This window comes from Phasianus colchicus, chromosome 3 (assembly GCF_987193195.1).
Source record: "Phasianus colchicus chromosome 3, bPhaCol1.hap1.1, whole genome shotgun sequence".
Taxonomy (NCBI): Eukaryota; Metazoa; Chordata; class Aves; order Galliformes; family Phasianidae; genus Phasianus; species Phasianus colchicus.
This window is the reverse complement of record NC_143438.1, coordinates 70,664,482-70,808,660: the sequence shown is the minus strand read 5'-3', so window position 1 is coordinate 70,808,660 and position 144,179 is coordinate 70,664,482. Positions and strand designations below refer to the sequence as shown.

The following is a 144,179-nucleotide window of genomic DNA, read 5'->3' as shown; positions in this document are numbered from 1 at the left end:
ATAAACATGAAGCATTTGTTCCTTACTGTCACACAGTGCTCTCAATTAGTCACCCACAAATTAGTGGTTAAAGTAAACAAATGCTTTGCCAGTCTTTCTTTGCTTCTCTGGTTTTGTGTTCAGTGATGAGAAGAACGTGCTGTTTAGGGATGAATGATTTTTTTCTCCAAATTTCTGCTTTTTCTCAGGATGTTGTCTACAGAACAGGACTGTGCAGCCTCAGCTCTGCATTTCTGTACTGTAAAAGAAGTTCAGATTTGACCTTTGACTACGTTTACATGTGACTTTTGGATGAGACATTTGTTTTCTTGAAAGGTGAAAGCTTTCAGCCTTAAAGTAACCTACAGAAATATATTTGCCAGAGTTAAATATATCCATCAACTTTTCTGGGGAATAAGTACCAGCGAAGAGTATGGCACTGTGCCCACATTTATATCAGTTGGACATCATAGCAATTTCATTTCAAAAAAGTGTATATGAACACAAATGCATATGAATACTTAACATATTTCCAGAAATATCATGCAGTTTTGTGCAACTGAATGAATACAGCTAATATTACAGTTATTACAATAGCATTGCTATAACCTATCTTACAGGTTTAAAATCGAGAAGTTAGAACAAATTTTCTTTAGATTATCTACTGTATTTTAATGTAATTTGTGTCTACCTAGAAGCAACTATTATCCAGAGGAAGTCTCTAAGACATCCAGGTATAGACTTTAATGAAGACTTTTATGTTAAAAATAGAATTAATATTTGTCATTCTTCCTTCTGGATTGCTTCACATGTACACCTAAAGGAAAATACATCCGAAGAGGTGATATTTATTAAACCAGGAATATAAGAGGCACTCGCAGTGGCTCAGCATGCAGAGTTCAGTGTCTCCTTGAAATCTCGTGTTTTGCATTCATTAAGTCTATACTTTTCTGAACCACATGCGATTCCTACAAACTGCCTCACATCATTCAAATCTGCGTGCAGTTAAGAGGCAAAATCATCTTTGCACTGAAGCTTACTTACACCATAAAAAAAGAAGATATATCTGATTTACATCACTGCAAGAAGATTTCTGTTCACTCTGCATCTAGATCCAGAGATATTTAAGTAGCTGAGCTTGCTTTGAGTGATTGAACAGGGGCCAAAATAAGACTTCCAATGAAAATCTGCATTTTCCACTTCTATCAGTAGCAGCAAGACTTTGCCACTTCCTACACCTACACATCCTATACCACCCACTATGGCCACCCAGCTGGACAGTTTGGATCAGCTGCGACTTCCAGAAGGCACACATCAGTGAGGACAACAGTGGCCTTGATGTGCTCTGATACCACGTGGCTCTCATGCCACAGCCAGCACTGTAAAACAGTAAAAGTAAGGGCCACATGGGAAGTCAAAGGCAACCATCATCATGCCAATGCAAGGGAGCTCAGCTCTTGAGATTACCATGACCTGGCATTTAGTCAGGTGCACACAAGAACCACTATGGTGTTCTCTTCCCCATTGCTGCTCCTAGCCCTCATGTTGCTGGCAAGTCTGCTTGCACAGAGAAGAGAGCAGCTGTGAGCACGATCAGAGTAACCCGAGGGAATGGAACCCCAGTATAAAGAGCATGCTGTTTTACTCAGACACTTTTTCATAAAAATGAGAAAAAAACTTAAAACAACATGTATGTCGTTGATGTAGTTTCCCTTGGATTAAAAACAGAGCCCTAGAAACATATTTAATCAGTTTTGCTGTCCCTGGGGGTGTTAATATTTGGCATGTTCCTCCTTTCAATTAAGAGCTGTTTCTCTTGTTCTTAAATAAAACTGGCCAGGAAATTTCCATGAATGCTTTCTCATAGAAAATGCATTTTTCTGCAAAACTGAACTTTACTTTGAGGAAATATTAATATTCCTGGAGGTTTCTGAGTCTTTACTGCTAAACACTGACTCCAAGGGAGATGTTTTGTTTAGTTAAAGCATTTCAGATCAGATCAGTTAAACTTTGCTTCACAGTCACAGAAGTCATAGCAGTGCCTCACGAGAGTTCAGATAACACTTGCCCCAGCTGCTGAAGTTTTCTTTTATACACCATAGACATTCCTGAAGCTGAAACATCGGTTAAAGAGTCAGTTCATTTGGAGATCTCAAACCACACCGGAAAAATGGGAACACTGCATCTGAGCTACAGTTCCCATGAGGGATCAAAGGAGCTCATAGGGACAACATTTTAGTAGAAGTCAAGACACAAAAATTAAGACATTTTTATTTGGAAGTGTTAAGGTATTTAACTTCAAATTAAGACAATTGAAAAGTTGCTGAAATGCATTTTAACTAGTTCTGTAAAACAAATACTGATATTCATTGCTTTTGTCCTTTTAAAGGCAAACAAAAATAATCCCTCAGGCTTGTTGTTGTTCCACCTTTATGTGTGAAGAAAGTGTGATAGAAGCCTGGCTGGACCCAGCACGCCATCTCCCAAATTGCTGAAATTTATGGTCAGGATGGACCACCGCCTCTTTTAATGCGTTCTCCTGGACATCACAGAGTACTGCATCTTGTCCAGGCTTCACATACTGAGAGAGCCTAGTAACATGTGTGACTAAAGTAAAACTGATGTTGAATAAAAGCAAGTCTTCCAGGAAAGCACTCAGAATTGTTTAGGCAATATCTCTGATATCACTGTTTTTTTTCTGGTTTTTTTTTTTTTTTTTTTTTTTTCCAGCGGTTACTTGCCCTTTTTGCTCAGAGTTTCCTTGCTTGTTTCCTTCTGACTTCAGCCAGCCAGAACTTCCAACAGTAACTCTTGTGGTCCTGTTTGTTGGATTAGAGATTACCTCTACATACATCTTTTAACTCAAGCATACTGAGATTTAAGTTTGTGAAGGCGAAGTAACTTCTCTAATTCTCAAATCATTTTCTTTATTCTTTTGCATAATTTTCCTTTACTCTTTTTTTTTTTTCTTTCCCAATTGGTAAACATTATGTTTAAAATGCTGTTGAGCCATGTACTTACATTACTTATACTTGTGTACACTTAGAAGAAAAGTAACTCTGAATTTCTCTAAGCTGACCTGTCTGTATGCTTGGGGACCATATAAGTCATTTGGCCTCACCATCACAGCAGTAAATTGTCATGAACTGTAACAAATTTCCTTGTCCCGTATCTTACGTTCCCTGCCTTATAGCTTCAGCTCCTTTCCACATACTTCATAAACTCTGCTAGGGCATTCTAACTTCTTATAAAGTACTACAATTCTCTCTTGGCAAATTTACCATACAGGAATAAACATATTTTATGCTCCAAAAAGTAATCTGAACTTTGACTTCTTTTTATGTAATATAGGCAATTCTCTTGAGAGAAGGATTTTTATGAAGAAGTATTGATGTGCCCATTCATTCTTCCCTCTCTTCTCCATTTCTTTGACTGAACAATACAAAAGCAAGACAACCTGAATACAGTCAAGTAAAAGGGCAGTGAAAATAAATTTTCAGATTTTTTTCCTTTTTCTAACTTCACTTGTTTTTCCCAGTCACTTTTTTTATTTTTATTTTCTTCTTCTTCTTTTTTTTTTTTTTTAATAAATTTCTACAGGTATCATGGTTTTATAATATAAATAAACATGTATACATACATACATATATATATATACACATAATGACAGTAACTCAAGAAGAACCATGAGCAGCAAAATGGCTGAGAAGGACTTCTACAGGGAAGGGCTGACCAGAAAATAGAACAGAAGAGAGTTTATAGAAAGATGGAATAAAAGGAATAAGTGCAAAATATTTAGGAGCTATTATCGAGAGAATTGTATGAAGGAGACTGTGAAGAAAAAGAGATCTGCACAGTCAGAACTACTCAGATCACAGATACACTCACGTATCAACACAAAAATAAATGCTTAGCATGGAGAACAGCTCAGTGCTGGATGAGATAAAGGTCCTAAAACAGTGACACCCCCAATCACATCTCAGTGCCCCCCAGAACAATCTTGGTCTGACTCACTGATGTCAATTACGCTTTCCATGCACTTTTCAATCTTAGGTACCCAAGTCGCTTCTAAACCTCACTTTTTAAATTATCAACTGCTACAAAACTACCCACAAAATTCCCACAGATTTCAACAAATAGAAAATTTTACCCACAATGCATTTATTCAGCACAATTGTCAACAGAAGTTCTACAAGTACAACCCTTTCCAGAGAAAATCCAATTTTCTCCTGTGGTCTTTGGTTCTGCATCCAGCAGGGATGGCAACCAGCAGCAGGACTATGGGGCAAAAAAAATGCTGTGGGATTAAGTATACCCAAGGAAGGTTGCATTTTCGAATACCTGCCTTTCAGTTCAGACATCACAGGGCTGATAGAAAGCAATTACTCAGAATTAACTATGAGTGATACTCCTGAGCTTTCAGCACTCAGTGTTTGAAGGTCACACAAATAAAAAGCAGTTCCTGATTTTTTCATGCCATGTAATCACAAGGAACAATCACTTTGCACAAGATAGTTGGGAATTGGCTCTCCAGGACTTATTAGACCTCTTCTCTTACACATCAGCTGGGGATCAAATCTTTTTTTTTTTTTGTATTTTTTAATTTTAAGGGAGCAGAGTACAGTCTGTATGCTGACTTTGTGAGTAGCTGTGACTGTGTGTACTTCTATGTAGAAAAGCTTAGTGTAAAGCTTGGGATAATCATTTAAATATTAGGCAACTCAAACAGAAAATTCCCACTCCTTTCACTTCGCTGCAGAAAAGCATGACAAGGAGCAAAACCCCAAGCCATGCTCGACACTGGATTCTGAATGCTGGCTCTGAACTGCCAGTGGACATTACATCAGACAAGCTGTGAGCACAAGCCAAAGTCTAAAGAGTTACAAGGTCAAGAAAGTAAAAAGAATCAGGGCCGCTGCAAGCTTTATAAGTCAGTAAAGGAATTTTAAAGCCATATGCTGCTTAACAGGCACTGGGGTAGAGGGAACGTGAGACTGGAGAAATACGATCTGCAGATCAAGTCCTAGTAACAATTCTGGCAGCAGCAACATTCACAACCATCTGCAGCCAGTTTAGCAAACAATCTGGAACACCACCAGGAACAAATTAAAATAGTCAATCCTGGAAGTCATGAAAGCCTGTATGAACAAGAGCCTGAGCAAATGAAATGGTGTTTTCTTGAGAATATCTTGCAATATTCTCAAAAACATCAAAAGATTTTTTTTTTACTTCTCTTTCAAGTGAAGACAAAAAGCTGAAAGGAGGCTCATATGGGCAAGCAGAGGGAAAGGCGTTTCAGGACTGGAGCTCCAAAGCAATCAAAATGCCACAGATCTCACTGTCAGTAATATTAATACAAGGCAGGAGAAGTCCTCATGTACACCGTGGGGCCTCAGACCCGGATATTCCCCTACACTTCACACCACATGTTGAGTGCAGGAGCTGGGAAGCAAGTGTGCTCAGAAATCCCACGGAGAGGGGTGTGGGTGAGAAAACTGGCTAGCATCTGCGCTGCTCCAGCACACAGCAACTGAGCTCTCGCTACATGGATTTCATTGTGCGGCACCTCCCAGTGAGGGGGAAAATGTGCTTGTGTGTAAGAGGTTAGGAACTTGGGACACTGCACCAACAGGAAACGGAAAAGGGAGAGAAGTGAAAAACCAGACATGAGTAGAAATTGCAAGGAAACACACCTGTGCTATTGCTATCCAGTGTAGAGTGTGGGCTTACAGCAATCTGGGAAGGCGAACTGTCATTGTGCGCTACGCATCAAGATCTCACTGGTTGAGGCTGAACACAAGGACCTCTCAAGGAGCTCTTTTCCTGGAGCAGTCAGACCTCCAAGTACAGATGGAAACACGAAAAGAGAGATCTGGGCCCAGACTTGACCAAACACTGGAGTTTGAAAGAAGCGAGGTTCATGCAGGCTACTTATGGAAGGAAACCATAGCGTGCTACAAACGTGATGTAACCAGGGGAACAGCATGAGAACAAAACTAATTTCAGATTAATTCTGTGCTGAACTTTGTATAGTTTTAGTCACACATTTCTCAGTTTAATTAATCTGGAATTAATAGATACAAAAGCAAGGTTTTGCCCAGTTTAATTGTAGATGTAGGTCCTACCATCTCTACTGTTGACTGGCAAGGGCGAGCCTTGCTCCCAACCCAAGGAGGATCTGTGTTCAGTGGTGTATTGCAGCAGAGCAGTGACAAAACTGGCTTATTCCACGGCTCTGTGCTCCATGACTTTGACCAAAATGGTGCTGAGCTCTTAACATGGCCCAAACAGCCTCACACCCAACTGTGAAGAACCCCATGAATCCCATTGGGCAGCGTCATTACTCCTCTCCTGTTGGCTCTATCATGGCCACTCGTAATCTGGCCCTAAATCTGCAGTCAGAAAAAAATAAAAGAAAAGCGTGATTTATAACCAAGAAAGTGTTTTCTGATAGACTAGGCTAGAGGAGGGGAAGCAAAGCAGGCACCTATAAAACACTATTTCAATTTGTGTATCAAGACTTTTATTAGCAAAGCTGATGGCAAGCGGCACTCCGAGCTGATGAAGTTCACAATAAAAAAGCCATAGAGACCATTGCCTGGCTTTTTAATTGTCCTTTCTAAATCACCCATGGTATGGATTTTGGAATTAAGTGGTTTAATAGCTGACTCAACCGAATGGTTTTGATGATGGTTTTATTCAAATGAGGAACAAGCTGTGCCTGCAGCGCACAGCGGCTGGGGAGCAGCAGCAGCAGCCCCGGGGGCAGGCGCCAAGCGTGATGGGGGTCCAGGAAGTGTTGTGGCCCCACGCAGAGCCCGCCTGGCTGCCAGGCCCCCGGCACTACAGGATGCGGTGGGACCAGTGAGAGTCTCTGTAGTCACTGGGGCTCGGCTTTGCCTTTCCCCTGTGGATGAAAGGAGCTGGGTTTGCTGGGTGGGAGATTTCTGGGGAAGGCAGATGGCTGAGCGCCTAGCAAAGGCTGGTGATATCCCTGCTGCTGTTGCTGTGAGCAAGGAGGAGGTGAAATATGCACCGCCATGAGACCCTGAAAAGTCAAGATAGCTCCTTCTCATGGAACAAGGAAACAAAGATGGGTTTAAAAGCAGAAAGGAAGTCCTGTATTCATCCTCCCTCATATACTACCTTCTCATTTCATGCTCCAATTTCAGTACATCCACATACTCCACTATAGCACAGGTGACAACACAATCCTGCACTCACTGAGATCGATATCACAGCAGTGCCATATTGACATAGAGAGCAAGATGTATGCCAAGAGAATGCTCAGTGAAAGTAGAAATATCAAAAATACCACCTTATTCCTGCTCTTGTCCCTGTCCCTTCCTTCTGTCCTTACAGCAGGAGCAGGAGGGATGCAATAGTTTGTCAAAAGGGTCACCCCTGGTTGGCCCAAGGCTTCATCTCTACCCTCGGTGTTTATTCAATAAGAAACCCTAGTTTGTTTTTAAGACTCTCGTGGTGGGGGACTGTCTTTCTTTAGGTTCTTGCCATAAATGATCTGCCTCTGGAGAACCAGAACCTCTTACCTCTCCCAGTCACCTACTGGAGAAGCACTAACTTTAGCAGGACAGCGTTGCTGAGCACACACAACACTGATCTACATCTGGTTGACCATGCCATGACCTGCTATGCACTGTATTCTACAAAAGATTGTTTGCAGTCTTTTAAGAACACTTTACTCATATTTATATCCACATCTAGCTTTCTTTGAAAACTCAAAGAATTTGAAATCAACCAAATAAATATCTGAAAACTCTTATCTATTACTATTATTTCTCGGAAACAAACATTTTTCCACAGCTGTTAAAACCTCAACAAATTAATTAAAGAAGTAAAAATAAAGACAAAACTATTGAAGTTATTACCCAATAGATTGCATCTTTTTGTCCAAGTTAGGTAGGCCTAAGTCAAACTAACAAATCAGGATATTTAGGATAGATTTGGTGGTTTGTGAAGATATACCAAATCCTCAGGAACAAGACATAAAATAAACAGAAAAATGAAGTGAAACTGATATCAGGGTTCTTATCATTTTTCACTTACAGCTTTCAGCATAAAATTATCACCATAGGAAAAGTGAGTTTCCTCTCTTTAAAGGAATATACTTTCATATACTTTCTGCTTATGCTGAATTAGTGATGGATGTTTTTAAAGAGGAAATGGATCACACCAGTGAGATTAGGCAGGACTTTGTCCCACACTTCCTAACCATTCCTGAGACATAAATGAGGTCCTCGCAGCCCTGGGAGAAGGAAATCAGAAATACCACCACAAAACTCATGGATGAATGAAGTTATACCCCAAAACGCACACACGGATGACAGCAGCAGGTGCATTCTGCATTCATAAAAACTCCGCATGAATGTTAGATGGAGGACAAATGTATTCTATATTGTGCTTTATTAGCCAAATTGTTTCATAACTAGGAAACATCTACATAAAAAATAAATTACTGTATTTAAGTAGTTACAAAACCATTGATTAAAAGGTATCTGATTTATATGGCATTTTTAATGTAAAATCCATTCTGTGAAGGAACCATAAATTATTTTCCAAAATTTTCCTATGTTTCTGATCCCCAGAAGGGGCAATTATGATTTGAACTATTCAGAAATCTATTTGGTAATGTCGCATGAAACTGCCGTCTCTCTTGTTCACTGACATCCATCAAACAAAATCATTTCATCATCATCAATAACCTCGTAAAAGAAATAATACGTTTATTGTGATAGTGCACAATCAATATCTCCTGCTTTGAAGATAAATCTTATTTCAATTGTCAGACAGCAGGAGTCTATTATTCTATGAAAATATTCTGTTTCATTCAGAGTATCTCTTAATTAAAATTTATGACAATTTTATTAAGAGTGTAGTTGGGAAGGCAATTTCTTTTGTAAAGCTGAAGCTAACTTACTCTATGGTAGAAACAAAAGGAACACAAAAATCTTTTCTCCTGCCCATAGCTCAAAGGACTTCCTCTTCCTACTTACATGATTCTTACTACTGTTATCAGTGATGGCTATTATCAATACTGTTATCGGTGATAGCAGTGGCCACAGATAGATTCTGACCAGTGCTTCTATCTCTATCTTCAATATGGGTTTTCTACTCCAATCTAATTTTACTTCAGTCCAAAATTAATATTATTAAAACCAAGAAAACCAAGAAATTGCTTCAGACAAGATATTTTGCAATTAATTTGGCATAATTTTGGTGTCAAGCTAAGAATATTTACTATTTCTAGTAGAAAATAAATATCCCCTGGAAATAAAAAGTAATTTTCATTTAGTGACAGGCTTACCAGTATTTCTAGATCCTCTTGAAAGAGTATTTTGGAAGAAATTTTCATTCCATTCTTATCTTACATGCTCTAAATAAGTATTCCACTGACCATTGAAATGCCACCCCTTGGACAGATGAAATCCTGCACAGCATGAACATTAATGACTAAAACTACGTTGACTTAGATGGAAAATTCAACAATTTGAATTTTCATCATTGTAGCAATTTCCCCAGCAAATATTTCCTAGCTAAAAACAGTAACTTCTCTGATTTCATAAAAACTCTGCTTTGTTATAAAATGCTCTCTGTAGTATTACAGAGTAGAAATATTTTATGTAAGAGTTCTCTCAATCAAAATACATTTTTTCCCCCATAGTTCTTTCCTTCCTGGCAGAAAATCCATATAAGGTTCATAAAATCAGAGGATCAGTACCATGAAATGGAAGTAATTTATACAAATGAAGATGTATAGAGATGCTACTATTCTGCAAATTTGCAGCAAATGAAAATCTGCAGGTCAAATATCTAAACTTAAACTGGTAGTGAAATGGGGATGGTTCACAAAATCAGAGTCATAGAATCACCAAGGCTGGAGAAGACTTTCAAGACCATCCAGGCCAACCATCTACCTACCACTATTTCCCCTCTATACCATGTTCCTTTGTACAACATCTAAATGTTTCTTGAACACCTCCGGGGACAGTGCCTCAACCACCTCTCTGGGTGGTTCATCATTCATCATTCCATTAGACAATTCACACAATATATCTCTAAGTGCATCCAAGATATAAATGGATATAAAACTTACGGTACTCTGTTAGATTTCAAGACGGCTCTAATTGATTTCACTGGGAATTGCATTTATGTTTCTAAGGGGAGATTTCAACTGTTCCTATTAAAATGCAGAATCTCTACACATAGTGTTACAAGAATCTGAAAGAATGGTCAGGTTAAGTTTTTCTCAAGAGGCATGAGGATGCAACAGCTGACATGGAGTATATAACAATAATTTGAAAAGGTGGATATACACATTTCTCAGTAGTGTTGCACTTTGGGTAGCAGGGCTCCTTCAGAAGCTGTTCTTGAGTTTGTGTTGGTTTCATTTCCAACAGATTACTGAAAGAAATAACAAAGCCTAATGGGAGAGTTAATGCCTAGGAGTGCTGTATATTTTTATTTATTTGGAACAGTTCCATAGGCTACCTTGTTGTGCTTTCATGCCCCTGTGCGAGGAACAGCAGTGTGTGTGTAATAATGAGCATCCTTAAAGGCTAAGGGCTTCCAGCCAGCCCTGCAGATATCTGTGCTGTCCAGCTGTACTGGAGGAGACTCTGCGTATGACTGCTGGGCCTGCATCTCCCTCAGCTCAGCATACTGCCCCAGCTTTTTTGTTAGGGGAGAACAGCAGCACTGCAGTGGCCTCTTGGGGTTAAATCACACAGCATTTTTTGGCTTTGGCAGATTGGCTGCAAGTCCTGCACAGCAGTGTGCAATGCGCAGTAGTGCTCTCTGTTTTCCTCTCATCAAAGACCAACTCAATGGGCACCAGGACAGCAAGCAGAAGTTTTTATTTCCTGCTTACATGTTTTTTTTCAGGGTAGTGTACAGTCAGTGGAACAACTCCACTATCAGTAAGTTCATATCAGTAAGTTCATTGTCTGCTGGACATCAGCTGAGGCAAAGACACCCTCTTGACTTTCAGACTTGCCAAGTAACTTTATTTTATGCTATGGTCTTCTTGCAAGAAAATCCAGTCAATGTCTTAGAGGAAGCTTGTCTGTCCCATTTCACCCATTTAGTCACTTGACTCTCTGTAGCTCGCTGCTGCCTCACAGGATCTTCTGTGGGCAGTGGAAGCATAGTTAAAAGCTCAGAGATTTATGACTTCAATTGTTTAGCTTGCTGGCAATAATGCATCATGACAGAAGCAATTGTTGGAACAGGCAGCTATGACACCATTCTTTTATGAAAAACTGTAGTTTGAGATAAGAAAGGCAAAAGAAGTCTCTTGTGAATATTATTATCCTCTGGAAATTATCCCAAAAAGATTTGCAGTTTCTTTATGGACTATGGCTAGAGTTCATTGATCCACAGACTATCATCGTAAATAGCAGATTAAAAACAGATGGCCCCAGATCTGTTCATGGCTACAAATCTCAAAAGAAATGAGAGGTAGTACAGTGGTGACTGACCAAAAATGAAAGCCTAGAAACCATTCTTTGTTTTTGTTTTTATTTTTTTCTTTGATTCCTCAGTAGTTTATACAATGTCCATTGTAGTTAGAACTCAAATAATATTAACACAAAGGTTACCATCCCTAACTATTTTTCTCTGGAGATGAACAGCTCTGGCACGGTCGCATTCTGCACTGAAGCAAGGAATCACCTCCACTGGGCAACTGAATTCTTGTTAGCAAGGAGCTGCTGAGTACCATTGTTTTCAGTGTGGCAGCGGCTCTGTCACGGGGCAGGGCCAGGAGCAGTGATTTCACACCCTGCCATTATGAAGGCAGCCCCAGTGAGCTCCCTGGCCTACTGCAAATAAAGTGGGCAAACAGAGGCTGGTACATCAGTAACAGCGTGATGCAGCAGTATGCACTGCAGCTGGTGCACGCAGGGTGAGCAGGGAGAGCAGAATAGCCCTCCCCTTTTTGAGGAACTGGCTCACCTACTGGCTGCCTCCCAGACAACAAACGTAACCATGGTCTTGACTAGGCAGAAAGATCTTGCCCAAAAGAGTGCAGTTACCCAGCCCAAGTGCTTGCCCAGAAATGCGACTGTTTTGGTCTCTGGCTGCAGGGAGTACTTGAGCCTGCTGCTGTCCCTGCAGGGTGGTAGATGTGCCACATGCATGAGTTGTGAGCAGGTGGAAGATCTGTTCACCGTGTGGCAGAGCTTAAGGAGGAGGTGGAGAGATTAAGGAGCATCAGGGAGTGTGAGCAAGAGATAAACTGGTGGAGCAACTCTCTGCCATACCTATGAGAAAGACACTGGAATTATACATTCCAAATAGTGGTGGACCCCCTGTCCTTGTCACCATAAGACAGAGGGAGGGGACCTAAGAGATGGAGAAAAATAGAAACAGGACCCTTGGCAGCATCGCAGGAAAACCCCCTCCCTACCTGTCTCACCTTCCCAGAGGCTGTTACACAATAGGTTTGAGGCTCTGGAACTTGAGGGCCAGGTAAGTAAGGGTGCAGTGGAAGGTCCACTCAGAAGGCTGTGGGCAAGAAGGTCAACTCCATGCCTCAAGACTGCCTCCACCAAAAAGAAAGAAGGACAATTGTCATAGGCATCTCCCTTCTGAGAAGAATGGAGAGCTCAGTATGTTGGCCAGACCCTCACCATAGGCAAGTGTGCTGCCTCCCTGGGCCTGGATCAGGGTCGCTACTAGGAGAATCACTAGTCTGGTTCACTCCTCTGATTATTATCACCTACTGATGGTTCCAGCCAGCAGCAATGAAGTCACAGAGAGAAGACTGAGGACTAGCAAAAGGGGCTTCAGGGCTCTGGAGTGGTTAATGAACAGACAGGGAGTACAGACGGTGTTTTCCTCTATCCCTTCAGTGGCACTGAGAAATACTGAGAGGCCCGCGAAAACACATCTGATAAATACATGGCTGAAGAGCTGGTGCCACCACAGGAATTTTGGCTTATTTGACTATGGAGTTGTTTACTCAGCACCGGCCTGATGGCTGCTGATTGGGTCCACATGGGTCATAAGGGGTAGATAATTCTGGCCCAGGAGCTGTCTGGGCTCATCTGCCCTTGTGAGGCTCTATCTGAAGCATTGTATCTAAGCCTGGGGACCCCAGTACAGGAGAGATGCTGAGCTGTTGGAGCAAGTCCCGAGGAGGATAACAAAGATGTAGCTCTCCTACGATGAAAGGTTGAAGGAGTTGTGCTTTTTTAGCTTGGATATTAGAAGGCTCTGGGGAGACCTCATTATAGTCTTCCAGTACTTGAAGGGAGCTCATAGGCAGGAGAGGGACCAAATTTTACATGGTCTGATAGTGATAGGATGGGGGAGAACTATAAGAGGGTAGAATTATGTTAGATGTTAAGAAGAAATTTTTTACTCAGAAGTGATGAGGTGCTGGAACATGTTGCCCAGAGAAGCTGTGGATGCCCCATCCCTGGAGGCATTCAAGGCCAGGTTGGGTAGGGCCCTAGGTAGCCTAATCCAGTGGGTGGCAGCCCTGCCCATGGCAGAGGAGTTAGAACTGAATGATCTTTATGGTCCCTGCTGGCCCAAAGTGTAAATTATGTGTCCTTATAAAAATGATAATTATATACTGCAAGATCAAGCAGTACAGAGGATGAATCCCTAACTATTTTAACTGTCATGTCAAAATCCTTGTTTTCATTTAATATATGCAGATTTGTTAATATAAGTAATATTGGCCCTCATGCGAAGAAGTGCAACTTCACAGACCAAGGTTTTCCATCCTCCCTTTTCATAATGTTTGGAACACATGTTTTCCATTTATTATGCAGTTCTGCTCCATTTTGAGTAATATTTTCTGTTTTCTCCTCTCTGCACTAATGGAAATGGTGAGCAGAAATTCCAACATTTCCATAAAATAAAAATTCCAGAAAGTGTTAGTACATGCTTACTGAAGTAACCTATTTCAATGACATTTTTTTTTTTTTAACTCTGATCTCAATATCATAATTCTGAAAAGATAAAAAGTCATCAACTTAAGATTGCAAAAATTATGAATTTCCAGTTGTTACGGTAGATACTGTGTTTGGATGTTATTCTGTATCAAAACATACATTACAAATAATTCAATTAACAAAGCATTTGAATAGGATAAAAAAAGGATAAAATAAAATAAATCTTGATTTTTTTTTTTTCAAATACATTTTTCAAAAACAATAAATTAAGAATCTTGGAAATAACGAAACCTAAGCTCTTCTATAAAATTGTTTTCAGGCAGCACTACTCCTAGACAGCAAGACATGAATCTGTTCAGTTGGTGACATTCCCATACATTCTCATTACTCAATTTCATTTCAGCTTTTTACAAATATTTTCAATCAAATAAAATGCAAGAAGTTTTTCGCAGGTATCTCCTTAATATTATTCATTTAATGAAATCAGTGATACTAATTGCAATTCTGTAATAATGCATATAATACGTAAACTGTAGAATCAATACTGTTGCTAAAAACATTGCTGTAAATGGTTGAAAGAATCAAATTGCTTTGTTACTGTTCTTAGATTGAGAGTATTTCTATTTTTCATTTATTCTTAAAAACAGTTTCCAAGCATGGCTGCAGGTACTTCAGACTTAGTATCAATGAAGAATAGTGTCTTTAAATACCTGTTCTTCAAATATTAGTAAGAATTAAGTGTAAAAATTGATTTTGAAAAGTTATTTTAAAATTTTGAAAGTGCTTTAAATATGCAGTTAAGATGGCTAGGTTTCTTGTTTACTATGGTTGAAATACGAAAAATAAATGAAGAAATATGAAAAATAAATGAAGAAATACAAAAAATAAATGAAGAAATACAATCTTCCCCCCTCAGTTAATGTTCATGAATCAGCGTCAAAGCATTGGAAGCCCTTCGGAAGCCCACCTTTGTTAGCATCTCCTGGAATGCAAAGCAACTAGAAAACAAAACAGCATAGAACTTCTGGTCAAGACAGCTCTGTCTTCTGAATTCTTCTTATGTTTCTATACTGGTCTGGTGGTTGGCAACCCTGCACATAGCAGGGTGGTTGAAACTAGATGATCATTGTGGCCCTTTTCAATCCAGGCTATTCTATGATTCTATGAATTAAAATTTGGATCTTGTAAGCATCCAAAATATAAGATGCAGCTCAGAATTTCAGCAGAAAAGCCACTGTGGTTTTTACTTCCCATAAATTAAACTCATTTTTCCCCAGGACATGGTAATTTCATTTGCATCATTGTTATTCTCCACCAAGATGGAAGGATTTCTTTCTCATTTACGACAGACGGAATTGACAATTTGCTATCAAAATGTTTTCCATAGTGAAAATTACTTTGCAATTAACATGTAAGATTTATTAAAAGAATTCAAGCATGCTGAGCCCTTTAATTAATGATACAAAAAAAAAAAAAATCAAAATCTAAAAAAAATGATCTAAATACATGTTCCGTTGGTGGTGAGCAAAACAAATTTTATGTGCATGTTTCTGTTATTCACTGAACCAATTTAACTAGTGGGAAAAGGTTTTCTTTGTATGTTTGTTCTTACTATCAAAACGGCATCTTTTTCCCCCAGATAGATCCTAAAAGTGTGAAACTAAGACATTCTTAGAATAAAATGTAAGGATTAATTTCTCTGACATATTTATCCTCTCTGTAACAATCTCTGTTTTATGATGCTGCTGGGTGCTATCAGAATTCACCTCCTAGCCATGGCAGGGAATATCTCAGGCTCATCAAAATTTTTGGGGAGGGGATTCCATGAATCCAGCAGTTCTTCAGTGATGTTTTTTGATAACCAAAGATCTGATCTCTGTCATGTTGATAAAGATTGATTCTCAGGAATGCTCTTCTGTTTCTGTCACTGCAGTGTCTCACGCTTCTCAAATCCTGGACTGAAGACGGCCCCATTGCCAGTATTCCAGAGGTAGCCCCACAAAATCATTTTGAAAAATTCTGGCAATTCCAAAAATATTTTACCTCTGATAATGGATATAACCTGTTTGCACTTTTCTGTGGCTGGATTTTGATGTACGTTACACCAAACTTCTAACAGTGAGGATCTTCAACAGATGAAATCATAATCCATGGAGGATGCTTTTATTCATTTGTACTTCCAGACTCAGGCTGGGCAGCATGTGAGATTCCTATGGAGCCTGAGGTTGGATTCTTCTAGACCTTTCTAATGCAGATTTTGTCTCAGAGTATTGTTGGTTCAGTGGTTAAAAACCATACTGAACAACAACAACAAAATCATCCAAAGCCTGCATTCAGATCCTGAATGTTTATTATACAAACATCAAAGTGCTGTAATCAAAGATACCTGCTGCTAAAATTGCTGTTATGACCATTTTTTTAAGTAAAGACACAGTTTTTCTGTGATATACAATGTCTTATGTTCTGGAAAGCCAGACAGCTGTTCAGCCAAGACTGGCAAGGAAAGTGAACTAGCAATTCCTGTCTCCAGAAATCAGCTGATCACATTAATTATGCAGTGGTATAAAGAAGGAAACTAGGAAGTCACATTAGTTGTTGAATACTCATCGTAGTGAAGAGGTAAAGAATGAATGCCTAATGAAAACAAGTAGAAAGATTGGAAAGGAATAATTGTAATTATTCACAAGATAAAAATGAAGAAAATATTTGGGATGTGTGTATTTCTGTTTGCTGTTAATGACATTACAGACTACTAAGTCTAGGGAGGACTGAAATGTATTCAGACTACTTATATTTGTCTATAATGTGTATTAGAATTAGAATTACACCTACATTCAGGAAATTGTTGGTGACTTAGTAGTCTGAGCCTGTAAGTCATAGATACAGATGCAATGGGAATGACATGCTGGGAAATGTAAACTGTCTGAATAGGGCTCTCATGTCATTTGATAGATTGCCCAAGGAACCAGACAGCCTTTGCTTTTCTCACTAACTGGTCTCTTGAACTTAAACATCTGTTGGGCATGCAAGGACATTTCAAGCACTAGGATAGCTGGTAAGAATATGTCTTGCTACTGTTAACCCCTTAGTGTGACCAGCTTTGAGGATAAAGATCTACACTGTAATATCTGTCAGGAAAACTGGTTCAAGTTAACTTGCTGCACTCTTTGCATGCAAACATAGACCTGGCCAGGGATAATGAATTAATTCTCTCTGAAATCAAGCTTGCACTGATATTTTTCCCCTTCCTGTGTTTTTACAGGAGGTAAATTAGCTGCAGATCATTCTGCAGTGACTGCTGAATTTGCTATTGAGCAATTGTCTGTTTTGAGAGAGTGCAAAAGGACTCAACCTAATGAGTTCTTGCCTTTACTGCATTCCAAAAGAATTCAGATGACAACATAAATGAAATCAAATACATAAGAGAATCCACAAAAATTTTAAGGGACAGAAATATTTTCAATAGTGGAGCATTTTTTATTTTTTAAAAACAACTCTTCCCCCTTCATTTATCTTCAGGACTATTTTGAAATACAGTGTGATTATTTTGTCCTTCCACCCTTCTGCTGTCGCAGTTTTTGTCTAGGACTGTTTTTCATGAGATAGGAACGTCCTGTACAATACAAAAAGAACACATTTTTTCTCTTTCAAAAGAAAAAAAAAATAATCCAAAGGTTTTATTGTGGAATGAGAAAAGGTCTGATGACATTTTCTAGCAGCCAGCAAATCATGCTGTCATGCATAGGGAAAAAGCCACTAAAATATCCCCATCTAAAATATCGCAAAATTATGTAGAGCTCAATCCTAGGGAGCCATCTGCCATGTGAAAGCTCCACTGATTTCTAAAGGCGTTCATTGCAGGCAGGCTTGCAGGACTGGACGCATAATTTGTCCCTTTTAGAAACTGTAGCTGTCGAAAAGAAGCTTTCATCAAACCACGTGAGTGGCAGAGGCAGACTGACAAAATGGCCATGAATCTCACTGGGCAGAAAAACAACAAAACAACATACCCTCAAAAGGAGCTTTCATGCTGGCTGAAGAAGTGCCACAGCTACAGGTGTGGAAATGAGCTATTTGTGAAAGGATATGGCAGGATGGCAGGATATCCTGCCATGTGTATGTATGGAAATCTGGCTGCTCTCAGGGAGATTTCTGCTCAGAAAATGTGCAGATAAGGTTCCTCCTCTGTAATAGCCCTTTTCTGAATTGTAAGTCCTTAAAACAAAACTTAAATATCTCCAACCCACGTGGAGGAATTTTTTGTAATATACTACACACACACACACATATATATATACACATGTATATGGGCATTTAATATTTTGGCATTTCTTGTCATTTTATTCGCAAATATATGTTGATGATGGCTTTTTTTGTCCTGCCTTGGGACAGAAAGGTGTTCTTGCAACCTCACTGTGTTCTGGAAGCACTGAACTTAGATGTGGAGGAAACAATCTGCAGACAGGCAGAAGGTCATTTGTTTTACAAATTGCAGCCTGATGAGCTCGGCAACAACATTAAATACCCATGGAGAGTTACTATAATACTAATACTAAATGAAAAATCTTTTATGGCAACAGTGAAAGCAAAGTGTTTGATATATATATATAAAGTAGACAAAATTCCATTAATTTTCAACTCGGGACAGACGGCATATTTGAATTTACAGACATGCCAAATGGCAATTTTGGCTTCCAGTCTTTGAGATGTGGCTGATCTATTATGGGTGATAACAGCATATGCTACTTTCTGAGTCAGTTTCTGTTATGTCATGCGAAGCACCGCTGCTAGTAATGGGAGGCATTTTCACATTAGCTAAGTTGCAAAGTGAGGTTCATAATAGCAAATAGTGGGGCTACAGAGGTAGATTCAATATTTGAGATGGATGTCAAATTAAATAGTAAGTAATGAAAGCAAACCTCACTTGGCAAATCAACATGGCATGTAGTTTGTTCAGATTTTTTTCTCCGTGTCAAAGAGTTGTGTTGTGTCTTGACAACATCCTTTAGCCTGGGAGAATAAAAGAAGACATTTGGCCTTTGTGGGTCTGTGTCCGAACTTGTATATCCTGGGGAGGTACAGGGCTGCTTGAGATGCTGCCAAGCAGCAGTGAACAGCAGCGTCTGAGAGCAATTTGATGGAGCAGATGTTGCATCCCAGCACTGCTCAGCTTCCTCAAGGCTCTGTCTGGTGTCATCCCTTTCCTAAATGAGTTTTCATAATGAATTTATTTGTTAATTGACACATAAAAATCTAATGTTAATATAACATTAAGGGCCTATCTTGAATTTACATTGCCAAGAAAATGTAGAAAATAAAAAGCATGAGCTTGATTGCCACCAAAACTTATCTTCTCCTTTCCATGGGGAAGAAACTACTGGTACAGCCACACTTTACATTGCACACAATCAAACATCACTTCTTTTCTGCTGGTACTTGCTAAAGGAAATGATATTTGTATTGGAAGATCCTTTTTCATACTTACTCAATCAGAGGCAGCACCTCTGGTCCCTGGTAAATGTTTTAGCAGATGCTCCTGGCCTTGATGGGCACAGCAGTACTAGGATACTATGGTTTCACATGGTGCCCAACTGGAAGCTCTGGTGTCACCAGAGTTATCCCCCTGCTGCCCAAACCAGACAATGAGGAGTGTCTTTTATTCCTGACGCAGGTGTAAAGTTGTTCCCCTTCTGTCTTTCACCGTTTCCACAATTTTGACAGCAGAGCTAACAAAACACAGAAGTGGTGTTCATTTCAGACATAAACTAGGACAGGTCCTTCAGTACATTAGCCTGGTTGTTACCAAATAGCATGAGAAATCCAGAAACTAGCTCCCTCTTGGGATGATATGTTTCAAATTTACTTTTTTCTTTCAGATGAGTACCTTGTCTGATAATGGGTGAGCATACTTTCTACTAAAGCTATGGCAGAAAGAGTTCAAGCCTAACTTGAGCAGTTTGGACAAGGAGGGAAGACTGTTTTAGTGCCTGGAGAAGTTATATGAATGGGATGTGCTGAGACACCAATCTCTCCTCCCAGGATATTTTTTATATTTAACATTAAATCCCCACTGCAAAGACCAGAACCCAGGAACTTCACCTTAGATTATCATGTCTCTGGGCACTACTGAGAAGAGCCTGGATCCTTCTCCTCTACTCCACACATCAGACATATATATATATACATGAATAAGATCCCCCTGAGCCTTGTTTTCTCCACACTGAACAGCCCCAACTCCATTTGATTCTCCTCTTATGTACTTATGGAGTTCGATGGACTCCCTCGAACACACCTATATCTCTGGTATACTGGAAGCCCAGACCTGGTACAGTAGTTATGGGGCAGATTTTAGTGGTCTGTCAGCTTGTAGTTAAAGCTTTCAGACCACACTTACATACACACAGCCCAGGTGGGCAGGATGTTACCTTTATCAGCTGAGGACCAGGGAGAATGTAGGTTTGGCAGCCATCCAAACTACATGGATGTCTTTACCCTGGTAAGTAAGGCTGTGAGACCTCTGGATACACTATGTTTCCTCTGCATCAAATAAGTTATGCTGTCCTCAGCATCGTGCCTGCAACTGAGCAGGTAGGCTGAAGGCATCTCTCTGCTGCACTCTGTTGTTGTGCTCTCTGCTTTGTGGCACAAACTAAGGCACAGGGTGCCAGGTTCACACTAACCACTGTCAACATTGCTTGTGGCTAACTTCTGACTGGCCCTGCCTGACTGCCTAGGACTGTTATCCTAGCTTTGAATTAATCACATTACTGAAAATATTTATCCTTTACCTTTCTCTCCTTTAGTCAGCACACTTCTACTTCTATCCAAAGTTTTCTTGGAAACATGCCATGAACTATGCTTGCCACTACCCCTGCTGGTTCCTGATGAAGTAGCTGAGAAGCAACACTGATAGAGAAATGATTGAAGTGCTTTGAGCACGGTGTTTACAATGACTGTCCACAATACGGAGGTGGTAATGCTCAGGATACACCTGTTCCTCCTTATGGACCACCTGTCTCTCTGAAAAGGTGTACTCTGTGAAATTGGAAAGAGGCAGATGTGAGTTTTCTCATACATACTTAATACTGTTATGGGTGAAACACCTTTAAGTGCTGCAATTTTTCTGAAAAAGAAAACTTACTCCAGAAAAATGCAACACAACACGCCACACCAATTTCTTTTTTTATTATTGTAAAGAAATAAAAAGGCTTTTAAAACTATATCAGCAGGATCTATGGCAGTGTGGGGGAACTATCCCTCTGTGAAAGTGGCATCTCTGCAGAAAATTAACTTTCCTGCTGACTAATGGCCTGACAATAGCAAACGGTTCAAATTTTTATCATCCACCTCTCCTTCACTCCTTCATTCCATCACACCTTCTCCTTCACCCTATATAACCCGACATCCCAGTTGCCCCACATGCTCATCAGCCTTTTCACTCATGCACAATATTACATGCTCCCATTCCCTTGATATTTCTTCTCCCATCTGGCCTCTTCCCACATTCCACTGCCTCCTCCTAGTCCTAAATCCTCCGCAGTCCCACAGTCCAGCAGCATCTGAGTCTGGTCTCTGGCTTTGCATCTGCACTGCTGCACTTGTGCTGCAGTTACTGTTGCACCCAAAAACATTTGGGTTACTCAAGTTGCAGAGGAGACTGTAGGAAAGAGGACAGAAGAAGGGGGAACAAACAAAGCCTGCAATCTCCTGGTCTGCAGAGTGTCACAAATCCCCTTAAAGTCTCCATCTCCATTTCTTGGGATTAGGAATTGAAAATATTAAGCATACTTGAGATAATTGAAGGGAACAACAGAATCAGGCCAGCAATGAACCTGAAATATGATTGGAAGATTTAAACACAGATTTACTGCTGAAAATAAAATGAAAATGCAGATTGCAAATGTAATATTCCAAAACCTGTTTCAAATCCGGAAATGTTGCAAGATCAAAAAAAGAGATTTATTTTTTTCTCTTATAAGTTAGGATTGCTCTCATTCTATCAAAACATGTCTTCTTTTATGGAGGTTCTCTAAATTAAGAATTTGGCTATAGGAACCAAGCTAAAACAGAATGAAATTTCAAAATTTAAAAGGAGTTGCAGACAAAGAGAAAAAGGAACCTGAAAGCAAATGCAAAGCATGTTTGAAATTATTAGCTTGTACTTCAGTACTACACTGACAATATACTGACAATTCTGGTACTGTGACTACCAAATTTTATTGGATAGGAAATGTCATTATATTATTTTGAAACATATTAGAAGAGGCCTTTAGTAATAGAGATGTAGAGACAGCAGGTTCACACAAGCAGAATGGAAAATCAGCTGAAGACATTACAGCTAATTACTGCAGTGACTACTGATGATCCAGTTGAGATGGACCCTAAGGGAAGCGTGATGTTTGGCATCTGATACGTGATATATGCAGACAGTCCTCCTCAAAAGCATGGGATTAAGTAAACATTGTACTTTTTCCCTTATCATAGGATGCCCAGAAATTTACAGATGGAATAAGATCAAGGAGCAAGTATGTATGAAAGCCTGTACTTGTGGAAGACCAAATCAGCAAGAGGACAAGTGATAGCAAGAGGAGGTGTGTGAAGTTTGCCAGCATGGAGCTATATGCCTGCTGCTTGGGTAATACTGATTCCCATTTCTCAACACTCTCTCCACCTTTAGTCTACCACAGATGAATTGTTGCTATAAATTACTATAGCCTGTTCAGACTTCAAATGTTTGAGAAAGCAAATCAAGTCCCAAGCAGTCATGAGTTTAATTTAAAGATCATTCTCTAAGATCATAAAATAAGATCATCAGATGACACACACACACAAAAAGCAACTCTCTGATGGAACAGGTCCTTTCCTGTCTCCTCATGTTTCTAAAAACTTACACTCTTTCTACCAGTTTGCTAGTTCAGTCTCCTCAGAAGCAACAAATTGCCCAAATCTGTAACCAAATGAGAGCTGTTATGTGTCATTCTGTAGTGCTCCTGGCACTTTATGGACTAACAGAGACCTTTTGTCCTGAACTGATGAGCAACAAACATTTTTAACCATATCACAGGGTCTACAGGTGTCAGCTTATTTGATCATGGCTTTGTTTATATGATTTACTCAACAAAGCAAAAAATGTGCAAAAACAGTGATCTCCAAAATTTCACAACTGCTAGTAACAGTTAAGGATCAAACTCTTTCTCACACGGAATATAAGACTATGTACAGTTACTGGGAGACAGTGGGATTTAGGTGAATGTTCAGGGTGCAGTTTAATTCATCATTGTGGAGTTTTATGGAATTCTTAAGTTCTGGTTGCATTTTTAAAGCACAGTGGGGATACAAAGCATTTACAATCACCAGGTCTGTCAGAGGGACAATACAGGCATTTACAACCACCCATGCAGCAGTATGATTTGCTCCCTCAGTTCTTCTCAGTCTTTATTCACCTGAAGGTTCCCAGCATGAAAGGGCTTTTTACTACTGGAAAGTACATTAGGAAAAAATTACAGATATCCATTTATCTGCTTCTGCATGTCATGCTTTTCAGAAGTGTCATGGAGCCAGAAGATTCCTCTTAGGGGAGGAGCTGCTCCTGAATCAACCTCTCAAGACCCTGGTGAGAAATGATCTTGAACTTCAATACCAGTTCTGGGAACAAAAAGACTGGTTTTACTCAGCCATCTCACCCCAGAGTTGTTTCCTCACCATTTTGTGGGTGCCTTTGAGTAGTGGAGCTCTAGAAAATAGCCTGTATGAATTTGTGGCTCTGAAAGTCATTTATGCTTTGCAAATCAGTGTAAAGTCAAAAATGGACGATGCATTAATTTTGGTAGGGGCAAATAATTTCATAAATTTCCAGGCATGAAAAATTAGGCTGCTACTTTCAAGACCAAATTTATTAGGGAATGTCAGTCTCTTTTTCATTAATGCCATCACAGTTATTAGGGATGTGAAAGGATTTACCCATAATTTCCCCAGTAGTGGGGTAAGCCACCGACTTCTATATACCATCCGTGTGCACCATCTGTAGATGCAAAAGACTCTCAAATAGCAGTATATACATAGAAGAAATATTGGGAATATTGGTCTGAGATTTCTATACCTCTCATGGAGATAAGAATGTTGGTTAGATATTATACTAAGAAATGTAAGCTAGCCAAACTTCTGAATATAATGTAACTTCTCTCATTCACACATTCACACAGAGGGTGGTGACGCACTGGAACAGGTTGCCCAAGGAGGTTGTGGATGCCCCATCCCTGCAGGCATTCAAGGCCAGGCTGGATGTGGCTCTGGGCAGCCTGGTCTGGTGTTTGGTGACCCTGCACATAGCAGGGGGGTTGAAAATAGATGATCTTTGTGGTCCTTTTCAACCCAGGCCTTTCTATGATTCTATGATTCATTCTTACGACCTAATGCATTTAATACCTTTTGAGTCTCAAGAAAACAACATATCTCATTACAGATTGGTTAGTAAAAAATGTGATTTAAAAAAAAAAAAAAAAAGCTGCTAAGTATTGTAATAACGAGGATGGTTTCCTCTTTCCACATGTGAATTGTCTCATATTGCAGTTTATTTCCATGTAAATTTATTGCAGTGTATGCTAATACTCAACACTGAAACATGAAAAAAAATAAATCAAAAGCATTGTAAAACATATGGAAACATGCAGATTATGTGATCTTTACTGAAAATCCATCTTCATGATGAAAGCACCATTTAGCATCCACTCTGGAAGTGCACTCGTTCATTTATTTATGAGATGCTACTTTCTGTAGACAAAGAAAATCTCTTCCAAAAATAGGAGTGCCATATTTTCAAGGCATACTGTGTATTTTATTTTTGTAACCAGTAAATGTCAAACAGTATTCACACACAGTATTGACGCATTAATGTTTTCATTCAACAGTGCAGATACCTTTCCTCGTTACATTATATATTTATGGCACACAGAGCTGTCAAATAAATTATGTCAAAGCAGCTAAAATCAGACCTTGTGACACTTGAATCATAGAATCAGGGCAAATAACCTTTAAAAAGAAAGACATATGATGAGAATTAGAAACATTTAATTTGCATAAATATAATGTTAACAGTCTTTTCCTTATTACATATTTTATGCCTAATTTGTAATTGTCACTATGTTCATTTCTTTACATCAGTTTGCACTCAATTTTTTTTCCTCATTGATTGCTTTGTTTTGGAATGTGTGAAACAAATTCTGCAGGAAGCATATGATCAGATCCCCATTTTAACATACCTCAATTAATACATCTTAAATTTTGAGGGAAAACTCTTAATTCACATTATATAATATCTAGCATTTAGAATTAATTCCTAAAAATATCTGAAAATTCCTGAACACATCAAGCAAATGAAATCAATGAAGGTATTGAGCATCTCTTGAAAATAATATTGGAATGTTTTCCTATAAAGTGCAGAACATACCAAAATTTGCAACACTGAAACATGGATTTTCATAATGTAGATGATTCATACCCTTTGAATTAAGGAATATAAAATCTGAGTATTGTGTACACATTCATGAGGCAGAATGAATACCTACTCTTTCAGAATTGCTTACTGCCCAGAGCTCCTGTTGGCTTCACTAGGTGAAACCATGCAGAACAGCATGCTAGGAGAGGAGATACCTCCTCAAGCCTCTCAAACCTTCAAAACAAACAGGAAGCAAGGGAGCTCAGCACTTGTCAAGACTAGGCTCTTGTAATGCTGCTCAGTCTTAGGCATGCAAGTACAATTAATGAAACTTTGCATTCATCTGAATTGTCCCTGTGGTTACTTAGGTAAATAAAGCCAGAATGTACAAAGATGAATGTCTGCCTCAAGAGAGCAGAATAACAACACTCCCTTATTCTTACTGGCTATGACTCATCTTAGTTTTCAGAATGATACCTGGGCATTTAATGCTAACTGCTTTGTGCAGTCTCTTTGCTGCAGGGTGTGTTTGGCTCACTTGCCCTCCTGACTCAGAAGAACAAACATAGAATCACAGAATCAGCAAAGTTGGAAAAGACCTCCAAGATCATCCAGTCCAACCATCCACCTATCACCAACAGCTCTACTAAACCATGTTCCTCAACACAATCTCTAGATGTTGCTTGAACACCTCCAGGGTTGGTGACTCCACCACCTCCCTGGGCAGCCCATTCCAGCACCTGAACACTCTTACAGAAAAGCAGTATTTCCTAACATCCAGCCTGAATCTCCCCTGGTGCAACTTGAGGCCATACATAGAGTAATTAATGGGAAGTTTGGGATACACTCCTACCTATATACAGACTAATATTTGCTGATGAACTTGAGGGAAGCTAGTGGACAGTCTATACAGAAGAGTGTTGAAGTTACTAAACTCTGTATTAGGTTGAAATTGATACTAAAATCCAGCTGTAGAAAAGTTATTTCTATTGAACACTGGGGAAAATGGAAACCATTTTGATTAGCAGTAAAAAAATTTTAATTTGATGCAGAGTTGCCAAGGATTTCATCAAGCACTGACAGTACAAATAATTTTAACAGCATCTGTATTACTGTTAACAAGATTATTCAGAACAAAATTGAAGGTCTCATGGTAGGTGTTTTCTTTTCTAAAGACCATGTTTTAACCAACATATCTCTAAATTTTCAGAAAATGCATATAATTGTCAAAGAATAAATACTGAACTTAATAGAAAAGAAGACTTTTATTCATTTATTCAGCTTGTGTTAAGGAGAGTTCTCCATTCAGCTCTGACATACAGTTGATTCTTCTACAATGAAAGTGCAATATAAATAGTGTCTGAAGTGTTCATAAATCACTAAGACTGTCTGAAGAATTTAATAATTAAATGTTATTGCATGTTATAACCTGTCAAAGACATTTGCACTACTACTTCATCTGACATGAATGCACTTTGGGCAACAAATAAAACTTACTTCTTACATGATCAAATTCCAGCACTGACCAAACAACAGCTCAAGCTGGAAATGCAGATGACTGTGCTGAAAACAAGAAAAAGTTTTGAAAAAATATGACCAGTTTTTCCTCTTTAATCTAAGCTAAAGAATACCCATGGCACTGAAAATATAGCAAACCGTTATAATAACTCACAGCATCTACTAGAGAGGGAGACAATCCTACCAACATACATCTGCCTTCTTTCAACAAATGGTGCTCCCACTGACCTTGGCAGGCATAAAAAATCCTACAGTAACCATGTACGAAAAATTCAAGGATATGTTAGCTGTGTTGTGATGCTGTTACTGTAAATAGCTGTCTTGAACAACAAAAAGGGTAAATAACTCCACCAGAAACAAAGTATGCATTGGTATATGGCTTTTCCAAATATAATGTATCAATTATAACATTGTGCTTTTAAGAAATCCTAATGTCTCATTATTCCATGCACAAAACTACGGATGCATATTACAACTAATGTTATAATAGAAGATATCTAAAAGAATATATCTCACTGTTAAACACAGTCAGTACCCCACATCTGCTTTCTAATAATTTGTCTCTAAATGTGTATAAGAGTATTATAAAAACCACTGTAGATCAACTATAGGAACAATCTCTGAGAGATGGCAGCGGAATGTTCTGAATGGCAGATCTGTCATTACTGAGTGCACTAAACATAAATGGCATATAAAATAGCATCTATGATATCTCCTGGAGAAAAAAAAAAAAAGCTAACAAGAAACCGTGGTGTAGTTCATTCTGCATATGAGCCGGTCAAACTATCCACATTGGATGGGTTGACATCACACTTCACTCTGTTCGGTGAACTTGCTGTATTTCTAAATTGTGAGAAACAGAAAACAAATTATTACAATGTTTTCGTAGAATATCAAGAAAATTTGCCGATGAAACAGTGCTAGCTTGAAATTGCCACCATTAAGAAGTCTTGCAAATCAAAAAGTTATTTATGAGGATGAATGGTACAAAGCAAAAGATATGTCTCTTATCAACTTAAAAATGAATATGGCTCGATATTGACCTTGGATGTACATAAGAGTATCCTTGTCTTCCTGAATGCAGCAAAGATGCAAAGGAACCACCAAGTCCTCTTGCCTCTTGCCTTCTTCCACTGAAATTCTGATGTGGGGGGATCAGAAATGGAAACCCAGACAAAACACTTTCCATAAATCTCCATCATCTGCTCTTTTGTATTCTTTTCTGCCACTTCTTCTTTTCTCACACTTCCTGCTGACCTCAGCATCTTGGCCCCAGTTACAGCATGGTGCTGCTAGTGAGATCACCCCGCCACTTTACTTCTGCCCACCTTTTTTTATCTTCCGATGTGAAAGGCAATGAACACACTGAGAAACCAAACCATGTATCTTAAACACTATAAAGAGGCATCAGCAGCATACTAATGTATGCTTAATCTATACTTAATTACACTCGGAATTTCAGACTATATCCAAGTCTTTCAGAGTGCACCACTTCACCAGTTTGCTTATCAGGTGTGGTAGTAGCATGTTCTCAAGTCATGGCAAAATGGACTTGAGCTCCTTTTTACTTTGAATACTTCTCCTGGCCTTTCCATTCCCCATTCCCATAAAATGGGAATACCAGCTACCTCACAGGAACATTAGAAAGGTTACCTGGTGTCTATAAAGAATTCAGATCTTTTATAACATGACAGTCATCCTAATTCATCTAATCAGGCCCAGACAAAATATACAATAGCCATCCCCATTATTTTACCCTGCCATTTGATTTTTTTTTATTTTTAATTTTTGCAGAGCAACAAAAAGAAATGTTGAAAAGCACTGAAGAGAACATACTTTTCCCAGTCAATCCTCCAGACTAACAGAGTGAAATCACTTCATCTGGATAAATCATTGAAAAATGATTTCTTTTATTTTATTTTTTTATTTTATTTTTCTGTTCAAGAGCAACTCTAATTTTACTGGTAACATGTCAGATCACAGTAAAGGGGAGAAAAGTGAAAACAAATACTGCAGACCGTGATTAGTTTAATATCTCTTGAACAGGGCTCTGAAAGGAGCTCTACTCTTGTTTGGAATCATAAATACAACCACAGGAATGCACACTGCTTATAATGCACGCTCAGTTGCACAGGGATTACAATCATAGAATCACCAAGGTTGGAAAAGACCTCTAAGATCATCCAGTCCACCATATTTCCCACTGAACATTAGAATGGAACAGACTCCATTATAAGGAAGGCCCAGGTTTATAGTCTTCTAGCAAGGATTGCAAGACTTATTATCGAGCAAATAAATATATGAGCAAATGCACTTTCAAGCCTCAAGCCTCAATTTCTAAGACAACCTTTTTTCTTCCTTCTCCCTGTAGCTCTCCCTTCCACCACATAAAGTTCCTCTCTCCTCTTCCCACCAGTGAGCCAGCACAGCACTCTGCACTGCAGGGCAGACATAGGATTATTAGCTTCAAACAAATCTGCCAAAGTGTTCTGGTCAGACTAGCACAGTACCCTTCTTCAGTTTATCTCACTTCTCTATTACTTAGCGTATGTGCACCTTATGGCCAATGACTGTGCTAACAGCAGAGATGTGCTGCTTTAAGCAACGCAGGTTGAGGAACAGAGTGTTGCTTTGCAATGCATGACAGAATAGAAGATAATTTGCCTCACCAAGAGGCTGTGTTGGTTATTCTGAGATGTTATTATGCTTTCCAATGGAACATATACCCAGATTAATGAACAACACAACACACTTCTGGATTCGGCATAGAAGACTGAGAAGTTACTGCAAAAGGAGAGAAGGGGACAAGAAGAGAGTGCAAGCAAGAAAAAAGTGGTAAATGCAATCCAGAGACTGGGGACTGGCTGCAGAGTATACAGATAAAATATTTCTGTACAACAGGCTCACTGAATACATGACATTTTCCCAAATGAAAGCTTTCTCAAAGCTCAGTGAGCACCCAAGGAGCCCCCAGCCCTCCCCTACCCCTGCTGTAAACCTCACCCTGGGAATTTGACTGGCACCGATTGCTGAAGAAATAGACTCAAAGAAGATGGGGTTTTCAGATTCGAGATTTCCACCATACTGCATTGCTTTAATCAAGGAAGCTGTAGCAAAACAAACATATGAACACTGATAAAGTAGCAAGAATATATAAATGTAATGTTGAAAGTTTTGCTGTAAGTTGATACTTGCCTTTGCAGCATGCGAGCAACACTTCAATGTGTCTGTTTTTACAATCCATGTAAATCTATAGGTGTGAAAATGTGGGGAAAAAAAAAAAAAGGGTTTAAAACACCAACACCACACCCAACAAGAACATATTCAAATAGGCAGAGCACGGCGTGCTGCTGTTCAGACTATACTGACAACAGCCACCAGAGAGAGCCCCTCCATAATACAAACAGCACTGAACCATGCTCAGCAGGAAAGCATCATTTCCTCCCCTGTCTGCAAAGTGCTCGACAGCTTTGCTGGTAAAAAAATCTGATCAAAATCTAATTAATAATGTACCATTTAAAATAACATTTGTATGCATTTTTTTCCAGTATGCCTTTTTCTGCAAGTTTACCCAGCTCTTTTCCACAAGCTTACCTACCAGCCCACAAAGTCAAGTATTGGATTTAGAATCCTTAGAGTTGGAAGGGACCTTTAAAAGTAATCTAGTCCAACTTCCAGCAGTCTATCAAATAAGTACCATAGCCAGCATGCTGCATTCTGCAGCAAGATGTTCTTTATTCTTTCTCTGAAATGTGCAGTTTCACAGAGACTAGGTATTCAATAAGCTAGAAAGTAATAAAAAATGAAAATAACTCTAGAAGAAGAGTAGGGTCTTTTTTTTTTTGGCAGACAAGGAAACATCCAAAGCAGTCCCTGTTGCAAAAAAAATGCTTAACTAATCCATGTGAAGTGGAACAATTGAGAAAAGAGAAGTGATTCAGTGAGAACATCATCAGTATAACCTACTTTTAAAAGGACCCAGAAGCATGTTCCACATTAAAAATCCCTCTAACTCCAGTGGTAGTGATGATATACAGGGAAGGACTGTAAAATGTTGAACACGTTCCTCCTATGGGTAACACAGTTTTGTCATTAAGCCTTCATCTATGCTATAGGCCAGCATGGATTTGTGTCCCACAGATTTGTCAAATGGCTCGGATTTAATCCGTAGTTCTGAGGTCTCACAGATCTTTTGCGAATCAGTTGACAAACTACTTATTTTTTTCCTACTGATTTTATTGAATGTTCTTTTTTTTTTTGAGGGAAGAAGTAATAAAGAGTAATTCTCACTCACCTTACTTATTCATAGCAGTTTGCCTTCTAACTATGTCCCCACATATATGCTTATTTTTAATTTAACACTTTTTTTTTTTTTTTTAAATCAGTTCAGCAAACTGAGAAGACACTTAGGATAAGAAAAAGCCTGGGCTGAAACACAATTTCAGCTTTTTGTGGGGTGACCTCATTGCAGCCTTCCAGTACCTAAAAGGAGCCTACAAGTATAGATAATGGCAGAACAAGAGGAAATGGTTTTAAGTTGAAGGAGGGAAGATTTAGTTTAGACGTCAGGGGAAAGTTCTTTACTATGAGAGTGGCAAGGTGCTGGAACAGGCTGCCCAGAGAGGTTGTGGATGCCCCATCCCTGGAGGTGTTCAAGACTAGGTTGCATAGGGCCATGGGCAGCCTGGTCTAGTATTAAATGTGGAGGTTGGCAGCCCTGCCTGTAGCAGGGTGGGGCTTGATTATCCCTGAGGTCCCTTCCAACTCAGGCCATTCCATGATTCTATGATGATTCAAATTTAGTCTTCTATCTTAAACAGAAAAATTACGTGAACCAAACCTTGCACAACCAATTAAATCTGTACCCACTGCAAATCTATTAAGTGCCAAACCCGATGGAAATAGAAAGTAGCTTTTGAACATATTTTTTCATTTGCTGTATAGTGCTGATCATTATGTTGTTGCTTTTCTTGGTCATTTGGGAGCTTCCTGGACCTTCTGTCATGCCTGAAGAACCCAGCTTGCTAGGTATGTAAGCCACAGAAGAGAACATGGAGATCATTAAGACCCCTGGCTTAGAAAAAAGTAGGTCATACAGATGAAGTCACAGAAATAAAAACTGAAATTTTAAAGCTGACAGTGTGATGTGAGATAAATCAGCTTTAAAATTAAAAACAAAAAAAAAATCCCAAAAAACAAAAACAAAAACAAAAAAAAACCCACAACAACAACAACAACAACAAAAAAACACAAAAAAATGAAAATAACAGCAAAGAAAGTGTTTTCTGAAATGCAGCTCCATTAAATATAAGTTATTTGTATATAATTTTATACAAACACAGTTCAGTACCAAATCTCTGGTCATCTCTTTCATGACTTACCCCCTTTATCCATTGTAAGTGGTATGACTAGTAGCTGACTTGAACAACTTGTGTGTGTATTTATATATTTTAATGTACAGAATGTATCTGGTATTACTAATACCTGAAGCAACATGGAGACTCCAGTGTAGTCAAAGAAATTCAGACCACTGCAGTCCAATATCAAAATGCGTCGCTCACTCTGACCTGGCTGCAGCGACTCGCCTGCACATTTGATGGAAGAGAAAATTTTAATTACCAGGGATAAGTCAAGAAATGTCTATAAGAATAATGAAAGTTCAACAAAATGAGCCCAAAACATCATAGTAAATTTGCCTATTGTGTACTGGGATATGCATTAAGCAAATGGCACTGTTTAAAAGCACAAATGAAGTACCATCGGAGCAATGGAATGAGGTGATGACAGGCAGAATACATTATTAGCAAGATGTAATAGATAGAAACAGTCTCTCAAGGACAAAAAAAAAAAAAGAAGTTCGTCTTCACATTTAAATTTCTAAATGAGCCTGGCTCGTTTGGGAAAGTTCACGTGGGATTCACAGAGCAAATATCTCTTGCAGATTCTGATATTGCATTCATTTCTGTAGTACCTAAACACTTTCTTCTGCTTTAACTAATATTCTCCTATAAGGAAGAAAAGTATGTAAAGTGGAGTGATTCATTTTCCCTGTTTTTTATCTGATTATTTTTCACATACATACACTATCACATATTGATGCTAGAGAAAAAAATGTAAGATGTGTGAAGGTCTTATATTCATTCTTCAGCCCCTGGCTACCGTGTGCTTAATCTAAGTACATACTATAGTAAGTGTGTCCTGAACTAGCACATAGATGATTCCTGGCTTTCATAAAAGGAAGACAAGAAAATAATGTACATCTTATTTACACTGCTCTGTGGACAAATAACAGCTTTAATATCAGTTATCATAAAACATAAAACTCAAAAAAGGAGAGTTATTTTGAATGCAAAGATAGGTTAATAGACATGGTTTTGAGGTAGCAGAGGAAAAGACTTTAAAATCCTGGAGGGGTGTAGTATTTCCCTGTCGAGTAGATTTATAATGGTGCTAATTCCTTTCTGACAGGAGTCTGAGAGTCAGAGCCTTTTGGATTTGCACCTCCAGAGATTTGCCATCCAGCATACATGAAGAAATGCATTGCAAACAAAATAAGGAATTTCAAAGGAAACCTGCAGACTGGCATTACTGTAGTGGAAACCCAGGAAGGATTTACGAGATCTGCTGGGCTACTCACTGTCATCTTTTCTACACACCTCCTTTGTTTCCAAAACAGAAGAACCTTTTATCTCTGTTACTTATTCCCTCACAAAGCACATACACAATTCCATCTGCAGGTTCCAAAAGTTTTACTTTAAAAAATGCCCTGGGGTTGATTTTCCCTTTTTGGTTGTTACACTGCTTACATAAAACAATGTTTGACAGTTCAAGAATAGATTTTGAATAAATGTAATAGCACATAATTTACTTCAGAATAGCTGAAAAAATAAGAAATAGAAAAGGAAATGAATAGGAAAGGACAGAAGGATAACAATACAAATTGCTTTAGCCTAGAAATGTTGCATCCCAGCACAGAAGCTGATATCACCTTACACATGAACTGTGCTTAGCTGATGTTAGACTGGTACAACATGAAAAAATTCTAGTATTATTATACTCAGAAATCTTGACAAACCTTGTGAAGCTCAAGTCACGCTCACACATGTACAAATGCATATACAGAGGCAGTGCTGATCTTGCATTACTCTCCCACCCAGCTGGCATCCTGCATTTCAGTGGAGGGGTTGCAGGTACCGACCTATTGCTTCTCTGAACAATTGGGCAAAGGCAGCAGAAGCTATTTAACATCGTGCTGATACAGACAATGTCAAATCAGTATTCCCTAAAGGTAGAAGGGAAAGATTGGAGAAAGCTGCCATGCTTTCCAAGATGACTGCTGTGTGAATAAGGATTATGTCTTCCTTTCCCCCCCTTCCTAAAAATTCAAGCCCCTTGTTTTATTACCCTTTGAAAGGGATTTTTCTTTTTCTTTTTTTCTCTCCAGTTTTTGTTTTAAGTTCCCATGAAGAGTCACCCTATTCTGCTCAGTATAACACATAACAATTAAGTCCTCAGGGAAACCAAAAATAAGTTCCTTTGTCTGTCATTTCTGTAACATAAGAAACCAACTTATTCAAATGAAGACTGAAATGCATACTGACAAGACCTTCCAAAAGACTTTTCACAAATCCAGTGCTGTTCACTTATTTACCGTTTTACAGTACAGCACTGTATAGTCCTCAAGAGCCATCGTCATTGCGTTACTGCGTGTTGCAGAAAGCATTCTATCACACCCAAGTAAAGTAAACACTGCAATATCATAAAAATGTCATGAGCCTAGTTAATAAGTGTGAACTGTCAGAAAACAGCCCCCAGATCAGATTCCCTACTGAGGTCTCAGTGCTTGTACGTGTTTTAAATAAACACTGCACTGGAATTCCCTCCACAATGAAGTCATCTGTATAAAGTATCTTCTGCAAAAGGTTGTTGCAGCGGTCCCAGGGGAATGTGTGTGCTCTGGTTTGATTTAAGCCCAATAAATTGTGGGATGAGTAGAATCATTCAGCATAATCCCTAATTGAAAGCAAACTGTGTTATACTGTACTGCACTGGTGGCCATAGTGTCACTGATTGTTCAACTGACATTTATTGAGTTTTTCTCTTCAGTGCTTTCAAAGACCACAAAGACTTCGCATGGTTCTCATCCCATCCTATTTTTAGTTTTGCATAGTAATGTCCAAGTCTCACCGTGAACTAAAAACAACTCAGGAGCAGAGCTTAACAAAGTGGTTTATTAGGCCTTGGCTGAAGACCAAGGAAGGTAGCAATGTTCTTAGTGACGCTCCCACTCCATACCTGAAGCAGTGTGCATACAGTGATTTGTGTGAAATAAGAGACTCCTACAGAAAATGTATTTTCATTGGTTCCTCTCTTTTGAAATCTTAAAAAGTCAGTCAAGAACAGAATAAAACCATTAGGCCAAGACCATTAGACCATTAGACCATTAGGCCAAGGTTAATGGAGTTTAACAGTTGTTAGAACTCATGCTTCACTGAATGTGTGATCTATCTGAAACAGTATAAGTTGCCAGACAATTTGAATTCGCCTAGAAATAAATAGAAAAATCTGGAGCTATTTTGCACTTACATCCATCCTGGTTTTAATATAATGTATAGATAACAAACTCACCATGACAACCTCCATTGGAAAATGAGCAGAGTAATGTGTTCTGCTCACACTGAAATAAAAGCAATGAACAATTAGCATACCAAGGAAAACGAATCCGATGCAGAGTAACCAAAGAAAATCAGTGCAATACACAAGAATTCTGTTTCTCTATATCAAAGTTAACTCCTTCTCTCAAAATCAGATTGTATGCAACAGTCTATTGGATATATTTGCTGAGTAAGACCTTCATTATTTTTCTAAAGACCTATCAAGTAGATGTCTCCCCCCCCTTTTTTTTTCCCACACAACTCAGTCTCTATGATGTCTGGATCCACTCTAATGCTTGTAACTAAAATTTTGCTTTTGATAGAAATGTTATAAGATTAGCTTCTGACTCACATTCTACATGATGAAATCTCATTTAGATTTTTGTGAGAACAATTCTGACACACAAAGTTATTAACAAGTTACCTTTATCCAGATAATGTTTTTATAATGATTTCCACATGAGTGTTGTCAATATAAGAGAAATACAGCACAGAAACAAAATTCAAACCACAATTTTTTTCACTTCCATTGTGTTTGATAGAAAGACAGTTATTCCACACAGGTACCATACACTATGCACTGTATTTCAGGTAGCTGCATTGCCAAGTAACTTCTAGAATAGACAAAGGATAACAATTCCCTCCTTACTAACATATAAATAAACTTCTAAATTAACTTATTAACTTGCTATCTTATTAAATTAATGAATAAATTAATCCAGTGCAAATCCTAATTAATATCTGTCAATTTAGAGGGTTTTTTTAATCATACTAATCAGTTTAGCTAACAGAACCAAGGGGAAAAGCAGCAAAATTTCAGAGCTGAATTTCTTAACAATGAAGAATAGGTATTGGCAGCACAGCTCTTCAGCAGGCAACTGCACAGGTTGTGGACCATTACGGCCCTTTTCAATCCAGGCCATTCAATCATTCTGTGATTATTCAGTTCTTAATTATTAACAACCCATTTAGGAAATGGCTGTGGTTTCCTCAGTCCAGTTCATCAAACTGGATGAATTCGGCTACAGTTAGCCTTTTATCTTATTGTACTGAAATGCTTTCATTGTAATGATAGAAAGAATAATGTGTATTTTTTTTCCCTTTTAGGGAACATTGTAGGAATGTGCAGTAGTTGTGTGCAAATAAACCTAAAAAATACGACCTTTTCTGGGACATTTTCCAAAAAACAAGTAATTTTTTTGTGTGCTATTTGCTTTCCAATACTAATAGTATAGAAAATGGAAAAGAACATTATCTTAGAGGAAAACTTGAATCTATTTGTACTGTTTTTCTAATTCTATTGCAATTATAAGTCCTTTATGGTCTTTTACAGGACCATACGGAGAGAGATAACAGAGAAAAAATATTTTCATATAATTATAAGAAAAAATATGTATTTATTCTGATTAAAATTAGATTAACTAAATTTAATCCTAAATCAATCATTTGCAACATTATCTTTAAACAAAAAAAATCTTTTTCAGCATCTGATGGCATTCTCTACAAAATGCAGGGAAAGTAATCATGAACTTCAGTACTGTCACCATGATAACTGAAGCATGTAGCACATCCTACCTTGTTTACATCTTCACGTGCCTGGCTGCTCATGCTGTCCTTCTGGATTATCTTCATCAGGTCTGCATGAAACTTTCTGGCGTTGAGAAAGACTAATGGGTTGCTGACTGAAACTACGGTTACCTGTTTTAATGATTCCTGTGGAGTGAAATAAACAAAACGCTGCAAAGTTTATCTTCATTTTGGAAATATATATAAATAAAAGTGATTTCTTTAAAAATCCTGATAATTCCTGTAAATCAATCCAGAATTAACTTTGTGTTGTGAGGATGTTAACAGATAGCTGCCTTGATCAGCTTTGATGCAACTGGACTTAAGGAGGAAATAAGAAATCTACAAGGAAAATTATCCGTAATTCAAGTTAACACAAAAGCAAAATCACATTCATTACAAAGCACAGTATCAAGAACTATCATCAGGCAAATGGGAGGAGCACTATTTCAGTTGACAAAATCTGTAGACACAGACAAGACAAGGGTTACAGACTGGGAACATCCTCTATAGAGCAAACATATGTACTGGAAAAATTAGACAAAATTTGGGAGTATACACTGTGTCTGGTCTGGGGAACACTCATAATGTTAACCTCAGACTCCTGAGGACTATCATAGTACAACAGGCATATTTCTCCATGGAAATGAAAAAAGCCAGCACTGACTTTAGTAGTGGAGGGAAATCCCACCAACCCTGCAACCCTGTTCTCATAGCTCCCTGAGCTAGAGCTGGGAATCGTTTACAGGTACAGCTAATAGCTGAAGCTCCTGCCTGGGAAAAAAATCTTCCTGGAGCCAATCTCACCTCATCGAGCTCTTGAGCAAGTGCAAATTCGTAATGGTCCTACTTGTACCAACTGGATCCAGACTTAGTCTGAGGGACACATTTTAACATAGCTAGTGCACACAAAGAACCATCAGCTACTCTGGATCCTGTCTTTGCATTTTTTTCCTAAAAAGTTTCATCCAAACATCACTGAAACTGTAACTCAAAGCACAGCTGTTACACACCAGAACAAATAATGAAGGAAAACAGACAAAAGTCAGAAACGCCCAGCTACCAAGGAAGAACATTTCCCACAGAATAAGCAATTTTTCTCTTGTTCTTAAGATGAACTTATAAAACACTGTCAAAAGCTAGTAAGAATGTGTATAGGTATGTGGGTTGCTCTGAAAGTAATACTCCTATTTATTTCCATGGAAACTACAAAAGATACAAAGAGCACAATAATGCTATTTGATAGAGCAAACTCTCAGGTAAAAAACCTATTTTTTAACATAGTCACCACAATTATCTATGCATTTTCACCAGAAATGAACAAGAGCCTGCATGCTGTGCTTGCAAAAAACTGCACCAGCAGAAGTGACCCATCATTTCACAGATGTCTATGTGAGTGTCATTCTTAGGAAAACACTGCCCACACAGTCATTGTGCTAATATTCATTGTTTGGTCTCCATAAGCATTGAGAAAGCATCAATGAATGTCTGTGTGTGCCATTTTTTCTGCACGAAGGAATTCAGTGATATATCTTTGCTTCATCTGCACTTCCAAGTCTGATGCCACGTTGCCCCTCTGCTGCCATCTGTCACATGACAACAAAATGTAATGGAATACTGGTGGGAAGGTTCAGCCTCTACTATCACCAAAATTAGCCTCTGACACTGTGGGCCAACATAATAAAAGAGAAGGCATTACTTTCAGAGCAGCCCTCATATATATATATAAAAATATATTATATTGGGTATTATCATCACTAGCTTAATTGAGATGCAGCTTTTGTAAGTGGACAGAATTAACCTAATTCTAGTGATATATCCACTTTCCACAGGTTATACACTGTGCATCTCTTTTCCTTAGGAAATAATCATATATGGTATCATAGATACCAAATACTTCCTCTCTGTCACTATTTGAGATGGACCTAACTCATTGTGCAGCAGCTCTCACTTGCTTTGGTGTCTGCTTCTTGCATTTCAGACTTGAGGAAAGGTCTGTTGGCTGTTAAAGTCTTCTGCTTTTCCAAGTGTATTATCTTATCTAGTAAAAGATACTACATTTATTTATAATGTTATTTGATTATATTCAAATAAATAACTGTATTAAGTTTTTATGCATCTAGTGCTCAAATTAGAAATAAGAAGGATCATGTATAGCCCGTAAAGCTTACCAGTATTTTCAGGAGCATTTTCTACCCAACTGGCACACAACCAAAGATCTTTAAATAGCCATAATAACTACTAATATGGCCCAGTTGGAAAAAACACAGTAGAATTAATTTGCCTTTTAGGTGTGTCTTTCATGGAGGTAGGGGATCTCAAGATTATTTGTGAAAGTTCAGAGCGTTTTGCAAGCAGATGATGGAAAAATAGGATCCTTGAATCCACAACTGAACATTAAAAGTAAAACGGTAAAAAATCTCAATATTTATTTTCACTACTGAAATAGTTTTCACTACCAAAAAAAATAATCTAATTTATGCAAGTGTCAGCTCCCCAAAATGAACTGCTCATGACAACGAGTAATCAGAAGTTAAAAAAAAAACAAACAAAGAGATAAAAATCTCAGAGATTTCGAAAGAGAATATAAGCTCCAAAAGTTTCAATTCTTCCTAACAAAAGTCAGAGACATTTAAAGTTACTTAACTAGGCCATACTCAAACAGAAGTAAGTGGAGTTGACACAGAGACCACTTGTGTAGTCGTTCAAAGAAGCATGGGATTGCATTGAAGAAACAATTTTCCCAACAGACCTTCAAGCAAAATAGGACTGGAAATCTTTACCACAAACCACACTAACTACCTCCTCACTGCAAGCTATTATTCAGACTTCTGGGAACATGGCAATCTCTTGGACACCACTGCAGCAGCCATCATACAGACTTAAACATTTCAAATATCCAGAACTGTGGCAGTGAAGCCCAGTCTACATATTGTGATTTGTACGGTTTACCTTTGAATCTGATTATGGTGAACATCACAACACCAAAAAAGTCAGTCAAATGACAAAGCTTAACTGGCAATTAAAATGGCCAAAATTGTATGAAAACCAGGCTCTAAAACAGGACAAAACAGAGAGCAATACATGGTTGAATGCAGAAATAATCTGAAATCCTACAGGTTCCCTTAAAAACTATCCTACACAGAGCTTGGTGTGGAGACAAGTGAGAACTTCGGTGCCATAACAGAGCTGACCAAGTAGAAGATAAAAATAAAAGAAAAATAAAAAGATGTGCAAAGATCAAAGTCTCTGGTGATCAAAAAGGTGAAAGATGGGAAAGATTCAAACTGTAGAATCATAGAATCAAATACCTCTGCAAGAGAAAGGCTATCTGCTGAAACACATTCAAGCAGAAGGGAGACTTAGGTATAACCTTCTGCCTAGAATGGGCAACCCAAATTTGACTCAGTTATTCTTGACTCAAGTTGAGTTCTAGCTCTTGTCTTAAGAAGAACAGTTCTAAGAAAAATGCATTTCTTTTTTGTCATGTTCTTGCCCCATGGTCATTATGGGTGGCTTATTCCCTCTATCACTTAGGATGCTTACAATAGCCCCTCATGTCCTGCACAGCTCTATGTTTGGATAAGAATTCATGTCAGTGAATTCCTGTGATGCAATTTGTTTTACAGAAGCTTCTAAATACCCTCTTGATTTTTTTCCACATTAAAGTGTCTTTTCTCCTACGGATGAAATAATCCCTATAAATCCACAGACTGTAATGGCAGGGTAGATCATTAAGCTTGCATATTTTTGTGTTTAAAAAGCTCTGTTACTTATGTCTAAGCTGTTATTTACCAGAGGAACATGGATAACTCTAACATACATACATTAAAAATTACCCTAAATGACTGCTGCAACCCAGTGGCTCCATAAATTAAATTAAAAGCATTTTTTATAAATCTTAAAAATATTTTCCTTTATTTGTATAATAAGCTCTTGAGCAATTTGCTTTCTTAACAAAATGTTATTTTCCCCAGTGCCTGCAGACACTAGTTTGTTATTACTTGGTGGCTGGCATTAATCTTAATGATTAAGAAGCTGGGGAGTAGTTAGCTTAAAAAAAAAAAAAAAAAAAGATGCACAGGGATTTGTACAAATACTGTATGAATTGATACAAAAGCAAATAAAAAATAAAAGCAGGCAAATTTTGGTAGCCCATCTCTGACAAAGTTATTCTAACAGTTTCCTCAAGAATGAAAAGTGATATAATAATAATTGACAATTGGGCCAGCCTCAATAACAGTGTCTTAAATTTATGTTTTAGAGTACCCTCCATTCTTATGTGCCTCTCACATTCCAGCATTGTTCAGCATGCCAGAACAGTAAAACCACCCAACCCAAGCTTGCATGTTGAGCCCCAGATAGCTCTGATAGAAAACATTTGCCAGAAAAAGAATATTTAGAAGAGAGCTTCTTAAAAATAACAGGTAATAACTGTGAACATATTACATTTGACCCTTCACAGTTATTAGGAAAGGAAAGCAGACACAACAGAAACTGTCATGATGGAGAGCTCAGGATGTCCCAGTGACTGGACTCTGTGCTGGTAGGACACATGGTTCCACTTTTCTGTTGGCTATTGATCTAAAGCTTCATTTTGGAGAAGGGAGGTCACCTCTCTGGGTTGTTACCCATTTCTTCTTACCACAGGCTTGACCACAAGCAGCTCTGATGGTAATTGTAATGAAAATGACCAAAGGAATTTAAAACCTCTGGTTGGTAGGTTTAAGTTTGTACAAAGCAAATTTAAACATCACAGTCTTCCGGAGAAATGCTTACATCCACTTATCACATGAGCATACACTTGCCTGAGAAGCGAGGTGCATGAAGCAGCTTCATCACTTCATGATGCTGCCTCTCACACATGGCCTCCTCTGCCTCCTCACTGGGGCTGGTGGCAGTGTCAGGAGCAGAAAAGAGATAGTGGATGGTGGGGGTACCAAAGAACTTTCAGGAAATGAGGAAATCTGACAAGAACATAGAAAGAGCTGTCCAATTCCCTGAGATTCAAGGCTACTTTTCTATTCACTATGTCACCCTGGCTTTAGTTTTGAAGTGCCCTTTCATAAGAAAGGACACACTGATTATAATCTGGTAACCAACTACAGAAGACAAACAAGCCTTAATTAGGACGACACAGAGAAAAAAAAAAGAAAAGAAAAGAAAAAAAAAAAAGAGGGAGGTTGGATTTAACTTACACAATTATCTTCAGTTTTGTATTTATATTCCACTTCTTTCATATTTTTCAAATTCAGTGTCTTTGCTCTGTAATCAATACATACAGAAAATATGTGAGTCAAATCATTAGTAGACATGAACAGATAGAGCAAGATACCCCAAAACTGTAACACAGAAGTTTAAATGTATGACAATTATGACAATTATTTAATGATCAGAGGGCTGGAGCACCTCCCCTATGGGACAGGCAGAGAGCTGGGGCTTTTCAGCCTGGAGAAGAGAAGGCTCTGGGGGGACCTCATTGCAGCCTTCCAGTACCTGAAAGGGACCTACAGGAGAGCTGGGGAGGGACTTTTTCTAAGGGCAGGTAGCAAGAGGATGAGGGGAAACAGCTTTAAACTGGAAGGGGGCAGATTTAGACTAGATATTAGGAAGACATTCTTTACTGTGGGGGTGGAACAGGAACAGGAACACTGGAACAGGTTGCGCAGTGAGCTGGTGGATGCCCCCTCCCTGGAAGCATACAAGGCTGGGCTGGATGGGACTGTGAGCAACATGGTCTAGAGGGAGGTGTCCCTGCCCATGGCAGGGTGGTTGGAACAAGATCATTTCTAAGATATCTTCCAACTCAAACTATTCTGATTCCATGACAATGCTATCCATATATATTTTTCTGCATATGTATTTTTTCTGCTTATAAAGCTTATTTATCATAATGATAATGCAGTCAAAAGAGTAAATGGCAAATTTCAGAATTACAGCAGATCACTTTGAAAATCTAATAGAATTTTATTTTATTCAACTGCAAATAATAAAATCTTTATTTTAGTTTTCATTACCATTTTAAATCTGGCCAGAGAGCTAGTCTCAAATCAAGGCAGCTAATACATAAACTACCACTTCAAAAGTTCAGAGATTTAATTAACATTTTCTACCTTTAAACTTTAAGGATGATTTATTAGTAGTTAAAACTGGTGCCTGTCTGTACTACAAAGCAGAACGCTGCACTCTAGCTGTCAAAGTGGAGGACTCAGTTGGAAAAAACAGTGTCCCTATGCTCTCTATATGGTCAGCGGAAAGTTGCCTTGAACAGGCAGTTTTTATAGGACTTTCTGCATCCATACATCCTTTGCAGGAATGCATTAAAGTGCAGAACAAGAAGTCTATAAAGCTAGCTGTCATCTGAGATCTGTGCCTAAAGCTAGGCAATGAGAGTAAACCCAGAACTAGACAAGGCAATGCACAGGGAGTATTTGCAAGTACTGGGGTTGGCTAAATGAGGCTTGCAAAACTCAGCTGTTCTTTCTTGTCTGCATAAATCTTACTGTAGCTGCTGCTGTTTTTAATGCATCTTGATATGTAACATACCATGTCCAGTACTCTGGTGTCTGAACGGAGATTTCACAATAAATCATCAAGTTATTTTTCATGCTTTAGCTTCTAAATCTTTTGCAACAGTCATTAGTCAGGACACTTTTGGCCATGCCTGGCTGACTTACTGCATATTCTCATGATAACCTCACCTGTGCAGTACAGTTTTTAAGGTTGTAAGCTCTTTTGATGCCCTTAAATTGCATGGACAATCCTGTACAACCTGATGGAAGACCACATAAATCAATGGAAAGAGTATTACTTAGTTAACTAGTGCAGGTTCAGATTGAGGTTTTGGTTGGACAACAGAGGATCCTACTTTTCAAATATCCCTCCCTTTTCTGTTGCAGATCAACAGACATCCAAATGTGTAAATAACATGGAAACTTTTCTTTGTTAGAAGAATTTATCAATAGCTTTCTGAGCAGCAGGGGGTTACCAGTAAGGTTCTGACTGTTTCAAGCAGAAACCATTTGCTATAATTTGCAATTTTGAGCTATTTTCACGCTGATTCTGCAAATTATTCTGTAAGAACAGAGCTCTGCATAACTTTAACAAGCATTTAATCGAGCTGTCTATATTGTATTTAATTCCTGTGCAATTAAATGCTCTTGCAAACAGCTGCCTGCAGGCAGCAAGTCATTCATAGGACTGGTGAGTTAAGGATTAATTCTGTAGTATGAAATGATCATAAACCCCAAACGATGTTTTTCCTTTACTCTTAATCAAAATTAGCAACTGTAATATATGAAAAAAGAATATCTGAATTTGTTTCAGCTCTAGATACTTCATCCTGACTTCTCTAATTCATAGATGGGATCTATAAAGCAAATTTCAGGCATTAGAGAATGTCATGCAATTATCTTTCATTAATGTATTTTAGCAAGGCAAACATCAGCTTGCAACTCCTGTGCAATGCAGAATCTAGGAGTTGATAAAGGAGCTTTGTTACTAAGTCTTGTCAGAAATATTCTTCACGAGTAAGAGTATGAAATGAAAGAAAAATGTTTTGTTGGCTATCCTGATGACTTTGTGCTACTTTCACCTAGTGAGTGAAAGAGATACGTACTACTAGGTGGTAATACATATCTGCCTGGGCAGGAATTGGAGACCAGATGGCTTCCAGATGTCCCTTCCAACCTCAGCCATCCCGGCATTCTGTACAACTGAAAACTGAGATTTCACCTTTAAATTTAGTGTAGTGTAGGTATATCCCAACAGTGAAGCAGTGTTCCAGAAAGAAGACATAATTATGTGCTACTAGAACATTTCAATAAATTACATCTCACCTGGGAAAGCGGAAAATCACAATTACTATCGTGCAGACAACACCATACAACAATCCCACGTTAGCAGCAAAGCAGATTGTGAACATGTAGGTAGTAACCCATATGCTCTTTAAGGAGGGAAACAGAAAGAGACGATTAGATGATCATTTTGTAATGATGTACATCTTATGAGTTAGAAATAAAAAAAACCAATAGTTTCTGAGAGGTGAACATTTAGATATTTGAACTGGCAAGTATCTGAGTTATCATCAAAACAGCATCTCTCCACAGTAGAACACGTGTAACAGGACATCCTGCTCTTCCTGATGCTCACAGAAGAACATTCTGGAGGTCCTTAAAATAGTACAAGTAGTTGTGGTAGCAGCTTAATTTGAAATGAACTAGGTTGGTTGGTTAAAACTATAATTGATTATTCACATTGCAAGCTATTGCAACCTTCTTTGCAGCACACAGCTAAAATCCTTCTTCCCTTTTACACAATGAAGTACTCTAAAGGTCACACACAGAGAGCTCTTCTCGCACTAATTACCTAAGTGGGAATTATAATTTGCAAGGAAGTTAATCAGAAGTGGCATTTATCAGAGTACAGCTGACTAAACCAACTCTATAACAATTAAAAATTATTGAGGAATGAATCAGTTGACATTAAAATGGTGAGTTTTCAGATTGCTTCCCCGTCTTTCAATGTTTGATTAGCAACACTTTGAATTTATTTTAAATTTAAGTTTTTTTAAAAATGCAAAGAATATCGGGAACAAAATGTGCTTCAGAAAGGAATTTTAAATGTTAAGAAGAAGAAATGTTTACATTTCAAAAAATTGTCTTAATTTATTTTTAAGCAGAAAAGATTACTCATATTTCCATCCCATAATGCTATATGTGACATAGAGATATCCAGATTTTTACATTAAAAGGAGAAAAGTATAACTGACTTGATTTCTTATATAGCCCTGATGTCAAGGATATCCAGCACATATTTCTTTGCCTGAGGGATCCTTCAGCAAAGACTGCCACCTTATCTTCAAATAAAAAGTGTTAAAGAAGAATGGAAAGTATTTTCACTTCTGTGAATATATTGTTCTCCACAGGTGTCCATTTCAACCATTACAGCACTTTCTGATAACGTTTGCACAGGAACAGATTGCACTGCAATGGCACAAATTGCTGTTAAAATTATCCTTTCTGATGTTTTCACTGAGCTTAGGAAAGCCAGAGACAACAGCATACTTTCAGCCTAACTGCAGGAATTTTGCTCAAGAAGATTTCAGAACTGTTATTTTATGAATTGTAAAATGTAAGCCATACTGTACTAGTTCATGCTTCATGATGCACAGAGGGGCTACACGAATCTATTGAGTAAGCTTTTCCTCTCCTGTCTTCAAAATTCTTAATGGCTGCAAAATGTTTTGCAGTCTCCTCAATCCAGATGCGGAGGAAAGAGGTGGCTCATTCATTGAAACAGTTCTCAGTCTCCAGCAATATCTTAAAATGAGATCTTATACAAATTATTGTGTAAATATTTGCAAAGAATACCTTCCTGAATTACAAATGTTGAGTTCTGACTAATCAATACAAAATTCATCCTACAACTTACAAAGCCATTACACAGTTGCTGAGAAGCTTTCTGAATATGAAAGGGCTATCATAAGAACTACGAACTTCAAATTCATTTGGATCAAGAATTCTGGTAAGGATGAACATTTGACAAAGCCTGACACCAAGCAATCTGCTTCTACTGCACAGCTTTGTCATCACATTATTCTCGATATCACATCTAATTAAATCTCAGCTGCATGACTTTCAGCATTGTTCTTAGTGTCTTGAGAAAGAAAGGAAGGATAAAATCCAAGTAGAAAGCCTACACAGGAAAAATCAAACCCAGAATTTTTCAGTACTGCTGAATGCTGAGAAAACTCGTTGAGAGCCCCTTTAACAGACATTAGTATCTGACATTTTAACTGTATCCAGAGATTGCCATTTTACATAATATGAGCCAAAACAATCATATTCTCATTTGCCAATCACACTACAGTGATTTATATTGGCCTTGAGTGAGTATTTTTTAGGTAGAGCATCATCAGATTTGTAGGAAAATGTTGATCTGCTAGACATTTTTTTTAATTCATGTAAGGTTCAACAAAGAAGTCATAAAAACATAAAAAGTTTCTTACTTCAATACGGTCAGTACATACTTCAGGACAGATAGAATCTAGCCACTTCATTCTTCAAATCTTAGAGATAATGTATTGTAGGTATGTGCTATTCTCCAAAATCAAAACAAAATCCAACTTAAAAATATGCTTGTACTATATAAATTGAAAATATTCTAAAGGGAGAAAAACAAGTGGAAGATACAGATTTATGTTGAATCCTTCATATACCAGAAATTATCAGAAGTATTGGGAGATGCTATGACTGCATACATGTAGCAACTCTCTGAAATCTGTAGGCAGTGTTTCCACTTAGAACTTTCAATTTCATAGGATCTACAAATACACCATTGAGGGGAATCTGCAATAGGGTCTGGGTGGGAAAAAAAAAAGAATATAAATAGGAGAAATGAGAGAATACTCTCTAAATCAATGACTAAACTGTAATACTAAAATACTGTGATACTCAATGTGTCTGTACCACTTTGAAAACTGATAATGGACTGCTTATTGTAAAATGAGATGAACAACTATTGCCTGTATAGGTATGACTCATTTCACTTAACATTAGCTATCTCCAGAATACATGTCTACAGCTGAGTGAGCAGTCTAAATGATCTAGATCTATGATCAAAAGAGATTTGCTCATCAGTGAGGGGAATTTAGAATAACCCTACCTGATTACATTGGTGCCTAGTTTAGGAAGAGATGAATCATATCCTAACATGGCTTCACTGACCAGCCTTTCAGTATTTGTACTGTGAGGCTGTGAAGAGTTGCTCCAACACTGCAATCACCAGCATGTAGCCAGGGGAATCCTATCAAAGTCCTGTTCATTCAGCATTTTCCTTGGCAGAGAAGGTGCTGGAGTTCAGGAGTAAGCTCAGACTGCAAGGAGGCTGTGTAGCACACCCATGCTCCAAAGTCCTTCTCCAAACAAATGACTGATGTATGCATACGCTCCTCAGAGTACCCTGCACCAAAATTCAGTATTCAAGCACTCAAGTGAAGTCCACTGCAGTGATACAACAGGAAATGCTTAATAGTAGAGTATGATACTTTAGCATAATTTTCATAAGCATTCCATACTCAAGAGTTGGAGAGGGTATCTGTTTGTACTGACTGCCCTGGAGACAGATGGACTGATATAAATATTGTTAATTAAAACAAATTTCTAAGGCAATCACACTCTCAATGTATTAAGCACTTTTAAACCCCTTCCCATCCAACTCAAACTAGCTACCGCAAAAGTAATGTAACTCAGGGTAGAATGTCTGCTAATGCTGGAGAGAGAAAAAAATCTCCCTAGTATGCCATAACTTAGAAGCATTCATGTAAAATTATTATCATAGAAGAGCTGGCTTGCTTGCTACTCGGCAAAAAATTGTTTATACAGCAAAGCCTTCTGAGCATTCTCAAGAAGAAGGGCCCCACCATATTGAATACCTGAACAAACCTAAAAGGCTATCTCCCTCATGAGGATAAAATGTTAAAATGTTTTAAAATACATGAAATTACACCGGTGGGCTCCAAAATTTCATGAAAGACCTTCCCTGATCCCCCTACTCCAATCCATTTTGACAAAATTGTTTGACAGATTGGTGGCTTTGTGTTGGAAAACCCTCTCTGGAAAGATGCTAAATGGCACTTGTCAAAACTAAGCCCCACCTTGTCACTACCTTAATTGTTTTTAGTATCATTCATTATACCCCTTACAAATTAAAATATATGCATACATATGCAATTAATGCATCCATAAGTACCTCTCACATCATGGTATCACAAAAGGAATGTGTAATTTTTACAATAAATTGTTCCTATTCTTTCTGCTTTTACAAGTCTGCTTTTAACTCTATCTTAGCTGTGGTCATTTCCTGACCGACTCACTCATACAGTGAGAGTGCTGGTAGAAAACCTTGTTGGGCTTTTTTCTTGCTGCACATGGTCTAAGTTTTTCTGCACATTACAGATAAGTAAAGTGTTTTAAGTAAATTTATAGATGGCATAGAAGACAACAGTGATAATTTAAAGTGGAGGTTGAAACAAAGAGCTTTCATGGAGAAAAATGACAGTATCAGGCAATGACATATCCAGTATTATCCCGGAGAAGAAGGCAATTCCTGGCCTGAACAGCTGTACTCTTTGCTGGATAAAAATTCTGGCTGGATGGATGGGCCCAGAGAGTGGTGGTGAATGAAGTTAAAACCAGTTGGTGACTGGTCATGAGTAGTTCTCTCCAGGGGATGGTACTGGGGCCTGACCTGTTCAATACCTCTATTGGCAACCTGGATGAGGGCATTGAGTGCACCATCAGTAAGCTTGCAGATGACACCAAACTGGGAGAAAGTGTCAATCTGTCTGGGGGTAGGAAGGCCCTTCAGAGGGACCTTGATAGGCTGCCTTGCTGGGCTGAGGCCAATTTTATGAGCTTTAACAAGAACAAGTGCCGAGTCCTGCACTTCAGTTACAAAAAAGCCCATGCATTGCTGCAGGCTTTGGGCACACTGGCTGGAAAGCTGCATGGAGAAAAAGTATTTGAGAGTGTTAGTAGCTGGCTGAACATGAGCCAGCAGTGTACCCAAGTGGCCAAGAAGGCCAATGGCATCGTGGCTTGTATAAGAAATAGAGTTGCCAGCAGAAGCAGAGAGGTAACCATTCATCTGTACTCAGCGCTGGGGAGACTGCACCTTCAGTAATATGTTTGGTTTTGGGTCCCTCAGTGTAAGAAAAACATTAAAGCCCTGGAGTGTGTCCAGAAAAAGATAATGAAGTTGGTGAGGGCACAAGTCTAACAGGGAGTGGCCAAAAGAGCTGTGGTAGTTTAGTCGGGAGAAGAGGAGGCTCAGGGGAGACCTTATCACTCTCTACAATGACCTGAAAGGTGGTTGTGATGATTTTGAGTTCAGCCTCTTTTCCCAGGTAAGAGCAATAGGATGAGAGGTAATGTCCCGAAGTTGCACCAGGGGAGGTTCAGGTTGGATACTGAGAAAAATTTATTCTCCAAAACAGTGGTGAGACATTGGAACAGGTTGCCCAGGAAGGTGGTAGAGTCACCATCCCCGGAGGTTTTCAAGAAAAGGTCACTAACAAAGTGACATGGTCTAGAGCACTCACAGGCATGGGTTCTAGTTGGATTAGATGATCTTAGTGGTCTTTCCAACCTTAATGATTCTATGATTCTAATTTCTAATATTTTTTCTCTTTAAATGCAGTAATGTTTCTCTGTTGAATATTCTAAATCTCTTTTATATAGTTGTTTAACTGAAATACTTTTCCCTGCATTTGGTCATTTCTAAGTCCAACAGTTAACCGCAAAATAATATTTTTCTTTGGCACTCCTTTATCTGTCTTTGTCTAGTTTAAATAGCTGCTGTTCATTTGGGACTTTCAGTCTTAAGAACATAACATAACAAGAACATTACTGACCTTTTCCCTTACAAAGGGGGAACTTATTTAGCAAGAAGAAATTAGGCTTCAGGAAGGATATTGAAATCAATTCTTGAATTGATAACATGAAAAGAGAGATACACTTAAGAAGTCCAGATCAACTTTTTGGTAGTTCCCCAAAAAAGATGAAAAATTCCAGAGAAGTCATTTCCAGGTCAGTGTACAAAACACAGATAATTCAGGGAACAACACCTTGGAAGCATCCAAAATACGAAGACATCAGAGGAAGGAGAAATGCTGTATTGCATACAGTTATGAATATGTACAGTTCTTTTACAATAAATATCAGTGGAAAAGAGGAAGCTTAGATCTGAAATGACTGACGTAATCTAAGAAGGTGCTGGGACTGACAGAAAACTTTCACTGAAAAAAGAGACCTTCATGTGAGTGACAGAAAAGGACTCTGGAGCAAGAACTGTGGGATTCTAGCTGGAAAGAAATTAACGTGATTTGAGAGATGAGATGTAAAAACAGGATATTCCCGAGGGCTGATAAACAAATTGAAAGAAAACTGAAACAAATATATGTAGTAATATTAAGCTGATAACATATTGTATCAGCCTGTTCCTTCAAACTTGGCTGCTTCAAAACATTAAATCTACAAGAAAATGCAATACGTGCTGAATTGAGAGATTTCAAGCTACTTTTTATATGTCAAAGGATTATGTTGTATAAATCACTAATCAAACACTAAGTATTATTCATGCTGTTCATGTTCATTAAGAAGTTTAAGTATGAAGGAACAAGCTAACAAAAACTGTAATGATCCGTTTCCATGCGCTATTTGCCAGACACATGAGCATAACAAACCTGTCTTCTATGTTACATAATACATATCCCTTAAAGAATTATTTCCAGAATAGCTGCTAATTATTTCCAAATGTTTCGTCAGTGTTTTTTTTTCTTCAAAATGCTCTGGATAACCTGGGTAACGGTACTGATTTGTTTCCAAAAGGCTGTCAGTTCTGGGGTGAATCTTTCAGGCCAAAATCAACACCACTGAAGTTATTCAAATTGCTGTACTTAGTGGGGCTCCTCAGCCTAGGCAGCAATGTAAGATCAATGTTTGTAGTTTTATTTTAGATTAATACTGTTTAGAGCAAGGTGATTTATCCTGTCAGGCTATGGACTGATGGCACAACTACTTGAAGATAAATCATTTTCCAAGTATCTTCAGTCAAAAAGATAAACCCAGGAAACTCTCTCTCCCTATAACCTATCTTAAAAATCACAACAGATGCCAGAGATGTTATAGCTATTCACTCATCCTTTTCCGTCAAAATCACAAGAGCAAAAATCAATCAGGTTACTCTACCTATAAAAACGCATCAAGTCTAGCAGAATATTCTGCTGAAAAACTTTACTTATGAAATCAGTGTATAGTTGGAGGAGCTATAGCTCCCTCATATCAATTTTCTGAGGCCCACTATCCCCAAAATAATTTTCAATACACACCATTCAATGTTTTTATCACTGGGTTAGAATGAAGACCAAGTAGAGGAAAATATATTCAGAATTTTGCTTTTTGAGGAGTTTAAGATTTCATGAAAGACAGAGCTTTTCTTCTGGTTGACACAAAACATATAACTCTAGTCTTCTATCATGGAATGGGAGAAACATCAGGTACTCAAACCTGAACAAATCAAGGCTCACACAACTCTGCTTTCAACACTGAAATTCAGTACTCAGCAAAAATATTTAAAAAATAGATGTTTTAATCAGCTGGAGGGACCATTACTGCAGGAGAATGCTAAATCACCGTAGAGTCCAACAAAACCCAATATTATCTCCAGAAGCCTTTACCTCTTACCACAGAACTGGGGAATAGGGCCAAAATACCTTCCTGAGTATTTGTTAATTGAAATTGCATAAACAGGAGTTACAAAATCACTACAGGATGTCACTTTGTTTATACAAGCTAGAAAGCAGTTAGAGGCCTGGGTTCTGTTTACTGACCAATGCATTCAAAACTCGCATGGAAGAGAAAAGTAGGTGTCTTCCTAAACATGACTCATTTTCAATATTTGCTGGAAATTCTGTGTAAATGCATGTCAGACTGCTGAGATCTTGTATTAAATTGTATTTTCACACGGTTTCTTTCTGTCTATCTGCTCTTTCTGTTCTATTTCATACCTCATACTGCAGAATTTTTCATATGATAAAAGAATACATTTTTGTATCTGTTTGCAAAATCTTGAAGAGTTGAGGCAAATAACATCATCTTAGGACATACATCTTTCTGCATCTCCATTGTTTCCAGTTCTGTCCTGTACAGTCATTCCATATGCACAGAGAACAAAGATATACACAGAGATCTTTTTGATACAATAATAAAAGCATGCTAGCTGGCCTGAGTAGGAATACAAAAGTAGGTACATATCTGCCCAGATCTGTATACATCTTCAGCATTAAACTGTGATCTTTATCATTTGTCAAAGTTTCTTTTTGCTTTTTCTGATGCAGACAATTGATATTTCTGATGCTCCTATTGTGAGACAAAAATTAAGCTGATAATACACAAAAATAATAATAACAGTGACTTGCAATTGTCTCTTCTAGGGCCACACAACTATTACAGTTTATCTAGAAAGTATTTTTAATGGCTTTCAGGAAAACCTCCTAAGATTAGGTCTCACTTACCCAGTCTATTTTATCCACATTCCAATATTTTTTTAAGTCACGGAACTGCATTAGCATCCCCTTCAAGCCCACAATGATAATGCTTGCTAGCACACACTGGAAAAAGAAAAAAGAAAAAGTTCATTATGGAATTAATAGAGGAGATGAATGTTCTTGCTCAAGCCCAGCAATCAATATTAAAAGCAAGTTATTGAAAATCTGGTGATAGTGTTTCAAAAATGTTATAAAGAACAAGTATTCTTCTGTTGCAACAATAATAGTATCAAAACCAATTTTTCATTCCTGAAGGTATTCCAGAAGGCTCCTGACTATGAGAAAATGACAGAAACTTTAAGACATCCCAAGTTTCTGTGTGTGTTGCCAGATCAATGACATTTGACCACAGTCTGAGGGATTCCAAAGCAAATAAGCACTCAAATTCTCTACAGTGAAAATATTCAATTCCCCTTTCTAACCACCTAGGGAAAGACTTTAAAGGAAAAAAAAACCAACAACATCGATTAGCTTTGTGGCAGGCACAATAATTTATTGTTCTCCAAATCAGAAAAGATGAGAAGGATGAAGTCTTCAGGAGCTCAAGAAGGATGGAGAAAAAGTGACTTGCAACAGGGAGGTGGGAAGGGGTGAAAAAAAAACTGACAATACAGCTTTACAGTCTTAATGTAAAGGGTGCATTCCATGACAGAGATAAAACAACTTTAATTAAGCTGAGATTGCTATCTTCAATCATGTGTGTTACATTTATTTGAAAAGCAAAATCATACATCATATGCGTTACTAGAGTAAAATTGTGGATCTTCATTAATTTCTATTCAGCTCTGTCAATCTGCATCCATAACAATCTGGATGTAGATTTCTCACAAACTACATGCCAAAAGTGAGTAGAAGAGAAATGTTTTATTTTATAGCTATGTGATAGCCTATATATTAAGCTATATATGTATAAACTCTACATGTATTATGCTCTGTATTTTATGATTTTGGGACACGTTCTACCCTTGCTATTCTTTGTCCCATTGAAGTTAAAGAGAGTTCCTTCAGATATAATACCATCTTTCCCACAAGGAAACTCAGTCTTTATAAAATACTGGAAGTGATCTTTAAAGAAAAAAGATAGGTACCATACCATGGGCAGCCAGTACAGCATTGCTCCAATCGTGTAGATCACCACAAGAACTAATGCACAGGAGATAAGGCAAGCCACCTAAAAAAAATAAACATGAAAATCCAGTCACTCAATGACACACAAAAGTAAAAAGCTTTATTTCCAAATATTGTAGACAAAGGCAAGAATGAGATGTTGAAGATACCAGGCATTTATAGGTTGCTTAACTATGTAATTTCAGTTTTTATCTGAGGTGATTACCTTTAACCAACTACAGTGAAAACACAGTAAGGGATACCAGTATCTGTGTTTGACCCTGATGTCAGCAGGCACAAACCACAGCACCACTTAGAGAGTTATTAAATGGTATGTTTGTTGTGTAACATCTCATTTTAGACCTATTGCAGCACACACAGTCATCCTGTAACATGTTTACAAAATTGCACTCTATGTTGTATCGAATCACAGATTTGGCATTGCGTTGAGCAAAGAACTGTGTTGTGATTTTTGCACTGGAATAGTTTTCTAACTTCTTTCACTGGGATCAGTACTTGAAGCTATTGTGTCCAGTCAGAAACCACCAATGATCAGCATGTTATAGAAGCTATTTATTTTACTTTAGAAAATGCAGCAGCAAATTATATAATATTATGTTTATATTATATATATATAATGATAATTAATGAAAGCAACATGAATCTAGACAAACGTGGTCTACAGATTATACGTTCTTCACACTACTCTTTGTATTAATCTGTTAGAGAACTACATTGAAACTGTAGTCTCCCACTCCATTCTGACTGTTCACAAACTACGGCATTTCTGTCTTGATACCAAATAAATAGTAAATAAACAGTATCATTAAGGTTGGAAAAGATCACTAAGATCATCCAGCCCAACCATCAACCTATCTACACCATGCCCGCAAACATGACCCTCAGTGTCACACCTCGTGTTTCTTGATCACCACATCACCAACTCAACCATCAACATCTCAACAAATCGCTGCTAGGGATACTTGAATAAGTGCTAAGATACAGTCCAGATTCATAGAAGGTTTTGTTGATAAGTATACAGATGCTCACTTTATTCTTATATTGATAAAATTTTTCCACACTAAATTAATTGTTTCATTTTAAGAGACAAGTTGTAAAAATAAAAACAGGTAAGTTGTTGAAAGAGTAGAAAACAAGAGCCATCACATACTTTAAAATACCGTCAAGAGAGACAGATAGGGTTTCTACAGAAAAAGGGATGCAAAATCTGCTGGTAGAATCACAAGGAATTTTTGCCTTTCTCTGCCTGTTCAAAACATAAAAAACAAAGTGTCGATTCTACTTGAAGGACACTGCTCAGTCGATGAAATGGTTCTTCACTTCTGTTCCTTTTTTCAGATATAATATCACAGCTCATAGAATCTTTCAAGTTGGTAAGGAACGTTAGGATCTCTAAGTCCAACCATCAAAATAGGAAACTTGACAGTATGGACAGTATGACAGGGTCTGGATTCCTGTCTTCCTGCATGGAAGAATAAATTACATCCCTGAACCTGAAGTTTGGTCTTTGGAGAAAAGCGGGTTCGGCACATTTCTGTCATGTATTTTTGTGTATGCAAAGCAAGCCATTGCTTTTCTTTTTGTCTGTGATCTGACAAACATCTATGACAGTTATTCTTCTTAGTTGCTCATTCTGCCTAGACAGCTCTAAAAGAATGGGCAGGAGTGAATATACTGCTTTCTAAGACATAGGCAAAGAAGACAGGTGAGAGAATATTATAATTTCAAGAATTGTCATAATGCTGGTGCACAACCACACTCTAATTTGTGGATGCAAACTCTGCTGTACTATGAAACTGCTGGATAAAACCTAGCAGATATTCATTATTCGTACCATGGACTTCCCACTTTGACTTCAAGCTGTGGTGGTTTCTTTTTCCATCTTATATCTTGAATGACTTTCTCATGGGGCCATTGTCTATATGTTCCAGAGCCAAAGTGCTCAGATGCCCTATATGCATTCAGGTTAATTAGCTTTCTTAGAAAAGTCATGATGCAGTAAAACTTTAATTTGGAAAGATATGAACAGGTAACAGAAGAGAATGTCAGTGATGATGAGGGCACACGGTACAGCACTGAATCTACCTCAAAAATTTGAAGTGGATAATAGCAAAATGGCAGCTAAACTATTTGCATATGAATGCTTTTAAAGATGATTATTTGATAAATTATTCATTATGATTAACAGAGTTCAGAGAAGTGTGTAGGCTAATTAGCAAGTAATTAACATGCATGGTTTTGAAATAAAACCTTGTATCATTTCTTACTACTGTGGTGTCTGCAAGAGAAACAATTGCAGGATATAGACAGGACGGATCACCACCTACAGTCTGTGCTTTTCTTTGGCAGTCACATCTCATTACCGTTCTTTTCATAATTAATGACCTTTATACAGGCAAGGGCAGGAGTTATAAAAGGACAATGGCAGCAAACTCTTGAGGATACAGCATTTATATGGCAGGATGGCCCTGATGGGTTCTTGAATTTCAGAGTAAGGACAGAGAGGCAGTGTTCAGTGCTCACCCACATGGTGCCATCTCACACCAAGTTAGCTGCCTCTCTTGCTCCGAGGCACAGATTGGACAGGTTACAACACTACAGAACCCCAGTGAACATTTTCTTCAGTTACAATTCCCTGTTTCCCGAGGTACTGCCATGGGAATTTGGGGTTTTTATTTCAAACAGAAAGCAAAAAACATCCTGAGAAAACTATATGCCATGTCTGTGGTCTGAATGCTTTGTGAGAGTCAAAAGAAATATACCAAGACACAGGACAGAAGTTAGCACATTGTTTCTTTTAGGAGCAACCCTTAAAATTACATTCATTTTCTTTTGAAAATCATATAGGATCACTAATTATTATTAAAAAAAAAAAAAAAAAAACAAACACACAACACAAACACATTAGGTTAGCCTGTACCAATAAATCCACTAGATGCCATTAGAGGGCACTTTTGTTACAGTGCTGACAAATTTATACAAAACTGAAAGGGCTCTTGCATAGTTTCCTGCAATCTGAAAACACAACACCCTCACCTCCATACTGTCCCAGACTTTAATGTTTATATCAAATTAGACAGGTAAAAATGCATAAGTGGAGCCATTAGCTTTTCTATTAAGACTGTTGCCAGATGTAATTCCATGCAGATGGTTAAAATTGATAGGGATTTTGCAGGATGGTGGAATGCAGTGGATTAATCAGAGCAAGCTCCAGTGAGCAGCATGGTCACTGTCCTTCCACTTACAGCACTCTATCCCATTACCTGTGTTCTGGCGCCCGTACTATATAACAGTGCCGTCCGTCCCATCGCTGCCGCGCTTGGTATGCAAAAGAAAAATGAAGGAATCACGTTGCTGAGGCCATGAGCCAAAAGTTCCTGCAAAGTTGTTAAAGAGAATGAGTTTTGTTTTGATTTGTTTTCCTATTTCTGCATCATTTCAATGCTTCTTGCCAACAAAGGAGTCTTCAATGAGAATATTAGCCATGATGGAGGATGGCCGTAATTGTTAGGGAAAAACACAACGTATGTACATAATAAAACATCTCCCAGTACATATTCTCACAACTCAGATGTAACTTGAAAGGCAGAGCTGCTGAACTAGATTCACCAAAAACAGGAGATGCATTTTTTTTTCCACAGAATAAATGATACTGCTGAGTTTTGAACACAAAATTCAGTAAAAATGGCTGCATTTTGATCCACATCTGCTTTTTAGCAGGCCAGAGGCTCAAAAAGTGGGATCTGGACAGTGTCCAGTTTTTTTCTGGCTTGTGACTCTATTGGAAGAAGATAGCCACTGATTTTTTTTTTTCATATATGCATTAGTGAAAGTGAAGTATGGCAGTAACACTATCTGCACGCTCCCTTTCATTAAAAATGCATTCTATGTATTTTCACAAGCAAAATGCAGGTATGTACAAACAACTATTACAGAAGAAGAAAAAATGCACTAAGGAAGCCACCTCGTATCTGAAAACTGAGTTGAACAGCTTGGCTACCCAGCAGTACTCTCCAGCCCTACACTGGAAGGAACTCATCCATTCCCCAAGGGCAGTGTGACAAAGATACTGGTGCTGCCAGAAGTGCTTGGTACACATGTGACATCATATCCAGCCAGGGAAACACATCATGGTGGGTCAGTCCTCACAGCACCAGAGAGGAACACCATGAAAGTACCCAGATAGACTTGTACACCCACATGATACCATGCAAAGAGCTGTGCCTGGCTCCTGAATGTAGTGCAACTTTACCACCATGTTGCCCTGTCTGCTCTGTTCTCATGTAGGATTTGCTCTTTACTCCATTATCCTCTGCAGACATGCACATGATTTCCACCATTTCAGTAGTTAAGCAGTAGAAGTTACAAGTTTTCCAAAAGTACAATAAGACACACAGGTTGCTGTGCTCAGTTTAGCGCTCTCCAGGCACTACAGCACATTGCCCTCAGGCATAACTCCCTAGGAAACATTGCTCTTCAGCACCAACAGAAAATCAGGGCATAATGTATTCATTTTAGAAAATTGTTTAGACATCTGAGTAGATAAGAATACTGTTGCCTTATTTTCCACTGATAGGGGGAGCTGCAAAAGATAGGCACTGATGTAGCAAGGTAAATCTGTCTAGATGGGATGTTCAGATAGGTCTCCAGCTGCAAAACCAACTGCTCTTCATACAACATTAGGTCATTTATCCCAACTTCCTATTCCATTTGACAGGAAGTTGGGAGCAGAATTCTCATTGCACAGCATTAATTGGCAGTTAGGAGTGTTTCTTACCAGTGTTCGAACTATTGACTCCATGGATTCCCACTTGCCTTGAAGTTGCCTACTCACCATGACCAGTAGTGAGGTAGCGCAGGAAGAAATCATCCCACTTTTATTTAAGCTAGCATACTGCAGAGCGGAGCTCTACTCAGAGAGCTCCTGTGGCTGCAAATTTGGCAGTGCCCTCTGAAATCATCCTGCATCTTTTATATAAATAAATCTTACTTTCAGATGAGACTTCTTCATTGTATAATCCTTATTTTATAACATCAGATATGTCCTAGGGCTGTAAGTACCTAATTTCTTTCTTTCTTTAAACAATCACTGGTTTAGAATATTTGCTGACCTTTAAGATCTCAGCTGCCAGAAGAGAAGCTGTCCCACCTTGAAACACTGGGAAAACCCATTAACACCTAAACTAGCTGCAGTCTGTATGAAATGCAGCATTATGAGATTATTCTTGAAGGATGCATTTCCTCAAAAAGTATAGCTCATCCAAATAGGATATTCAGCAGAGCTGATTTGGACTAGATTTGAGTTCCACAGTAATCATTGGAAGGCCTCAGGATGTCATACAGAATTTATGCTTACTGGGCTTCCATCCATAACACTTCTCTAAAATGGTAAATGAGTTTCATAGCTTACTGACCTTCTGGTCTCCTTAAGTAAAGAGAAAGAACATTACCTGGTTATCATCCACAGTGTAATTAAACCTTTTAGCAGAGCTTTGGGCTAGAGCTAGTGATGCTACGTAACCAACCAGTGCTACCCCAAAAGCTTCTGTGACTACTTCAGATAGGACATTCATGGGTGGCAGTTTTGGTGGTGGCAGCCTGTAAAAAATAAAGATAGCCTCAATACTTCTGTGATTCTTGACAATCTAAGAGAAACAGTCTTTGCATGCATGGTTAATGTTGTTTAATACTTGAGACATTTACTAAATTTTAGATAATCGGAACAGTGTTAGCATTCAGAATCTCCATAGGTATGGAAACTTACTCCTTCTAATGGCAATTTTCTAATGCTATAAAACCCTGCACTTAAGAACCAAATCACACCAAACTATCTCTGTACTATTCAAAAAGATGTCAGACTCTCCTGAGAGCAAGTTATGTCCCCTCAGATCTCAGAACACCCAAGGTTTCTAACGATCTCCACTGATAAGGCAGTTAGATATTTCAGGTGAACACCTAATGATATGTGGGAAGGATCTAGCTTTCTGCTTATGTTTTTCAACATTACAGAATCTTGGCATGTGAGATTAGACAGAAAATAAGCTTCTGATTAAAGCTGTATCAGTACAATTTAACTGCTCATAATGCATATCAAAAGGAGTACATAACACTGTTTCAGCCTCGGAAACACGTAGCCTGTGATAGCATACCCAAAGAGTTAAAAATAATTTTCTCTCTCAGCAACTTCCCTTATTTTACATAAGTGCAATCTGCCACACATGCACTCAGAGCTTGCCTTTTGAAACTTAGGGAAACCCTACAATCTCCAAGAGGGAGATTATAGAACAGCTGTGCTGTTCCTTACCAGCCCTTGGAGTATGAACATTCTCCCTAACACCTAATCTAATTGTTTTCACAGCTAATTATACTGAATATCTTTTTCCTTCTTTTCAAATTCATGGAGGAAAATGTATCACTGCCCATAGTCAGAATGCTCTTCCATAGATTAAACATAGCAAAATCCTTTATTTTTCTTCAGAAGCCACATTTTCTAAAATTACTGCATAAATGAGTGGAGAAGAACTCATAGAACTCATTGCAGCAATCTACAGGCCTTATCTCTCTGCAGTTCTCTGTTACACAAAACACAGGTAGCAGTAATCTAGTAGACTGCCCTCCTGTCATACATCCATTAGCCATCATCAGGTATACAGTAGCTACTTTTTACTGCATAAAGTAATGAGATAACTATGAAAATGTACAAAAAAAAACCTGCATTTTTAAGACTACATCAATACACATTGTTAATGTGAGATTGAATTGTGAGAGAGTATTCGAGAAGGTCATGAATGAAAATGATAGATTTTGCTGTTTCTTACTCCAAAAAACTACTCTGACCTCCTCAGAAGCTGTTTATAGATCTAAACATACTGAGAAGCCACAAACTAATAAAAACCATATTACCCTTGAGGAATATGTCCCACAACTTCTAGCCCATAGACGTATTCCATGTCAGCATAGCAGCAGGCAATGGATGTAGCAATTATCTGTTTGATTCAATATAGAAAAAATACATTATGTTTCTATTGCTTTCAGGTTCTCACATAGTCCATGATACCACCTGAGCTGAGAATATGACAGTGTTCATGCATGTGTCTTTACACTAATCCAGTAAGACAGGGAAGTATTATAACTAAAATTATAGTAAATGTGGAAGTGAGGCAAAAGAAATGATCTGGACACAATAACAGTTTTAGAAAGTACATCTGAGGAAGGACTGCGACAGAGGAATTTTGATGCTCTGTGATAATAAAATCAATCTGAAAAGCCACTTGCCAGTCATCATCAAACTGCCCCTGTGCAGTACATGCCTCAAACCAGTGCCATTCACAGTTTAAAGTACTTCAAAACCGAGGTGCACCTGAGTGTGTGATTCAGCTCATGCTCCCTGAGTACATCTAATCCCAAATGGCAATATCGACTTCAGCACACAACCCAGCAGAAGAAGATGTGGTTACCTCTCATATTTATGTTTCAGCAGGTATAAACCGTGCTGAGAGATTGGAAAGTTTGGCCCTGAAGAGGTTCAAGCTCATTTCCCATACTTTCGTGAGCTGACCACAGAAATCCCAGAACAGGAACATGCTGTAGTCCATCATGCTTGGTTTGCTGTGTTTTATCCAGTATTATTTAATGGGCAATACACAAACAGATCACAGAGCAGAGACCAGAATCTCATTTTCCAGCATTTTATACAAGAAAAAGGGTTCTTTTGTAAACAGTTTTTTTCAACAAAAACAACAAAAAAAAGTAATCATGATGATCCACTCTGAAATAAGCCTTTTTTTTATTGTTATTGTTAAATTTTCTTTTACTGGTCTAGAACAAAACAGAAACCTCTGTCCTAGAGCTGGTTATTTTACCATAGTTTAGTCCTTAAAGTTGAGATTTATTGTATAACAGAGAATTTCAATTTAGCCTATGCTATATGAAAGGAAAACTATAAGTTAAAATTATAGAAAGCAATAACTTAGGTATTTAACTTTGCTGCAGAGAAATAATATGCAGTATCTAAGTCAGAACTACTCAGCACAATGCTTGCCTGGAGTTATATCAGTTACTTTTCATTTTCTACATTAAACTTCTTATAGTTTAACATTCTAGAACTCATGCTCTTGTAATTATGCAAAAAAGTAGTAAAAATATTATAAAAATTGGGAACATATGTCACTTCTTTCTTAATTATTTAGTCAAATTCTTTCTTGTTTTTCATATTTCATATACAGCCATGAAAATTAGTTATTCATTTAATAAGTGGCAGGTGTGAGTAACTACAGAAAACATAGAAAACTTCAGGGAATTAATTGAGCCACTGAAAACTCTATAAAACAAAAAGTCTGATATTTGGCTTCCTACTTACCAAAACTAGATCAATAGGAAGAACAATTTTAATGTTTCTCTGAAATTTCTCATTCAATTCCTTAACAAGAACAAGCACCACAATGCTCAGCAAGGAGAGAAGTAAAGTCTCTAGTTGAACCGATCTGATGTTCTCAAATATGTAGGCATAAATCTGCAGTGATTGAGATGAACAACAGATTATATTCACAAATCACAAAGTACATAATTCCAGGTTACATGGTATGGTATTTCCTACACTTCAAATGTCTGAATTACCTGGGTGAACAGAATCAGTACTCCAAGAGCTGTCATCAATAATTTATACACTTCTATTGATTGTAGAAGCAAGAAAATTCCAGTAAATCTGATATATGTCCTTTCCTTCTCTAGTTTCATTAAATTCAGTGAATTAAGCATAAAAACATTGAGAGAAACTTGAACAAAGATGCATTATTGGTGTCCACAGCACACGACATCCACCAACTCTAATAGCAAATGTGAGGTTTGAGGAAAGAATTAAAGAGACAAAAAGAAGGGTGAGAGTGGAAGAAAGAAAAGGAAAGAAAGATGCAGTAGTGGCTGGGAAGGGAAGCAGGAGGAATCTTCCCAGATGATTGCTGTTTTCTGGGCCACCTCTCCAGCACTTAGGGGAGTCCATCCAAATATTTTGTACAGAGAAAGATACATTCAGTGTCCCTGTTGACTGCTCATGGCCATTTCACTAACAGTGCTCCATGACGCGTGTTTTGATCAGGTCCAGATGCTGCACACACTAATTGCCTGTCATGCTTTGTGTGTAGGCACTGTTGACTATTTAAATGACTAACGCTATCTCCTTGGCTCTGTTTCTGTCTCCAGCATGAAGTTTTAAGTTGAAAGCTGCAAAATAAGTCCACTGATCAGAGGAACAAAGAAGCATGAAAATGAAAGTAATGCACATGCTTTATAAAGATGCAAGGTGGAGAAAAAGCAAGGTAGGCTTAAACACTTAAATTCTGCATTAAGATTTTAAGAACTGTTGCATAGCCCAAAACGTAAACTGTATAGAAAAAATAAGTTAAAATCTAGGCTGTAGTTTCAGGCTGCTTCACAAGTAACTTCCCTTAAAACCACAACATGAAGGATAATAAAATTAGGGAACTTACGCTTGAAATAAAATATATGTAAATGCTGTTTTTTCCTAGCAACAACTAAGATCACAGGTCACAGGTTGGACGAGGCTCTGAGCAACCTGATTTAGCTGTGGATGTCCCCATTCATTGCAGAGGAGCTGGACTAGATGGTTTTTAAAGGTCCCTTCCAACTCTAAGTATTCCATGATTCTATCGATTCTAAAGTCAATAGAATAAATGAAAAGTCATACTTGTAGTTTTATCAAAGTAGATATTAATAATCCTCTGCCTCACAGAACCTATTTCCAAATAAATGCATAATGCTAACAAAGTTTGACAGTTTGGAGCTTCAATACATATATTCATGTTAGGAAGGAAAAAAGAATAGATAAATTATCTTGGGAAAGAGCTCTGTTCTAGCAGAAAGGCAGTCAATGTGATGATAATTTTTTCCCCTGTTCTGATTCTGTCACTCATTGAAGAGATTATGCTTTTTTTGCATGAGTATATTATTAATGGCTTCCTGATTTTTCTTCTCTTACCACTTCTAAGATGACCTTTATAATTTATAAGGGGTAAAAAACTGAAAATACAATAAAAAACTCTAAAAATGGTGACAGAAAAACAGAAGAAATGTAGTTTTTCTCATAAAGGGAAGCCCTCTCCACTGAAATATAGGCCCTGGGTTTTTGATTAAGGATGAATGGCATAAACCAGCACATTTGTCATAACTCCCAACAAACATTTTAAAAACAACTTATTAAATAACCTGATGTACCTATGTCATGAATATGGTAATCAACCCAATTTTTAATCACATATTTCCCCACTGTCATCAGACAATGTGGACTATGTCTTAATGTGGCTTGCAAATAGTCCGCATACACAATCTTCCAAGCATGCATTGTTAAGAGAGCACAGGCCTTGGCTTGGTACCCAGCTGAAGCTGTGATTAATTAGTACAAATGAAGGCAGTCTAGAAAACTACATTGCAAACTGCACCCACAAACATAGGGAAGGTTGAGCTATATCAAAGATAAAGCGGTGAGGGGAGACTCATTCCTAATTGCCAAAGAGACATGTTTTTTTGTTTGTTTGTTTTGTTTTTATTTTTTATTTTCTAAACGAGCATTGTCAGCTTTAGCTATCTATGTATTTTTTGTTTAATTTAGTTTGCTTAGAAAAACTGAGATCTAATGCAGGGTGAATAAATATAATTTTAATGAAAGATTACTAAGAAATGTGCACAAGCTTTTAGAACATCTTTCTTTACAAATTAAATAAAAGGAAGATTCCATTTATTTTTTTTAATATCTAGCCCAAGCTTCTAGAGCTTTCACAGCATCTCAGAATGCCAGGACAGCTGCAGCTGACATGGGCCTCAGCCCATTTGCTTTCCTCCAGCCTTCAGGCACTTCTCCCCTTTGCATTCATCAAGTGAAGATTATATATAGCGGTCTCACAATCTCATCTGCCAGATACCTCACACTCCCAACAGGGCCAGTGGACTTACAAATGCCCAATTTTCTTAAATAATCCCTGACCTAATTCTGTTCCACCTAGGTGACATATTCCATGTACCACTCATTCAGCCTGGCCTCGGGGACATGGGATTTCTAAAAGCCTGAATTACTGGTAAAGACTGAGGCAAAGAATGCATTCAGTAGCTTGGCCTTTTCACTGCCCACACTAACAAGGTCTCCCTTTTCATTCAACATAGGGACCACATTTCCCTTAGTCTTCTTTTTGTCACTGATATACGTGTGTGTCAGCCATTCTTGGTGCCTTTGACTTCCCTAGCCAGATTCAGTTGCATCTGGGCTTTAACCTTTCCCACTTGATCACTGACTGCTCAGGCAATGTCTCTGTACTCCACCAAGGTTAACTGTCCTTGCTTCTATCCTCTGTAGGCTTCCTTTTCGTGTTAAGTGTGGCCAGGATCTTCTTGTACATCCATGCAAGCATTCTGGCATTTTTGCCTGACTTCCTCTTTGTTGGGATGCATCACTCTTGAGTTAATGTAAGGCTTTTTCATACCATTATCAGACTTCCACAAACATTTTACTTGAACAGCCTGCAGTATTATTTGATGTTTCTCTCTAAGCCCTACCCTTCAATATGTACTCTACATCAGTGAATAAAAAGTCAATACTTCAGAGCTAACAACAAACAGCCATATCCCCAAAAGGTGTCATTTCTAAAAAAGATATCATAAATATCAGTGTCTGTAATAAACTGAAACAAATCTGGCAGTAATATGTATAAATATTACATCAATTACCACATCAGACTCCAGAGCTATCACTGCCTATTCCCTGGTAATCATTCCCTGAAGCCCTAAAAACACACTTCACGATGATATCAGCAAAGCAAGCAGAGCATTTCACAGACCACACACTGTTTCTTCAGAGGAAAAACCTGCATGTGGTTAATGTGTGCTAAAGCCATCAATCTACACTCTTCAGTTCAGATTTCATACTGCCTGTCAGATTCCCGTGCTCATCTAACATAAAAGTATGAGCGCTAAACAGAAGCACCTAAAACTCAAGTTACAATTGTAATCTGATTCAGAAGAAATATTTGCAGATGTTTTCATCACAAAAATCACTCGGAATTCAGTATTTTACACATATTGAAATAATTCAGAATCTGTAGTAGAATTTAGTTTGATATTTCAGTGTTGAAAATATTTTGTGTCATTATATAGCTAACAACATTTTTACAATACAGTAATATTTAGTTGATTGTCTCCTTACTGTTATTTTCATGCAAAGAATTTTAATTGAAGTGATGCAGTTATATGAGTGACTTGATGTAAATTCAAAAATAAGTAAAAAAAAAGCGACTTTCTAACTTTGTTCACATATATACAGACACATAATGTCTCTGTTCTCATGGGAAATTAACTGCTTTGAATTTCACCCAATTTTCACATAATATTAAATGGTAATAATGCACACTGTCATGGTTTATAGAAGGAATGTGCATTCTGGTAGATTAATGAAATCCTGAGCTTTCTTTTTAACTGCATACGAGAAAATCCAAAAGATTAGCTCTAAAATTGAGCATGGAAATTGAAGCAAATAAAATAAGAAAAATAAAAGTAACACATCTCTTAAAACGCCTGGTTCTGTCTGAGAGTAGATGACCTTGTTACATTTAAAAAATGCCTCTTTTTGATTATTATTATTATTATTATTATTATTATTATTTAAGAAATACAACACACTGTATGGGAAAATCATGCAGGCAACTACTGTGAGCTGGGCATGGAAAGAACAGAAAAAAATAAGAGAGGAAAAAAGACTGGTTGTGGAATAGTGTGAACATGAAGACTTTCTCGGCCAACTTGCAGCACAACCACAAGGATTTTGCAACCAACTTGCAACGTAGCCACAAAAGATCCAATTTTGCAAAGTAGGCTTCTTACATTGCAGGAGTTCACTTTGTAATGTTGCATTCCACAGAAACTTGTGGAAGGATAAAGGGCAAATACAAATATGGCTTTCTGTTTTCAGTAAAACTTAATGATAGTTTTCTCATTGCCCCTTGTGAAAATCAGATTTCACATGCAGCTTCCCTCACCATTCTCCTTCTCACCTTCATCCAGCCATTTCCATTTGTAAAATCTCCACTGATTCTGCAACGTGCAGAATCCATACACAGGGAAAATGAAATGCAATACATTACATAAGCTATGTATAAACACAGAAATCCCATGTGCTTGATGCAGGTGTAATATATTCATTCTCCATACACAAAGCTCATTTTTACATATTTAATTGTGATCTCACTTGCTGTAAAAGAACACATTTCAATGGCTTGCTCTACTTTCAACCCTCCTGTTACACTTCATTAAACATCCTTATTCTTGCTTTCTCAACCCAAAGGCTGTCTGAAACAAAACAATGGGCTTTGCGAGTGGGAGGTGGTTTGAAGAAAGAAAACAAAAAGTAAGCAAAAACCTAGTCCCTCGTTTCATGAATTTGGAGCAAAAAACATATCAAGAGACACACTGTCAAATTCACTGCTGGGGACTGAAATACTGGAGCTTCTTGAAGCAACCCACAAGTCTAAACAGACACCAGAAACATTCTGAAGTATATGTATGGTAAAATTGTTCTTTCTAAATGTGAAGACTTCCTTATTTGTTATTATTTTAAATTGTACAAAGGGGTTTTTGTTTATCCATTTGGTTTTATGCATTTCTACAGAGCAAATGAAAACCTTAGAAAAAAACATATCAAGATTTTTTAATCTGGAAAATGTTCAAAGGAGGTTGATTTCAAAAGTGAAGTGAAAGGCAAAGAACTTTTTTCATATGCATTAAAATATACAAGGGATAAGGGAATAGATTTCTTTCAAAGCATTTGTATTACCTCATTTATGATATCATCAACACACCAAGATGGAAATATTTCCTTCTATCACTGCTATTCTTTATTATGGCTCATAATGTGTGTTTTGATTATTTCCTGGCTGTTGTACTTAACACTGTCAATTCTACAAGATGCTAATATGCCTATATGTAAGTAGAGTCTCCTTGGAAAAACTACTAAAAAAAAAAAAAAAAGAAAAAAAAAAGATGGCTGCTTACATTATATATTAAGAAGTATTTATGAAAAAGCTTTTAAACAGTTAACAAATATTTTAGTAGATGGTGAATGTCTAATTGCTAAGGTTAACGAAGAGAATTACTGATGCTGTAACACACATATACTGAAAATGTGGTTCCTGTATCTTTTCAAAATAAGACCCAGTCTTGCTAACTCTTCATCAAGATTTCCTAATCTGTTTCTCAAAAACAAGTAGCAAAATGAAGATTTTGGTATTACATCAGTTCTTTCTTACACATACATCACAAATTCTTCACATATATATAATTTTTTTAAAATGTACCATTATTTAAGAAAATGTTAGCTAATGAAATAACCCATCTCTTTTACTGGACTCACATGAAAAAATCCTAGTGGTCCTGATATGTATGGCATTTTCATTCCCAGCAAGTACTTCACTTGTGAAGTCACAACATGTGTTGCAGCTCCTGTGGTCATTGCACTGATCACTGGTTCTGTTAACAAGAAGGTGGCATGGCCCAGCTGCAGCATGAACATCGCTACCTGGAGAGCAAGGGTATGTGCATTAGCAAGGGTGATAATGTGTAGCTTCCCGGTGACAGCAGTGAGATGGGCTTCTTTTAGTAAACTGTAAGATAAATGAGGATTGAAACAAAAAGTCCTTTGAAGGATTAATACAGCTTACAATGGAACCACTGAACCACCTGCACCATCTCATTCACATCACTGGTTTACCAGACTCTAACATTAAATTTAGTAATGAAAGCAGATTTGAAGAAACTGTTTTCATACACTGTTTACTACCCTGGTCAAATACGTGGGAAAAGCAAACAGTGTTAAAGATCATTCCAGTAAGGCTGGTGCTAAGACTCACTCCTATTCCACTGATATTTGATGGTCCACCTAGTCTATACTAGCTTGTCCACAGTATGATTCCCAAAGTCAGTAATAGTCAATAGCTACCAAATGTATCAGGTGCTGAAACTACAGAGATATGAGCCTTATGCTGAACACTGCATAATTCTGTAGAGATCTACTCTGTCCCAAGCCACTGTAATATTGGTGTCTTCATCCCACAGCTTTTCCATTCCTCTGGCAGATCCTGAGCTTCCTGATATCACACTGGCCCCACACATACACAGATGTCAAATACATGTATAGTCATTTCAATACTTTGAGTTGCATCAGCTTTATACATCGAGGTTTCTAGTTTTGCAGGTATTCAGATAAGGAGCTACAGATTTTTCTTCAGAAGATGGGGCATCATTCTTGTTTACAGAAAATCAGAGAAATTTGAACAGTTATGCATCTTGTTTCAACAAACTTTATAAAATTGTAGTAAAAGTAAACAACTGAAGTGGTGGAAGACAGGATTACTGAAAAAAAAAAAAAAGAAACAAAAAAAGAAATTCTAGAAAAGTATTAAAACTGAATGTGGGACTGGGAGAACAATAAGGCAAAAGGAACTTCTTTTTGCAGCCATCGTCACTGTTCCATAATTTGAACCTGGTAACTACAAGAAGAGAATGGAGAGTTAGCCAGAGAGAATGAGTAATTGCAAAAAACCAAACCCCTCTATGTTCATTAATTCAAGTCCTTTTAGCTCTTGTCCACTTTCAATACTTACTCCCCATGACAACGAACTCAGTTTATTATTGTTGGAATTCCACTTTCAGTGTGTAGTCAATTTAACTTTATGGACAGTAAAAAATTTTTATCACGTAAAAGGCTCTTTGGAAATGACTAATCTCAAACTTTCTGTCCAAAGTAATTGAGTCTGATAACATGTTACCTGTTGCATGAACTCACTTTTGGAGAACAAATTTTAAAACCCTCAAAACTCCATGGAATGGAAGGTGCTGGGTTTTTTGCTTTTTTGCCTTTTTTTTTTTTTTTTTTTTTAAAGTTCTACTCAGAATAAGAGGTGGTGTTCCTTCTTCAGATCATTTGGTTCCTGGGCTAAGAAAATGAGGTCAACCACAGGGAATGTGCTCAGAATGCTTAGCCAGGCTACTGGAAAAACAGTATCATTCCTTTTCTAGCCAAATGGCTTCATGTCTCAGCCTGTTCTTTCTAAGAGGGAATCAGCTGTTTAGGCGGGAGACACTTCATCCTTTTTTTGTTTGTTTTGTGTGTGTGTGTGTGCGCGTGAGAGAGATCTTGTGATTAGAACACTGCATTTTGGTATAAAGAAACATGCTTATGGGCAGACACCAAAACTTTCTTTTCCCAGAGAAGTATCATCCCAAATATACTGACAATTCGATTAATTTTTGCAATTCAGGATGTCTTCAATGGAAATCTGTTTCCCCAAAATACATCATATTCTTATCCCAGAATGCCATATCTTATTCCAAGCTATCCATTAACTTCTGATTTAATCTGATGAAAAGAAACAGATCACTGTCGCAGCTCTCAATTACAGCAAGATTTTCCTTGTCTCTTTATCCAGTAATTGCAGCAACTGCTAGCCAGAAGACTGGAATCAAGGTGACAAAAATTGACCCAAGATGATGGCAAAATTTATTCACAATCTTGATCTGGACTTCCACCCGAATTTCACTGATGAGTATCCTCTGGGATATGGAAAATAAGTATTGTAATCTTTTCTCTGTGTCCTAGGCAGATACTCTGATCATTTTGCTTGCATGAAGCATTAGTGGCAGCACAAGCACCAACTTTATTAGCAGGACTGTAATAAATGTAGCCTTACTGACCTCGGAGAGAAGCCCACGCACTTGGCTCAGTTCCCTGACAGACACATTCTGAAGACCAATACAGAGGATTTTCTAGTTCTTGTTGCAGTCTTGTTCAAGTCCAGCTTGAACAGGGCAGAGGCTGAGGTAAGCCATCTGGGACAGTTTAAGGCATATGAAAAGGCAGTACGTTTCAGAATGAAAGAGAAAATGGAAGCGGATTTACACACCTAATGGGATTTTGCTAAGAACAATTTTCTGCATTGGATTTTGAACTTAGATCAAACGCAGTCACCAGCTTCCTGCTGTAGGCATTTTGGCCTCTAACACATAAGAAGGGATGATGTAAGATATTGTCAGACTCTGAGCACTGCACTCCCAAGTGTGTATGCTCAAAGGACTTTTTTTCTGTTACAAGTGTTCTGCATGAAATGCAGTGGTGTGATACACTCACTGGCACAAGCGGACATACACAGAAGCCAAGCACAAAAACAGAACACCAGAACACCAGGATGGCTGAGGCTGGCAGGGCTCTTTTGGCCATCTGGCCCACCCCTGCTCCAGCAGGGACACCCAGAGCAGGAGGCCCAAACCCATGGCCAGGTGCCTTCTGAAGGTCTCCAAGGAGGAGACCCCACACCCGCTTGGCAACCTGTGTGATGTGATCAGAACTAGGTTTACTCTGTATGCCACCTCTGGTTTTCCCTTACATTGCATATTTAAGTAAGCAGTAAAAGAATTGAAACAGCAACAACACAGCAGAAATGAACACGCTTCTTGATACCTCCTACCAACTAGCGTAAGTACATGCCCCAGTTCCTGCCAAGTGCCAAGACACTGGACATGCCAGTTCTGGGCATTTTGGCTCATCTTTTACATAGTGGATGGACCCAAAGCACCAAAGCATGGGTATCCATGTTTCTTTCAGGAGGATGGGTACCCAGAGGTGTTGCAATGTCAAGGGCTGAAACATTTCTTCCATTTAAATATTTACAAGGAAAGGTAGAAGCCCTCTTTGAAGACCTAAGCAATCGGCATTGGATAAAGGAACTCAGTGTTTGTGGTCAGAATAGGAAAAGAAAAAATTAAAAAGATCACTGATCATTTGTATAAGCTTTGGAGAATTATTTGAAGACATCTGTTTTACTAATTTATTATGCTTTAACAATGGGTGTGTGAACTCTGAAGAGAATGTAAAGATGCTTTCCTTAATGCTTTTAATTATTGAATACTGTATAGTATTTCTCTTCAAGACAAGAGCAACAGAAAAACTCAAGAATATGTCAGTGCTTACCAGGGAACTGATTCATGTTTTGTTTCCAAAGGAGAAGGAAAGGGAGCACCAACAGTGACTGAACATTATATTAGAACTGACTGAATGTGGTTTTACTTCATATTGCAACGCTCATAGAGTGTGCAACACTCTATGAGCGTGCACACAGACAATTACTATATACAGTTATAGTATACAAGGAGCAACTGATTCTTACACCAGATTCTTACACATTTCATTATTCATGAATATCAGACCAGACCCAGGGTCAGTTTTTCCAAGAGAAGTGAAAAAAATATATTACAAATGCCATAGCTGTCACAAATGCTGAGCATCAGCAACATAGAGTGTATGTGTTCACTACTTACCTGAATGATTCCTCCAAGAAATGAAACTGCTGCTGCAACTCCAATTCTCTGCATTTCAAACTCTGACAGGCCCAAGATTCCTGAATTATTGTTTGAAGTGAAATTAGTGCCAATGGAAGGAACAAGACGTTCAACTGCATTGGCAGATATTAAGGAAGTTAAGGCAAAAGTTCCTATAAAAAAAAAGCCACAGATTAGCTACCAATGATTCTATATCCATACTAATCACTAATAGCCTCTTTTTAAAAATTTGACCATTTTGAGTGGTGAAGTATCCTTTTGTGCACTCTTAAGAATTTTTAAAGTACTTTTAATGTAAATTTCTTCATGTAAAATACCATTTATACATTCAAATTAAATATATTTGTGTCTATATTATTGCATAGTCATGTGGACATATTAACAAAAGAGACTGCAATACAACAATTCACAGTGATTTCAAGTGAGCATAAATGTTTTTGGCTCACCATATATGTGATGAAATGTTTTTTCTGATAGTCACAAATGTTCACCATTCAAATTTCTAGGATGATTAAATCATGCTATATACATAGTACCTAGCCCAATATGGTTTGCTGATGTGTGTGTGTTCAAGAACTCAACAAATAATCTGCACTCCAATAAATGGATGCAGGCAAGGAAATAAAAAATTGCTCAGAGAGGCAAAGCAAGTTTAATGAAACATGGATAAAGAAAGATGATAATTCAATATTTAAAAGGACAAATATTTCATGAAAGCTCTAAGAGTCTAACAAATGCCCTACTATGTCAGACCAATGGTCCATCTAGCCCAACATTCTGCCTCCAGCTGTGACAGTCAGAGGCATTACTTAGGCAATGCATACAAGCCTGGCCACTTTCTGCAGACCATTCCCCACATAATCCCCAGCATTCTGTAGCTGTTACACCAGGGATGTTAGCAAGTATTTTAGATTTTGTTTATGGACTAGGATTCACAAATTTGTTGAATCTCTGTTTGGACTTGATAGTATTTTCTGCCTCTGTAATGTCCTCTAGGAGCAGGTTCTAGAAGTTTAGCATCTGCTGTGTTATATCTTTTAGTCTACTTTCTTCTAAAGTGATCCCATACCAGTTTCATTGAGCTATCCGTACTTCTACTAGAGCAAGATGTGGTAAGTACAGTTCTACTCTCATCTTGGGTATACCCCTATCTTTCAAACCTCCCAGCACAATTCTTTGGGCACCTACAAGGGACTCCTCCATCCTGAAAAATTACCACTGAGTCCTGTTTTATGCTTCTTATCCTACAACAAGCTAATCATTAATAAAAGAACTTTCTTCTACCACAAGGGCAACTTCACTTTTGTAAATAACCTTTGCTGTGCAACCTTATCAGTAACTGTTTGACCATTTTGATATCTTATATTAAAAGTATTTCCTTTTGCCATTTGCTTACTGGCACTTCTATAGAATTCAATGACTTTAGTGAGATGGGATTTTCCTGTACAAAAGTCACACTAACACCTTTCATACGGACATTGATTACACATAACTTTCAGTGATCTTATAGTTTTACTGTAGTCTGTAAAAATCACACAGAATCACAGAATTGCCAGGGTTGGAAGGGACCTCAAGGATCATGAATCTCCAACCCCCCTGCCACATGCAGGGCCACCACCATTCCACCTAATGCTAGACCAGACTGCCCAGGGCCCCATCCAATCTGGCTTTGAACACCTCCAGGGACGGGGCATCCACAACCTCCCTGGGCAGCCTGTTCCAGTACCTCACCACTCTCTCCGTAAAGAATTTCCCCCTGACATCCAACCTATATCTCCCTTCCCTCAGCTTAAAACCATTTCCCCTTGTCCTTCTGGGACAATAAGGGTGAAATTCAGGTTTGCAGTTACCAGGATTTGCTACAGAGCCTTTTTGGTAAATGAAATCAGAGTGGTAACTCAAAAATCTTGTGGCCTTGTCACAGAATGCACTGGTTACGCTCTCCTCAGAAAGCTGTCCCACCAGTTTCCTTCCTAGCCTACTGATTTTGATGCACTTAGGGAACTTTCAGTCATCCACTTGATCTTCCTCTCCGCAGCATAATTCAAATTCCTCTTTTTGGCTTTCCAATCTTCCTACAAATGTTTCACCTACCACTTTTCATGGCTTTCCTGCTTACTTCATTTAGTCAATTTTTCCATTTTTTAAGTACTAAACTCTACCCTATGACAGAAATGTTAATTTTCCTGTCATGTTGAGACATGAAGGGACTTTTGGAGGACAAGAATTTTTTTTTTTTTTTTTTTAAGACATAACATATATTACCTGGGTTTATAATATTTTAATAAATTGCATTTTGAAGCAAAATTCAGGATATTTACAGGTTGTTTTTTTTTTTTTTTTTTTTCTTCAGACTGACCCTTCTTTTTTAAAACCCATCCTCTTCTTCTGAAATTTTTTATTTAATAAGACTAAACTTGAGAACAGTTTATGTAAGACTCTATATTTGATATTATCACAGCAGAAACTGTCCTCAGACAATCATCAATTATACCAAGAGTAGTCAAGAAAAAGATGTAGAGATTTGTTATTCAAGTGACTGATCTTCACACTGATACAACTGACTCCACTAATAAACATCATTCTTGTTGTTTGTATATGTACACAGAACACCATTAATCTTACAGAAATTGCTGGTAGAAAAAAAATTTTGTTGATGGACATGGAGAGTTATACAGCAGTTGTGGACAGAGCCTTTTTTGTTGCTGTTTGCATATATCTTCTTTGCTGAACCCTTTGTTAAAATCTTATCTTGAAGCAGATTCTAATTAGTATTTTAAAATCTTAAAAATTACAGAATAACAATAAAATCTTAGAAATTGGGGGGAAAAAAAAGAGTTTAGGAGTTCAAATCCAAAATCCCTTATTAAACAACATTTACAAAAGAAGTTTAAGTACAATATCAAGTTACAATGACAGAAGTACCTCTAGTGTATCCTTAATGGGCTTTTTAAAGTACTTAAACTAGGGAAAAAAATGTTGTAAAAGGAAGCACAAAAACATTTAATTTCTGTTTAGGTTTTAGAGAATATTCCTTCCATTGATAAAACTTTTTTTTCCAGTTCCATATTCCTGAAAATGTTTAGAGTAGAAAGACATTTACCTGTTGCAACATGACGTCCCATTCCAAATATGGCATATATAATGACAGGGAAGAATGAACCATATAAACCAAAAACTGGATGGACTGAAGAGAGAGCAGCAAAGGCCAATCCTATGGAAAATTAAATGGGGTTACCTCTATGAATTAAGATAAAATTATTCTGCTTTCAAGTTTTTGAATGTCTATGTTTTAACAAAGGCAGGGAAAAAAACACTTTCATTTACAAAAATCTAGATTATAAGCCAACTAATTTACAGTGAGGATCAGAAAAAATTGGGAAGGGTTGTCCATCTACAGTCTATCAAAGTCTTCACACTTTCTGCAGAGTCTTGGTCACCAGTGGAAACTAATAAGCCATGTATAGGATCTGTGGCATCAGCTATTGTGTTTCCAGATTGTTTCCATCAACCATTTCAAACTTCTTCAATGGACAGTTCTCACAGGAGGAGGCAGTGCCATTCCCCAGCAAACAAGGTTTTGAGTCTGCCAGAGCTCCAGGCAGTCAAATACAGTTCAAAACCTATAATTTTGGTTCAGGTAGAGACCCTTCTGTTTGTTTTCTTCTAATTTCTTAAAGAAAAAAAAAATAAATAATTGTGAGTTCATTCACATAGTACTCACAGAAATATTCTATTCTTGCAAAGAGCTTATGAAAAACTAATTCATTTTCCTCTCCAGAAAAGAACAGAGTAAGCAAAACCTGTATAACTTCAGCCATATTTTTATCATAACAACATAAGAGAAGTGGAATGACATCTCTGTGTGAGATATAAGAAAAATCTACAAGATTCACTACGGAATGCTGAGCCAGTTGCATATTTATCAGCCTTATTGGGAAGAAATCAATAAATGCTAGTAGAGCCAACTGTAAAAAATTTCATTTTCAAATCCAAAAATTCCTAAATGACACACTATGGAACAGTTGCATCATTCCTAGAAAAGTCACCTCCGCTAGTTCTTTAACATGCTTTCTGCCTCGCATTTTTTAAGCATTTGTTTTCCACCAGAGATTATAAGGGAAGCACAAAAATTCCCCCTTCATTAGGAAGTGATAACAATTTTGAAAGACATGATTTAAAATATTTTTAATTTTGCAAATAAACTGTGTTAATTTTGGACCTTGAAGTTTTCGGTATGAATCCACATGGTTCATTTTTAACAGGTTTTCACTCTAAGAAAATCATTCAAGAGGAGGTGAGCTTTGAAGATGTACAAAACAAAACTGGAGGTTACAGTTACATACTGCAGACTAGTCTAAAATACTTCTAGAAGTGGGGCCATAGATCTTTTACTATTCAATATTTCCATTTCTTACAGACTTAAAAGCAGATGACATTGTTTTTTTCATCTCAGTATTTACAGGGAAAACAAAGGTTCAGCTACAGCAAAATATTGTCACCATCTAGCTGTAAAAGTCAATTCCTAGATGTGTTTACTTTGTCTTTACGTTTCCTGTCTGAATCAGAAACATTTGACAATTAAGGCCTGAATACATTTGATCTAGCATAAACTGTACAAGTTGTGGGTAGAGCACAAGAAGCAATACTGTCCTTGATCACAAACACAAAAATACTACCAGCATCTCAATTCAGCTCTCTGAACAATGCTGAGAGGTGTGACACAAACACCCAAACACCGCCATGTTCTGTGAAACTCCATGAAAGGTGCTACTCTGCCTAGCAAATACCAGAATCTATAAAGGGATTCTGCTTTGCTCAGGCTGACTGGGAAATACAGCTTGCCTGCAGGCAGATAATCTGAATATAAATCTGGCCACTATTTTTTTCCTGCACAGTCTTTTTGTATGAATTTTCTAGAAGTGGTGGCTCATTCTCTTCAAGGTGAGGTCACTGCAATAAGGACAGAGTTAAAATTGCAGCTTTGATTCCAATCTTGGCTCTGCTCATTGGCTTCATTTCCTGTTACTGAAGCACATCAATTGTGTGTAAGAGTAGAGGAAACATTATAAAACATAATTAGTAAAGATTTCAGGCTTTCTGATTAGACATATAATGTTCTAAAATTTCAAATACATTTTCAAAACGTGATCAGTCATATGTTTCAGATCACTTCATTAACTTTCATATTAAAACTTGCTACAATGCATTCCATATGCTCAAGAAGTAGTCAAACTCAGAAAGAATGAACAGGAAATTCGAATACAGTACCTTAATATTGTGAATCTTTTTATTTTAACTGAATTCTTATCATAAGATAACATTTGTGTGGTGCTTTTTCATTGAAAATCATGCTGTCTGGCTAGCACCAGAAGAATAACAATCATGATTTGCCACATAGGAAAACAAAAGATGTGGTACCTCTCTTTGATACCATCAAGTGCAGTTAACCATAGAATAGAAAGCTTGATGCAAACAGAACTAAGCCCATGTCCCACCACAGGAGAAAGTTTGTTAATTTGATAGTTTCTGCTAACTATGCTGCTAAAACCAGACTCAAAAAAAAAAAAACAAACAAAAATATTTTTTGTTAAAAAACTATGAATCATCATAATATAATCAATGAGTTAACAATTATCTGCATCTAGAAAAAAAAAGGCTTGTGATACATGCATATATTGAAAGGAAAACTATGCCATGTCTTTTGGAAATTAGATCTGCAAACCATACTAATCAAGGAGCAGGAAAAGTAGCAAGTCTACAGTTAATCTGTGGAGCTTTAAAATTTTCATCATCTACTTTTTAAGTGAAAAGCTACATATTTAATAGATTTTCTGTCACATATACATTCAAATACGTTTGGAATTTAAAACTTTTCTTAAATGTGACTATATTAAGATGGCTAAACTTCAAGTTTAGGGAACCCAAAACAACACTAGTACATCTTTTCCACTCAAAATGCTATATGCAATCTTGAACTATCTCTGATGTTTCAAAAAAAGACAATTTCTCCCCATGTTGGCAAAGCTGAATTATATAATAGAGATATTTCCTGTAGGTGACCTGAAATGTAGAATTAACACACATTTAATGAGTCTCCTATTAATCCCCCTTGGAAAACCAGCAAATTAGACAAATTTACATCATTAATTTATGAGTCCAGACTAGCTAATTTTTACTGAGTTAAGAAAAAGAATTCACAGAAAGCATTTTAAATATTATATTTCATAACCATTTCTTAATACAAACCTACAGTTTTGGAAGATTATTTGGCACTGGCTTGTTAAAATGCATCAGCACAAAATGAATCTATAGAAATAATATTTTCCTCCAAAAAAATTGGAAGCTCAGTATTCGTTCTCTCAATGGAGTATCAATACTACTTATACTTGCAAGATCTCTGTTTCTGTATTGGCATCATTTGCTGTGGCCACACAAGTAGATTGTACCTTCTGCCTGACTTATTTAATGACAAGAGCTAAAAGTCCTTCCTTATTTCTTTTGTCATTGAAAGCTTGAAGAAAATGAAGAATTTAAAAGCAAAATGTGAGGACAGAATCTGCAAAACTTAATATAAATCTTTCAGAGACCACAAAGTATTGAGTTAGAGATCATTCCTTTTTTTAAGGGTGCAGTGTATTCTTTAGCAACAGACCTTCAACCCACTGGGAATTAAGCATCTTAGTTGTATTAATCATACAGTATCTGAAATGCAGCTCTCCTCATTTGCTGTCTGAAAATTTCACTGAAGGTATATTTCAAAAACAACTGTTCTACTCTATTATTATGCACATCTCCAGATACTGACACGAGTTTTTCTGATAAAAATATCTCAATTTGATCAAAAGATATGATAGCCAAGTATAATGGCAGTAGAAATAAGTAGACTGTGTGACTCAGTTATGAATTCTCTGTTCAAGATATTTCAATGTTTCTATATGCAATAAAATTTTGATATACCTAAAAACAGACAGAAAGAAAATCCAGTATTTTCTTATTTCTAATAGAGCTCGTAGAAGAAGGAAAAAAAGAAAAAAAAAGAAAAAAAAAGAGAGAGAGAGAAAAGGAAGAAATGGAGAGAGAAACGGGGAGAGAAAAAGAGAAAAAAAAGAAAAAAAAAGAGCTTTGACAGATAAGCAGAGATTAAAGGTTTAGACTTATTTAGGATGAATTTGACACAATATCTGAACATCACAGAGACTTTATAAATTACTGTACAGAGAATCCTATCAACTATTGCACGCTGGTCAGCCATAATTCATGAAGAATGTGGCTATCTCCAAAATAAAATAAATATTAAAATATTTTTTTATTTATTGATAAAGAGTATTATTACAGGGAGGTGTCTCTGCATCTAAGTATAAATGGAGAACCAAACTAAGAGGTAGCCTTTTGAGAAGCATCAGCACTATGGAGAAAGAAAGGCCAATCACGACTGAAGAGACAAACCTCAACAGAGATGAACCAGACTTTAGGGAATCTGTGAAAAAGACACCTACTTGGAAAAACTGCTGGTCAAGGATCTCAGCACTAACAGTTTTCTTGAGCTCTCTGATCTAGAAGATTAGAGGTGAAGTAATCTCTCCTGGCTTTGTTGGTCTCTGTCCATGGTGCTCAGGCAACTCTCAGCCACCAAAATGGCACATGTGCACAGCTCATCTGGCCACACTAACACAGGTTACCTTTTATGGTAGGCTCCAGAGGTTTCACAGAAACCTCTGGTCATTCAGAAGCAGAATTTACATTTCTAGCATTCCATCAGATCGATCTACATTAGCACATGTAATTTGAAGAGTCTTAGCAGACATTAGAAATGAAAATATTGCATGCACAGCAACATCATTTCCTTAATCCTCTGCTGGAAAGCCGTATAAGTATGAAACGCTGTCCCTCATTTATTTACTAATACGTTACATTTCATTATCAGCTTACATCATTATTTTTTGTATGAGAGAATTAATAACAGAGCTCAGATGGACACTTTCTTCCACAAATCACTTATGAATTACGTGGATTCTCCAATGCATTCTCTAGGAAACTTTCCTGGTTCTGTTGCCAAATATGCTTATTCAATTTCATCTACACATGCTATTTGTATGCCAGATGTATATTTCCAAGACATATCTGCTTCTTAATAAAATGATTAGCTCCAGTTTGTCTGCTCAGAGTGTATTTACATCTACGTTTATAGTCAGAACCTGGGGGGGAGGGAGGGAAAAAACACAAAAAGACACCCCCACAAAAACAAAAGACCACAAAACAAACAAACAAACAAACAAAAAACAACAACAAACAGATACAGCTGAGGTTCCTCCATGGAAAACTGAAAAAATATTTGGCATCATGCCTTCAAAAACACTGGGCAACAGTTCTGGAATGCATAAAGGCAGTATAGTCCATTTTTTTTTTAAAAAAAGGTCTCCAGCCAGTGTTTAAGAATTAGTTGTTCAGCAATAAATCCAACTCAAGACTAAATTAACTTTAATTAAAAAATACAAAAATACAAACCACGCCAATCCTCAGTGAGTTATTATTGGACTTGAGGAATGAAAATGCTGGCAGGAATAACAATACTGATTTCATCAGATGCCATGTATGTATTTCACTTTTAGAAGAAACATGCCTCAAGGGCCCTTCACACCCCCTCACTCCCCAAAAAAGCACAGCCCACTAAAACCAAATTGAGCCAAAGTATTTCTTTCTCATGATGGGTCATAGGAAAGCCAGCTACTGTATAACACTACATACAAATTCTGTATGAAGTGTATCGATGTGCTGGCTGAGTATAGAATATATATATTTAAAAAGTCTGATAAAAATTAAAGTCCAAATTTTATAACCACATACTTTCAGATGGATAAGTTTTGATTATATGCAGTATACGCAGATGGGTACAACTTTAATTTAAAACTAATGTCACAGTGTTTATGAATTCAGCCAAATATCAAGAACTTAGCAAGATAAAGATGAAACCAGAAATACAGTGAGAATTTGTGGGATTTGTTTTTTGTTTGTTTTCAGTTATTTTAGAAAAGCACTTATCTTAATTTATCGATACACATATCTCCTTTTTTTTTTTTTTTTTGATCAGCAGGTATCACAAGGTATCAAACTTGTGAAGAAATCTCCTTATGCATTGTGTTCTGATTCTTATATCTGGCAAAAGTGTAATTTGCTGCATCTACAAATGAAATTATGTGATAAAGACATGCATCATATTCAGAAATTTCAATTGACTTTTTTTTTGATTTAAAATCTAAACATACTCATGCTAACTTATAGTCATTTATGTGCTGCAGTTGCATTTAAATCTCTCTCAACTCTTGTACTTACCCATCTGATAAGGAACACAGTCATCTACGTTTACAGCTTTCAACTGATATGTATAAGCCACTTAAATCTTCTCCTACATATAATCTTTATTTTTCTGATCCTCCTCTTAGCCTTTTCCTACAGAAGTTTGAAGTTACCTTCCATGAACACAAGCAACCAGAATTATATATTTGAAATAATAATGTATCAAGTCATCACCTTTTACTTTTAGATCTCCCTAATACTTTCTTTTTTTCAAATAAGCTAATAATTTTCCAGCAGTTTATAAAAACTACCCCTAACTGTGTGCATCATTGCATCTATCTTTAGATTGTGTACATCTGAAGCAAAACATAGAGCATTACCTCTGAAATGAGTCTTAGGATCAATCCCTCTTCTATTCATTATTGTTATATGTGAAAATATTATTTTATTCCCATTAAAGGGAAATACACATTTATTGCTTGCATCTGGTCCAACTGCATCCAAACTGCAGACTTGTAACTGGGATGCAACACTACACCTGCTACTATCAAATCATAGAACATTATTCCACTTCTGACAGAATCTTTAAAGAGTAAGGCATCTTCAGTTGTTAATGAGAAGACTTAATTTTCACATTATATGATGTCCTAACCACAGTACTCCGTTTTAGACTTCAGACACATCTGTGTCCACTAATTATATCCTAAATAAGCTACATACACTAATATACATATTCAAACAGACTATAACTATGAACTCAGCTGCATGACTGGGCGTAAATTTACATTGCCTTTTTCTGACAAACTCAGATCAACATTTTTGCAGACCATGGCAGTCAGAGAAGCTTAATGATGGGTTGCAGTATTACTTACATGGCTTCTAGATGACAGCCTGCATTGACAGTATATGAAACAATTCAAAACACAATATGATAGATTACACAATAGCAATCCAAAGGCAAAAAACTGAGATGGGTGTGTAATTGCATAATTCAAATACTGAAAGAAGACACAAAGGTTGACACACAAAAGTTTGACAAAGTAAGACTATGAAGGATTGGAAAATTGGACTGGATGATCTTATAGGTCTTTTCCAACCTTAGTGATTCTGTGATTCTGTGATTCTGTGAAAATGGATTAATCAGAGATATACGAACAGTGTGGTAATGAATAAATGATGCCAGGAAAGATCACCTAAGAAAGGCCTTGAAACTAAAGATAAATTACTTGCTTAGAGCAATAGAAAGTTAGCACAGACTGTGAAAATGAGCTAAGCAGGTGCATTCTGAACTGATATGTATGGGCTATAGTACATGTTCAGGAGGCAACAAAAAGCAGGGTGACAGGCTTATGAGATTCGGCTGCATGAAAAGACCACACTATATATAATGCATCTTAATATTATCATGCAAGAAAACTCAGGAAAAATTCAAGTACTGTTTGATCTAAATATGCTTTTCCTCCAAGTAGATGAAATTCAGGTTACATGAAAAAAACACAAGCAAAATTCTTTTTTTAAAACTTTTTTTAAACACAGTTTATTATCCACAATGCCATAGTTATAATGGCTGGGAAAACACATCACCCGAATTCTACATCGTCTGTGCTTACACCTGAGCCAGTCTCCTGTTACACTTCTCTAATCTAATCAATATAATCTTCTCAGTAACATCAATTAACCTTAACAAAGTAGATGCCTGGATTCATGTGAATCACACCTGGGGTGGGTTGGCTCTGGCCAGCAGCTAAATATCCCTAGCCTCCTCCTCCCTCCTCTAAGGGACAGGAATCAGAAAATCGAAAGTTAGAGAACTTGTGGGACAAGATAAAGACAGTTTAATAAGTGAAGGAAATCAATCAAACATACAAAGCAATGTAAAGGCAATTGTTTGCTACCTCCCAGAAGATCAAACACCCTAAGTTTCGCTATCTCTTACAACTAGGTCTCCATTGACTTCTAAGGAATGCAAGAACAACTTCCTAACAACTACAGTGAAGAACATTGATTATATTTACACAATTTCATTTTGGAAAGAAAAAAAACCCAACATATTAGGAACTTCTAAGTAATCTACTTGGAGACAGTGATTGCATTTGTGTGTATAGGAGAGAAACAATGAATAAAAAAGAAACAAAACTCTTCCTATTTCAAAATCATCTTCATGTTGATGGAGTATTAATGAGTTTTAAAAGGGAAATGAAGCGCTAGTCTGAGAAGCAAATGGAGGATTTGTTATTTTACAGACTTGTTTCTCTAGTCTATCAAAAATAGATTTTTCAGAAACACAGACGAAGTAGTAATTACCAAAACATGAAAACTCAAATTTCTTAACTATCTGTGAAAGTACGCAGCAAGCTTCAAGATGAGGAGACAATGTTTGTTATAGGTTCTAAGATTATTTTTCAGCCTCAGGTAAGAATAATTTTTCAGCCAGAGTAAGAAAAATGATTCTATGTTTGAAAAATGAGGTGTTGAGAAGTGTGTTATTAAGTTATAGTTTTGTGCTCTTGAACTAATGAAGCCTACTTTCTTTTGTTGGTTTAGACTTAAGGTTGACTGGCTTTGCAGTCTGAGACAATGCAAGCTTCAGCTGAATCTTTTCAGCAATTAGAGTATTCAAAGTTTCCATTATTGAAATTTTGAAATTCATATCTATTTTCACTGTCCATATAATTTATAGAAACATAATTAACTTGGATACCTCTTTCTCTCTCTTCTGTTGAATTCGCAAAAAGACTCTAATATTAAAGGACATGCATAGGGACTGTAGAAGTATTGTTTCAACAGGTAAATAGAAGAGTTTGGCAGTGAATTCTGAGACACATTAATTAAGGTTAACTTGGCATTTTTAGCTGGCAAGAAAACAACTACAAGACCACACAGAGAAGGACTGCTTGTTTTTAGGCATGACTTGGTGTGAGCTCTCATTCTTCAGAAACGCCAAGCAGCACATCGTGGTAATCCCACTATTTTCCTTCCCATCTTAACTACCTTCCTCTTGCCTCCCCTACTTAGGAATTGGATCTGTTGGTTACATGGGATGTTACTGATCAGTGTATTCTGACCACATGGTTGAACATGACTTATTTAGTTATGTTTTGATCAAACTTCAGTAGAAGTAGAAAGGAAGCTTCAGAAGATCCACTTTCTGCAGGAATTGTTGATTTGATAATGATTGTATTTTTAATTTGATAGAGAATTTGATTAGAAAGAGTGTGCATAACACCTTGTACCTTCTGAAGGTCTGCACAACTAAAGACAACTGAATGTTCAGGTAGCATGCCATGCCTTTCGCATACAATGTTCCTAGGCTCTGCTCCCCAGTGCATAGTTTCTAGCAAAGGACTAGTTGCTAGTGTGCCACAATAGAACATATTTAATCCTAAATTAAGTAGTATATGAGCTCAAATAATTTAATTTTCAAGTACCTGATTTGAAGATAAATTACTGGGTTTAAAGACATGTCACACTTAGATACCAAGATTTTTGACCATGAAAAACACTAAATGAGTGATAGTAGCTCTATAAAATGTTGTCCAAAATAAAAAGAGTCATAGGAACAGCTATTCTGAACTACCCTATACATCACTCACTGAAAACATCGTATGATGGTAATTGTGAGGCTTACAGTACCAGTAAAAGAGTTAATGCAGCAAGTTCTAGAGAAGTAAATTGTGCTCAAATAAAACCACAAACGTGATAAAGTATTTCGGTATCTAGCTCTCCTTCTTTTCCATAACTTAAAATCCTTCTGAAACCTGAGGAAGCAGTGAGAAGAAGGAAAGGAAAAAAGTCAGTTAGAGGAAAGAGTTTCAATACGCTCATTTTGAAAATGTGTAAGATTATTTCTAGATTTCATAAAAGAAAAGCAATATTCTTTATCTTCATTAGATCTTCTCAACAATTAAATTGTTTTTAGTACAAGACAAATAAGAAAGTTCTATCAAAAACTACTGGCATTAGAGAATTGCTATTTTTGATGAATTTCAACATACTGTTTTAAAAGTTTTAATTACAATTATAGTAAAGGCACATACTAGTGAAATTGGATACTTTACAGCATTATAGTACTAAGGTTCTTAAAGTTCAATCGTGCCAGTGCAGATGTTACTAATTACCTTGGAAGCACAAATACTTACACAAGCCAGTTGTTTTCAGCTGCAGCATAATTCAATTAAAGTAGTGCTTATAATTTAACAACATAAATGATAGTTAAGCTTAGCCAGTATGGGGAGTTGTTAAGAAATAACATATATATGTATAGTTTACATAAGGGAAGGGATTGAAAATTATCTGAGGCAGACAAGCAGCTGGGATTATCTGAGCCAAGTATAAAATATTGCCTAAAAAAGTGACACTACAATGGACATATTGAAAACAGACCAAAGCATTTATTTCCCAGTAACAACCACTTTGGAGACTCAGATTGCTGGGACTGCAGGTCATTCTGCAGAGTTTTGTTTCTAGGAGTTTTATTTTTACTTTTAATTTCTATGTTTATGAAGTCAAATGGAGTCTACTCCACCTCACTCTGTATTGCTGCTTGACAAGAGATGTGACAGGTAATGTAATACAGCACTAAGTCAACACAGAAGCAGAAATATGCAAGCTGTGTATGCACACACTTTCTCCATGGTTCATGTCTCTGACAGAAGTGCCCTTTTAGTACAGAACACTGTTATCTTTTGCTGCTGTACACTGGGCTTCCACAGGTAATAGTATAATCACGATTACTTCTGAGCAGATTTTCTTAAAATGCAGACGTGTGGATGTATTACAATGCAATTACCACGTAGATACATTTTATTTTTTACGTGAAATAGGGAAACGTGGTCACGTAATTGATAAAATCTTGTATGTAATCATATGCTGTGTAAATAGAGTTAATGCTTCCTAATTTCTCGTATTAAGTCTGAAAAATTGTCAAAGGATTGGATATAGAGGAAGTTTTGGTTCACAGAAAACTATTCAAATAACACCACATATTTCCATCTGCATTTGTATATGCATAAGATTTAAGAATTTTTCTTGTATTGTTATTTAGATCAAAACTGCTTTTGATAGATAAGAATATAAGCTGTTTAACCTAAATTTTAAGATAATACGAACATGAAGAGGGTATAAAAGAAAACCAGATAAATCCAGCAGGATTGGATATGAGATATGAGTCTCAGATGTTTAACTGTACCTTGAGTCACCTGCTGGATGGCCAGCATCATCCCAGACACCATATCGGGAACCAGATTTTCCTTCCAGTCGTAGATGGGCACCCACTCCAAGATGGGCAGCCGCCTCACGCACCACTCCTTGATATCTTCACAGCGAACAGCCCGGATCTTCCCCCACACCGCTCTCCTTCTCTCTGCCCCCGTCATCACCAAAGCCCCCAAAAGAAGTTGCTTGTGCAGAAGAATGGATCGCTGAGAAACCACCCTGATCTGGGTCGTTCTCCAGGTTTCTTTTGAGAATTTGTGGTTCCAAGACTACAGGAAAAAAAATTAAAAAAAAAACAAAAACACACAACAACAAACAACACAGAAGCACTCACATTTTCTGCAGCTGTGCTCTCACTATGCTCAATAAAAGCACTTACTAAATGCCATAATTGTACGAACAGCCACGTAAAGCACTCAGAGCAAAGCTCACATTTTCAGCTCGTCTCCTCTCCTGTCAGTTTGTGGCTCTCCCCCGTCACCTCCCGCTTTATATTCGGGCAGTGCTGTGCTTTTGGCCTCGGTCCAGCGGGAACATGAGGCACAGCGGGGCAAGCGCTCGCCGGGGGCTGCGTGGTGCCGGGAGAGGTGCCGGACCTTGGGACATCTCAGGGCCACTTCAGGGTCACAGCAGAGCCAGTGCTGCACTGAGGTGAGAGATGGGGCTTAGTTCCACCAGCCTCTCTGCCTCTATGGGGCAGAACAGAGCTCAGTTCACCCAGTAATTTTTGGTCGAGAAATAACTTCTTGCACTGAACATACAGGTACAAAGTGATTAGCGCGCAGAAGAAGTCTGAGTGTCAGCACACTTAAATGCTTCGTTCCATATGGAACATGGGCACAGGGGAGCTACTGTACCTCTAGATGCTCTAGACCCCTCAGATCAAAATCTAAAATCCATTATCTGCGTGCAAGTGCCCTCCCAAACTGTCCCACAGTAAGCAATAAAAATAAATATACTGTTAAATATTTTAGTTGTATTCGTATAAATTAGTTTATATATTAATCTTTAGATAAAGATGAACAAAGCTGAGTGTCATCCATTCATGATTTTGATATTCTGCTCAAAACACTCATTTCAAATGAGATCTCAATTCTCATTTCAGATAAAAACAGTTTCACAGTCCCTGTAATGATAGAAAAACATTACAAGAAATTTAAAATGGCAAATAAAAATATCTGAATTTCATTTTTAGTCTGTTAACTCAATCTCCTGATATTCTGAAGCCTGACTCGATTTTTTAACTGCTGGCATTGGTGGTTCTGAAACAAAGCACCAATTTTGGAAATATTTAATTATTCATTTAACTTTTCAGATTTAATCAGAGCTTAATATAACTTAATTAGTCTCCTGAATATTACCAAAATGGTTTCTTATAACATATATTACATTTTCTTTTATGCTCCACTTCAGTTTTTCTTATTCTGAATCTTATTATATCTCCCATATATCAGTCCAGATCACAGATAATAGATGTTTTTTTCTAACATGCTAAAGCTTTGTTTAGTTAGTTCCTGATTTCATGATAAGAAATTTTCTTCTCAATCATATTACCAGCATGCCTAATGATACTGCAAAAAATATAACATAAAATAATACCAAAAATAAAGAAAAAAAGAATGAAAGTTTTCTGGCTGCTGGATGTAGAATCTTAAAATTAATTTTATAAATTTTGAAAAGAAATGGTTGCAGTCACACAAATGTTTCAAAAAACACAATTTGTATACAACTAAAAAAAAAAAAAAAAGAGAAAAAGCACAAGGGTAAACACACCACAAATCATTCTACTGTGTCACTCATACACTCATATGGTGTGTGCTGTTGTATCACTCAAAAGTGGAAAAAAGTGGTTTACCAAAACACAAACAGATTGCTTCTGCCAAAGCTTTGATGTAGGAATATTCCAGTGTACCTATTCTCTGCCCTGCTCATCCTTTAATCATGAACATCCTTTAAAGAGCAGATGAAATGCCAGGACTGGTTTGTTTTACTAAACAAAAATGCATGTAAATAGATATGTATGTACAAAATGTGAGTACTGATGTAAGATAGACTAACCCTAATTTAATAAAAATCATGGTTCACTGGGACCAATGAATGAGTATTCTGAAACAGGCAGGAAAATACCACATTATGAAAGCAAAGATTCATGATTAAACACTCAAGATTATAATCTTTAATCTTTGGATTTCTCGTGTCAAATGCTAAAGCTGTTTAGGAGCCTGTAATTGAAATTTTCCCACCTGGTATTTGCAGAGTCATTTGGACAATTTGGACAGTTTTGAAAATGCCAGATTGATATCTAAACTCCTAGTATTAGCCATATCAACAGACTTTTGTCCACCTCCAATAACAAGGGATGGTTTCTCTCTCTGTGGCTGTGTGCATGCACAAATGCAAACATCTTACAGCTAATGCTTGAAAATAAACACTACTAGTTGGACACAGACAGAATTGCACATGCAAAGTCTTTGGGATGTCCATGCTGGTGTGGCATTTGTGTGGAAATTTGATTTTACTCCAGCAATTGCTTTGACGAGTAAAAGACAGATTGAAGTATCATTAAATCTGAAGTTGATCAACATCACTGCCAGTCATGGAAAACATTGTTCCTCACTGTAACTTTGTAATTAATTAAGTGTTCAAACCAATGCCACAAAGCAATACATCATTTGCAACAGCATAGACAAAGAAATCAAATTTTTTAAGGGATGGCGGATGCACAGGTGCACAAAACGGAAAACCACTTTACTACAAAGTAGTGCAACCTTAAGGAATCATCAACAAGCTCATCTGTTCTTTTGTAAAACACCTACTGAAACACGTAAAACCCTAACTGAAACACGTACTGTACCGTACCAAACAAACATTTTCACACCAGGTGGCTTTCATTAACCTATAAACCTGTGATCTATAAGCCCCTAAAGTACACAAACGTCATTCTTTAAACTGTATTACAATGTCTACCAGGACTGTGAGAGCCTCTCCTTCCTGAAACAGGTGTATAAAACACAGTTTTATGGAATACTAAAGCATAAGCATGAGAAATCTTTCATTTTATGTATTTAATTCAGTGTATTTATGCAGAAATTTGTAAGGCTGGATTGCTTACAGTTAGCTTTTTTGATGGTCTTCAATAGCTAACACCTGTTTTCAAGTTACTAGATAATTATTTTTCTGGAAAATCACAGTAGTATTATTCTAATAGTGGAAATACATACAGGGCTGAAAAAATAACTACATAAGTTGAAATTTACAATGCAGTTAATATAAAAGGAAAGAAAATATTGCACTACAAGTTTGGTGGGCTTCTCATGCTTGCTTTAAACTAGATTCACTGAAAAATGGGGTGCATTCTGCGAGGACAACCTGAATTTTCATAATTCATTGGCTATTTACATAAATGATGGATACATGGAGTTAGGAGGTTTGATCTTATGGCTCTGACCTCAGAGGATGAAAAAAAAAAAATCTAACCTAAAAACAGAAATAAATAAATAAATTCAGGCATCCCACTTCATATGAAAGCAGGCTTTGTAGGAGATCACTTAACTTTTGCTCAAGAAGTGCTTTTAGTCTTCACATAAACTAGCAGGAAAATTCAACTATGAATATGTTTACATGTCCTTCAGAAGTCTTTGTACCTCAGTGCTATGATGGAAATGATATGACTTGCTCTTTTTAATTTTTCTCAGGAAAACAGATCACTCATTGAATATCTGCCAAAATTAAACCAATTGGACTTTGGACTAACTAAACCCATGCTCCTACTGATTAATATCATTTATTCCCTAAGAACATCTTGTGCATCCAAGTCACTTCCCCATGGTCTCTCATCAACTGTCACTGGGCAAGGGAAAGTACGTGCTGTGAGTAATCAAAAACATGTAATGACTGAGGTCTCCTCATCTTTTCTTCAGCAGTGAACCAAATTTCCATTCATTCTTGTCCTCTATCCTATTCTATGATCTCGTTTTGATACTGCTGTCTTTCTGTCATATTCAGACAAAAATGGACAAAGCATTCAGAGGATGCCAGAAAGACTTAAGAATAAAAGATGGGTAAAAATCTTGGATATACAAACATAGTTTCATTAAGAAAGCTGGCAAAAATTCCAAGATAAATCATATTAAAATCTTCAAAGTATGTTGACCATAACGAGAATGGAAGTCATATTTAAAACAAACAGTAGTATGTATGATTTAGAACATTCAAGCTACAACTATTGTATGATACAAGCTCTTGAAGTGGCTGGGAGGGTGCTGAAAAACAGAACAAGACTAAAGTAATAGAAGACATCCGCATCTTCAGAAATGCATTCCTGGACTTTGAGCATTTATTAAAAATAATAATAATAACAAAACAACCAACAAGTTTCAATCATATGTTACATAAATATTAAACTGGGTCGCAGAAGCTGCATCCCTTTCAGTATCCTACTCATTACCAACAAAATTTAAGAAACTTCACCTCTAAGATTTTGGTGTCAAAACAAAATATACTTCATGAAGTCCAAAGCTTCCCAATGCATCTTTCAAAATCAGACAAAATGCTTTTATTTGCAGTTAAGAATACTCCTGACTTCAAATACTTAAATGTGGGTATCGACTGAAAAAGATAAGATCCTAGCCTCTACACTAAAAACAATATGACCATGACTAAGCCAAATCCTGATCCCTTCATCATGCAGCACACTCAGGAGACACTGTGGCTTGACAAAGTGTGCGGAACCGGAGTTATTACAAGATAAAGGCGAATCTCCAGCCATACAGAAGCCGGGTCCTGACCCACACGGCTTGGGTTCAGCTTTAGGATCTTGTCTAGAAATGGGTGTTCAGTCCTGTCTAATTACACCAGACTATACAAAGCTGTGTGAAGCAACACTGACATCCAGTGTCTTTGTACGGTATTTTTCTTCTATTTTTGCAAGGCTCGAGAGCACTAGCTAGACCAAATTGTTTCACTACATGATGGTTTTTGAACTGTGGAACTTTAAGTGTACAGCTTAATAATGCAGTATGGTAAAAATCACAGCAATAGAAGAGTATTATCCATCACATTTAAAATAAATTTACCGGTCAGAAATTAAAGACCAAGTATAACTGAGCAAGTATTGAAGCAGGAGCTCCTAGTACTCAGGTATAGTCTGCTCTCAATGAGTCTAATAAATGAAAAATGCAAGCACAGACCAAGCAGATAATTTTGTAGTGTGACCATTCTCTTAAATTCCACTCCTGCTCTGTTACAGCTGTCTGCTAATAACATGCTACGCAGCTGCTAATGAAGAAAAAAAATAGTATGAACATGAAGTGATATTGAATTATTTTAGAACGTCTAAAATGAGCATGAGACACTTAACAGTGCCTGTCTCTTATGGAAAATGTCTGTAAAGAAAATCTCACTTTTTCCTTTTCTCTTAAGACTGCATCTAGCACCGTTGAAAGGTAAATTTTCCTTCAAAATAGTAAAAAATGGTTATTATTATTATTATTTTTTAAGCTACGGGTAAAATTACTGAGTAAATTGATTTTTGTGAATTCCCACATTTGAGAACTTGTCTTTGTAGCCAAAATACACAAATACATATATGCACTGATACAATTACATCAAAAACAGAAGCATTTTGTGGTAACCCCTAATCTTGACACTGTAGGACACAATTTAAAAAAAAAAAAAAAAAAAAAAAAAAAAAAAAGGGAAAAAAGCAAGTTGATAAAACGTTTAAATCATAAATGTTTTGTTATTATTTTGCCTATCAAAATGTTCAGACAGAATGCATAAACCAGATTTCCTGATTTCTGGTTGCACAAACCAACCTATAAGCCTTACAAGGCCAGACTTTCAGCAGCGTGTGGTGTTAGGACAAGGGGAAATGGCCATAAACTGAAGCACAGGAAGTTCCACACAAACGTGCTTAAGAACTTCTTCACAGTGAGGGTGACAGAGCACTGGAACAGGCTGCCCAGGGAGGTTGTGGAGTCTCTTTCTATGGAGATATTCAAAACCCACTTGGATGCCTACCTGTGCAGCCGGGTGTAGGGAGCCTGCTTTGCAGTGGGGTTGGACTCGATGAACTCCAGAGGTCCCTTCCAGCCCCTACAATTCTGTGATTCTGTGAGGCCACACAACAGATAGAGAACACTTCAGATTTGGACGCAAATAGCCACACGTTCAAACATCCTCTTTTCAACTTCAAACTTTGCTGGCTGGCTGTGAGCAGGGCCTTGCTGGCTCCTGTTCTATCCCTTACCTCCAGAGAACAAGGTTCAAATCCTCTGCTCACTACAAATATTCTTCCATTTAAGATCCCTGGCTGCTGAGCAGTTAAACTTCTTGAAGAAGTATCCATCCAGAAGTATGTGAGATTTGTCCTGGGTTTTGGCCAGGAATCAACACTGATTCATGGCTGTGGGACATCAAGGTACCGAAGCATTGAGAAGACCAAATTCAAACTCCTGTGACAGGGCTTGCTGGAACGGGGGTTCAGCAGCCTTGCCAGCTTGATAAGCAGCAGATAGTCCTAAAATGTAACTGTTACAACACACTGTTCCCAAGCCTTCAAAGGACTTGTACATCCAGTTACTTTTTACCTGAGTAATACAGTGTTCTCATTAATTACAAAACATTTGTGCTCACTGACTTAGATAAGACTTATCTGGGAACAACTAGCATGAAACAAGCATTCCTGAAGAATTTTATCTCCAGATATCCTTAGTGTCATAGACTCATTTACGGGAGGAAGGCCTTCCACAGACCAGCTAATCAAAATACTTCTTCAAATATGGGATAACTGCAACGTCAGATCAAGTTGTTCAGGACCTTGTTCAGGAATGCTTTGAGGATGCAAAAGGATGGATCTTTTTCTAATTAACCTCCCACTGCATTTGGTGTTGTTGACTTTTATATCAACCGAGAGCATATGTTGATTCCAAGCCATCAGACACAAAAAGTTTATTTAAGGACAACAGAACGAACTTCACTTTTGATCTTGGATCCTCGGCAACGTGTGACTAAGAAGGACCACACAGTGCCACAGCCACTGTGAGCATGTAGGCACGTTAAAACCAGGAAAACCTTAACTGCCATTAAGATCATGAACAAACAGATCAATAAAATGAATTTCACAGAGGAGGAAAAGAATGCTGAAATGTGACATCGCTACCCTTTTGCTTCAAAAATAGTGCAGAAGGATCCACTTTCCTTTTGCATCCTCAGGGTTACCATTTATTCCCCAAAAGACACATTAAATTATATAGTGTGAACAATGCAGAAAGTTTTACCTCTCTTTACCTCTCTGTAATGAGTGCTACACTGTCTTATAACAGAGGAATAGTCTATTAAATTGAATATTATCCCAATTTTTGAAGCCCTTCTTCAAAAGTAAATTTTTGCTCTGATAGTGTTACGGATAAGTTACTGCTTAACAACCAACAATACTTTACCACCGGATGCTTCAGCACATGAAATCCATTATTTTCCATCCCATTATAATCTTATCACATTTCTTTTTCTCTGTGTGAAAGCCTCTAAATGTCTCCTTTCTAGCCACCTTTACTATACAGTGTGCCACTGCTACACATTTTACAGAGGTATGATTCAGTCCAAGTGTTAGTTACAAAAACTGGCAGCTTTACAGTCCACAGACTTTATTCTTTGGGTTAGTTTTATCCAGCTGAAATAGAAATTCAATCACTTAACTGAAGAAACTGTTTATATATAAAGCAGTGTATTAATCCAGTGCTGTAGGCTGTCATTATATAAATCACAATTGTGCTAGATTTTATAACTAATGACAAAAATATGGCTGCTCAAAAAGGAAAGGCTATAAAGGGTACTAATTAAAATTTAGATTAATTAAGCAGCTAACATCTTATTGCCTTCTGAGACAGTAAGCCAGTGGAATTCTAAAGTGACAACCAGATGAATTCACTGAAACTAAGGAACAGCTAAAACAATTCCTCCCAGAAAGAAAGATCTAAAAGTATTAACACATTCATACAATCCTTGGTTTTCTCACGGCAATTCAAAATGTCTTAAAATGTATTTTATGAGATTACTATCTTGTAATCTGCATACTTTACAAAAATGTTTCACATGAAAAATGTACTGTTCACATTACATTTTTAAAAATTGTTTCATTTCCAAGCATGAGCCCAAAAACGCTTGAATGCTTTCCCTTCCATAATTTGTTTACTAAGAAGACTTAAAAATGTACATCAAGTACACATGAAAACACAACATATTGTGTACTAAGCTATTCCAGGGGCCAAGAAGTTAGAGAAGATGAAAACTGCTGTGTTAATAATATTCTGTAACATCAGCTTTTCCTGATTCTAAAAAGAAACTGACAAGATATATATATTCATAAGAATATTATTTTTCTAAAAATTTTAGCTACTAAAGAGGACAGTAGCCTCAGAAAATTCATACAACAAAGAGTTGTTATGAATATCTTGCTTACTTCAATAAAAAATCTCAGCCTTGCTTGTGACGTAGTAAACTACACACATAAAATAATTTGGTTTGATATGAAGTATTTTAAATTATTTCATAGGTGTGCCTACAGCTATAAAAAATAATTACAAGTGCTAATGGTTAAGAAATAAGTCAGAGTAAGCCACCAGGTGTACTTGCCAACTGCCAAGAAGTCAGGAGCCTTGCTGCTAGCTCTCCAGCACTTTCTTCCCAAGTGTTGGGAACAAAACCAGTGCAGACTCCGAGCAGTCACCCAGCACACAGTGACTCTGCGTGCCAGGTCCTTAACAAGCCATGACTTATTCAGGGACTACATCCAGACAACTCCATATACTCTGTCTGAAGTTTCCACTATGCATATGTATATTCTCTCTTCCCAAATTTTAAATTTGCTTTGAAAATACAGAATGAGATGAGAACACAACCAAATGCATGTACTTACCCATTTTATGCCACTAGGTACCTTTTATGCAACCAAGTATACGAGAAGAACTTGCATGACCTGGACTCTATCATTTGGGCATTTTTGCTTCTGTTTTCAGTGCCCTATATTTACAGCAGAAAAATCTATTGTAGATCACCTTGAGCAATCCATACTGTCCTTGTTCCTCTGTTTTATGTGTTTATTAAGATGTAATTCTTTTCACTTATCATGTGAATACAAAGATTGCATATATGAATCATAAAATGATATAATAATAGAACGGCTTAAGTTAGAGAATGAAGAAATGCTTGTTTTGCTGCTTTCTTAAGTATCTGGTTTCTCAGATTAGACAGTTTAAAATTAGACACAGTTCTTTCCTGGAACGGACAAAATAATTTTGCAATCAAGTCAGTTATCTATGGTTTGAATTGTTACAGCTACATCTTAGGTGCAATATGGTGCCCTGAGTAGGTAGGTGTAACTCTGGACTCTGTCCTAGAAGAGATGAGCCAAAACTCTCAGTGAAAAGGACAGAGAGGGGGATTAAAAATAAACAAACAAATAAACTTAAAAATATGACTAGTTCTAGAGAACTTAGCTACATCTCATACATAGTACGTATAGCTTCTCCCAGGTATATGAAAATGGCAGCAATTAGAGAGTAGAGAACAGCTGGTAAGGATCATAGAATCACAGGGACCTCTGGAGATCGTTGATGCCAGCCCCCTCTTAAAGCAGTTCCCTAAAATAGGTAGTACAGGTAGGCATCCAGACGTATCTTCAATAACTCCAGAGAAGGAGACTTCACAACCTCACTGGGCAACCTGTTCCAGTGCTCTGTCACCCTCACTGTGAAGAAGTTCTTCCTCATATTTGTGTGGAACATCTATTTTCCATTTTTTTGACAGTTGCTCCTTGTTCTATCATTACACACCACTGAAAAAAGTCTGGCCTTAACCAATTGTCTCCCATATTTTAGATATTTATAAAGATTGAACAAACATCTCTCAGCCTTCTTTTTTCTAGACGGAACATACCCAGGTCCCTCAACCTTTCCTCATATGGGAGATGCTCCAGGCCCTCAACATCTTTGTCACCATTGCTTGCATGCTTAGCATAGCTGTGGCATACATGTTAAACTTCACTTGGGAGAGTGGGGAGAAAGGATATGACCTTTCAATGGTCATCTACAGTCTATTAAATGAGACAGTTAATTCATTATTATCTGACAGAATTTTGTGCATTTTAACTAAGTCATGATTTTAAGATGTTTGAAATGTGCTTGTCAGGGCAAGAGAAATCCATCACGTGCTTCACAATTGTTGCAGGACTAAGTCATTTTTCCTAATAACCAGTATTAGCCCCAGCTCTTAAGAAGTTGTTATCCCTCTCTTGCTAAGGCAAGACAGCACAGACAGCTGAGACTATTCTGCGCGCAAACAGAAATACACTAATTGATTATATGTACATTTTCCAAATGCACTTTTAAAAGTAATCAGGAAGACTGTGCTTTTCAGTGTATTTGCATCAAAAATTTTTGATATAAACTTTTAAATCATCTTCTCAGCCTCGTTTTCTGTAATCCCACAAACAGTGGGAATACTAAACCTATGTCTTACTGAAGTGAAAAAGACGTCCAAGGGACTAAACTAATTCTTGTAGCAGTTATGGAAAGATTTCTGCAGACCCCAGTGATTGCTTAATTGACTGTGGAGTGCTTTGTTAAATAAAAAATGCACTTGAGCATATGGCAGGATAGTTTGCTGATTCAGGTGCTCAGCAGTTGCTTTTGTTTAGTTACTTATTTTCTTAAATGACACAAACCACTTTCCTCTATCTTTTCCCCTCTTATTTCTACTTTTGAAATTTCAATTTTTTAGATCCTGTGCTGATTTTGTTTTCTATCCCACTGATTTGAAACTCATTTTCTTCTTCTGGAAGAGGATGCTCTTTCTCTTATGCTCCATACAGACATTTTCCTTCCACCTTGTTAAAATCTCTCTCATGCACTCAAATGTGCTGATGGGATGGAATTTTCACTGATTATTTACTGATTTTTCCTCCCACAGGTCAGTTGTTCAGTTTCCTGCTTTGGAATTATTTCCCTCCAATGAATCCTTCTTTGCTCTACAGAAATGTACAGTGTTTGTAACTAAGAAGTTAGGCAGAACAGTGCTTCAGAGAGGGCGTATATAGCACAGATTTGTTGCTTTCAGCTGTAATTACTTCAAGTTGATTTTGCCAAAGCTGGAACTGCAATAGGACTTCAGTGGAGAAAGGGAAAGCTTTCTCCAAGATACAATTACCTAAAAAAATCTTGTTTAAAACATACCTTGGCACAATTTCTGCAGAAAACCTGGTATCTGTAGTGAGAGAAACTCAGATTAATTCAGCGCCTTTTCATACTTCAAAGAGATATGGTAAGAGATTGAAACATTTTGAATAAGCAATATGGTACCTTTGTGAGGTGACATCTGTTTGTCATCTTCAGCTAAAACTTTAGTTTTCATGGGCCAAAGTTGTGATCTTCTATTACAATGGATGGAAGGAGCCCTCTGGATTAAAGGAGCAAATGTTACAGAGAAGTTGATGACAAGGAAAAATGATGACATGTTCTGTAGACTTTCATTTACACAGTTGGTAAAGAACAAAAGTGAAGTAAACGAAACCAGTATTGATAGACCAAAGATTTGGGCAGCTGTGAGACCACAACTTTGATTTTCAGCTCTTCCTTTCTTTCACCTCCTGCTGTTTCAGGCCATCTCAGACCCCAGTGTCTGATAAATGAGGGCCCTGTCTGCCAGCAATTACTTACTTTATTTGCATATATAATTAATATTTACCACCTTTATATTGCCTTATTAGCATTTGTGCAGTGGTTTTTAAAGTGTTTTATTTAAAGAGCCAACAGCTTAAATCAATGTCATGTAACACACTATAAACCTGATGCTGGAATGAAGCTGTTTTTGAAAATGAAAATGAGATAACCAGTATGAATTACAGTACCTACATTCAACATCAAAGCCTGTACCAGACAGAATTTTTTTTTTTTTAATCCGAATTATAGAGAACTTTTAAAGTTGTACAAATTCTACATGTATATATATTTTCCTGCATATGGGCACGCATTCCTACAAATTCTCTGCTGCTCCACACAGACATTTACTCTGGGACAGCACCTGTGTATAACTTAGTAATATATTTTTTCCTTGTCACAAATGGATTTTGACTTATGCCCTACACAAAGGAAAGATACTATATAGATTAGGTGAGCCACATAGATTAGGCACACAAAATATAAAATTGGCATAGGTTCTCTTTAAACTTTTTAAATAATTGACCTTCATGTTGTGCTTGATGTTACCTCCTAGACTAGACAGGTGTATGAAAGTAGTCTGGCTCCAATCTTCTTATGCTTCAAAAACATATCTGTAATAGCAGTAGTCATTAGTGAAGTAAATTCAAAGTAGCTTTGGAGCAGCTGAAGCAGAACTCTGAGTTCAGGCACATGGAGAATCCTACTGACAATCCACCACTGACAAGTTACGTACTCAAGATTAGGAATTTGTTTCCTGAATTGACTCTGTGTACCATCATGGTTATTTCCAAAGGGTGTGAAATGACAAACAGTTGTAATTTAAGGGAAGGAGAAATGACACAAATAAATTGATTTTTACCAAAATAGAATGTAAGAATATTTTTTTTTCTTCCACGTGAAAACATCCATTGGAATTAAAACAGTGAGTATAGGTATAGAATTTCTAACGGTAAAACAATTAACATTTTTTCAATGTTTCCTATAAGGGATAGTAACCTCCTATAGAAGTTCCAGGGGGAAAACAAAAAACAAAAAACAAAAAAAAGCACACAACAGAAAGCAATAAAACCACAAAACCTCTAAACATTTCAAACCTGATTGATTTACCTCATTTTTTCCCCTTTATTTCTTCATTTTCTTCTCTATCAAGACATTTATGCACCAAAATCTAAAAGGAAGTTTATAAATTTATGAAAAGCAGGATTTGTAATGGAAATGGCAAAATATATTACATGTGAACATGTGAACCCAAAGTCTGCAAACAGAAAACCATTAATCAGGATATCACATTAAAGTACATGGATCACAAGAAGAAGCCAGTCAAAAAGCAATCATATTTCAATTCTTTACAGCTTACCCAATAAAACCCTGAATAATGCTTAAGAAATGTCATCCACTTGATCTATGCATTGCTGAAGTTCCAACAGCCAAAACCACCACCATTACAGTTACAAGGAATAATTATATATATGGATAGATTACTACTTCAGAATTAATTTTCTCTCCATCTGTTGTACATCTTATTTTGACCACAAATTAGGTACTATGCTAGGAAACTAATTAACAATCATTGTAAACAATACCAAAGAGAGCAATCTGATTTATATACTGAGCGTATTCCTTCCTTGCTTTGTGCTGCAGTAACAGCAAAGACCATGCCAGAATGGAGCACAGCAGACCCTGTAGGCAGCAGGTGTACATTTTCAACTATTTTAATTTTCTTCTTATAGTAAGAGTGAATAAGGAAAAAAAATTAAAAATGTAGAATCTTTTGATATTTTATATACTTTTTAAGAAAAGCTGTAGCGTCATTATTCTGAAATCACTTTCCATTATTTTTTACCATAGATGCTGCTGAATTCTTATTCTGTTAAACACTCTGTAAATACTGTTAGCTTTTTAAAGCAGATTACAAGGCACAGAGGTTTCCAAAAGCACAATTTAAACTCAGATTTTGTCTTTAAGACATTTAAACCATTTAAAAATCATTAGGACAGAGGCAACTACTAGCTTCTGGATAATATTCAACACAGTGGCAATATTCAGGACTGTTATATTTTTATACACTTCAGAATTCAGTATCTTATGACAGGAGGTAGTATTAAGGAATTTGCTTCTTTAAACCGTCTAAATGAACAATATATTAAGTAGTGGCAGCCAATGGTTGTACTTCATGTCCAGAGCTTAGAGATGGTCACTGCCTTGTTCAGAATGATCTGCAATTAGTTTCTTAACATTTATTTATTATTATGCAGCTGCTGATGGTGACTCTGTAATTCTGACAGTTTTATAGTTAAAGCAGGAAATCTGCCTCAAAAAATGACGTCTCTTCTTCATATTTGAAAAGTTTTCATCTGCAATTATTCTGAGATCACAGAAGCAACTTAGATTATGTTTAATTTAGGGAGCAGGAATTAATGTATCATTGCAAGACAGCATGACAGGCCTGGCTGGACTGCACTCCATGGAAAATTTCTGCTTCAATAAATAGTCTAACGGCTGAAAACAAAATTTCACCTTGGACCCTCAGTGACCATACTGAGTCATTTTTAACTCATTCACTGGAACTTTGGGACTGCTCCAAGTAACTGAGCAAAGTTAGGAGGAGGGATCACTCCAAAAAATGCAGCCAGTGGCACCATGCATAAGGCTACTTCAGTTCTTCTGCATAGACAGTGCTTCTGTACTATATCCTAGAAGTCTATGCATCCCCACAGACCACTAAAAATCCTCATGCTGCAGTCTTTAATGTACTTACACACCTTCTATAAAACAGGTCACCTTCAGCTGGCTCTAAATAGATCGGATTTTCCAAGGTGCTGACCATCTTCAGCCCTCCCTGCCAACACCCACATAGGGACGCAAAGCATTCATTATCTGATGTCTTCAAATGCTTTGTAAGCCTATAAATAATTGAACAGAATGTACTGTAAGGCCTCATTTGATTAGGCAGATGTAGAAGAAGCCAACTAAAGTCTTCCAATGAAAAGTATTTAAGACCTCTTATTGGCGGTTGGACTAGGTGATCTTAGTACTTTTCCAACCTTTATGATTCCATGATTAATCCAGGATCCTCCAACTGAGCTTTTAAAATCCACTTACTTCCAAAGAAACGTAGGTTAAAGCTGGCTGGACATGCACAGGATTTCCTTTTTCTCAGTATTGTACAACCAAATGCTTCTACAGATTTACAATTCCATCTCAATTTCCCAGCTGACGTACACAATTTAGCCAATTCCATTTTCTGTTATACTATTCATCATACTACAGGCAAATCATTTAACCTATCTACCATAGCAAAGCAGTGGCCTGTGTAACTAACACCAAGATGCACCTGTGCTCACCTGATAGCACAGAAAGAGCAACCATAAATCACAGCTTCTCATAAAAATTAAGTTTGTGTAAAAGCACATCCTTTACAACTCAGTGATGAGCAAAAACTAAGAGGAGATGGAACAGGAGCTATCAAATCAGGCTTTTGTTTTGAAGTGATTTATTTCCCTGAATTCATTGGCATACAGAAGAGAAGTGTTATTGAGCTTAAGTGGCTGTGTGCCCGTGACTGAGAAGCAAACCATGTCCTGTTGGAAATCTTTGAGTAAGACACCGCTCTAAATTCTTAAGGAATGTCAAGCAGCAGCAACAAAGAACAATAATAATAAAGACAGATGGATTGTATTTCCCTCTAAATTTTAGTTAGATTTAAATGAAGCTACTCATCTGATTTCCACTATGGAATGCTTAAAAAATTAGTGAGCTGACAAGTCTGTCTTGCACTGCTAACAGAACAGATACAAAGGCCAAACAAAAAAAACAATATTGTTAACAGATGAAATATAACCATCTGGTTTTACTGTGAAGTATTTGAAGGCATCCTGATAAGTATAAAAAACCTGTGCATCTGATCAAAATAATGATTATTATCTTCTGAGGTAATTCTATCTGAGGTAGACAACTGTGCAATTTGATTTTTCTTTTATTACAAAGATCCCCACTTCCTATCACCTCTATGCTTGCATTAGATCAGAAAAAAATAACAAAAAAAACAACTAAACAAGAATGCCCTTTCAGAAATGCTATAAAAGGAAACAACAAAACTACAAAATAATATAAACAAACAATGAGGTTCTCCTTTGCTGAAGATTTCAGGGCTAGAAGCATTTCTTAATGTAAAATGTCACCAAATTCCAATATATCTCTGCAAATCTCTTTCTGTACAAAGATGTGGTGGATACCCTATCCTGGTGACACTCAAGGCCAGGCTGGATGGGGCTCAGAGCAACCCAATCTAGCTGTAGATGCCCCTGTTCATTGAAGGAGAGTTGGACCAGATGCCCTTTAAAGGTTCCTTCCAACTCAAATGATTATGTGAAATAAAATAAAGCAAAACACTGTGTTTTTACTACTATGAAATAACTGAAATTCATTTTATTCGAACATATTCACAGCAGGAGCAATCACAACTAAAAATAAGAAAATTCATTTTGTCTCTTAGCACTTAAATATATGGCAATAATATGCATGTATTAAGCAGGGTCTAGCACAACTACCAAGCTTAGCTGCTTTTCACTGACTTCATTATGTCCAACCTGATGAAGTAATTTTGGCTGTCATGTTATAAATCATTGGCAAGATTAACAACGATACACATTAAGATGATATATGTTTTATTGCTGCTCAGCTAAACATGTCAGCTAAAGTAATTATGGCTATGAAGCTGCATTTATTTTTCCATTGTGTGATCCTTTAAGTCACTCACATTTGAGATGAGGAATATTCACTTCAGTCTCTTTCAAAAGCAGTTATTAACAGCATTACATCATTTAAGACAGAGTTGAAAGTTCATTATCCAACACGTGAGTCCTAAATTCTATGACTTTAAGAGGATCTAGGGAAAAGTTAGGATTATCAGCACTGGAGAAAGTAAATATGTATAAAAGTGTGTCTTGGGGACTGTATGGCTGCAGGAGATGGCAAAGGAATTTAGGACCTTCACTTTCAAGTTGCTCTTTTCATTACATACTCAGTGAGTAATAATTGAGAGCTGTAAAAACAAACTGTTTGGTATTCGCTCCCTGGTCTCAATCCAGATACGTATGGATGAAGCCCAGGTTTTTAAATATTCATTGCATGGTGGGAACCCTTATTGGCAGCTGCAGCAGAAACATTAAGCACTGACAGAGCAGAGAAATTGTTACCTACTCTAAGACAGGGAAGTTCTTTCAAAAGAGATGTAAGTCATGTTCAATGTCTAATGATTGATACAGTTGAGGTCTGAATAGCCACTGATTTACTCAATGCCGCCTAACAAAATCTTCCACAAATGCTCCATAATTGTTGGGGCTGGAGCTCCATGAAATAAATAGACTCGGGGCAAATTGCAAAAGGACAAGGCATTATCTAAGTGAGACAGCTAATGCTGTGTGACAAAGCACATTACTGCAGTCCAGCCCTGCCTTATGCAACATTCATTAATGAGGTGTAAGAAGTAGAAAATGCTTTAATAAGATATGCAGCTGCTGCTAAACTGGAGAGAGATGCTATAAGAAAGAGATCTTTGGAAATACAAATGGAAAATAACAAAATGAAATTGAAGTGGAAAATGAAGTGTGAGATTATCACAATTTGCACAAATGTGGCAAGTACACCTCTTTGCATGGGATGTGCTCCCAGGTGAGAGCTCTGAGAGCCTCAGGTACTGAGGGCAAACAAGGGAACTTCTTAAGTAACAACTTCTATTGTTCCCAGTCCCATTAAAAAGAGATGACAAAACAGCACTATAATCCTTAACAGTTTTCCAGTAAAATTATTTATCTGAAAAGACTGAAGTATGAGAGCTCGTGAAAGAATGGAAAGGTTAGGGATAAGAACAGACTGAATGTAAGCCTTGTCTAAAGGAATCAGCATCAGACTATTTTGTCCAATTGAGCACAACACACCAGTATCAGAAATAACCTGAAGAGCCAGAAATATCTCTCAAGCTGTTCCAGTCTGTCAGTTGGCTCTATGAATTCAAGACAGTAAGCAAGCAGAAAACCCCAGTTAACCCCTTCCTTCACTATGGCCTAGGAAACAGAATCCAGACAAGCGGTAAAATTCAACACAAACTGAGGAAACCTTCAGCTGAAGAATTGACCAGCTAATTGACCAGCTGGACCACAGGAATATGAGAACTGCAACCAGAAACACACAGAACAAGCGCTTCTCCTGTCTGAATCTAAAAAGTTGTCAGGATCCTTTCCTCCCGTTTATTTTTCACATGCAGAATGTGGCTTATAAAGTGGAAGAGTAACGTGATCTATCTGACAGTAGTGCTGCTCTGATCTGGATGTTCAATTGGAGGGCCTCTGGAGATTTCTTCAAAAATGAAATATTCCCTTATTCTTGCCAACTATACATTAGAACTGAATGTAACTATGAAATTTGTGCTTCACAGTTATTTATCTGTTTTGTATTGGATTTTAGAGAAGTGTGATTCAATTTTGGCATTTAGAAAATCAGCTGTTACAAGGTATTTGAGCAGTAAACTCACTCTTATCATAACATGGATGTTACTAAGGCCACTGATAAACCTGTTAAGAATTTTTTGCCTATTTTCAATAACTATATTCTAACTCCACTCTACTTTGCTTTTTGTTCTATGTTCTTTTTAAACAGGTTATTAACTGTTAGAGATAAAAATTAAAGTAGAATTAATACATATCACTTATCTTGGTGTACAGTCCTTCAAATGTTTGGTAAAATATCCTTGTGGACATTCACTGAGTGAAGAAAATGTTATATGCATTAACCTTGTGTGCTCAGCACTGTTTCCACAGCTGTACTTCGGTACTACTCTTTTGCTTTAGAAGAAGGCAGAAACAGACAGAATGTAGGTTTTCTTATGTGCCCATGGGAAGATGAGTGGTATTTATGTTTCAAATTACTGTTTCCTAAATTGAAATATAAATGTATAGCTATGGGTTATCTATTCCCAGACTTCTGTGTTCCAAAACCAAATGTTTGTAAGAGGTACTATACGCAGAAACAGAATTACAATTGCTCCTATAATTCTTAAGTCTTTTCCATCAAGGTTTACTGTCAGTTTTATTCCTCAAAATGCATACTTAATTTCTATGGTGCTTTAATTAATAATCTGCCAAGTTTCATTTTAAAAATTGGAAGCAAGAATTATTTCTCTGCTAAAAGAGTATACTATTGAACTATTCTGTTATATACCCTCAAACAATTCCAGTTAGCAAAATTTAAGTAAAAATAAGTCAAACAGAAAACATTTTAATGAGTTAATGTCAGGTACTCTGATCTTTGCATCTTCAGTGGGCTGCTTCTGATGGTTTCTAACTCTCCTGCAAGCCGTCACTCAAGTGACAAGATTAATCTAGTAGAGCAAATGAGGATTGGCTGTCTGATTAACATATGTGAACTACTTACTAGAAGCTTTAGGGAACTATGTGCTCCTAAATTTTTTGCAAAGGAAGAGGAGCTCTAACTTAGCATACTGCATAGAACTACTGCCCTTCTTTCTTTATTCTTTTACTTCGTGGATCAACTGTTCTATTTCTCATGCTCCTACTTGCTTCAATTGTTTTTCAATCTGTAAAAGAGTTGATGTTAACTGAAGCAGCCAAACTGCTCAATTATTGATATTACCAGTTGCAAACTTTTTTTTCTGTTGAAATAAAAGAAGGAATAAAAGGGAATGAGAGTAACCTACTGCCTTAGAAACAGCCAATCAGTATCATTCTGAATGAACAAGTTTGTCCTCTTTAGATTACAATGAGGTAATTCACATATTCCTTTGTGCTATAACTAAGGTTATTAGAACCCAGTTATTTGAAAGAAATTTTCAGTAATGCAAAATGCTTTGAGGAACTCGAGATTATCCGCTTCCCTGATGTTGTTCTGTGCTGGTTCTTCTGGTGATACTCTTGTGATAAGCAGGAACGCAGCCACAGTCAGAGGCAGAGACGTGTAGACAATTGTTTGGAAGTTCATTTTTGGGTGTACTTTGCACCACTTAATGTACTGATGTAGGCTTTTTTTGAAAATTATTGTTTTAAAAGAAATCAAAGGTCTTACATCAGCCAGTGCTTTGAGAGAAATAAGTTCTGAGACACAGGCAAGTGGTTTTGGAGATCTTTGTATAGTCTCTCTAAAAACTGAATTGTAGCAACTTCGGGAAATATTCATTTTTAACACTGCATCATAATAATGCTATCTCTATTCAAGGTGAAGTTTTAATTAGGTAAAGAAACTTCTAGCCCACAAATGTACTTTATTTATGCATAAAAAGTGATGTTAAAAAAAAATTAAGCTTACACATCTAACCGATATCCTGTTTGCTCTCTACTCAGCTGGATTACTTTCTGTAACATTACTCAGCCGTTCTCATCTCCTTTGACAGCACACTGCACAGAGCTCTTTTTTCACCACACTGAAACACATACTTTATGGCAGTCGTTGAAATGATCATTTATAACTGCTCTGATCTGAAAAATTTTACGTGATGCTGCAGCTGAAATTTGTAAAAACAGCTCAAGGCTCTTCCTAAATCATGTAACATTTATTACAAATCTGGGGAGGCCCAGACCTTGAAGGTAAGATCTTAGCTTGCCTCCCTGACAAAATGTAATGTTACATAGGTACATATTCACACCCTGCGTGAAGTGAGCAAGGATATAAGAAAACATCTACTGAGATCCTGTTTCACCTGTTACAAATACAAACAGGCTATCTTGTGGTCAGCTCTGACTGTCTAACCGTGTGTAGGAAGCACTCAAGGACATATTCCGGTCTCTCTGGACAACCTGCACCTGCACTGCACTAGCCTCATAGGCCAAAGCTTTATCAAAAACATCTCAAGATACAGCTTCAATTGTTGTCACCTGTACTACTAAACAGCCAGAAGAGAGTTTGGCTCAGTGTTGAGATTATTCTTTTACATAATTGTCTCAAAGCTTGCTGGGGACACAGATGAACAAGTCCAAGCAAGTTCTGGGCAAGGGTTGTGAAATCCTTTGTCTGAGGGACACAGATGGACAAGGCCAGGGGCAACAAGAGAGAGAGAAGCTGCAGCTTAATGGCCAGGAAGCAGTCTTTTGTGTGGGCTTATCTTGAGGAGAATGGCCATCTCAGGAGGTGCTGCACATTACTCTTACCCAAGCACCCAGGAATGTCACGCTGGCAGAAGAAGGATAAAAAGGGGACCTAAAATCATGAGGTTTTAGGTTTTTTGGCAAAAGATTCCTCATGAAGAAGAAGAGGTTTCTGACATGAGAAGCCTCATGACCTGCCTCTCCCTCCTGCGCTCTACCACGATGCTGAAGAAGAACAAAGGTGTCTGCCATCAGATTCCTCACTACGGAATTCCTGCATGCTGACGGACTCTCCTGGGCCTGATACCTGAGTCCTGCTGCTTTCTCCCGGATTTGCTCTGCAACTTCTTCCTGCTACCTGCTTGCTGCCCCACACTGCTGTTGCTCTCCCCCATGCTGCTTTTGCCTCAGACCTTCAAAACGTCATGCAACAGGACTGCTGCTGGATCCTGGAGGTGACTGTCCCAGTTTTACGCGATTCTTACTTCTTTCCTATCTTTTCTATAATCCTCTTTCCCTTCCCCGTCTCCCTGATTAGGATTTATAATAAACTGGTTGGACCAACATTTGAACCGTTGTTTCTTATTCTCACACCGGGTGTACTGATATTAAAAGAACCTCATCTCCCTCCTATAAATTGGAGCAAGACATTCAGTCATCTTTATAATTCTTCTACATTAGTAGATTATGATTAGATCCTCCCTTACCATCTTCTCTGTACTCAGCACTCAGTTCCCCCAATCTCAATGAATTCATCTTACAGGCCCCCAGCCAACTCCACAACCCTACAGTGGACCTTCTTGAGTTCATCAGCCCAAAACCAAGAATGCTCTGCCAGCCTCACCAGTGCCAAGCAGAAGAGGATCTGCTTGCTATTCTCCTAATGTAGCCTGCAATGCTGTTTGTATTATCAGTGGAGAGAAAGCACTGCTGCCTCAAATTCCACTTTGTGTCTGCTGTGACACACAGCTCATATGTATGATCCCATAGTAGACCGGGATGTAGGTGGACCATAAGCTATTATGGGGTTATGGTACTTTCCTCTTTGGTTACTATGATGTTTTAGGATTGTCTTCTGAACAGATGAGATTTACAAGGACATGGTCCCTATCAGTGCTCAAGTATTTGCAACACTCAAGGGAGGGAAAGAAAAAGAGGGTAGAAGAGAGAAGCCTTGAAAGACTTTCCTTTAAGGAAATAAAGTTAGACATCTGAAGAGAGCCCAGAGAGCTTGGGGAAAATTACAGAGGGATGTTGAGAACAAACAAATTAAAAAAACATATCTATCATCATCTGAAAATTATGACTGTCTAGAAAGAAAACAAAATTTTTAAAAAAGTACGTACAGAGAAATCATCTCTCTAGATACTATTCTCTCAGAGCATCTGTAATTGGAAATAAAAAGGAATTAAATCTTGTTTGTTTTTAAATTTAAATGAACCATTACAGGCTTTTACTCCATTAAAAATGCATGAAAGTGTAGCTGACTATACAAAATCATATGCGTATTTTAGGTTTTCCTGCTAAAATGTGTTGGGTCAGTTCCTGACTAGCAGAAGCAACTACTGATTTTTAGAAATTACTCAGATTGACCTGATTTTGCCCTATATTTTGTACTGGAGGCATGAAGTGAACAAGGGAACATCTGTAAGGGAATGGTAATTTACAACGTGCTTGTATCTTCTTGGAGTCACAGCAAATGAAGCAAATGGAAAAAATTAATATATGGAAAATCTGGTTAAAAAAAAATTGTTTGCATGAGAAAAATGACATTGGAAGTAATCGTATTTCACCTTGTTTAAACAATACATTTTTTAATTACAAAACTCCTGCCTGTGAAAAAAATTTTTTACGTCTGAAAAATACAGCCATGTTTTGCTGATCTTTACAGTTCTCAGCATGTCTTTATTAAACACACTTACATTTGCTATCTGCATTTTCGAGTGTTTTTGTCTAGGCAGAAATTGAGCTATCAACTGAATACATTACCAAGTCAAGCCTGTAGGAAGCATAATTAGAAAAGTTCTCAAATATTACGTCAGGAATGCAGGGGAAAAAGTGCATCCTGGAAGATGGTGGTGCTCATGTTGCTTGTCAGTCATCAAATTCCTAATGCCTTCAATTCCACCATCACCATGCTGATGGACAGAAATAGGTCATGTGGGTGTACTGCAGTCCTCAAGAAGCCAAGCATGCAATCAACTTACCAATGATGGAATCTGACTGCAGTGCCTGCAACCAAGGAACTTCTTCTGGTTGGTCCTACAGGTTCTTCCAAAGGCTTTTAAGGGTCTCCCAGTTGTTCTAAAGGCTTTGCATACTTCCTCTTTTACACTGGCTGGTGTGTAGCAGGCACCCCCCTGATCCTGACCCACAAGCTGTGAACAGACCAGTCCTGATCCCACAGCAGGGCACTGTGCACCTGAGCTGCTCTTCCTGGCAGAGCACAACCCTCCTCCAACTCCTCACCTCCCAGCTGTCCGTGCCCAACACACACTAGTTCCAATTTATCTGCAACAACATCCTAGATCCACAGTGGTCCACAGGCTTCCATCATCAGGGGAAAAACTCAGTAGCTAAGATAATTTTCTGAAGGGACTGTCCTGTTAAGGGCTCCTTTTAATTAAAGAAAAGCAAACAAACAAACAAAAAAAAAACAGCAACTACTGCAGCAGTATTCCTACAGACATAGCATCAAGGCTATGTCAGTGAAGACGACAGAAACTAAAAGCCATCCAAGCAGAAAGACACCCTTATCAGAGTGTTTGTTACACGTCCTTGCACTAGAGGGGGAGGCTCGCTGTTATGTCGGGGAAAGTTACCACTCCTTTAGAAATAACAGTCTGCAAAAACGGAGTGCACTATCAGAAGTGTGACATCCAGTTTCTTCTCTGTTAAAAACAAGCAAACAAAGCTTTTTCTGTGATAGCCACAACTAAAACAGAAAAAGTAAACTTTCGGTATAACAGGTAGGTAATTCTCCTTGGGGATCTTTTTCATTTTCCAACTAGTGCCATTTTGTAAGTAGGATTTAAAACGTTCTTACTCCATTCTCCAACTTCTTGCCTATCTATAGATATTTTTCATATTATAAGAAAATTATGAGCCAGTAAAAGCAGTCACTGTGGCAAACACCTTTCCCCTTTTAGAACCATAGAAAAATAGAACTTGTGGAGAAGTACATGATCCACAGTGTAGATCACGCTTTATTTCTGGAAAACATGCTTCTACCTTCATTTGCTGTCTCTTGGCTAATTTTACAGCTACTATAGCCTTCATGTTTGTATTCTTTTTTCCTTTTTATGATATTCACACAGCCATCCCCAATTTCCAACTGCCTCCTCTGTTCTACTTTTGGTGTTTTGTACTCCAACATTCAGCATAGGGATAAGAAAAAAAACCATTTCTTTACTAGATGTGCTACCTTTTATCCCTCACTGATTCCAAATTCAGTGCAGCCCCACTAGGATTTTACAACAAATACTTGCCTATTTATACTATCAACTTTTTTCTTTTCTTTTCTTTTTTTTAATAGCATATGCATGTACATGAAGAAGAGTTGTTAGTTTAAAATTTCCATGTCCTTAGTTTTATCAAAAGGATCTTTCATAAGACAACATTATTCTATCATACGACAAAAAAAAATTTAAAAATAAAATAACATTACTCACATCTGGAAGGTCCCTAAGTTTATTTCTGAACAAGCACAGCATCTTCAGACTCTTCATGAATCTGATCTCTTTAGAGTTCATGACAAAACGCTTGCAGGTCAGATAAAATCTGGGAGACTTTACAGAAAACACAGCTCCCCAGAGACATATATATAGATATAATTTTTATTTTTTGCTGGTTAAAGTTATACACTTGAATTTTTCTAACATGCAAAGAGGATAAAGCTTTTCAATCAATACTCCTGATGTATTTAATTTGGAACACAGAGACTACCTTGGTTTATTTGTGATTTTACTAGCTTTTGGTCTGTGAAGAGTTCTTCTTATTATATATCTATCTATTTATAACTTACAGAGGCAGTTGCTAAGATTTTAATTGTATCTGAAAGTACCTATACCATATGCCTCTTGTGATTAATCATAACCCATCTGCTGCTTTTATTAGTTTCTCAAAACAAAGGAATTGGTGGGTTAGTGTTCTTCCCAGAGCCAAAGAAGGCAGAGCAAATGCCTTTCATAGTTCAGGTCCTATTTTTAAGTCTGCTCAGCTGCTTACATAGATTAAGTAATCAACGCAGGCTGCTTGTCATTAATAAATGCATCACAGGAGATCAGCTGGAAGATAAAGGGCAGCTTGTGTCTGAGAACTAAAAGTAAAAAGTTGTACAGGCAACAATCGCATGACTTACAAAAAAATACCGCCTGAAATGTTGCCTTTTGAACTAACCAGATGATGCAGGTGGGACATTCTCACGCTAGATACTGAAAGGCCACCATCAAGTTTCCTCAGAGCCTTCTCTTCACCAGGCTGAACAGCCCCACCACTCTCATCCCATCCTCGCAGGGGAGGTGTTCTTTCCCTCAGATCACCTTTGTGGCCCTCATCTGAATGTGCTTCAACAGGTCCATCTGAAACATCTGATCAGGGCTTCATAGAAGACACCAGACTGCCTGTAAGAGCTGCTGCCTAGTTCCACTTACTCAGATTCCCAAACCACAAGGTGACCAGAGCCAGCCAAGGAGGAAGGCTGGAAAGCTGAGAGTAATCCAAAAGGCCAATGCCAGCTGCAAGAGCTAGTGTCCCTACTCTGCCTGCTGCCAGAACATACAGCAATAATTCTCACAACTGCAATTCATCAAAGCATTATGCTCAGACAAAACAGAGCAGATGGAGTGCCACCATCTCACTTCATCAGATCTGTCCCATCACATAAGTCATACAATCAGCTCTACTGCCTGTAAGTATTACAGAATAATTAACTATCACATAATCACAGAGTAATTGGCTTGGAAGAAACCTTACAGCCTCTCCCAGCCTCAACCTCTGCTGTGGGCTGGCTGCCCCCACCAGCTCAGGCTGCCCAGGCCCCCCACCATGGCACTGGGCACTTCCAGGGATGCAGTACCCACAGCTCTCTGGGCACCACTGCCAGCACCTCACTGCCTTCTGAGTAATGAATTTCCTCCTAGCATCTACCCTAAATCTCCCCTCTTTTAGTTTTAAACCATTCCCCCTTGTCCTATTGCTATCTGTCCACAGATGAAGTCGCACTCCAGAGTGACTAATAGATGTTAGTAGTTCTGGTGTATTTTGAGGTTTATATATGTTGAACATCTGTCGTTCACTTCTTGTCTAATAGCTGTTCATTTAAATGTTTTTATTTGTTCACAATTCTGAGCCTGTGGTTTTTTTTTTTTTTTTTTTTTTTTTTTTATTTCAAGCAGAAGGTCTGCACATAAGGGTAAAAGTTACACATCCTCCTGGATATTGTTAAATCACATCTGTTGTACTGGATAACTGTGGTTATATGTTTAAGCTTTATTTTCAAAATCACTGTTTTTTGTCTGTTTCAAAATGCTAGCTAACCAGAAATAGTGGATACTTGCAGTGACTGTGATGTTGGTAAGGACAACTGAAACAAACATTCTGTTATTACTGGAATTTTTGGACAGAATGTGATGTGAATAACAAGAATATTTACTATGCTTTTTACCTACATATTCCTGATTCTAACCAGATAGTGAAAAACAGGTGAAAGGTGATTTCATGTTTCTTAAGCCATCATGCCTTTTCATTTTGAGGGACTTGTTACTTATCTCTTGTATTCTTAATACATTATGTAAAATACTTATGAATGACAGTGTTTCACAGAATCAGAATCATAGAATGACCTGGGTTGAAAAGGACCACAATGATCATCTAGTTTCAACCAGCCTGGCCTTGAATGCCTCCAGGGATGGGGCATCCACAACCTCCTTGGGCAACCTGTTCCAGTGTGTCACCATCTTCTGTGTGAAAAACTTCCTCCTAATATCTAACCCAAACCTCCCCTGTCTTAACATAAAACCATTCCCCCCTGTCCTATCACTATCAACCAATGTAAATAGTTGCTTATCTGGCAGTGGTTTACCATTTTTTGATTGTCTAAGTTGTTAACAGTAAAGTTAATATTTCAGAACATGGTTTGTCAACAGAAATACTTTTGTGCTCTGAAACTTGTGTTTTTAATATATGCAAAAGGATTTATTTCTATTAGGGAGGTAGTGCATTGACTGCAACAAAAGGGCACAGAAGAAGAATTGGTCTGATTTCTTATGCTGAGCAGTAACAAAATTGAAAGGCAAAGTGATAACCGTATCTGCTAATACAATCTAATTCACTTCACAAAATAAAGCAAAATATTGTTTAAATTAGTGGATAATTTAAGAACATTTGATAGCTTAAATTCTTTTGACAAACCTTTGTTTTTTCTATATGCAAATTTCTTTTAGGAGTTATTAACAGAGTATAACTGGCCCAGAAATCCATTTTTTTAGTACAACTGTGAGGGGAGGAGAAAGATCTGTTTTTTTTTTTTTTTCTTTTGGAAAGTGAATTACTAATGACTATGAGAAGGTCAGCTGAAATGTTGTCCCATTCAGGACAATCTAATTGCTCTCAGAATCACAGAATTGCCAGGGTTGGAAGGGACCTCAAGGATCATGAATCTCCAACTCCCCTGCCACACACAGGGCCACCAACCATCCCACCTAATGCTAGACCAGACTGCCCAGGGCCCCATCCAATCTGGCCTTGAACACCTCTCTCAGCTGTTAACTGTCTTTACAGACTGAGAGATGCTTCCTCGGGCATTGGGAATAATTATCTTTTGAAGTTAATCCACATTTAATACCAGTAACATTTTGGTTCCAGCAAAATCCAGCCTGTGTTTTAGTAATAGGAATTAAAGAAAAGCTCAGTAAATTGAGTTCTTTCAGATGGTGATTTGGTGCCAGAAGGGTACTCTGTTTTCTTCATTGCTTCATTAAAAGAAAGTTACAAAAATACTTCATAGAAAATGAAAGTGTAGATTAAAATTAAGAACAGAGAAGATGATTTTTAATCACTTTTTATAAATGCATCTGTGTAGGTGTACACTAGAAAAGGATTCAGAATTGTCTTCACCAGAGCTCTGTACATAGCACAAATTTGGCGAATCCACCTTCCAGTTACTTTGTTTATGCCAGAATATGGGTTCCCAAGTCTTTCTTATAAACAGTGTCAACTTCATTTGTCAGCAGTAAAAATACAAACTGATGAAGTTAAGCAGTTTGTCAATTAAGTAATGCAGTCAGAACCAATCCCCAGAATGGAAGGTTTTTATGCCATTTATATTTGTCTGTTTCTTTTTCCACTGAAGGTGACTTGTCAGAAAACTTATTTAAGATGCTTACTGGATACCTTTCTAGCATTGTATCACTTCTTTTACATTCTTTTGAAACAGTATATGTTAAACATAGACCTATTCATATTGGGGATTTCTTCAAAGACACTTTTCACAATGAGTAGTGTGTAGGAGACCAATCAAGATGTTTTCAGACAATGTTTAGCTGAATTATTTTCTTTCAGTCCGCAGTTCTGATCTGAAACTATTCTACAGTAACACTGTATGTAAGTTTGGTAAATAGATATGCTTAAGAATAAGGCATTTTTTTCCTTTAATATCACTACTGCAAATGACAATTTTCTTTCGCTCACCTTTCACATTCTCCTCTCTCATCTCTCCTCTTTCCTCTCTTTTTCACCCTAGGATTCTGATAAAACCTGGCTTGGCAAATGATTCCATGTAAAACTCAGGATTCATTAACATTGTAAGTTTAATTTTGGATTTTTTTTTCCAATGCATAGTGTTTTTCTACTCACTTTGAGATAAAAAGGTTACAAACAAGATATCCTTGCAAACAAAATTACTTGGACAGAGGCTTGCAAACACATGCCCTTGATCACAAGTGCAGAAGCTTGCAAATTCCTTTCCACTTGGTGTCTGTACACTCTGATCAAATAAGGTTTTATGCTACAAAGGACAACTGATAACATGAACTTATGAACTTTTGACTTACTGTGCAAGCTTAATATGCCAATTAATAATAACTTCCCCTCCCCAGGATGCATAAAGTAGAAGTCAATTACACGTGCGATGCATGATACAGAAGGGGGACACATGCAAGGGGTATATATATTAGGCAGACTCGGAAGTCTGTAACAGAATTGTAGGGGTTGGAAGGGACCTCTAGAGATCATCTAGTCCAAACCCCCCTGCAAAGCAGGCTCCCTAGATCAGGTTGCACAGGTAGGCATCCAGGTGGGTCTTGATCTCCAGAGAAGGAGACTCCACAACCTCCCTGGGCAGCCTGTTCCAGTGCTCCGTCACCCTCAGTGTGAAGAAGTTCTTACACACAATTGTGTGGAACTTCCTATGCTTCAGTTTGTGGCCGTTTCCCCTTGTCCTAACACCATACACTGATGAAAAGAGTCTGGTCATGTCCCTTTGCCTCCCGCATCTTAGGTATTTATAGACATTGACAGAAGCCCTCTTAGTCTTCTTTTCTCAAGGCTGAACAGAGTCAGGTTGCTCAGTCTTCCTCACAAGAGAGGTGCTCCAGGCCCTTATCATCTTTGTGGCCCACTGCTGGATTCTTTCAAGGAGATCCCTGTCTTTTTTGGACCAGGGAGCCCAGAACTGGACACAGAACTCCTCACCAAAGCAAAGGGGGATGATCACCTCTTCTGACCAGTTGGCCACACTCCTTTTAATGCACCCCAGGATGCCATTGGCCTTCTTGGCCACCAGGACATACTGCTGGTTCATGGCCAACCTGTTGTCCGTGTAACCTCTCACTACTTCAGCCAATGAGGAAAGGAGGAGGGACAATGTGGTTGAGAGATGAGGATAAAAAGGGGGCTACAACACCCGATACTTTGAGAGACTCTATGGGGAAATAGAGAGCAGACTCTCTCTTTATTCAAATAAAGAAAGCTGGAGACTCTCTTCTGTCTATTTTGGGGATAGAGATAATGGAGCAAGCCTATTTGAGCAGAAATTTTCCCAACAACCCAGGGGCTCATCTGGGATCCTTCTACCCTCTGGGATTGGCGAGCTGAGTTTGCTGGCAGGCATTCTTACTGATTTATGGTGATCAGCTCACTTTTGGGGCTGTTGGCACCAGCAGATTGGGTTCTCAGGACCATCCCAGAGGCAGATAGGATGACAAACTGGAAAATGGATGTGGCACCACAGCTGTGTTACAGCAGGAGAGATCACTGGAGGGATTTCCTACCCCTGCGGACAACAGGACACAGCACTCGCCTCTCATCGCTTATGGCATTTCATTGCCACTTCATTCTCCCCTTGGCCCCGCAGCCCAGCAATCATGACTCCGTGTAGGAATTGCACACAGACTTGCTCAGCAACTGCTGCTCGGGCTGGTCCAGCCAGCCAGGCCTGGGCCATGGCATGGGGATGTGGCCATCATGACGCATAGGCTTCAGGGTCTGTTGGGGCCCTTCCCAGTGGAACTCTGGGTGGTAGCAGCTGGGATCCACAGGCAGCCAGCAGGATGTGGCCTGGCTGCTCTGTGCCATGCGGGCCTACTATAGCCACGTGTGGACCCAAGGCCTGCCAAGGGAGCCATTTGTGGCACAAACTCCATCTGCCTAGGCTCCACTGGAGCTGTTTGAGGCTGCAAGGGCCACTCTGTCCTCCTCTCCACCAAACGAGTCAGGAACAGCATCTGATGTTGCCCCAGCACCTTCACTACAACTATAGGACTGCTGAGGTGGCACCAAGAGCCACGGCACCCAGACAGGTGCTCACCTTTTGCTTGGGGAGAGCTAGGACAAAGCCAGTGACAGCTTGGCCTTCGGTGTGCCCAGCAAACGCCACAGGACTGCCAAGAGCACCCAGCCGATGTCTGAGCTCTGGGAAAGCCCTGGCCTGGGCAACAAGCATTGGGTTAGAAGACAACACAGTTTCTACTCAGACCAAAGAACATATAAGCTCTGCCCAGCTCCCAGAATGCTTTCCTGGCAGGGAGGAATGTTCCCATTAAATAAGCCCAGGAAATGGAAGAGATGAGAATGGCAGGAAACATTCTGCATCTTCATTTCTTGCTCAGGACAATTGTGTGAAAACACCAGTGGGATTATGACCGTTTCAAAATGCTTTAGGCTAAATTGAAGGTTGAATTCAAACAATAGGTCTGTTTACGCATAGTGTTCTCTTTTGCAATTCAAAGTCTTTCTTCTGTTATCTTTCTGATTTTATGGTGGCAACTAACACTTCTCTGCATCTGTTTTACTTACTCTTCTCCTACTGACACTTCTCCAGTTGAACCCCAGTTTCAACTGAGATGATGCCCAGCTGCTCCAAAACAGCCAAAGAATTAGACTGAAGAGGAGAACTCCAGCTGACTCTTCCTGTTTGAACTGATGTACACTTAGTTAGCATCTCCTACTCTTTAAGACAGAGCAGGAGCAGAGGGGATGAGCTCCCCATGTATCTAAGTTCCAGCCTTCTGATTTTTCATTGTGGCCTGTCACAGCTCTTCTTAAACTGCCTGTTTAAAACAGAAGGTAAGGACAAACCATGGAAAGGAGGCAAAACGTTGTCTCTAATGCCATTTTTGCCCCAAGGAAAGCTGTGATGAAACAAATTCCCCTTTTCCCAGTGCTCTAGCTCCAGTATCATATTTCATTGTGTAAACACAATGGATTACAAAAATTATACATGTACACATAAGTAACATAAGTAAGTGATATGAAATTCAAAAAAGCAATAAATTTAAAAAAAAAAAAAAAAAAAAAAAAAAAAAAAAAAGTCTTGACATTAATGAAACATTTAAACAGCTTATGATACAGGATGAACATATCCACTTCCCCTTCCACCATCACCATGCTCTGCTTCCTGGGACTGGCTGCAGCCCACACTACCAACATGCAGCACAGCAAGGGATAGAACCATAGAATTGCTCAGGTTGGAAAAGACATTAAAAATCATCAAGACCAACCACAACCTAAACATGCTACCCTACCAACCGTCCAATAAATCATGTCCCTGAGCACCACATCCAGTTTTTAAACATATCCAGGGATGGTGACTCAACCACCTCCCTGGGGAGCCTATTCCAGCACTTCACAACCCATTCTGTAAAGAAGTGTTTCCTGATATCCAACCTAAATCTCCCCTGGTGCAACTTGAGGCCATTTCCCCTCATACAGATACAGGCCATTTTTACAGGCCATTTTTATAGGCCATTTCACCTCAAAGACACAGGTTGGGCAGAGAATGGCCTAAGAGTAGCCCAAGAAGGATTTGGGACTGTTGGTTGATGAAAGATTCAACATGAGCCAGCAATGTGCTCTTGCAGCCCAGAAGGCCAACCATATTTTGTGTTGCATCAAGAGAAGTGTGACCAAACGATCGAGTGAGGTGATTGTGCCCCTCTACTCTGCTCTTGTGAGATCACATGTGAAGCACTGTTTCCACTTCTGGAGCCCCCAACACAAGGACACAGATGCTGGAGCAGGTCCAGAAGAGGGCCACACATATGATAAGAGGGCTGGAGCACCTCCCCTACAAGGAGAGGCTGAGAAAACTGGCGCTCTCCAATACCTGAATATAGCAGCTTTCCAATACCTGAATATGGCCTACAAGAAAGCTGGAAAAGGACTTTTGAAGGGCATGTGATGGGGGAGTCTGATGGTGACAGGTACAGGCAGATATCCCATGTTCACCAGGAAATTAATATTCAGAATTGAGATTCCATTTCACTTGGTCATTTTCATGTACAGAGAAATTCAAGGATATTTTCAAATAAATTATTCTGTAAATTACTACAATGCTGAGTATACAACTCATCTATAAACACAATTTTACAAAGAGCAAACCTCTGTCTGCTTGAATGGGAGGAGTCGCAGAGAATTCATGCTATAGTAGGATCCTAAAGTCATAAAAATTAGTAAATTTATTAATACTAGAAATTAAGAAGTGAACAATTCATGTACAGAATTAGAAGTGACCACAACAAAAAATGCCACATATAAACCAATTTATTAAATTTTGGCAAGTTCCACATAGCACGAGCAAGGATCTTCTGCCCACTCTATTAAAACATTCTTTTTCTTTATACAGGTTGTAAACATAATAAACAGCACAAACTGTTAGTACAGGCATTCCAGGATTCTGACATCTTCCTCTTATCAATTAAAAAAAAAAAAATGAGAACTCAACAAACCAAAGAACTTCTTTCACAAGGTATCTATGAAAAGCAGCATCTGCATTTTGTATCAAGCCAATTTTAAGCAGCACTGAGAATAATATTTGAAATTATTATTTTAAGTAAAATTCATAGTGCTATTATGAATAGAGACATCTTTTTCATTAAAAATGTGGTTTCATACAGGAAAGGTAGTAAATCAAATTCTGCAGTGGAACAGCTGCTGTAAATAGAGCTACATTTGCTATACTGTATCTGATAAATAAGGATGCAGCAAATTCTTGATATTGTTAATATATGGTTACCAAAACCATTCTAAAAAATTCTTAATATGCGTTCTGCTTGTTCAGCCAGCACTTCTCTGCCCCCCACAGACCTCTGCTATGACTGCTTTTTTATTTGTATGTTTCCCTCTCTCAAAGTGCTTTAATTCAGACAGAACCTGATCCATAAAGTGAACATTTATCTATTTGATTAAGAGCAGATTTGCAATTTAAGTCCTAGGAACATGAATCCACTGGCTAAATTCACCAAAAGATTACAATATGTGCACTGTTACCTCATAATCTTCAATTGAGGGCAAATGTTTAAATCTGACAAGAACTGCTTTTCTTCAAAGCAACTTACTGGCATAAAATAATGCAGACAATTATGATGTTATAGGCTATGGCTTTAAGAACAACAAGACTTCTACTGTTAAAAAACAACTGATTGCATTACAGTTTGCTGCCAGTTTTGGAGTCATAATTGTAGCAACCTCAAGACAAAAACCTGCATTTCCAAAGTAAAAAGACAAACAATTAAAAAAAAAAAAACCCAAAAAACCTTTCAAGTCTTCTCTGTGCATAAGGAAAATATAAATTATTTTGCATATCACATTTAAAGTTACTGATATAAGAGAAGGTGGTTATTTTTACACTTGTATCCAACCTGTTTTAAGCCTTATAAAATACTGCATTTTAGGCCACGCATAGATCAGCAGGTCCATGCATGATGAGTTCAGGTAAAGTCTCACTACCTGAACTAAGGAAACTGAGGACCTGTTTGTAAGATTTCTGTAGCATCAAAACACACAGATGAAGGATGAACAGCACAGCTGACTCATCCATGTTATGATGTACAGTCATCAACAACAATTCTCTACCTAAGAGATTCAGTACCAGGAACAGCATCAACAGCATCCTATAGCAAAATAGAAGTGAAGCCCTCAGATCTTGGTAAAAAAAACTGATAAAAGCCTGTAAAATTTTAAGACACTTTTTGTGATTCCTTCAGTCAAGCTCTTCCCTGCCCAAATAAAGGGGATCCCTACTATAGTATTAAAGCTAGATTCTGACAGAACTAAAATACAGCAAACAATACTCCAGCAATCTAAATAAATCAATTATTTTGAAGTCCTCAACTCTTCCATGATCATGAAAATCTCCAAGAAATAATGTAAAAGAAACCTTTCTAGTAACCTTAATTCTTTAGTATATTGCAGATTAACCATTCGCTGCTGAGTATTTTCACCGTGGCATGAGAAGAAGTTCTATGAAAACAAACAAACCAACAGAAAAAGAGTTCCGACCTGCACAGTCAGTATTTTAGAGATTTTCTAAATATGATTAATACCAACAAATTCAAAATACTGTGGTGTTTGGAACTTTGTCTTTCTGTGTTTCAAATAAAGAGCTGTTTATGATTCCCAGCAAAACCTCAAACATCTTTTTTTCCATTTTTTATCCATTCCAGGTAGTTTTACTTTCCTGTCCATCTAACAGTTGTCTGGAGCCCAACATATCAAGATGCAACTGTTACCAATGTGGATTTTTTCAATACTAGCTGCCATTTTCTGTAGCCGTGTCTGTTAGAAGTTTTACAGAATTGTAATGTTCTCCTAATCCATAAGCATGTCTCATATACCTGAAAAGTTAGAAAATAAATATTTAGTTTAACTAAAATATACTGCATGCCAAACACTAACAGCACTGGACAGTTTAAGTTCAAGTTTTAGCACAGAAAAATAAATGGTCATTAAAAAAAAAAGCAGAGCACTAATAAAGGCAGGTTTTAACATTGGTGACTTTCAGACACAGACTGACACAAGCTTTGAATAATAATAAAAAAAAGTTTTATTAGCGTTAGTAAGAATTTTAAGAATGGATAAAATTACATACTTACACAAGTATTATTGGTTTGCCTGAATATTCTTCACCAACAATAATAGAAGGGGAATCCATCTGCACTACCTCAATAGGTGTCTGCAGAATGTGCGACAAAGCCCTTAGCTGTAAGGCAAAAACAAAACCCATTCAGTAATATGATTAAATCCAAGTGGGGAGCAGACATACTATTTAGTTCTAGCGAACATAGTTTAGTTATAACATTTCAAATTTTGTTAGAAACTAAACTTTATTAAAAAGCGAAATAGCTTCAACTTTTCCAACTAATAAATTGCCTTAAATTATTTATTATCTTGATAAAAACAGACAACATTGTGCTAGCTACAGTAATAACTTTCAGAAAGCAGTAAAAAAAAATGGACATAAAACTAAAAAAAAGGACATAAACTAAAACATACTTTCTCAACCTCAAAGGTTATTACAAAAATCCAACAATGCTCCGTTTGTTACCATAGAATCATAGATACATCAAGGTTGGAAAAGACCTCCAAGAGCATCTAGTCCAACTGTCATAGAATCATAAAATTACTCAAGTTGGAAAAGCCCTTAAAGATCATTGAGCCCAACCACAATCGGACCATACTACCCTAACAACCCACTGCTAAATCATGTCCCTGAGCACCACATCCAAACAGCTTTTAAACACATCCAGGGATGGTGACTCAACCACCTCCCTGGAAAGCCTATTCCAGTGCTTCACAACCCTTTCTGTAAAGAAGGCATTCCCAATATCCAACCTAAACCTCCCCTGACGCAACTTGAGACCATTTCCCCTCATCCTGTCACCTGTTACCAGTGAGAAGAGACCAACCCCACTCTCGCTGCAATCACCTTTCAGGTGTCTGAAGAGAGCAATAAAGTCTCCCCTCAGCCTCCTCTTTCCCAGACTAAACAGCCCCAGTTCCTTCAGTCTCTTCTTGTAAGGCATATTCTCCAAGCCCTTCACAAGCCTTGCTGCCCTTCTTTGGACGTGCTCCAGCACCTCAGCATTTTCTTTCTGTACTGAGGTGCCCAGAACTGAACACAGTCCACCTACCACCAGCTTGCACAAAAAAAAAAATGCTTTCTTCCCCTTAAGACAAAGTCTTCCCTTAATCCTACTGTCATTCTTTCTAACAATATTTTAAGCTACTGAATTCTTTACCTGTTATGCTGTCAAAAAGAACATCAGCAGACCAGCAGAAATGCTGACACGGGGAAAATTACAACCACAGAAGAAAATCCCTACAGGCACTATTTCCTAAGAAGTCCTTTTTTAAAGATAAATTGATAATTTGCAAAATTCTGAACTGAGTGAATATGATACTTACTTCCAGTTGACCACCCCATGCAGCTGTATTTGCTATATCATCACAGTATTTTGCAAATTCCTCTGTGGGGAAAGAAAAAAGTCAACTGTTAGTAGTCCTCTCCTTTGAGAACTAGCAACTAAGGAAAAATAATGGTTGTACAATGAACAGCTAGAACCTGGAAAGTCCAAAGACGGGAAAATATATACACTGAAGGGGGAAAAAAAAAAAAAAAAAGAAAAGCGGTAGAAACCAGAAAAAAAAGCATAACTGTTTTGGAAAGAAAAATAAAGACTGAAGGCAGAAATAAGGAAAGTTACAGGGAAAAAAAAGAAATTTACATTTTAAACTTTTTATTCAAGGAATTGTTAGTAACAAAAAGCATGAAATTGCTTATGTGTTTCAAAAATTACTGTTCTGAGAGTCTAGAATAGAATATGAAAGCAAATATGCTTAATTCTTAGTGTGATATATTTTTAGTATCTTGTAACTGCATGTAGTTGTGCTGTTACTTTCTGAATTCCAAATTAGCCAACCAATTGTTAACTTCTACAGCATTTAGAACACAGCAGAACCAATACACAAATGAAGTTCAGGAACAAATATATAAGGAGTTAGTCACACCTCAGCTGTAACCAAGGGCAATAATTATATCGGAAATAATTACAATGTTTTCTAAAATCTTTTACACTACAATTCTTACCTTTGCTATACATGTCTCCAGTATTGGGGTTTGTAAGAAATGGCAGGAAGTCATCAAAGTGACTTTGAATATACTTTGCTGTTTGATTTCTCAGAGTTGCAACAGTCCAGGAATTGTGGTGATCCTTGAGCTGATCTTCAATAGCTCTGTACATGCAATGGCCATCTGAAGGAATCTGTTTAATCTCCAAGTGCCTTGCTGCCAACAAGGAGGCAAGTTTCTGACTTTCAAGATGCCTTGCTCCTGTTAAATTTTCTATTTCAGCTTCAGCTATTCTTTCTTCTCTTTCTTTCTCCAAGGCAGCTTTTTTTTCCTTAGATTGTAAACATAAATTATATCAACCATTAGACTTCAGAAGATGTCTGTACAGCTCTTCACTCAGTAGTTGACTCTAACTCTTTAACTGAAATGCTTCCTCAGTACCTTGAAGTTCATGAAACATTCTCTGAAATAAGTACTACTAAGTTTCAGAAACCTCCTAAACCCAAGTTTTAGCAAGTGCTAAATGACCAATAAATCCCCAAACCCACAAATTTACAAGAACTTCATTATTAAGGTTCTTTTGCTGAATCTGTAGTGTTCTATTACTTTCATTTTTTCCACATATCTATCTTATTTTACTTTATTTCTTTATTAGTGCTTCCAGTGAAATTCTTACAAAATGGTTTGGGTTTTATGATTTTTTTTCCTGTCTTCTATCTCCTGATCTATTCAGACTTCCAGGAAGTGCAACTATTTTAAAAATTTTAAAAATGCTTACAAATGACTACATAGCAACTTCGTAAGTTTCCAAGACACCAGAAGGTGCAAAATCAATACTGAATTAGCCAGGTAATGCCCTCTGTAAAATAATTACCAGCTACTACAGCTTATTTTAAATGAAAAGAACTTAATCAAATATTTGTAAAATGTTTTGATGTTATATCATACCCGTCTCTTCTGTGCTTTTGATATTCGAGGATGCTGAATCTGCTGCTCTCGTCCCTCAAGCTCAAAATTTGCAACACCATCAGCTATAGAATCTATCTGAAAAGAGAAAAAAAAAAGCGTTACAAGTTCTTATTGGTATAAATAACTTAAAACAATTTTAAGCTATTTCGAGGTAGTCTCAATGTATATTTACAGTGTTTTTACACAAAGATCAGCATGGCACAGAGCCTCTCAAAGCTGACAGTCAAGCATTTCACATCCCAACCCATCTGATTACCTTCTTCCTTTCATCTCAAAACGTGAATGGTTGTGAACTGCACAATTCTATGTGTTCTCTTACAAGCTTCCACAGTGAAGCGTGAACACAGCTGACTGGCTGCAGGGGAATTTTCTTCTCCTTACCTGCAGATGCATGTTAAGCTGAAGCAGCCAGAGAGCTGCTACCAAGTTCTGCACTAGTTAAATCAGAATCTTCTTAACAAAGAGTAAGTCCTTGGAAGAGACAAAGAATTGATGTTTCTAAGACAGAATGTCAAAACTCATCTCATTACAGTACAAACCAGATGTTGCTCTGGAAAGCACAGGTGTACTTTTGGTCTGAATAGAGAAGTCGAGAAATAAATTTGAGAAGACCAACAGGTATCTCAAACTAAAATCTTCACAGGGAAATCTATGATTGCCACAGGAACTTTAGCTCAAATACTTTGACAACTCATTGGCAAAAATGAAACAAATCACTGAAACTAATCTAAGAAGCGTTACGCTTATGAACTAATCACCTGCTTAAGAATCTGATTAAAGACTACTACATAAGATTTGCATAGGGTTATAGTGCTTGCAACTGAAAACGTTTTCAAAAGGAATCTCAGTAGATTCTTCTCAGACAAGACAATTTCTCTGAAAGTCTTTCACTAATCTTTTTCTCTCTTGTTTTCAAGCAATAGGCCAACCTGCTTACTTCCTCCTTAAGTTAGAAATCAGAAAACATTTGGTCCAGAAAGCATTGCAGAGACAGGTTTTTGTTTGTTTCTTTACAAGATTTACATAGCAAAAAGTCGAAGTTAAGAAGTCACTTAAGGAGACAGATAAGTATGGAGCATAGCATCAGTCACAGATAACCATGTTGTGCCAATATTCCAATTTAGCTGCAAGCCGTACTGCCATTTAGATAGAAGAAAGTATATGAACAGGCCTGCTTGCACCAACTGCATTTGAACTCAAGTGCATGTTAGAAATACGGGTTCCTTTCAGTATTGGATATACAGAATTAAGTATGCAAAATTGTTTGCAGTGGGAGTTTAAGTCACTTTATTTAGTAATTGATAAAACATAGGTTAACTTCTATACATTATTCAATTAAATGCTCATATAAAGTTTACTCGTATTTCCTGCAGTTAAACTGAGATAATACTAAGCCTCTGTAAAAAAACTAAGCACAGCACACTGTAAACATTCAAGTAGCTGCACTGCCAACATAGACTAACAGCAGCCTTTAAGACAAAACTCTCATGATTACAGAAAATGTTTTTGTAAAAAAAGAACGTCACCTATGCTGTTGCCAGATCTGCAAAACCAATCAAAATGCATTTTTCAATTGCCTACTGAAGTTCACCAGTCCAGTACTTGAGTAGCCTAATACTTATGGTAATTAGAAAGACAACATAACAAGAACTATAAAAATGCATATATTTATTAATAAGACTGAGCTGTTAACTTAGCCATAAGAGCAAAACCAAATACTGTTCACCATTAAGAATACAACGAAATGCTTCTTCCAGCAATGTCTGCTTAACCAACACAGCAGATGGATCTTTCCAAAGATTACAACAGTACTGCAAGGAAATACTGTGAGGAAAAGGAGAAATGCTTTAAAAAAATTACACATTAGTCAATTACAATTTTTTAAAAAGTTAAAGAAGTCCAAACACAAATTATATCTACACACAACTTAAGCTCAAGTTAAGGAATATACCTTATTCTGCTCAGGCATAGTTTCCTTCAGCTGCTTTAATTCCTCCTTGTGCTTCTGTTCAAGTTCTGCCTCTAGTTTGGCGACTTCTTCAGCCAGCTGTTTTCGCCTCTTTTTATCATTCTTGGGAACAGCATTTTTCATGCCTTGAATTTTTGCTGTTAAAGTAGTGTGATAAAATGTTACAGCAACTCCACAGTCATGGCCTAAGGGAGGATGCTAGCCATAAAGAAAAAATTACATATCTCAAGATATCAGAATGCTTTAACAGTTTGTATATCCGGCTGCACATCACACCACATTTTGCATTACATATATTTTTTTAACAGTTGAAATCATGACATCTGAAGTGTACTATGCTACTATTATATAAAGCAGAGTGGGTTCAAGGAGTAATTCAAGCAGGCTTGAATTGTGTGCAGGGCTACCACCCAGCAGATCAGGCTGCCCAGGGATCCATCCAACCTGCCCTTGAATGCCTCCAGGGATGGGGCACCCACAGCTTCTCTGGGCATCTGTGCCAGGGCCTCATAGCCCTCTCAGTGAAAAACTTCTCCCCCACATTTAATCTGAATCTCCCTTCTATTAGAACAAAACCTCCTTGTTCTGTCACTATCTCCCCATGTAAAAAGTCGCTCTCCCTCCTGTTTATAAGGTCCCATCAAGTACTGGAAAGCCACAATGAGGTCTCTCCAGAGCTTTCTCCAAGCTAAACAAGCCCAACTTCCTCAGCCTCTCCTTATAAGAGAAGACCAGCAGCCCTCAATCACCTTAAGAACTCTCCTCTGGACTCATTCCAACAGCTCCACATCTTTCCTGGAGCTGGGGTCTCCAGACCTGGACACGTTATTCCAGATGAGGCCCCACAAGGGCAGAGCAGAGGGGAACAAATCACCTCCCTGTCCCTGCTGGCCACTCCTCCTGTCACGCAGCACAGGTTACTGTTGACCTTCTGGGTTGCAAACACACACTGCTGGCTCATGTCAAGTTTTTCATGTCAAGTTTTTTCACCAGAACCCCCTGACTACTGCCTCTCTTTCCAATACCCGCTTTATCTGAGGGATGAAAATACACCCCCAAAACACTATGTTCCTATAATGATACACTGCCAAACCAGCCCTCTGATTGAAGGCCGCAGACTGATCTCTTTCATTAAATACCAAAGAAGCCAGATAAGGAAAAGCACGTATCAGATACATCAACAATGGGAAACGCTTAACGAAAAGGTAACGGTCAACCACGAAGCTCAACAGAACCCACGTGGAGGACCTCTCAGCCACGCCGTGGTACCGCACCGTATCGGTGAGACGCGGACGCGGCGCTGCAGTGACCGCCGTCACCGCGGCCGGCCGAGCCCGGAGGCCGCAGCGCGCCGCGAGCGATGACACGCGGCCACGCGGGTCCCTTCGGCAAGCGCTTCCGCAGCGCCTCACGAAAGCGCGTCTCCCTTCACAACAAAGGAAAGCGGCACGACGCCGGGCCGGGAGACACGCGCTAACGCAAGAAAGCGCACACCGCCGCCGTCCCTTCGGCCTCTCTCGCTGCCGAGCGCCCCACGCGCTGCCCCGGCGGACAGGCCGCTCCCCGCTCCCGGCCCGCCTCACCCTGCAGCTCGCGCTTCTCCCTGCGCTGCCGCTTGACGAGCTGCTGCAGCGGCCCGCCGGCCTCCGCCTCCTCGTCCTCGGAGCCCTCCATGGGCGCCCGCAGGCCCGCGCCCGCCGGACGCCCTCACCCCGACCCCGGCGGGAGCCGCGTGCTTCCGGCAGCGCCGCGCCGCGCCGCCCGGCCCCGCCCTCCGCCCGCGCCTGGCCGTGCGGGGAGCGGGGCGGCGAGCCGGGAGCGCCTCTGCTGCCCCGGCTGCGGGCGCCTCCGGGATCGGCTGTTTGTGGGCCTGGCGGCCTGGGGCCGCCCCGCCGCTGAGATGAGCGGCTTCTCCCCGCCTCGGCAGCCCTCGCGTTCTGGGCCCGGCGGTGGCAGCGTTTCTTTGGTGGGCGGCGTGAAAGCGCAGGACGACGGGTGGGGGAGACGGCGCGGCCGTCCCTGTCTGGTCGATCGTTAAGCTGAAGCACCCCCTCGTCATTACCGTCTCGTGGCAGAAACACCTGCGGAGCGGCTTGCTCGAAACCTGTCTGATCCAAGGCTGCCTATGGGACCGTCTTTAGAAACGGAAAGAGGGACATGGCTCGCTCTGAAAGTAATGCTTCCTACTTATTTCCAGGGAAACTTCAGCAGATACAAAGAGCACGTCGTATACAATAGTGCTGTTTGATAGAGCAAACTCTCAGCCACAAAACAGTTTTTCAGCACAATTGCCGCCATTAGCTGTGCATTTTCACCAGCAGTGAACAATAGCCTGCATGCCGTCTCCTAAAGATCTACTCCAGAGGAAGTGACCCAGTGTTGTTGGCACTGCTGCCGAACCTTCACTGCTCACTGCCTCACTGTGCTCATATCCACTGTCTGGTCTCCATCAACGTTCAGCAAGCATCAGTGAATGTCAATAAGTGCCATTTTTTCCACATGTAAAAGTTCAATCTCACGCTTTGCTTCATATGCACTTCTCTGTCAGATGCCATTGTGTCAGACTGCCCCTCTGCTGCCATCTGGCACGCAGCAACAACACTAACAACGAAACTTGGGGCGGGTCTGGAGCACAAGTCTTACGGGGAGTGGCTGAGGGACCTGGGATTTTTCAGTCTGGAGAAGAGGAGGCTCAGTGGGAACCTTATTGTTCTCTACAACTGCCTTCTCTACAACAAGGAGGTTGTGGCGAGGTGTTGTTCGGCCTCTTCTCCCAGGTAACGGTGATAGCATGAGAGGGAATAGCCTTAAGTTGCACCAGAGGAGGTTCAGGTTGGACATTGGGAAACATTTCCTCTCAGGAGTGGTGAGGTATTGGAACAGGCTGCCCAGGGAAGTGTTGGGGTCACTGTCCCTGGAGGTGTTCAAGAGAGGTGGCACTGAGAGACACAGTTTAGTGGGCATGGTTGTGATGGGTCAATGTTTGGACTACATGATCTTAGTGGTCTTTTTCAGCCTTAATGACTCTGTGATTGTATAATATGTCACCTTTATTTGAACACCTCTCAGCACAACTGAAGTCAAGATTATGTAGGATTGGAGGGTTTGGGACTCTCCATTAAGCATGAGGGAGCAAATTCCTTTACTGCCATGCAACAGAATAAATGAGAATTATTAAGAAGAGCATTGCCATGGCTAGCAGGCTTAATTCCAACTTCTCAAGGCCTCAATCCTGATCTGTTAGGTTGGTTATCAGCCTGGTGTGAGAACCTGCTCTTCGAACTGGTGATTGGTACCAGACATCTATTGTGGACTGTAATGTGGAATAGCAACAAAGGCCTTCAAAATACCGGAACAGGATAAAAATAGAAGATGCAAAAGTGTGAACAAATGACTGAAAAAACAAGACATCGCAAGCAATGAGAAAGTCTCCTCAGAGCATGGCAAAGAAAAGAAGCAGCTGTAGCTAAGCAAGAGAAAAACAACCAAACAACAGAAGGCATTTGCTGAGACCTGAGAAAGTAAGGCTCTCTGTGATCACAAAGCATACTTATAGCTTAGGGGGCAGAGAGCAAGGACTGCAAGCTGTCTAGAAAACATATTTTAAAGGGACTAAATTCTGAATTTGAGGAAACTGTCATCATGGGATCTGCAGTCATGATGTCTGTAGGATTGTCAGGGCTGTATGTGTGCCTCTGCTGTCCCTATCTGTGCCAAGGACCCTGATGTTCTATGCCTACTTCCTCCAGGATTTCTGGCTCCTTGAGAATGTCTTCAAGACCATGTACAACAGGATTATGTACATGCCTTCCCACCCCCCACCCCTCTCAAAAAAGAAAATCTATGCCTTTTTCCTCTCTGACACATAAATCAAATGCTTAAATAAAGCCTTACTGTGTCTAAGTTCAGCTTGGCTAATTACAATTTCTGGACAGAAAGGGTAGTTTAACAGTAAACTCATAATAAAATCCACTGACTAAAAACTGAAATGAAAAAAAAAAAAAAGGAGAACTAAAATCCCAGGTAACTAACTGTGCTAACTGTGGAACACTTTAGGATATGATAGGTTCACTGTCATACAAGTCTTTAAATCAAGGCTTGTGGGTGCTTCCTAATAGATACAGAATCACAGAATCACAGAATTGTAGGGGTTGGAAGGGACCTCCAGAGATCATCGAGTCCAACCCCCCTGCCAAAGCAGGATCCCTACACCAGGTCGCACAGGTAGGCGTCCAGGCGGGTCTTGAATATCTCCAGAGAAGGAGACTCCACAACCTCCCTGGGCAGCCTGTTCCAGTGCTCCGTCACCCTCACCGTAAAGAAGTTCTTGCGCACATTGGTGCGGAACTTCCTATGCTCCAGCTTCTGGCCATTTCCCCTTGTCCTGTCTCCGCACACTGCTGAAAAGAGTCTGGCCTCGCCACTTTGCCCCCCACACCTTAGATATTTATAGACCTGGATCAGGTCCCCTCTCAGTCTTCTCTTCTCAAGGCTAAACAGACCCAGCTCACTTAGCCTTTCCTCATAGGGGAGATGCTCCAGGCCCTTCACCATCTTTGTGGCTCTCCGCTGGACTCTTTCCAAGATATCCCTGTCTTTTTTGTACTGGGGAGCCCAGAACTGGACACAGTACTCCAGATGAGGCCTTACCAGGGCAGAGTAGAGGGGGAGGATCACCTCCCTCGACCTGCTGGCCACGCTCCTTTTAATGCACCCCAGAATGCCATTGGCCTTTTTGGCCACAAGGGCACACTGCTGGCTCATGGCCAACCTGTCGTCCACCAGGACACCCAGGTCCCTCTCCACAGAGCTCCTCTCCAGCAGGTCATCCCCCAACCTGTACCGGTGCATGCAATTATTCCTCCCTAGGTGCAAGACTCTACACTTGCTTTTGTTAAACTTCATCTGGTTCCTTACTGCCCAGCTCTCCAGCCTGTCCAGGTCTCGCTGAATGGCAGCACAGCCTTCGGGCGTGTCAGCCAATCCTCCCAACTTCGTATCATCAGCAAACTTGCTGAGGGTGGCCACTACCCCCTCATCAAGGTCATTGATGAAGATGTTGAACAGGACCGGTCCCAGCACCGACCCCTGGGGAACACCGCTGGTTACAGGTCTCCAACCAGACTCTGCACCGCCAGTGACAACCCTCTGTGCTCTGCCAGTCAGCCAGTTCTCAACCCACCTCACTGTCCACTCATCTATCCCGCACTTCCTCAGCTTCGTTATAAGGATGTCATGGGAGACAGTGTCAAATGCCTTGCTGAAATCAAGGTAGACTACATCCACTGCTCTCCCCCCATCCACCCAGCCAGTGACAACATCATAGAAGGCTACCAGGTTGGTCAAGCACGACCTCCCCCTGGTGAACCCGTGCTGACTACTCCTGATAACCTCCTTTTCTTCCAGTTGTCTGGAGATGGCATCCAGCACAATCTGTTCCATCACCTTTCCAGGGACAGAGGTGAGGCTGACTGGCCTGTAATTACCTGGATCTTCCTTCTTGCCCTTTTTGAAGACCGGAGTGACATTGGCTATCCTCCAGTCTTCAGGCACCTCCCCCATTCTCCAAGACCTCTCAAAGATGATAGAGAGCGGTTCAGCAATCACCTCTGCCAGCTCCCTCAGCACCCGTGGATGCACCCCATCGGGTCCCATGGATTTATGAACATTGGTGTTGCCTAGGCGCTCTCGGACCGCCTCTTCCCTGACTAAAGGGAAGTCTTCCATTCCCCAGACCTTCTCACTAACCACCAGGGCCTGGGATTCCCGAGGGGGAGCTTTTTCACTGAAGACAGAAGCAAAGAAGGCGTTCAGTATCTCCGCCTTCTCAGCATCCCCCGTTACCAGAACACCCCCCTCACTTAGTAGGGGACCTACATTCTCCCTAGTCTTCCTTTTACTGTTAACATACTTAAAAAAACCTTTTTTATTATCCTTTACCACCTTTGCTAGATTCAATTCCAGGTGGGCTTTAGCCTTCCTCGTCGCATCCCTGCAGGCCCTGACAACATTTCTATATTCTTCCCGAGTGGACAGACCCTTTTTCCACATTTCATGGACCTTCTTTTTCCCTTTGAGTTTGTGCATGAGCTCCTTGCTCATCCACACAGGTCTTCTGCCACCCTTTCCTGATTTCTTGCTCACAGGGACGCACCGATCCTGGGCTTGGAAGAAGAGCTGTTTAAATGCCAACCAGCTCTCACAGGCCCCCTTACCTTCTAACACCCTAGCCCACGGGATAGCTCCAAGTAGGTCCCGGAAGAGATCAAAGTTGGCTCTCCTAAAGTCCAGGGTAGCAATCCTACTTTTTGCTTTGCTCCTTCCACTCAAGATCTTGAACTCCACCATCTCGTGGTCACTACAACCCAAGCTACCCCCAACTTTTACTTCCTTAACAAACCCGTCCTTATTTGTGAGAATAAGGTCCAGTAACACCCCTCCCCTCGTCGGTTCCTCCACCATCTGCATCAGAAAGTTGTCTTCGACACATTGCAGGAACCGTCTGGACCGCGCATGCCTGGCCACGTTGCTTTTCCAGCAAATATCTGGATAATTGAAGTCCCCCATAAGCACTAGTGCCTGGGATTGCGACGCTACTTTCAGTTGCTTGTGGAAGGCCTCGTCAACCTGATCAGGGGGATTTGAGCCACGATTAGCTCAATTGTAAGGTACAGGCACCATGCAAGAAATGCTTCTTAAGTTCTCTCAGAATTCGAAGAAGTCAGGCTGGATTATCATAATGGCCCTTTCTAATAGAAAAACCTATAACTTTATTAATCTTTTTCATAAAGAGAAACTCGATTTTCCCATCTAAGTTAATGATAACTATAGGATGATTTGTACTAAGCACAGTCTGTTTTGAATACTGTCATAATAGACATTTTCTGAATTAGAGGGCAGTTTTGAAATGTATCTCAATGTTGACAAAATAGTCACTGAAATCAGTGACTGAGGATTACCTTTGATAACATCTGACTAGGACAGTGACTTTATCAGCTGTTATGTTCTCTTTATTTCATTTCATATTTATTGTATTGTAGAGTATCTTCCTCCCAGCAGTTCAGGAAGGTCTTTTGTTCACTGGTACCTTATAAAGAAATCAGCGTAGGATGCGTGGTACTTCTGGTACTGGGAAAATCTCAGTTGCTTCATCAGTGCCAAAACCAGTAAGTTAATGCTGTGTAACAGACAGTTTTCATGACAGCAGTAAAGAGCATCCAAATTTTACTCCAGCTAAGTGGTATATAAAACACTGGTTGAGCAAAGGAGCTGCATTACTACTTTTAGGTATATATGTTATCTCATTTCCCTCTGTTATCTCCAAGATGTTCCTTGCTCATTGGGCATTAAAATAAATTACAGACTCGTTGCAGCCATACACAAAACTCTTAAAGTGGCTTTATTGTTTTAATGAAGTTTTATTGAGTTTTCTGACTCATGTAGTATGTAAGCAGTCAATCAGGATCTGAGATACTGAATCAGAAATAGTTAAATTTTCCTTTACTTAGTGCCATAAAATCAGATTGTAGTAAGGTTTGCAATTATTCTATGTGAATTATGTATACATTAAATTGCACTAAAGCCTCCACAGAACGAGGCATATTCTTATTTGCTTCCAAAATCTAACATGGCATACATGCACATTAAGATGCTTAGATTATATATGTCAACCTTCTACCTTAAAAATGCCAGCCATGGGTCAGAGGACTGACAAAGTTATGTTTTCTGGAAACAGTGCAAACAGATTTTAGTCGCAGGATGCCTGTAGCTGAAATCACTCATCCGTGAAGCTGTTTTCAAATAGCTTATCAACACAATTCTGACAAGTATAGCCCTTTTTCTGACAAAGTATTGGCCTGGGGAAGAGTGGCTGGAAAGTTGCCTAGACGAAAAAGACCAGGGCATGCTGGTCTTCAGCCAGTTAAATTTGAGCCAGCAGCGTGCCCCCCAAGTGGCCAAGGAGGCCAATGCAGCCTGGCTTGACAGGCTGAGGGAGCTGGGCTTGTTCAGCCTGGAGAAAAGAAGGCTTTGGGGTGACCTCATTGCAGCATTTCAATACCTAAAGAGAGCCTACAGAAAGGGGAATCAACTCTTTGAAAGGGCAGATAACTGCAGAACAAGGGGAAATGGTTTTAAGTTGAGGGAGGGGAAATTTAGGTTGGATGTCAGGGGGAAATTCTTTACAGAGAGAGTGGTGAGGTGCTGGAACAGGCTCCCCAGTGAGGTTATGGATACCCCATCCCTGGAGGTGTTCAAGGCCAGGTTGGATGGGGCCCTGGGCAGCTTGTTCTAGCATTAAATGAGGAGGTTGGTGGCCCTGCATGTGGCAGGGGGGTTGGAGATTCATAATTCTTGAGGTCCCTTCCAACCCCGGCCATTCTGTGATTCTGTAATTCTGTGATTCTGTGGCTGCAATAGGAAGAGTGTTGCAGCAGGACTAGGAAAGGGATTGTCTCTCTGTACTCAGAACTGTTGAGACCACACCTCAAATACTGTGTTCAGTTTAAGGCCCCTCACTACCAGAGGGACACTGAATTGTTAGAACACATGGAGGGAGGAGCAACAAAGATGGTGAAGGAACTAGAAAATAAGGCATGAGGAGTGTACTGTGAGGAAATTGGGGCTGTTTAATCTGGAGAAAGGAGGTTGAGGAGAGACCTCATCACTCTCTATAACTCTGAAAGAAGGTTGCAGTAATGGAAGAAGTTTACGTGGGATATCAGGAAGAATTCCTTCATGGAAAGAGTGCTTAGGCATTGGGATGGGTTGCCCAGGGAAGTGATGGAATTGCCATCCCTGCAGATATTTAAGAGACTTGTGGACGTGGCACCTGGGGACATGGTTTAGTGGTGGACTTCATAGTGTTACGTCATGGTTGGACTCAATGATCTTAAGGGTCTTTTCCAACCTAAATGATGCTGTGATTCTAAGTGTCAAGACCATATACAAATTCTATCAATAACCAGTTGCATTTATCAATTAAACAAAATTATGGGGCTTATTTCTGAATTTAACGTTTTGGTGCTCACAAAACCAAATTTATTTACTCTTTCTATCTGTTGGACTAGAAAGTGTAAAAAGAATCACAGGTTTCTTTGCAAATCCTATGAAGATTACTACTGAGAAGTGTGTGTGTTAGTGGTAGCAAAATTTTGCCAGGCTCTGTAAATGTCAGTTACCCCAGCAGTCAGAATGGAGAGTTTTCATGAAAACATATGAGTCTGGATTTTTAAGCAGTTTTCTTGGCTGTGTGACCAGGAGATGCAACCTATGTTTGACAAGAAGTGATTTCAATGCATACTAAGTTGTCAGAAATAATAATAAAAAAAAACACCCAGCTGCAACTTTTTATCCTTCATTTCAGCAGAAAAAGGTTTCAAAATTAGATGATTGGGGTTTCCAGTACTAACAACCATTTAAATACATTCCACAGAGGGTGAATCAGGTTTCATGGGGCTAGCATTGGGTGTTATAAAATTTTGCTGGTATATTCTTGGCAAGAATCTTGACCAACAATCCATGCTCTGCTAAACTCCTTGAAGCTGAGGCAATTTTCACTGTGATAGTTATTTACTATCTAGACTATGGAATTGCCAAGTGCTGCCTGTGTTATGTCAATAGAGCAGTGAAAAACAATGTCTCAATGTAAGCATACATTTTTTTTTCCAGTGATCTAATAATCTTCCAAGATCTCATGATAATGAAATTGAACAAAAGAGGAACCCTAGGTGCTCCTTAAACTGCTAAAAAGTGTAACTGGACAGTTATTACAATCCCTAAGACTGTCCAAATATCTTTCAGTAGTAGGAACTCCAGCTAAAATTGCAACCTATGTGTACATAAACAGACTCCTGGAAAAATATGTCATTAAAAACGCGTACTGTAATTAGTGCAATATAATTCCATATAGAGAGAAAATACAGTTAATACCTTCCTTCAGACCAGAGATGTCCAATATACAAACTGCTGTCTGATTCTCTCCACCACTGTCACAACTTTGAAATATCTGTCCACATCAGACAAACAGCTGAGATGGCTGAGCAGAGAACCTACGTACACACCTGATAACAGCAACGAGGGGGACAGAGATTCAAGAATAAACTGTCTGGGTTAGACAATACTAAATGCTGGTGGTCTGTGAGTAGTTTCAAATCCCACCTGATGTGTATAAAGACTTTTACATATTTGGATCTGTAAGTAGAACCTTCACATACAAAAGAGCACAAAGCACACTTACATGTTTGGCTTGTTTAGTTTAATGTTTGAGCCCAAGAATGAAGAAACTACCAGAACAGATTCTTAACTAGCTATGTTATCAGAAGTGTTTTTTATTGTGAACATGGCTGGTAGGAAGCTTGCCTGAAAATGTTTATTTTCAGATTGTGTCAGAGCCCCTCATGCAGCTTTAGCAGAGCATGAAGGTGTCCTGCAGATTGGAGAAGCACGTTCTGCTGAAGCACAGGAAGACCTGAGCTCTACCTGCAAGGCCTGGCTACAGTTACCCTCTATGGGGCTGAGTACGGGAGCCCACCTCTCATACTCTCATATGCCAGGTACCCAAGGAAGGAAGAAATGCATCTTTCCAGCTTTAAGTGCCATAAGGACAAGGAAGAGAAGTCAGAGAAGGAGTCTGGAGGCCCAGACAAGGGGAAGAGACAGGGAAACTCTGTGAAAGGAGCATTGGCCTAGTGAGGTGGTAGTTGGACAGCAAGATCATGGCTGTGAGAAGAGGATGGAAGGTCTAGAAGCTAGTACAGAAATGGGAGAGAAACTGGAGAAGGTGTGTTTGATAGACAGAGAGAAATTTTAAAGTACAGGATGAACAGTGGGACTAAGGTTAGTAGAATAAGGTGACAGGGAATCACTGATCCCTATCTGCAGTAAGTGGAGTAGGGAAATAGCTCTGGCAAGAAGCAAGGCTGCAAGATAAAATTAAGATAAACTGAATGAACAGACAAAGGATTAAGGAATCACGTACATGGAAGACAAAGGGACAAAACAGAATAAGGACCCGGAGTGGAACAACAGTACCAGGGCAATGAAATAGTTAAAAGAGATTTACAAATCAGATGGATAAACTCCAAAACTCTTCAGTGCAATTCTAAGGAGAGTAGGCTGCACAAATACACAAATACTGACTGACATGCAGAGACGTTGTTGTGCTCACTCCAAAGAAAACTATCACCCTATGTTCAACATTTACAAACAAAGAGCTGATTAAGTAGTTGATGAGTTTGGCAACAGACTTTTGTTTGCTCTTCCAGCCTGTTAGAATGAACAGCCTCTACAGGGAGTGAATTATGACTGAATTGTGGAGACTGATGAGATGGAATAAAGCAACATATGATTAAACAATAAGGACAGTTTAATTATTTGAAAAGGTGCGGAGCATATGGAGGATACAGCACTTGGTAAATAAAGAGAATAGGTGAGAAAAATCACAGAGCTATATATTATGACTATGGAGCTGCAAGACAGAAAGTACTACTTCCAGTATTTCAAACTAGTATTGGCATCATCAACCATCTTTCAATCTTTCCCTCAAATTGCTTCATGAAGTTTTATCTCTAGATTTATAGCATCTATTAATAAGCACCTGCCAAAGCTCTGTATACCTTTACTGTCTAATGTCATCATAATCCTACAGAAGGAAAAAAGAAAATCCAGCAGTTTTCTCAAAGCCAAAGCAATAAATAAAGCTGATGCCTACATCTATGCATCTTATTATGCATTTCACAAAAAAAAAAAAAAAAAAAAAAAAAATCCTACCTAAAGATACCTAAAGAAAGCAGTACTTACAAAAACAACTACCATTATTCCTTTACAGTTGTTTTGGTGAGGAGTTATTTTTATTTTATTTTATTTTTGAGGATTCGAATCTGTTCCAGAACTGCATTTTCCACTTCCTTGGAAATCCTGAACTCTGAATCAGTGACTGTCTGTGAACTCCAGAGGTCCCCAACTTCCAAGAGCGTGCTCTCCAAACATACTGAAGAGTTGTTTATGTTCTTGGTTAGCCATCTGTTCTAGTAACATGCCCAGAGATGATACCATAGCACTTTCATATAAGGATATATCAGAGAACATAGATATTATAAATTTCATACAGAAGCAACATTTTTTGTGATCTATAATAGATAGCATAATAGAGAACTCAAATGATATAGTAGGTCATCTGGGAAAGAAGGCAGACTGGCTGGAACTGTGATAGTTGCCTGCAGGTAAAAAGTGAAATTGAAACTTTCCCTAATAGCTGTAATACTATATGCAATAGGAGCAGAACGCAACATCTTCCAGCTCCATAGGGAGAGAACTAAATTTTATAATTTAAGGGAGTAACCTGATGGCAAAATCACAAGGAAATCGGGCCACTGGGTCCCAATACTCGCACACCAAAAGAACTTTTGCAGAGATACACTGGAATAACTCTCTTGTGCTTTTTTTTTTTTTTTTTTTTCTTTCCTTTTTCTTTTTTCCAGATGAAGAGATTATGGGAAACTTTTCATGCATTATCTGCTGAGTAACCATGTGCAAAGGCTGCATATCTATTAGCTCTTCATTAGGAAAGCTACTTTAAAGATGCTGCAATGGAAATTACACTCACTTTATTGCACCGTTTTCAATTGTATGGATCTTGAAACTTGTTTGTAGAAAGGATTTTTTTTTCCCATTCAGTTGTTATCCTAATTGTACCATTTTACATTCTTTCTCCTTGTTATACATCCTGGTATCTTTTCCCAACAATCTCAACACTGGTCAGTTGATAGGAATAAGTAGCTCACACAGTAGCTCACACCTCTGTTTTGACCTTCCTAAGGATAATACTGGGATTTCTATCAAAAAATTGTATATTATTCTTCTGTTGAAGATCATGGTAATATTAACATGCTTTACACTGTTCCATGTCAAGTGAGTATCCATACAGACAGTAGAGGGCTCTGCATCTTCGCAGACATGGGAGATCAACTTTATCCGTGACAGCTGTCAGCTCTTACATTTGCCATACATATTCATTGACCACTCTAAAGAAAATCACTTTTTGCCCACATTAGTCATCACTCACCACAGCCTCCTCTAGCATCTGCTTGTTGAAAGCTGTCCATTTTCAAAAGTATTTTTTATGGCCTATTGTACTCTGTTTTGTTCATGCTTTGTTAATTTGTTTGAAGTATCACAAGTAAAGGTATTACCATGCTGGTGAATCTATTTTGAAAGTTTTTCTTGCTCTTTATACCTTTTAGTGGTGATATTCTTGAGCAACCACTACATCTACAGCATAGTCCTTGACTCTCTTATTAGCATTCTCTATAATTGAATTTACTCAGCAATAACTTCCTCAGCTGTGATCTAATCGCAATGTGTTTACAGTGTGCCTAGGGGTATCATCCACTGTATGGGTCACTGCTAGGCAGTAATATATAGCTGTTAACACTGTATCAATATTGTGCCACTGGAACATGAAGAAAGTGTTTTTCTTTTTTTTCTTTCTTTTGCTCTAGTTCCCAAGTACTAAACAATTTTCCTTCAATCCTTCATGCGTTCAACAATGTATGATTTTCCTGGTAAGTTTCTACCTAACACATTCCTTCAGCCTCTGCTTTAGATGTTGAGCAATTCTGATTTTGATTCCCTGGAAACCTCAGCTCCTTCAAAACACATCTCTGCAACTCTTGCTTTCATGCAAGAAATGCTCTCCCTGTGCATGAATTTATGGCACTGAACTCATCAAGCCTTTATCAGCTTCTCTAGTGTTCAGGTATTAGTCCTTGCAAATCACTCACTTCTCACATCTTTTCCCTTAATAACCTATGTTTTCACTTTTCCTATACTGATAACATCTAGTTAGAGATCAAAAAATAACCCATTATTCTTAGAGATGGAAATTCAGCTTTCTGGCAGCTGGAGTCCCTCCAGGCTTCTAATTTGTCTGGTTTCATATTGCTGCTACGTTTTGCAGTTAATTACAATTTCCTTCTTATTGGTGGCTGTGATTAGACTAGTTACTGCCACCCTGGCATCACATGCTGAGATACACACAATAGGATTCTGTATTTGTATAAATAAATGATTTCCTTATGAAAAGAGGTTCTGTAGATGGAGCCAGTATTTAGATACAAACATGCAAACAGTATAAATTCTGGGTATTCACAGTAAACTCAGTCTTCACTTCATACAAACACATATCAAGTCATGTGAAGGTTTCCCAACACCCTAAACCTGGAGCCCTAACAGAGCCATGCTGTAGACACCCAATGCTCTTTAAGGTTTTCATTCAATCACATTCCTTCAGCAGCATCTCTTTTGGCAGCTCCCAGTCATAAAGCTTATCTTGGAGAAGGGCCACCACCAGCATTTTCACTCCCCCAGCATGATTTCAAATGTTTACATTCAAAGTGCTAGTGATTCAAAAACTGCCAGCTAAATATGAATAGTCTTGATGACATATGAGCATTATGTTCATGTATGAGCATTATGTTAACAACCGCAATTAAGTTTGAAAGGCAGCACCATGCCTCTTCAATTCATACAATCCATATATGATCAGGTCCTGAGAGTGGTGGTCAGTGGCTCAACATCTGGATGGAGACTGGTGACCAGTGGTGTCCCCCAGGGGTTGGTGCTGGGGCTGATACTCTTTAATATATTCATCAGTGACACTGATAGTGGGGTTGAGTGCACCCTCAGCAAGTTTGCTGATGACACCAAGCTGTGTGGTGTGGTCGACACACCAGAAGAATGGGATGCCATCCAGGGGAACCTAGACAGTTGAGCAGTGGGCCCAGGTGAACCTCATGAGATTCAACAAATCCAAATGCAAAATCTTGCACCTGGGTCGAAGCAACTCCCATCACCAATACAAGCTGGGGGATGAAAGGATTGAACTCAGCCCTGCTGAGAAAGACCTGAGGCTACTGGTGGATGGGAAGCTGGACATAAGGCAGCAATGTGCCCTTGCAGCCAAGAAAGCCAACCGTATCTTGGGCTGCATCCAAAGAAGCGTGGCCAGTAGGGCAAGGGAGGTGATCTTGCCCTTCTCACCTGGAGAGAAATCTGAATCTGCATTCAGATGTGGAGTTCTCAGTACAGAAGAGACATAGATTTGTTGGAGTGCATCCAAGGAAGGGCCACAAAAATGACCCATGGAATGAAACACCTCTCTTATGAGGACAGGCTGAGATAGCTGGGCCTGTTCAGCCTGGAGAAAAGAAGGCTTCAGGGAGACTTGAAAGTACCCTTTCAGTATCTAAAGGGGAGCTACAGGAAAGAAGGGGACGGACTCTTTAGCAGGGTCTGTGGTAACAGAGTAACAGGAAGTGGTTTCAATCTCAGAGAGAGTAAATTTAGATTAGATCAAAGGAAAAAATCTTTTACAATGAAGATGGTAAGGCACTGGAACAGGTTGCCCAGAGATGTAGTTGATGCAAGTGATGAAAGTCTCCCTCGAGACTTTTAAGGTGAGACTGGATAAGGCTTTGGAGAACCTGATCTAGATGTTGTGTCCCTGTTCATTGCAAGGAAGTTGGATTAGATGGCCTTCAGAGGTCCCTTCCAACTCTAAGGATTCTATCATTCTATAATTCTGTGTGCACAGCAGTCTTTGCAGTACAACTTGGAATACTATTAAGCATTAGGTCATCAGAGAGACAGTACTTACTTAGACTAGATATCAATACTCGCATAATAACAGGCCTTATTACTCTTTTTTTGTTGTCCTGGACAAATCATACACTCATTTATGTTAATCCATCCACTCTTGAAATGCAGTAAGCCTTTAATTAAAATGCTGTGTGAAACAAGTTTTGGTTGAAAATGAAGAATGCTCTTTGAGACTGAAATGGCAGTGGGAATTCAAGTTATACAAATAATTAACCAAAGTGGAGTTTCACAAAAATGCTGTTATTCTTGTGATATGTGTCGTGGGATATCTCATGATCTAAAGACATCATAACCCTCACTTCAATTTTAAGCTTACCTTTTTATACTTAATCACTAGCTAGCACCACAGATGTACAGCAACTCCATTCCTCCTTAGAGCAGAGTGCCATCTACTGAAACACCAGGAGTCATTATAGATCTTCAACAATTTTTCTTGAATTTCACCCACCTAGCCATTGACTTAGAGGTGTTTCTGGCTAGAAAAGTAATCTACTCGTCCTCTTGTCCCTCCCACAAGACCCACCCAACCAAAAATCAATGATAGAATGAAAATCATATATAAACTAAAATGTAGAAGCATCTTCAAATCTAGAAGTATATAAAAAAGCACACTCTGTAATATACATCCATTCAAGAAGACAAAAGAAAGTATAAATTAAAGGAATTAAAAGCTTATTCAAAAGCAACCGTAGAGTGACATCTGACAAGCCACTAAATGAATGGAATGTTTTCTAACAGAAGGAAGGAATCTGTTGACATTGATTGAGTTGAAAAATCTGATAGATAATAAAGGAAGGAATCTTGAGTATATGCACTGTGACTAGGGGGAAGTGAATATATTAAATAAAGATTTTTGAAAGCAGCTTCAAGATGACCAAGAAGGAGTTTAGCAGTTATGGTAATGTACTGATATGAAGCTGGGCTGGAAAAAATTTTAATCACATAAACAATTTTCTTGCCAATCAAGATTATATTTTCCAATATGAACTACTTCTGAATTGAGACTGAAAATTCCTCCATTATTCTAAAAATATGGTTAGCTAGAATAGCACCAAGACTAAAAGAAGTGACAGATGTTCAATCAAGAATAGATAATAATAATTAGCTCTACAAGAACTGCAATTCTAGTTAGGAATAAAAGAAGAGGTCTCCTTTGTGTAAATTAAGACATCTTTACTATGGTAATTTCTGTCTGTCATAATCTACTGTAGTAAAAT

General features: G+C 38.4%; 2 protein-coding genes across 7 annotated transcripts; both read right to left on the bottom strand.

The window, feature by feature from the left end:
• Window positions 1–24,487: 24,487 nt before the first annotated feature.
• On the bottom strand, window positions 24,488–110,789 carry SLC26A7 (solute carrier family 26 member 7). 6 transcript variants are annotated; one of them, XM_090137794.1, is made up of 23 exons: window positions 110,230–110,789; window positions 101,690–101,830; window positions 100,035–100,095; window positions 98,568–98,664; window positions 98,442–98,472; window positions 87,185–87,479; window positions 75,803–75,913; window positions 72,679–72,851; window positions 68,720–68,884; window positions 62,672–62,824; window positions 61,216–61,298; window positions 59,763–59,910; window positions 57,576–57,689; window positions 54,278–54,355; window positions 53,152–53,247; window positions 44,915–45,021; window positions 42,275–42,341; window positions 37,086–37,223; window positions 35,485–35,533; window positions 32,341–32,441; window positions 30,052–30,106; window positions 29,860–29,963; window positions 24,490–27,699 (listed from the first exon to the last, which is right to left on the bottom strand). In XM_090137794.1, exons 6-23 carry the CDS (start codon window positions 87,369–87,371, stop codon window positions 27,664–27,666), a joined length of 1,965 nt encoding a protein of 654 aa, XP_089993920.1. In that variant the 5' UTR covers window positions 87,372–87,479; window positions 98,442–98,472; window positions 98,568–98,664; window positions 100,035–100,095; window positions 101,690–101,830; window positions 110,230–110,789; the 3' UTR covers window positions 24,490–27,663. The 6 variants fall into 6 exon arrangements, with proteins under 6 accessions (XP_089993921.1, XP_089993920.1, XP_089993919.1 ...); XM_090137793.1 differs by lacking the exon at window positions 101,690–101,830; XM_031590983.2 differs by lacking the exons at window positions 98,442–98,472; window positions 101,690–101,830.
• A 9,254-nt stretch (window positions 110,790–120,043) lies between these two features.
• OTUD6B (OTU deubiquitinase 6B) lies at window positions 120,044–129,058 on the bottom strand. The gene is made up of 7 exons (XM_031590982.2): window positions 128,889–129,058; window positions 127,288–127,442; window positions 125,316–125,411; window positions 124,386–124,698; window positions 123,704–123,765; window positions 122,392–122,498; window positions 120,044–122,133 (listed from the first exon to the last, which is right to left on the bottom strand). The coding sequence occupies exons 1-7, from the start codon at window positions 128,977–128,979 to the stop codon at window positions 122,049–122,051; spliced, it is 909 nt and encodes a 302-aa protein (XP_031446842.1). The 5' UTR covers window positions 128,980–129,058; the 3' UTR covers window positions 120,044–122,048.
• Between the last annotated feature and the right edge of the window lie 15,121 nt (window positions 129,059–144,179).

Bases quoted from the DNA above. Each gene is read 5' to 3' on its own strand.
- SLC26A7 (XM_031590983.2), bottom strand. From the start codon at position 98,594: ATGACAAACAGATGTCACCTCACAAAG. The intron at 87,480-98,567 runs GTACCATATTGC...TTTTTCCTGTAG, and splicing joins ACAGATGTCACCTCACAAAG to TCTTGGAACCACAAATTCTC. The intron at 57,690-59,762 runs GTAATGTTCTTT...ACAACTTTGCAG, and splicing joins ACACTGTGGATGATAACCAG to GAACTTTTGGCTCATGGCCT.
- OTUD6B (XM_031590982.2), bottom strand. From the start codon at position 128,979: ATGGAGGGCTCCGAGGACGAGGAGGCGGAGGCCGGCGGGCCGCTGCAG. The intron at 127,443-128,888 runs GTGAGGCGGGCC...CTACTTTAACAG, and splicing joins GGAGAAGCGCGAGCTGCAGG to CAAAAATTCAAGGCATGAAA. The intron at 122,499-123,703 runs GTAAGTATCATA...TTTGCCTTACAG, and splicing joins CATGGGGTGGTCAACTGGAA to CTAAGGGCTTTGTCGCACAT.